This window comes from Cryptomeria japonica, chromosome 1, assembly GCF_030272615.1.
Source record: "Cryptomeria japonica chromosome 1, Sugi_1.0, whole genome shotgun sequence".
NCBI classification, from domain to species: Eukaryota; Viridiplantae; Streptophyta; class Pinopsida; order Cupressales; family Cupressaceae; genus Cryptomeria; species Cryptomeria japonica.
Window position 1 is genome coordinate 684,898,651 of NC_081405.1, and position 113,222 is coordinate 685,011,872.

Here is a 113,222-nt window from a genome sequence, read left to right on the forward strand (position 1 = left end):
GTATTATATAAAATCAATTAATTATATACTAACTATATATTATATTATATTTTAATTTGTATTATAGAAAATCAATTAATTATATACTAACTATATATTATATTATATTTTCATTTAACAAATTTTAATCTAAAATATAAATTTAATAATTTCTAACATAAATATTTATATTTTACATTAAAATTTGTTAAATATAAATATAATATAATATATAATTAGTATATAATTAATTGATTTTATTTCTAACATAAATATAATATACAATAATAATAAACATAACAATAATATTATTTTAAAAATAAATATAAATTATATAAAATAAATCTCCAACCCTTATATCGCGGGACACAGTAAAATAGAGGGCGAAAAACAATTAACGGACCAAATCCGTTCAATTGTCTTACCTCCGTATAGGCCTGGAATTTGACAGGCAAAATGGCCGTTTTTTCACTTTTGAACCGTATTTGACAACTAAAAAAATCAGTAGAACGTATGCATTGACATGCTATTTTTTTCTAAAACCGTATAGATGACACTTCAAATTATAAATAACCCTTAAAAAAATATAGTAGGTAATATATATAGTAGTTTAAATGTTTATTATAAAAATACAAATTTATTTAGAATATTTTGAAATGGAAGGATTTAGAATATGGAAGGATGTAGTTGTTTCTAATTTTATAATATTTTAATATAATTTTTTAGAATAGTTCTATTTTTTCCTATGAATTTAGAAACTTGTCATAATTGAAATGGTAGAATATAATTGATAAAATATTTTAATATGAATTTTTACAATATATTCTATTTTTTTATATATGAATTTAGAAACTTAGTCAATTTAATTTTTTAAATATATTTAATAAAATTGTTATAGAAACTTGTCATAATATATATAATTTTAAAATTTAAATGTTTATCATTACTAAATTAGTAATTATTTTTTTCATTAAGATAATGATTTTCATTACTTCCAAGAAAGAAGTGCATTGATTTTAATTGCTTCAATCTTCTACTTTTATATTTTTTGACAGTTAATATTTTTCTTAAAACGTCAAATGAAAGACATTGAAATGACTAAACCGTCATCAAATATTCATATGACAGGTAGGGGCGACCGTCAAATTCCAGGCTTGCCTCCGTACGGACGCAGTCACAGACGTTGATACGTAAATGGCTAATTAACGCTTCCATAAAGTACATTCAATTTTACATCGCCAGGTGGACTTTAAAAAACTATTTGACTAATTAAATCTACCTATTGGGCCGATAAAAGGCATTTTCGATTCCCTCCTCTGCAAGGAGATACAGAGAAAGAGCGAGCTTCAATTGAATAACAGTCATGGCGTCGTCGGACACAGAATCTCGAGAACAGTAAGTATCCGTAACATGAAGCAAATTATTTTGTTTACTTTTAATCAACTCTGTTGAGTAATTTAAATCACATTTGTGCACAATTGAACATAACCAAAGTATTTTGTATACTTTTAATCAACTCTGTTAAATAATTTAAAGCACATTTGTGCACAATTTAACAGCCATTTTTAATTTAACAAAATCCTTCGCAAATCTTTCGTTAAATGTTTCATTTGCTCTGTGTGTTTTAGAATTGAGCGGCATATTTTAATGGTTATTTAGGGTTTAGTATTTTTGTCAAATTGTTTAGAATTCTCTTTCTTGTTGTTTTCATGAAGCCCTATAATTGATCAATTGCTCGGATTCTTTTACAACAGGAGTTTAAGTAGCAGAGGGGACGATCTTTCAGACATGGTGGGGGTAGGCATGATTACACGTAAGCGTGCTGCTGAACAGCAGTCGGTTCACCCCCAGGTAAGTTTAATAAACCATACGGTAGCTTTATATGAAGAAACAGAAGGAAATTATAAGAAAACATTTTATACATATAAAATAGAAACTGGTTAAGAAAACATTTTATACATATAAAATAGAAACTGGTTAACACTTTTACATTACTTTATCCAGGAAATACTTCCTAGCAGTTTTTACGGTAACCGAGAAGGTTCACAAGGAAAATGGAAGAAAATATTTCTAGATTAGAAGAGCGTAGAAATTGATTTACAGTACTGCATTTATATAGAATTTTTACTATATTTATATAGAATTTTTACTATTTATGAACTGAATACTGCAATAACTTTTTTCTTGCAATTCGAAAGATCAGAAGAAGATTGCAAGGAAATGTTTCGGGATGCAAAACTAACGCAGAAAATAGTTTACAGTTGTACTCCTTTTTTTGGGTGAAGGGGCTAAATTACCCCCCCTTTTTGGAGTAACCTTTGGCTTAAATGCCACAGCTGAAAGTTATATTTTCTTCATGTATTTTACACAATTTCAACACTCTATCATATCTCTTGTGTATTTGGAAATGATGTTTCCCTTTGGAAGTCCATAGCACGTTGAGCTTATTGCATTCAATTGTTATATTTGGTTTTCATTTACATACATTTTCATACAATTTTGATGGACTTACAAAAGACCAGACAAATATTAAGAATGAAAGTTTCATAGAAAATATTTTACAGCCTTACATTTTCTTTCAATTTTGATGGACTTATGAGCTAAGTAATTGACAAGAAAGTATTTAAAAATATTTTTATGAAAAAATTGTAGAAATTTTTTTGGATTTCTATTTGTTTTTATTTAGAAACATTTTCTTGCAATATTCGAGAAGTTCTGAAGGGCGAGAAGAAAATCTGAGATAAAAAACTGCATAGAAAATATTTCACAGTTCTGCTTGGTTATTAAATTTTCTATGGCGAATCTTTGGTTTTGAGCCAATCTTTGGCTTAGTAACTGAGGGGTATGATTCCATCAACCAAAACTTGTATTTCCCTTGCCCATTGGAGTATGCCACAGCCAGAAACTTGGATGTGCTGTTTTTGGCCCTAGTCAAAGGGGAAATAAAACTGAAATAGCTATATGGAAAAAGCTAAAAAGATGATCAAATTATTTTAGATTGATGATTGTCATAGTTTTGGTTACCTCTTTGAGCTCTTAAGTTCTTTTACCACAGTACTCTGGGATTGTAACTTGATACAGTTTTGAGTCCCATTGATCTGCTTTAGTTACCTGTACATTTTAAATATAATTTCTTTGTTTCTATTTTTCCAACACGGACCTTCCATTATTAAATTAGAAATTTCTAGTAAAATCTCAAGTTCTTATGGCATGCCTTTTTGGCTCATATATAATTTGCAGAAAAGGTCCAGAGCTGGTCTTTCAGATGTGAATAGAACCAATGCAGGTGGTCAGGTTCTATCGGAGTCAGAAGGTGGGACAGATTCTTCTTTCCAGCACACACCTCCTTCTCACTTTAATAGTGGGAGAGGGATGCAGAATTCGAATGTGGATGCTACAGTTGATGGTGCTGCTAGCTTGTCAGGGCGAGTCCTTGGTGGAAAGGTCAAAGAGACTGGAGCCAAAAGAAAAAAATCTTTTCAAGGAGGACATGATCCAGTCAATGATATGAGTTTAATTGGTATGTATTATTATAAGAGTGTTACACATTATTAAGTATACCGTTTACTTATTTCAGTTCAGATATTTTAATGGTGATATTTAGAGTTTATTCTGACACTCACAAGAATTCCCATTTTTCATGGACTCGCTAGAGGCTCATAAGGGTAGGATATTCAATTTATTTATTTTTTCAAAATTGTTGGAAAAACAAAGTATTAAGAAATATCTGATTCCTGAATGTTAAGGAAAATGAGATCTGATTATAATACCTTACTTTATTTGATGAATGCACTCCTTGATCCAATACTGATTCAGATTTACTCTGGTATGAACAGGTAAGTTCGATTTGAAATAATGAAGGATCGAAGCACTTGTAATGAAGAGATGACTGCACTTGTAGTGGCACTGGTTTTTTTTTTGTACGTTCTGTGTTTTCCAAATGCAGATTGGAAGAAATATAAATAGGTGAACGGAGAGGCATGTCCATGTAGAGACATGTCTCTACGTGGAACGTAGAGGCATGCCTCTACATGAGACATATCCGTTCACTAATAACCACGATAGTATCCCACCGATAACAACAATAATATAACATTAGCAATGTTTGATTAATCGTGGTGATAATATCGATTCCTTTAATCGATAATGATTATCGGGTTTTATAGAAGTTTCGGTGCATGGTTAATTTAAACATAATGATTTTTATTTAATCCGACAGAAGCTATAATATTAACACTCCCTCTTAGCTAGGGAGGATTGTGGTATGATCAGTAAACAGTACTCTCAAGTTATGAGAGAGGAAATGATCATTTCAATATTATAACGTAGCAATATCTATTCATCATTTAAATGTTACCTTACTGTATCATGAAAGTATGGTAAATTTAAGAATATCAACCATAAGATATTCACCATACTTATATCTTCCTTGATATGTGCACTGGCATCAAATCTCATGATGCCTATCAAGGAGGATATCTGCACATGATGTCTCCATTGATACTAAATCTCATAGTATCCATCATGCCATATCTTAGTAACTCAGATATGTACACTATCATGATCTCCATAGACATTATTCATATATAATATCCATCATGATAGCAGGTTAAACTATTTATAAGATCGTCACCTTACAATAGTAACCATAATCAGACATCAATGAAAGATCGTCATCTTCCATGATGTCCCTACAAAATAATGTAGTAACTCACATGATAAAATAACATAGATATCTTTTAACATTAAGACATTATTGAGACTCAACCTCAGAAAATATAATTACATTTTTACCATACCAAGCTTACCTCTGAGGTGATTCACTTTTAATTTGGAGAGAGGCTTGGTTAAGATGTCTGTAGTTTGTTCATCCGTGTTGATGTATTTCAAGTGTATAACATTTCTTTCCACCATATCCCTGATGTAATGATAAGGGATCTCAATATGTTTTGATCTGTTATGAAATACCGGATTCACAGAAAGCTTAATACAACTTTGATTATCACAGTGTATAATAGTAGGGGGCATGGATTGTCCAAACAATCCTACTAGTCCCATTGATGCTGCAATATACTCAGCTTCCGTGGAGCTCTGAGCAACTGAAGATTGCTTTTTGCTGAGCCAAGATATCATGGCAGATCCCAAGCTAAAACAACATCCTGAAGTGCTTTTACGATCAACAACACTATCGGCCCAATCTGAGTTAGAGTATCCGCGAAGACATATTTCTACATTATCATATTTTAGTCCCAGTCCAATAGTTCCACGAAGGTACCTCATGATGTGTTTTGCTGCTACAAGGTGTATTTTCTTGGGTTCACACATGAATTGATTGAGAGCGTTTGTTGCATAACAAATGTCTGGCCAGGTATTTACCAAATACATCAGTGATCCAATTATCTGTCAATAGAGAGTATGATCAACTAATTCTGACTCAGAGGCTGCATCTTTTAGTTTATGTAGATTTGTTTCCATGGGTGTTGACATGGGTTTGCTGTCCATCATTCCAAATCTGTTTAAAATATCAATAGTGTATTTACCTTGATTCAGTATGATATAATTGTCTTCTTGCCATACTTCTAGTCCCAAAAAGTAATGTAGGAGACCCAAGTCTTTCATATCAAATTCAGAAGCCAGATCTTGTTTGCACTTTATGATTAGATGATCTTCACCCGTGATTAATAAATCATCAACATAAAGGACGAGAATTAACATGTTACCATTTTTTACTTTGAAGTAGAGGTTAGGATCTGCTTCATTCTTGGAGAATCCTAACTTGTTGAGGTAATTATCTATTCTTTCATACCAGGCTCCAGGGGCTTGTTTGAGCCCATAGAGAGCCTTCTTCAATTTGCAAACATGAGAAGTACTATTATGAATAGTGAAACCTTCAGGTTGCTCTAGGTACACTTCTTCTATGATACCATTCAAAAATGCAGTCTTTACATCCATCTGGTGTATTTTCCATCCTTTTGAGGCGGCAATAGCAATTATGGTCCTTATTGAAGTGTACCGAGCGACTGGAGCAAATGTTTCTTCATAATCAATTCCAGCCTTTTGAGAGAACCCTTTAGCAACAAATCTAACTTTGTGTTTTTCAATACTTCCATCTGCCGCATGTTTGATTTTAAATAGCCATCTAGATGTAACAACTAATTTTCCTTTAGGTCTAGGCACGATATCCTAGACATCATTCTTCAGAATGGATTGGTACTCTTCAATCATGATATCCTTCCAAACTTTATTTTTTAAGGCTTCTTCAACATTTGAAGGTTCGGATTTAATGTGTTCACTCATAAGAGCAACATAATTTAAATAACCTCTTGGTTTCTTGCTTTCTTTTAATGCCCCATTGGGTGCAGCTTAGATCTCTGCTTCTTCAAATGTTTTCCTTGCCCAGAGTGGTCTTTTTCTGTTAGTAGCAGGTTCAAGAGGTTCAGGAGTAGAATTCATGGTTCATTATCTTCTACAAGTATCTCCCTCTGAATTTCAGTGCCAGGATCCTTGGTCATGTCTTGAGAAGACTCATCATCTGCTTCATTAGTGTTTTTAGAAATTTTGAATGCAATGTCTTCTTCAAAGGTTACATCTCTGCTAAGTTTAATGATATTCTGACCGGGAACATATATCCTGTAGGCTTTGGATGTTTCACTATAACCAACAAATATCCCTTTCTTTCTTGATGGCTCTAGTTTGGATCTTTTCTCCTTAGGAACGTGGATGTACACTGGACAACCAAATATTCTTAAGTAACTTAAGTTAGGCTTCTTTCCTGTAAATGCTTCTTCAGGAGTTATATTGTCAAGAATAGAGTGAGGACATTTGTTTTGTATATAAACAACGGTGTTGGAGGCTTCAACCCAAAATGAGATGTGAAGGTTTTGATCATGCATCATAGCCTTGGCTGCTTCTATTATGGTCCCGTTTTTCCTTTCAGCTACCCCATTTTGTTGAGGGTTGTAGAGAACAGTGTACTCCCTCTTAATCCCGGCTATACTACAAAATTCTTTAAAGTTTTTAGAGATATATTCTCCCCCATTATCTGACCTTGGAGTTTTAATTCTTTTCCCAGTCATGTTTTCAACTAAGGCCTTAAATTCCTTAAATTTTGATAGTACTTCATTAGATTCCTGAAGTTTTAGGAAGTAAATCCAGGTTTTCTTGGAGTAGTCATCAACAAAAATAACATAGTACAAAAATCCCCCTAAGGAGGGTACTGTCATTGGACCACATAAGTCAGTGTGAATAAGTTCAAGTATACTTTTGGATTTGTTCTCACTACAATAAAAGGTCCCCTTAGAGTTCTTACCTAGAACACAACCCTTACATAACCCTTGGTGTTCTTGATTTAATTTATGTAGTCTTGTAACAAGTTTTCCTATGGAAGGTAGGGCACGGAAGTGAAGATGCCCTAACCTTCTATGCCATATTTCATTAGTAGTGAAAACATCATGAGTTAAGGCTTGGTTTTGAATATTGCAATGTTTGTATAAACATCCATCCCGAATCCCTATTGTGTATGCCTTCTTTATGTTTGAGTTCTTAGGCTAGGTATGAACTTTTCCATCCAAGAAGGTGATTCGATACCCTTTGTCTTCAAGGGCTGAGATAGAAACCAGATTTCTTTTGATGCCTGGTACAAATAGAACTCCTGTTAGTTGAAGAGAAACTCCAGATTTCAGATGAACTGTACAGGTCTCGATTCCTTTCACAGGGTATGTGGAGTTACCTCCTATGGTAACTTCCTCATTTGAGTTGTCTTCAAAAATATCCAGTTGTTCTATGAATCCCGTTATATGACGAGATGCTCCGTTGTCAATGACCCCAGTATTCCTGCTAGCCGTTAATTCACTTGATAGAGCTGAAAAGAATATCCTTTTCTCTGTATCTTTGTCTTTACTGATTTCAGCTAATGAGGCTTGATTCTTGAGTCTTTCTGGGCACTTCATGGCAAGGTGTCCATATTGGTCACATCTATAGCATTGTACCTTAGACATGTCCTTCCTTCTTTTGAATGAATGTTTATTATTGTCTCTTCCCCTTTTTCGTTTGAAGTTTCCTTTCTTCCCTTTCTTGTGAGAATTTGTGTTTAGTACTTGAATCTCTCCATTGGTATTGTTTAGCTCGATACCTCTGGTTGTTAGTCTAGACTCTTCCTGAATGCAGTCGGTTTTTAGTCGATTGAACTTTGGAAGTTTGGATTGTGCGCCTATCCCTTGAATAAAAGCTTCCCAAGATGTAGGAAGTCCGTTGAGTGCCAACATTGTTAATTCTTTGTCATCAATTGTATGTCCAATTGTAGATAATTGATCCCTTAACTCAGTTATTCTTATGAAATATGATGTAATGGATTTGCCCTTGTTCATTTTTACATGATGCAATTGTTGTTTTAGTGAAAGAGCTCAGTTGGTGTTGTTAATCTCATACGTGTCCTAGGAAGGTAAACATGGCATGTGCAGTGTCCAACTTTGATATAGCAGGAACTATATGATCTTTTACTGCATCTACTATGATCTTCATGGCTTTGTTGTTGCTCCTTTTCCATTGAATTTTCTCATCTTCATCATCTGGTATAGATACAGTATTTTCCACAAAAGTATCTAATTCTTGTTCTCTAAGTGTCATCATTAATCTGAGTTTCCATGAGACGAAATTTGTGGCACCCTCGAGTCTGTCTTCAAATCTAAGTCCATTCACCATGATTGCTATTTTCTTCTTGATGGTGATTTGGATTTTATGTAATTATATTAGCTCTTGGTATTATTTTCAACGTGGCTCTGATACCATTTTAAGGAAAATGAGATCTGATTATAATACCTTACTTTATTTGATGTATGCACTCCTTGATCCAATACTTTCAGATTTACTCTGGTATGAACAGGTAAGTTCGATTTGAAATAATGAAGGATCGAAGCACTTGTAATGGAAAGATGACTGCACTTGTAGTGGCACTGTTTTTTTTTTTGTACGTTCTGTGTTTTCCAAATGCAGATCGGAAGAAATATAAATAGGTGAACGGAGAGGCATGTCCATGTAGCGACATGTGTCCACGCAGAGGCATGCCTCTACATGGGACATGTCCATTCACTAATAACCACGATAGTATCCCACCGATAACAACAATAATATAACATTAGCAATGTTTGATTAATTGCGGTGATAATATCGATTCCTTTAATCGATAATGATTATCGGGTTTTATAAAAGTTTCGGTGCATGGTTAATTTAAACATAATGATTTTTATTTAATCCGACAGAAGCTATAACATTAACACTGAAAATAGCTTTCTTCTATTTATAAGCTGTCATTTACTTTCTCTAATTGATATTGGTTCATTTGAAAATAGGAGCTTGTCACTGTGACATCGTATTTCATTCAGTCATTGAAGGTCTTGTTCCAGGGTACCAACATTTTGAGAATGCTGTTGATGTTATTTTCTTTGGAATGTATAAAAATAACATTTATTTATTTTGGCATCTGAGTCGGGCCAAATCCAAGGCTGCTAATTCTGTTTTTAGACCCATGTTCTAAAGATATCATTAATGATGTGGTGTCAAAACATGGCTGGGTATTGTTTCCATAATGCTCCATTGATACAAAGTTCAAACATTGAATGTGCTAGTGAAATGGTAGGTGGAATTCTTACATTGCAATTAGATGCTATGTTTTCCAAAGGATTCATAAGTTTTTTGTTGACATTTTTACTGTTCAACACCTGTAGAAAACATATATTTGGAAATCATAAACTAATGCATATTGCAAACATAAATGACTGATTTATTATGCTAGTGATGTTTATTTGTTCGATTGCTTCTTTTCTTTTGTATTCTTGCAATGTGGATTTATACTTTAGTGATTGTGATTTGTTTGGGGCAAGTTTCAAAAGATGTTACTTTGCTGTTTTACAGATGTTATCAAGAATCATGGAAAGCTTGTTCCTCAGGCTGCTAAGAATTGGGTTGAGAGGTATGAAGTGGATTCAAAAGCTGCCTTGACAGATTTATTAATGATGCTCTTTGAGGTTGGTTCCCAAAAATTGACTCACATTTATCTTTGTTACATTTTTCCATTGAATATATTTACAAATACAGCTTATAAGAGCATTTTGCATATAGGCATGTGGAGTTCAATACCAAGGTGATGAAGGCCCTGTGGATGAAATTGATGTGGATGACGTGGTTGTTTTCTTAGTAAATCAGGCTAGAGATGTATCCTTCTATATCATTTAATTTTTAATTCTTTCAATAGAACTTTGCTGGTTCTGAGAATTCTGTTTTATGTTTCCTTCTCTAAATATAATGTTACATAAGCTTTAATAATCTATTGTTTTAGGGCCTCAATGTGGGTGTAAATCCTCTTAACTAACATCAGGGCAATCTAGAAGATTATCTTGGATCCAAGCAAAAGGATTTAAAGAATTTCAAAGATAACCTCCTCCTGTTTTGGGACAGCCTTGTCATTGAATGCCAGGATGGACCGTTATTTGACCAATTATTTTTGGAGAAGTGCATGGATTATGTCATTGCTCTTTCATGGTTCATTTCTTTCACTAATCATATTTTTAAACAGTTGTCTGGGAAAATATAGTGTTGTGATATTCCAACCCTCATTGTTGTTTCTGCTATTTCATTCAGCACCCCTCCAAGAGTTTTCCGTCGGGTCACAACATTGGTTGGACTGCAGCTTGTGACATCACTTGTTACGGTTGCAAAAACTCTCGGTGGACAGCGAGAGACTACACAACGTCAGTTAAATGCTGAGAAAAAGAAACGGAAAGATGGTCCCCGAGTGGAGTCATTGAATAAGACATTGTCTGTAACTCATGAAAAGATAACTATGGCAGAGGAAATGATGCGTAAAATATTTACAGGGTTAGTTTAAATTTTATTTTGTTTATATTCTTTGTATCCAAACTTATATGCTAGCTTTAGATAGATGTATTTGATGAGCTGTATACTTGAAATGCAAAGGCTTTGTTATCTTTCGCATGGCATTTACTTACTAGCTACATGTTAATTGGTTCTATCAGACTTTTTATGCATCGATACAGAGATGTAGATCCAGATATTCGGATGGCATGTATCAGAGCTATTGGTTCTTGGATTGTCTCGTACCCTTCACTATTTTTGCAAGATTTATATCTGAAATATCTTGGATGGACTTTGAATGATAAGGTATATTCTAAAGTATTAGTGTCTTTTTGCACAATCCAATAGTTACTATCATATGATTGGCTTTTAATCTTTTTAATTTCTTGGGACCGCAGAATCCTGCTGTCCGGAAAACCTCTATTGCTGCACTGCAATGCCTATATGAGGTGGATGATAATGTACCATCACTTAGCCTTTTTACAGAACGATTCTGCAACCGAATGATTGAGCTTGCAGATGATATTGATGCGACTGTGGCTGTTAATGCTATAGGACTCTTGAAACAGTTACTGAGGTCATTATCAAGATCTTTATAAATTTCAGTCTGGAATTGAAACTATTGAGTAGAAAATATGGTATATTTTTTTTTTGTCATTTTTTCTATATCTGCATTGCAGGCACCAGCTTCTTGTGGATGACGAGCTTGGCACACTGTATGACTTATTGATTGATGAGTCACCACTCATTCGCCATGCTGTGGGAGAATTAGTACATGATCATTTGATTTGTCAGAAATTTAGCACCTCTCAGTCTATGCCTAAAGGTATTCTTGCATTATTCCTTTGTTGAATTTATGTTTTTGCACCAAATGAGGTAGAATCTTTTTGATGTCTTCTTCTCATTGACATGCCAGGGATGAGCAACGATGCTTCTGAAGTTCAAATAGGGAGGCTGTTGCAAATACTGAGGGAATTTTCTGCAGATCCAATTCTCAGTGACTATGTCATCGATGCTGTCTGGGAAGAAATGAAGGCAATGAAAGTATGTTGTGAATTTTTTTAGTGCATTAATGTTTTTTGGGAAAATTGAAGGCACTGGAAATGGAAGAAGAAGAAGAAGAAGAGAATTTCTCCAGAAAATTTGCTAAATGAAATAGCAAGTGTATGCTTCTGTTCAATCCAACTTTTACAGGTTTTATTGTTTGGATTTCTACTTGACAGGACTGGAAATGTATCATTTCCATGCTTCTGGATGATAATCCAAGGATTGAACTTACAGAGAAAGATGCAACAAATCTTGTTCGAGTCTTGTGTGCTTCCGTGAAAAAGGCAGTCGGTGAGAAGATTGTTCCCACAGCTGATAGCCGCAAAGGTTCCCTCACTAAAGCTCAGAAGGTATTTTCTTTTGACTTAAAAATTTCTAACTTTATAAACATGTGAAAAATCATTTGTTGCAGATTACACAAGACAATTTATTTTGGCTCTCCAAAAGCAATAATAACTAGTAGTAGCAAGTTATTCATCCGAAGACTAGATACACATCTTATGGTGGACGCCCTTATAAAAGGGATGAATCTGACTGTAATGTTCCACTTTTGATCTGCAAACACCGAGCTGTTGGTGGCTAACATGAATTGGGTGTTGACTGGTTCCTTGTTGGCTGTAAGAATTAATTAGTCTTTCAGTTATAGTGTGGCTTAATCAAGTAGTTGTTAGTTGTTTCCTTAAATAAGCAGTTGTTTTTCTCTGTGGCTGTATGCTTTATTATTTATCTTCAGTTAAATAAGGAATCTTGTAGTCTGTTGTCTTCCTGAATTCTTGGGAAATGTTTGTCAGTTAGCCAGCAATGAACATGGGATTAATGCCCATAACTTGTGGATCGCTCAGGTTGAGGAAATTGGTACCACTGGGAATGATTATATTAATATAGGATCTTTTTTGAAATCAAAGAACAAAATCCTTTTTCTGAGAGTGACGCAGCTTTAACCATTGTACCTGGGACAAAATTGCAGGTGCAGTTTACAGCAGGTTCTGAGCACGAAAACTGACAGCAGCCATCATTTTTACAGAGCACATTGTTGCACAGCAGAAATCATTGTTTCACAGCAGCAGCAGCAGTGAGAGCAGGTTGTGGGTAGTTGTTGGAGAGGAGTTTTGTCTCACTAGGTTTTCTCCTTTTCTCCATTTGTGAGAGACTTGCATTGTACATGGGTGCCTAACATGGTTTTGTAGCCAGGACCCATCATAATAATTTTGCATCTTTGCATAATAATATTCTCCCTAAGTTGCACTTAAGGGGGGGTGTTGGGGAGAATAAGGTTTCGTACCTAGTGTTTTCGCTAGTTCCTAGTAGTGGACTTATTCACATGACTTAAGTTTACTTAGTTCCTAGGTGTCCTTCTAGAAGATTTATTAGTTGTCACATGATCTTATCTTTTGACAACTATGTTTAGTTACCTAGGTCATTTAATATTTATTGTTTTAGTTGTCTCATTGTATAGGATTAAGATACAAATCAACATCTTGTCTAATCCAATCTCTCACCTTGCCTTTATTAAGTAAAGGCCAACTGTACATTTTCATGTCTATTCTTGCATTCATAATCAACCAAGCTAATCTTGCCATTTTCTCTCGTGGAAGTTATTTTGGTCTTGTAGGGTTCCTTGGGGTGTTGAGGAGTCACCAATCAACTTCTACAATTTGCTCGACAATCAATGGATTCAACTAATAGGCATTGAAGATTCAATAGTTGCTTAACTAGAAGACCCAAATACTTAGCTGTTGCTCAACTAGAGGACACAAGATTCAATTGCCATATTCTTAAAACACAACATACATTTCTAACAAAAAATGGAAAGCCTACTATTTTATCTAATTGCTAATTACGTTGGCATTCCATTTTTTAAATAGTTGCAAATTGATAAAGGAGAAATAACATCCAACTCAATAGTATGTTGGAATCCCCTAGGTGGAAGACTTGAAGGCATTTCCCGAAACACAAAAGCATGTTTATCTAACAAACTTGGATATTTGAAGGATATTCACCCTCCCTTGAGTCAACAATGCCTAGAGGTAGCAAGTTAATGATGAAATAGGTTAATGTCCAATTCTCATTTGGTATTTTCTCAAAAGATTCTCCATTTGGTGAGCCAAAACTTCTTGTATTGGTGCATCCATGAAGCCCTTGATCTTTCATTCATTTTCCATAAAATTGAGTGTCATCTTTTGGTAGTTTTGAGTGAACTACCCAAGAAAATATAGCCATTGGATGCTCTGAAACATGTGAGCTTCCCCAAGTAGAATAATAAGTCATGGGTGTTGTACGTCCATCTAACATCACCTGTAATTGGAAAACAACCTTCCTGCAAGCTAATGAATAACCATATGCTATTGCTACTTCAAACCCTACAAAATGTTCAACTTTCAACTTGAAATGTACTAACACTCGTTGATCAATAGTAGAGTTATGGGTTGCACCCCTAATATTGAGGAGTGTTATGTGTTATTCTCCAATTGTTTCCTTAACTGAGATAGAGTGGTACCTCAATGTGCTTTACAAAGGCACAATATTAACTAGTTGTACTCTGCTTCATATGACTATAGGCCTTTAGTTTCTATACTTATGGAGAAACTTCATCCTCTTCCTCAACCTATGTCTTCCTATATGACTCTTCCTCATTGGAGTACACCTCAATCAAATGGATTTGTCCCTTTATCACGTTCTCTTTCTTTGTAATACATGTAATGGACCAAAATGCCCATTTCCAGATTGTACATTTCCCCTAATCCCATTTTGTGCGTAAGTTCTTCCTCATCATCTCCCAAGCATTTGTGTAAGTTCTGCACGTGAGAAAGTTCCGAAGATTGCGTAAGCAATCAAAGTTGCAGAGATACCCTCCTCGACATGCCTCTATTCTCAAGTGTGCTTCTTTTTCTCTATATCTGTTGTGATGTCAAACTTTCCCATACTACCACACCTCTCGATTGTTCCCTGCTTTATTTTCTTAGCTTATTGGAATTTAGGATTCTCGTATGTAGTCATCCCTCGTTGCCAAATCCTTCTCTGCCTCACACCTTAGTTTGAATTTTGGATTCCTTCCCTTTGATATACCTGTAATGTCCCCTTCTCCGCAGTGATTAGTTCTGTTGGTCGTTAGCCTAGTTTGGAGCCAGAAATTAGGGTTTCCTATTTTCTAGGAGGATTGTTTGGTGTTTTCAAGGGGTATATGTGGGAGTTTGACAGTTTGGATTCTGGATTCCTTCTGGGTTTTCAGAGAGCTTCAGGATGGTTCGACATGCATCTGCATCGAGTGACTTTTTCCAGACTTACTATTTTTAGTAAGTGCAACGATTGCTCAGAATGTGGTTAAAATCACTTTGGAAACACTTACTATTATTAGCAATATGCTATTTTTAGTAAGTACTATTTTTAGCAATTCTATTTTTAGCAGGATGTCATCAGGCCTGTTCAGATGGCTATTTCTGGCAGGTCAGTTTGAGCAGTTGGTCTTCTAACATTTTTTGGTGCCTATTGTTGGCAAGGATTCTGCAGCTCAACTCAGTGGCTATTTCTGGTAGTATTATTTTGGCAGGATTCTGTATTCACTCAGATGACTATTTTTAGCAGTTCAGTTCAGAGCCCCAACTCAGTTCAGTTTTGGTGATTTCCAACACTTCAGTCTCCGGCTCAATTTGGCAATAATCAATATTTGAGGAGAAGGTATTTTTAATATATTAATACCTTAGGCATGAGGTATTAATATTTGATTATTTTATGGATGGACGACTTAGGAAAGGAGAAAATATTAATTTTATCCTAAGTCTATTTGGGCAAAATTTGCATATGACTTCAAGGGGGTCGTCATGGTGTTAATAATTAAATTATAACTCAAAGGCAAATGGGGCGATGTTCTAAGTATATTGCCTTAATAATATTTTTTATTTGGAAGTCATAGTTGGGCGCCCACTTTACACTTTATTTTATGACACTTATATTTATTAAAAAGGGCGTTTTTGGGTGAATGTGAATTGGGCGAACTTGTGCAAGGAAATGAAATGAAATGCCATGCTAAATGTGGATGAAATGAAATGGCATTTGGTCTGGGCGTATTTGGAGTACATTTGAATTTGAATTTGGTTGGCAAAAAGTTATAAATAAGTGACTTGGGCTCTCATTTTGGTATCTCAGAGAATTTACACTGTTATTCTGTCGGATTGACTCCAGACAATCTTCGAGGGTGAATACCTCTCTGGGCTCTTGACAAACTTCGAGTGTGAGACATCACTCCTAGCTGTGATTGGATCTTCTGAATGTGTGGTTCAATTTTAGTGTGCATTTTCAGATTTTCAATGTGGTGTGGATTTCAATGTTGCTAGTGTTTGGTGTGGCTGTAGCACGTTTTAGTTCATAACTCTCAGTTCATGTGTCAGATCATTTTGGGTAGTGGCTCGTTCTCTTCCTATGCCACAGGAGATCAAGTTTGTAAGTTTGTAGAGCTTAATGTTGAGTATTTAAGTTTTAAATGCAAATCGTACTTCTTTCGTCGCCGTACTATGCTGGGCTGCCTGGGAATGTGTGCATAAATTCATTTGGGAGTTTGTTGGTTCTAATCTCATCGCTTGTCTTATATCTTTCATTTGCATCCGTTTGGGGGTCATTTCGTTGAGTGTGAATAGAGTTACGAGCATTTTTCGAGACTGCTGGTCTGTGTGTTTCCAGCGCATGGGTTGCATATCAAAATCTGAAAAATTGTTAGTTTGGAGTGTTTCCTTGTGTGGAGTTGGTTTTAGAGTGTGTGGGTTCTTTGGAGTGTGTGAGGATTTTAATGTTGCTGGTTTGTATTTCCAATCTGTTGTTCATTCATATCAGATTTAGTTTTTTTGGGATTGAAGCTGTTTTTCAGGTGTGTGAGTCTATGGGTGTGGTGTGAAGAGTCTTGGTAATAAGTTGCAGTTGTTAGTTTGGGTTTTGGCATTTGAATATCCATGATGAATCATATTGTAATGCTTGTTAGTAGTACTAACAACAATTTATTTGAACTCTCTTAGTCCCGCTGCATAAGTGGAAGAGGCTGGCCTTGCCGCCTAGTTTGGACAATGATTCTAGTAATTTTGTAATCCATGTTTGCATTGTAAAGCTGATTAGTAGTACTAACAGCTATATACTTGGATTGTTGTTTTTTGGCCTGCTGCATAAGTGGAAGAGGCTGGCTCTCCGCCTTCTTATCTATTCTAATTATGTCCTCTTGCTCTATAAGCGGTTGAGTTGATTGTAATCTCATTTTCAGTCCTCCCGCTGAATAAGCGGCGGAGTTGATTGCTATTTCATTTCTAGTCCTCCCGCTGCATAAGCGGTTGAGTGATTGTTTTTCAGTTTCTTGCATCATCCTTGGCTGGTTTACCACCAAGTGATTTTTAATATACTCCATATCCCATTGAAAAGTGGAAGGGGCTGGCTTTCCACCCAAGCATTGTATTATTTCTAGTTATTTGAAGCTAACGACCCCTCAACACCGTATGCTCTCACCTTCCCATATTGGGCACTTGGTGATCAGAAAGTGGAAGGGTTACAATTTCAGCATTATTGTATCTTGATTTCCTAACGTTAACAGGTTCTTGTTGTGATTGTAACTGGAAAAAAATTGAAAAAAAATGTGGGGATATTACAATACTTCACACCTTTGAACTCCAATTTTTGACGGAATGTAATGTCCCCTATTTGTAGGCTGTCAATTCCCAAGGGCAACATCCATGTAACTACCTTCTCACACTCTTAATTAAGAATAACTAACTAATTCTTTCAAATATAACTTATGATACCATTAAACCATGCCTAAAACTCGACCCCATTCCCATAAGAGGGCTTGGTTGCCTAGGGCGCTTGACACCACCTCCTTAATGTAGCCCAGATTACCGGAACTCGGTCCATTCACCCTTGGGGCCTGCAGCCCAGATTTCAGGAGGAGTCTTTTACCCTTAAGACTTCCTATCGGATGGTTTTACTCCGCCTCTCCCTAGCAGCACCCATCTCCCTTGGGGAATAGGATTAGAGTTGATTAAGTACTTAGACTGTGAATGTATATTCATCTTTCAATTATTACTAATGTATATAAAATTAAGTATGTCTGTCATACATATCACAGTCTACATGAGTATTATTAATATTACTACTAAATTCTGCATAAGAATACTATCAGGCTTAAGCATATACATCCCATGCATACCACCAAGAACAAGGACTGTCACTGCCTGTAATTAATAACAGTCCTGATCTGATCTGTTCGATAGTTGCATATTATATATATACATTGTTGGTTCCTTACATAATTATATTAGATTATGTATTCTGCGTTTCTTATGCAACAGGTTATGTGCCTACAACAATGGCTGTTTAAGAACAATCCAAACTGGATGAAGGGATAAGGTATATACTCCATCAATGCCCCCTTTTGGAAATGATGGGGGATTGTCTTCATATATGAGGGGATGAGGTATCTTAAGAGACATGTCCCTTGTCTCTTCCTGATCGTTGACTCATATTGTTTTTAATTGCGCCTCTTCACATTATAACCAAAGTGGTTATGGTGCATAGATAATATGGGTTAACCATAATCGCATCGCTTTCATGATGGAGATTAGTGAAGTGTCTTGCTGACTATATGATTAAACCTGATACTCAATTACCGATCACTCTTATACATTCGATTGATACACTTATGTGCTGGTAGTTGAAGAGTATTATTTTAATGGTCCGATCTGATAATTGGCTTGATTGATGTGCTATCCAATCTTATTCTTCCCCGATCACTTAAGGTTCATTACACAGATTTGCATCTTGTCGACGTGTTTTTTATGGCAGCATCGAACACAAAATAAAGTTACCAACGGTCACCTTATCCTCTCGATCAAAATTAGTCCGTATGCTAAGATTGCACAAAAGTTCGAACGGCTAATTCCAAGGTTTCTCCAGTGCGTGGACAAGACTCAGTTGATTGATGGGTTTGCAGTTAACCCAAGGGGACTTACGTATGTTGAATTGAAGAAGATAATAAACTCGTGCAAGTTCAAGGATTTCTATATGAATGATTTGTAATGAAAGCCCTAATTTATTTTTTATTTTTTTTGGATTTTCGAAATATGCTGAAAGTAAATGAGAGTAGGGTAGAGAGAACTAAGCTAAAGCTAATCTAATCCTAAGAACAGGAGACGGGATCACTCATGTAGAATCAAACCACGCTTCGCTTCGCCAGCAGAGCACAACTACGCGAAGGCGTTGCAATCTTCAAAGGGTGTGTAGAGGTTTTTTAGATCACCACTGTGGACCATCGAATTGAACAATCTTCACTGAAGATCGAAGTTAAGCGTACACACATAACAAAAGGGCTCAGGCTAACTTTGCACGGTATGCAACAATCAGCTGCACACCAAAAGTATGAGCTCGGATCCTGCAACAAGTAATCCTATCAAATCCGGTTCTCCTAACAACATGTAAGCAATTCTAATCTAATTGAAGAGAGCAAGACCATGCAGACTGCTAAAATAGAACAAGTATACACCATCAAAATCGAACAATGTGTTAAGCTGGCTACTTCAACAATCTTGATGCAACAATCTCAGATAATAATCTCTCCTCCCTTACAAATGAGGGGGGTCACCCCTTTATATAAGCCTTAGGCCATGCAAACCCTAATTAGGGTTTCACCCTAGAAGATTCCCCACTCAAGATGCAACAAGGTGGGAATCAGTAATAAATACCCCATAAAGCCCATATACAATTATTCCATGAGCCCAAAATGGCGCCCACTAGTGCATTAAATGTACCACACTACATCGAACATGCCCAAAACACCCCCATGCAATAAATAAATGCCCATCATTCTTCATGCGACAACGACATGCATGGAGAATCTTTCATAGAATCATAAATAAGGCGGCTGCATGCAAGAAGATTCCTCATGCATTGACCGGAGCACCACTTAGTCAAAAATACCCCAGCAGTAAATACGCGACCACTATTCGAGTTAGAGATTCTCATCCAAGAATGGACGACCATTATCTCGTTCATTTATGGCGTATGCAATGAATTTGTTGACGATTGCTTCCAGCTCTCCGATGGAGACACTTGGCACGCTTTCAATATCGAATTCCATCAAGGCAATTTCTTCCTCGCTCTTGGCAAAGAAGCCTTCCCATTCCATCATGATTTCCTATGTCTTCTTCATTATACTAGAAAATATAGAAACATTCGCAAAATGTTCCTTTGGGAATGAGCCTATGAAGAAGAAGTCGTGCAACTGAGATTTTAGGGAGTTCACTGTTATTCCATTGTCATTGAGTTTCCTTATGAACAATGCCTCAATTGCACTGATGATTTCCTCCTGCACCCCTCAATTTGATGCCTTCCATTAGACTAGGGCGCTATTTCCATGTGCAGAGGAATTCACACTTTGTTTGGAATCTTCCATCACTTCGTTGTTTTGGAGCCTTCACCATGCTTTGGGCGGAATTTTACTGAAGGCAAGGAATTCACAATTTTGTCCACTTTCCATGACACTTCACTTTTGGTGCCTTCTTGAGGAGTAAGGCGGGATTTTGCCTTGGTCAAGGATTTTCATTCTTTTCATGCTATCCTTGGCCCCTTCCATTTGGCACCCTCCACAGGATTTGGGCGGAATTTGACTATGGCCAAGGATTCACTAACTTCTCTGTGCATTCCAAGAACCCTTCAATTTGGCGCCCTCCTGAGTGTTTGGGCGGAATTTTGCCTTAGAGGAGGAATTTATGAGTCTTTGTGAATTCCAAGGCATATCAACTTTAGCGCCCAATTCCATTTCATGGTGCTATTTCTTCACTTCCATGGATTCTTGCAATTTTCAATCTCCCTGCATGCTTCATTTTGGCGCCTGTCCTTGGCTTGGGGCGGATTTTTACCGTGAAGGACGAATCCAACATTTCTTGCTTCTTTCGAACTTGGATAGATTTTGAGCCTCTTCCAGGTCGAGCCACCATATTGTTGGCATTGTGTTGTCATTGGTGTCAACCAGTATAAAAGGACAACCGGTATGGGAGTATTGTTGATATTCAGTTATTGATGTCAACCAGTCTTGCAGGTCACCGGTAAGGGAGAGAATGTCATTCAGTACAATGACCATTGGAGTCACAGTTGAGTCATCGGTACACAAGTTAGTGTCTGACTTGTGTGGATGATATGGACAGGAGACCGGTATGATATAACAACCGGTAAATGATGACATCTGTGAGTGGGCAAGATGTTGAGCTGTTGTTTGTGATGAAGAGGCAGAATGTTACCTATATCACATCAACATAGGAGGAGAAGAATGTACAGGTCACCGGTATGTTGTGTGGATTCAGTACAACAGGACTCCCACTGGATGAAGATGTAGTCACCATGTGAAGAGATGACTGACAGTGAATGTACTCACACTGGATCACATGTGCCCATTTGAAGATATGCTACACAAACAGGGAAGTCACATGAGTGCATTACGGGATGCAGATGACAAGGACTCGTTCCCACTGGTAAGTGGAGCTTATCTCCTATTATGCAAAGTATGCATCTTAGTTCTGTGAGATAAGACATAAGTGGAAGGCAGGTGAATGAAGACTGACACCGGATCTAACCGGTGAAACAAAAGGATGCCTCAGGTGCATATAATTAGAGATGTGTACCGGATCAGAAAGGGTTGGCATAGTGTGCCACGGGGACAGAAAAGGAAGAATAAAGAAGTGATGCGTTTGTCACCTTGACAAACCGGCTGAGATGATGTTCAGATTGATGATGATGAAAGGCATAACAACAACTGCAGAGAGAGAGTGCAACCGGTATGTAGATGCCTTAGATTGAATCAATTGAAGGTTGATGACATGGTGTCATCAGGATGGCTACCGGTGAGCATGAGAACCAGTAAGGAAGCAAAGAGGCTAAGTGATGTGCTCCTACTTGATGTGAATGAGCATGCTATGGATAGACATGTCTGGCGACTAGTTAAGGCATTCCACTAGCAGACCAGCAAAGTGCAGACATGAAAGGGTAACCCGTAAAGTGTGAGATACCGACAGGGTTAGTGAACCGACAAAGGAATGGTTGAGTGTTTGGTTGGTGATCCTGTTTGAGCCGACACAAAGATCTTTGCTGAAGTGGATACCGACAAAGGATGCCACTTGGAGTTGAAGTGGCAAGTTTGTAGAGGTCGGTGAAGTGCCGTGTCCGTGAGGTAGCTGGCGGTTGGTCGACATTAAATGTTGACTACGAGGCTCGAGGAACGAAAGCAGAGGATTGCGGCTCGAGATGAAGAAAACAACAGAAATCCAGAAAGGACTAATCTTGCAGATCGAAGCAGATTGAAGGAGCAGTTCGGTGAGTGGATCAAGGAAGGACGATCCGATCTTTGTACTCGCTTGTCAAAGGAAACATCTGAGATATTTATGGCGTTTGACAGATGCAGGTGGGGTTTGCTATTTTGGCAAACATACTTTGGACAGATGGAAAACGCGCGATGGCTTATTCCTCTAAAGCAGGGGAGCGATCCAAGGCAGATTGGATCAGATTTGATGAAGATTTGGTTGGTGGAAGAAACCCTAACTGCCTGAAGTTTGAGTTGGCTTTTAGCGGGAAAACAAGTTGGTAAATAGGGAAGCCGAAATCGATGGATTGGGCTGCTGAAGGAGAGAGTGTTGCTGCTGCAAAAGAGAGAAAATCAATCAAGTGCTCATCGAGAGTCAGAGCGAGAGAGAATCGGGTTGACGAGTTCAACCGGTAAGAGCGAGGCAATCAGTAGTCGGCCATTGCATCTGACAGAGGAGGAAACCGGTGGTGACTAAACTGACATAGAAGAGCCATAGCAGATTGCAGAGAAGGGAAGTTGAGGACCGACAGGAATCAGATGGTAGATATCTGACTGAGTTATCAAGACCGGTGGTGGAGAGAAGCAAAGCAGTTCAGAGAAGAGGCAACCAACAGAGAGAACCGACAGAGAGAGAACCGATAGAGAAGGAGAAGAGACTAAACTGACAAGGTTGCAGCAGTAAAAGGGTGAGGTAGAGAACCACCAGTGAACTGGACAAGAGATCCAACAGAGAGATTTGAAGCAAAATCCATTTGTAACAAGGTTATTAATTTGTAAATGATTGTTTTGTATTCACTGAGTTGTAGCTCAGTGTAGGGGTTGTAGCTCCTTGGGTTGGTGTCCTAAACATTGTAATCAGAGATTCATTGTGAGGCTAGATTGGAGCAGTAGTCTCTAACAACATTTCTCACCGAGGTTTTTCCCATCTTGGGTTTTACTCGTATATGCTAGTGTTATGTGATGTCCCTTTATGTGTGAATGCATTTGTGATTAGTCTCCCGACTAACTGGTAAGTCTGCATTGAGTTAGGCCTGATAACCGATATACACACATAGGATAGTTAAAGGGAAAAGATTGAGAACCACTGATTCACTCCCCTCTCAGTGCTGCATTGTGTCTATCACATATAAGAACTTGGGGCGATTTCCTAGACAGAGACAAATTTCACGAGCTTTCCATTTTAGGAATGGGCTTCCAGCACTTAACCATTTTCCGACTCTCCCTATTTGCTTTCTGACTTTCTGGAATTAGAAGTAGTTGCGAATGCTTGATCTTTGTCACCTTGCCCGAATGGTCTTGTCAGAACAAACTTTCCAAAAATAGAAACCTTTAAAATGTCAGCGTTAGATCCCTAGATAGGACACATGAATGACTTACTATAAATAGAAACTCACTAAAAATAGTAAGTTTGATTTTTGGCAAAATGATGACATTCCGAGACTCAATAAAATCCCTAATAAATAGGAACTTTCTAAAAATAGAAAGTTGCTCCGTTTTGGCTCAAATTTTACTGGGAGGTTCCTTGAAGGGTCCTGATTCCAGTTGTATGTTTAGTTTCTTCAAAACCCTAATAGAAACCCCTGAAATCTAGGACTTAAGGCAGAAATCCTGAAAAAGACAAAACAAGCCCTAGACTCTATTAGATTTGCTCAAACGAAAAGCAAACTTAATCAGTTTGACCCCCGAACACTTGCAAAGCAAAGAGATAGGAGAGACTATTGCCAAAAGACCCCAAAAACTAAAACAAAATGACCGAAAAGGGCCTGAGAGGCAGTGGGTCCCTATCTGGGATGGGGTGATGTGTGATCAGGTCACAACATCTGGCGACTCCACGGGTGAAGTGTTGAGAAACACTTCAGGGTTTGAATCCAGAGTAAAATTCAAGTGCATGGATATCAATTTTGTTCTAGGAGATCATCAAAAAACTCTTAAAATCAGTGATGGCAGGCTACTAATGGTATCTATACTTCGAAAGCATTCGGGACATTGGCTCGCTGCTAGTCAAGCGTCCATAGCCTTGATGAGGTTGTCTTTGGAATTCCACGAATATTGCTCCACTGCCGGCTAGGCGTCCATAGCCCCGGTGGAGTTATTTGCACATTCCCAAAGCCAATATTTTTATAATTCTTTCATTTTTCATGTTTCTTTTTCTTTTCTCTTGATATTTCATTTTGTTTCCATTAATTACTTGTGGCTCGTAAGCAATGAAGCCTACTATGGGTTTGGAGATTCCAGTGGCGTTGAAGTAAGATGTAAAGTTTTCACCAACCATAACTTCTCCTAAGAGATTTGAATGACTCAGAGCAAAGGTCTGGGTACCGTGGAAAACATAGGCAAAACAACATCACCACCCCACCTACAGGTAGAGACTTAGAACACTTTTAGGCCACCCAAAACCCTAGACCTAAGTAAAACCACACGAGCAGACAAGCTCGAGGGGAACTGACACCAAAGGCCGCAAACCAAAAGCAAAACAAAACCCAAAGCAAACGAAGCACAACAAATCAAAAGAGGAAACCAAAACCCATAGGGGAAAACAAAGCCTAATCTAATATAGTACAAAGCAGGCCTCATAGGGAGACCTATGATTGGAAATAATGCTCAAGGAACTGCCCATTGATGGGCAATGGAACATCCTCCACTGTTAAAGCTTTTAATCTGAACGCCTTATCTCTGAGGATTTCAGAAATTTGATAAGGGCCCAACCATAGCTTGTTGAACTTGTCATGATCACCTCTTCTTTCGTGGGCCTTATCCCAATACAAAACCAAGTCAGAAATCCTGAAACACTTGACTTTGGCCTGTTTTTCAAACCACTGTTTGACCACTCCTTGATGTTTCACGAAGTTATCCAATGCTTGGTCCCTTTTCTCCTCAAGGTGTAGCAACTGTGAAAGACGTGTCTGAACCACATCTTCACCATCCAAATATTCTCGCAGGAACTGCAGAGTTGGAATTCTTAGCTAGATGGGGAACATTGGATCTTGTCCGTAAACTAGATGATAAGGAGATGTTCCCAAGGAGTTCTTCATCCGTGTCCTGTCTGCCCAAAGAGAAAACCTCAGCTGTGTATGCCAATCTTTGGGATTCTTATCCAATAGCTTCTTGATAGCACTCGACAAATTCTTATTTGTTGACTCAGCCAACCCATTACCCTGGAGATAATAATTGGAAGAGAATTTCAATGTGATCCCATACACGAAGGCCCAATTAGAAAACTTCAATGATGAGAATGAAGGACCATTGTCGCACACCAAGGCGTGTGGACATCCAAATCTTGTAATAATGTTCTCCTCGAGAAATCTGATCACTACATCAGTGGTGCACAGTTTTAGGGCTTGGGCTTCAGTCCACTTCGTGCAATAATCTTTAGCAGTAAGGATGTATCTATGCTAAGCTGAAGATGGGGGATTAATCGCTCCAATGAAGTCCAATCCCCATTGAGCAAACGACCTTACTTCAACAACCGGCTGAATTGGCATGGCAAGATTCTTTTCTCAAACAACGGCCACTTGACACGTGTGGCATCTTTTCACAATTTTGTATGCATCTTTAAACAATGTGGGCCAATAATATTCTGCTCTGGCAATCTGATGTGCTGCAGCCAAACCACCTCCGTGACTAGTCCCAAATCTACCATGAAAATTCTTCATAATTTATTTGGCTCCTTCTTTTCGTACACATCTTAAGTATATCCCCTCATGATTTTTCTTGTATAGCACAGCTCCTTGTAACATGTATCTCTGGCTCTTCATCCTTAACGCCCTCTTCTGGACAGGATTCAAATGCGAAGGGCATTTGTGGTTCAGTAAATAGTAAAGAACATCATCATACCATTCTCGAGGAGATTCTTCCTCAAGAACATAAGTTTGTTGCACTTGCCCGGGTCTTGATGTGGCAATTGTCTGTGCTAATGCTTGACCTTAGACTATCTTCATCGTCTATATTTCAATGTCATATTCTTGGATCGCGGCGACCCACTTGCCTCTTGTTTCACCCAATTCATTTTGCATCAATAAAGTTTTCACAGCCGCATTAGGAACAATGGCGAACACCTTACTTCTTAATAAATAATGCCTGAATAACTTAATACCCTTGATCAATGCATAGGCCTATTTCTCCACGTTCAGGTACCTCGGCTCCGCATCCTTTAACGGAGCACTCATGAACGCAATTGGATGTTCATCTTTTTCCTCGATTCTCTGAGTGAGAACTGCTGTGCAAGTATGCTCCAAAGCAAAGGAGCACAAATAGAAAGACTTGGTATAATCAGGGTTGACAAGGATTGGAGCATTAACAATTGTTTGCTTTATTTCTTCAAATGCTTGCTTCGTTGGAGCTGTCCATTCTATCTTTGCTCCTTTCTTCAACATGTCATTTAGTGGCTTCAAAATCTCAACGAATCCAGTAATGAACTTCCTAACGAAGTTAATCTTACCAAAGAATGATGTCAATTCTCTTTGACTGGCAGGCAGGCCAATCCTTGAAACAGCCTTGATGCGCTCTAGATCAATAGAAATTCCTTTCTCAGAAATAACGTGTCCAAGAAGCTTCCCCTCAGTTACGCCAAACATGCATTTCTTGGGATTCAAAGATATCCCGTACCTTCTGTAGCGTTGGAAGATTTTCCTTAGATCATCAATATGATCTTCCCTTCTTTTGGGAAACTCTGTGAGATCATCCATATAAATTATTATGCATTTTTCTACTAAATCATGAAATGCAATGTCCATCGCCCTCTAGAAGGTGGCTCCTACATTGATCAAGCCAAATGGCATTCTCCTGTAGGTGAAGGTGCCCCACTTGGTGGTAAAAGCTGTCTTCAATCTGTCTTCTTCCTCCACTAGAACTTGGTTATATCCAGAGTATCCGTCTAGGAACGACATCATTTGAGAACCATTAACAATTTGCAACACCTCGTCCAAAGATGGCAGAGGTTAATTATCCTTCTCAGAAGCCCTATTCAAATTCTGGGAGTCTATACATAACCTTATTTCTTTGTTTTTCTTTCTTACCGGAACCAGATTGGCAACCCACGTCGAGTGCTTGACTGGGAATATTATCCTTGCTAAGAGTAGTTTCTTTACTTCTTGATAAATCAGTGGCTCTAGCAATGGATTCACATGCCTTTGTCTTTGCCTGAGAGGCTTGCTTCTTGGCTTCAATGGAATTGTGTGTGTGAAAAGAGAGGTATCATAAGTTTTCAAATCCTCGTATCCCCATGCGATAACATCAGAGAATTCTTTCAGGTTTTTCAAAATTCTTTCCTTTTCTTCTAGGGTACATACTTTCCCAATGAACACGTTCTTTATTTGTCCATCTTTTCCCAAGTTTACAGCTTCACACTCACTACCTTCCGTAGTTTGATTCTTGATCAACCTATCAGGGTCAAAGAGTCTTTCCAACTCAATCATTCCACGAGGGATAGTATTTGTTTTCAAGTTCATTATCTTGTCAGCATCAAATTTTGCTTCTTCAAGTTCCTCTTTGACAACTATTTGCGCTGTAAACACATCTGAGTTTGTGAGAAAATCTAAAATGTGTTTGTCATCTTCAAGCACTTGAAAATTTGTAAAATTGTCTGGCACGAAGGGAACTGAAGTTAATTCAACTGTAAATTTCTTCAAGCCTTCCATGGCAAGGGGCTCCAAGGAACTAGCCGCTTGAGCTAATGCATTCGTGGCCTCATTATCACCTATGTGTATCGTCTTGATATTGAATGCATCAAAACTCTCAATCAAGTACCATACTTTGTTACGGTAGCGTCACAACCTTTTGTCATGACAAGCGTATAATTTCCTTATTTGCCGCACTACAATTTGTGAATCTCCCAGCACATGCAGGGTCTTTGCACCTTTCTGGATTGCAAGGAGCAATCCATGCACCAATGATTGGTATTCGGTAACATTGTTAGTGTAGGGAAGTTGTAGTCTGTATGCAGCCAGATAAGCCTCTCCAGTTGGGCTAATCAATTCAATTCTAGCGCCACTCCCATTCTTGGATTTGGACCCATCGAACCTCAAGGTCCATATTTGATCAACATTTTTAACTTGGGGCGACTGAATGGCCTCTTTCTTTTTTTCTTCTTCTTGAGCAATTTTTGCTCTTCCCTCCTCAAGTTCCAGTACCACCTTGGAACAGGCTCCAGTATCATAGGCTTTTGCAATACTTGTCATTGCTGGGTTTAGCAGGACCATCTTCATTACTTGCTCAATAGCAAGTTTGCACATTTCACAGGTAAACTCTGAGTGAAAAGCATTGTGAATTCTGCATCAATTGGGTAATAACAGATCATGAGTGCCAATGCCTCTACCCAACTGAGTCTCCTGCTCTACACTCCTTAGGACGAAATCTCCAAAGCTATCAAACATATCCTTGCCTCCACCTGGCTGCTCCTCAGGATCATCTTCAATAAGAATCTCTGTGGAGTTAGGCATCTCTTCCCTCTGCTCAATCTCTGTTGAGCTATGCAACATCAAAACTTCAAACTTGGGCCTACAGGTACCCAAATCAGTCTCCAAAAATAGGATCTCATTATCTTCTCCATATTCGGTGATTGTTAGGTGCAATTTGGGCGTGCTTTCAATCTTGATCTGATTAGGAACACCCTTCCATGGAAGCCACATGTGGGGAAAGTCAGTAGAGATAAATCCATTCAACTTCCTTGACCAATCTCTACTTAATAACATGCCATACCCGTTTGGAATATCCACGACCAAAATATCAATACAACTCTGCACCCTTGGGTCAGCAGCCAATTGCATGTGAATGTTATTGAGTTCCCCGACAATGGGTACTTCAGTCTTGTTAAGTTGGGTGACCTCCTTGTTCGTATGGAGGGGCATTAATCCCAGTTTCTGACATACCGCCAATGGCATTGCGTTGCTTGAAGTGCCAAGGTCTATTAGGCAATTGTGTAAGAGCTTGCCAAAAATCCTGACAGAAACTAAGAAAGGAGTAGGTTCATCCCTTCCTTGATAACAAATTGCGGGCTTCCTTCTTTGATCACCATTATTGTCAAATTCCTGACTTCTCGCTTCTTGCTGTGAATCTTGACCCATAGCCAGCGCTTGAATGATTTTGGTAAAAGCTGGCTTTACAGGTTCACTAACCTTCTGAATTGTTTCTTCTTTCTTTATTGCAGGGGTACTTTGCAGAGCCAGTTCAATTGCTGCAGGATTCTGTTCTTGTGGAGCATAAGGAGAATTCTGCACCATTCTGATAAAGCTTAGGGGCTGCTGCGGAGCGTCGAATGCATCGGAAGAGAATTGTGGCACATCCTGAGCAACGTTTGTGTTTGATGCCAGTTCAGATTGTTGGGAGCGTTCCTTTGAACATTTGTCACGACTTGCGGGGCACTTCTCGATACAGGAGCATCGCTTAGGCTTCCCAACAAAGAATCTCTAACTTCAAGAATTTTCATTAGTTCAAACAAAGGCAAGCTTATCTCAATTTTCTTGAATTCTTCCAGCACATAAGAACTCAATCTTTTCAACTCCTCCCTGGGAAGATTATCTTGCTGTCTCCTCTCCGTGGGCTGTATGGATTGTTTGGACTCGTTCACTTTGAGGAGTAGCTACTTGCCTATACTCCGGTGCATCCCTCAGAAGACTAGGAACATTGCTGGCCTTGGGATTTGGAGGAGTTGAGAAATTATTTGGAGGGATAGATGACGCTAGAGGTTCCTGGTTTTGGTAATTTCTCTGATACGCCCTCGAAGCGACATTTCCATTTGATTGTTGAAATGCTTGAACCTCGCCAACTGCTTCCACTAAAACACTATTATTCAACGGAGGGAAAATGTATCCATCTTTGACCAGAGGTTTATCGAGTGAAACTTTTGATGATTCTTGATATACTGGCGCCTCCACAGGGCCATTTGCTGATGCTGGTCGGAATTTGTAAGATCCCTGTGGTGGCGTATAATCCTCAAACTCAGGCGGGAATTTAAAATCCTCTAGAATCAAGGCCTGGTCATATCTTTGTGTGGGGACTATCTCGTATCCCGTCGTCAGAGAATTTTCAGGTTCCTTAGAATTCTTCATTTCCTGCCTGAAAATATCAGCAACTACTTGGAATTCATGACATTGTAGCTCAGAATGCTGACTTGTATTGTGAAGCCTACACCAAGTTGACAGGGCGGCCTCTGCAAGGAATACTTTATCTGCCGGCCTATTGCCGAAGGGTGGCGGATTATCCAGTGGTGAAGGCAAACCCCCATTGTTTGGTGCTGTGTTCCATGTTTTCTTATGGAACCCTTGGTTATTATTGTTATTTTGACAACCATGGCTGTTATTTTGATGTCCGGTACCATGCCCTTGATGGTTTTCGTGATGATTTGGAGGGTTATTCTAATACCCTCTATTGCCTCCTTGGTGTGCTTGATAATTTCTTTGCATGCTTTGCATTTGGTTATTCTGATTTCTAAGGTAAGTCACCTTAGTAGACAACCTTTTCACTTGTTCTATCAGTTCCTTCATCTCGTCCCTTTCTTCTTGAGTTCTGGATGGATTACCTGTGTTCAGTAGGTAGACTGGTTGCGATGGCAGAGCTTGTGACATCGGGCCCCTGGATGAGGCACTAATTGATTCGCAGGAGCAGGAACTGGATTGACAGCAGGGAGATTATTCGTTACGCAAACTTGCGTATTATAAGGCATTGTTCCTGCAACAGTCACAGGTGATCGTAGGCTAATCTTTAAAGCTTCATCATAGGCTGTCTTCAGATCATTTGGGTTGGTTTGTTGGACAAACATAGAGGTGAAACAATCCAAGGATGCGTAGTATATATTTCTAGCTGCTTCATCATTCACATTGTATGGCGAGCGCAACTTGGAATAAGCTCTCTGGAATCTATTGTTAAAGGTACCAATTGGCTCCCGCTCTTGCCTTCTTACCTCAATGAATTGCCGATACACTTCTGCTGGGGAAACAGGCAACCTGAATTTTGCCAAGAATGTGTCCTTCATCTGTTGCCAAGTTCCAATGGAATCTACAGGCAGATTGATGTACCAATAGAATGCTTCTTTGCCCAATCAATACGGAAACAACCGACATACGACATCCTCTATTCTGGAGAGTATCCTCAAATACTTTAATATGCTCGTCAATAGTACGATTAACAACAATTAACATAGAACTTGGTGCGGAAATGCTCCAGATTCTTTTGCATGTCATGATATGCGGTAAAAGATGCGAGCAGGGAGGCATTTGCGGGACGCCAAGCCACTCCCGGGCCTTGTTGATGTTGCTGCTGCTGTTGTTGATTTGCCGTCATAGGTGCTGGTTGTTGCTAAACAACTGGTGGTGTTGGTGCTTGAACGTGTCCTTGTTGAATACTTGCACCAACTACTCTTGATATCGGCCGTTGCGGTGGTGGAGTCTGAAACAAGCGAGTAAGATCTTTAACACTTGGTGAACCTTGACTTGTGGAGGCGGTCTCCTTCCCACGTTTTGGCCTGAATATAAGCTCTTGAAATTCCTTTGCTCCTGGAGTAGATCGCAAAATCCTTTGATGTTTTTCTGGTGAGAATGAATTAATACGCTCCAGCTACTTGGATCACCGGAGGCGTGGAGCACGTGGAGCAAGTGGAAACATTTGGTTGAACAAATCTCTTTCAATCTCAACAACAATCTCAATAGCCTTCTCTCGTTCTCCTCGTAACACCAGTCGAATTACGTTGTACTATTCTTTGCTTGTGCTTATTCTTTTGGCAAAATCAGCTATGTCAGCAATGATATCTTCCCTATGATTGCGAAATCCCAAACCAGGTTGCAAAACAAGAGGTGAACTTCTAGTGCCAAGCAACACCATCTTGAGTCATAACTCTTCCTTGAGCAATAGATTTCTCCTTCAATGAAATTCTACCCTCCTAGCGCCAATTCTGTTGACACGTTTTTTATGACAGCGTCAAACACAAAATAAAGTTACCAACGGTCACCTTATCCTCTTTTGATCAAACTTAGTCCGTATGCTAAGATTGCACAAAAGTTCAAACGGCTAATTCCAAGGTTCCTTCAGTGCGTGGACGTGACTCAGTTGATTGATGAATTTGTTGTTAACCCAAGGCACCTTACGTATGTTCAATTGAAGAAGACAATAAACTCGTGCAAGTTCAAGGATTTCTATATGAATGATTTGCAATGAAAGCCTTAATTTTAGATTTTTTTCTTTGGATTTTCGAAATATGCTGAAAGTAAATGAGAGTAGGGTAGAGAGAACTAAGCTAAAGCTAATCTAATCCTAAGAACAGGTAACAGGATCACTCATGTAGAATCAAACCACGCTTTGCTTCGCCAGTAGAGCACAACTACGCGAAGGCGGTGCAATCTTCAGAGGGTGTGGAGGTTTTTTCGGATCACCAATGGGGACCATCGAACCGAACAATCTTTACTGATGATCGAAGTTAAGCGTACACACATAACAAAAGGGCTTAGGCTAACTTTGCACGGTATGAAACAATCAGCTGCGCAACAAAAGTATGAGCTTGGATTCTGCAACAAGTAATCCTATCAAATCTGTTTCTCCTAACAACATGTAAGCAAATCTAATCTAACTGAAGAGAGCAAGACCATGCAGATTGCTAAAATAGAACAAGAATACACCATCAAAATCGAACAATGTATTAAGTTGGCCACTTCAACAATCCTGAGGCAACAATCTCAGATAACAATCTCTCCTCCCTTACAAATGAGGGGGGTCACCCCTTTATATAAGCCTCAGGCCATGCAAACCCTAATTAGGGTTTCACCCTAGAAGATTCCCCACTCAAGATGCAACAAGGTGGGAATCAGCAATAAATATCCCATAAAGCCCATATACAATTATTCCATGAGCCCAAAATGGTGTCCACTAGTGCATTAAATGCACCCCACTACATCGAACATGCCCAAAACACACCCATGCAAGAAATAAATGCCCATCATTCTTCATGCGACGACGACATGCACAAAGAATCTGTCATAGAATCATAAATAAGGCGGCTGCATGCAAGAAGATTCCTCATGCATTCAACATGCATTGACTGGAGCACCACTTAGTCAAAAATACACCAGCAGTAAATACGCCACCACTATTCAACTAAAATATTCTCGTCCAAGAATGGATGACCATTATCTTGTTCATTTATGGCGTATGCAATGAATTTGTTGATGTCTGCTTCCAGCTCTCCGATGGAGACACTTGGCATGCTTTCAATATCGAATTCCATCAAGGCAATTTCTTCCTCGCTCCTGGCAAAGAAGCCTTCCCATTCTATCATGATTTCCTGTGTCTTCTTCATTATACTGGAAAATGAAGAAACATTTGCAAAATGTTCCTTAGGGAATGAGGCTACGAAGAAGAAGTCGTGCAACTGAGATTTCAGGGAGTTCATTGTTATTCTAGTGTCATTGAGTTTCCTTACGAACAGTGCCTCAATTGCACTGATGATTTTCTTTTGCACCCCTCAATTTGGCGCTTTCCATTAGACTAGGGCGCTATTTCCATGTGCAGAGGAATTCACACTTTGTTTGGAATCTTCCATCACTTCTTTGTGTTGGCGCCTTCACCATGCCTCGGGCGGAATTTCACTGAAGGCAAGGAATTCACAATTTTGTCCATTTTCCATGACACTTCACTTTTGGCGCCTTCCTGAGAGGTAGGGTGGGATTTTGCCTTGGTCAAGGATTCTCATTCTTTTCATGCTATCCTTGCCCCCTTCCATTTGGCGCCCTCCACAGGATTTGGGCGGAATTTGACTATGGCCAAGGATTCACTAACTTCTTTGTGCATTCCAAGAACCCTTCAATCTGGCACCCTCCTTAGTGTTTGGGCAGAATTTTGCCTTAGAGGAGGAATTTATGAGTTTTTGTGAATTCCAAGGCATATCAACTTTAGCTCCCAATTCCATTTCATGGTGCTATTTCTTCACTTCCATGGATTCTTGCAATTTTCAATCTCTCCCTGCATGCTTCATTTTGGCGCCTGTCCTTGGCTTGGGGCGGATTTTTAGTGTGAAGGACGAATCCAACATTTCATGCTTCTTTCGGACTTGGATGCATTTTGAGCCTCTTCCGGATCGATCCACCATATAAGAACTTGGGGCGATTTCCCAGACATAGACAAATGTCATGAGCTTTCCATTTCAATAATGGGCTTCCACCACTTAACCATTTTCTGACTCTTCCTGTTTGCTTTCTGACTTTTTGAAATTAGAAGTAGTCGCAAATGCCTGATCTTTGTCACCTTGCCTGAATGGTCCTTTCAGAACAAACTTTCCAAAAATATAAACCTTTAAAATGTCAGCGTTAGATCCTGTTGTGACCTTTTTCACACATCGCCCCATTGCTACTGGGGAGCCTCTAATTTTTCCTGCTTTCTAGGGTTTTGTTAATGTCCTGTGACCTTTTTCTGCAGTTTCACCAAGCCTTGTCCAGTTCAGAGCATTTCAGGCCCTGACGATTGAAAGTTAGTTTTTGCAAGTTATGTGATTCCGGAGTGTAAACACCACCAGAATGCTTAGAAAGGCCAAAGGATGAAGATCACAATCAATTTGGACGAATTTGGACAACTTTCTATTTTTAGAAAGTTTGCTTTTTCCTATTTTTTAGGAAGTTTCGTTTTTGGCATTTTCAGCCCGATCCCCGGTACAGCTATTTTCGGAAAGTTTTTCTTATTTTTTAGGGATGTAGGCTTATTGCTTTTTCGGGATGCAAACCTAGGGTTTACACTTGCACCACTAACCTGCTTTGACCGCAACTTGAAAATTCCAAGTTTTGACCTAAAAAAGCTAAATCCCTAGATTTTATGCTTTTTGCTTTTTCGAGATGCAAACCTAGGGTTTACACTTGCACCACTGACCAGCTTCGACCAGAACTCGAAAATTCCAAGTTTCGATCTAAAAGGCTAAATCCCTAGATTTTAGGCTTTTTTTGCTGCTTGAGTTGATCCACCTATGCATGGATTTCAAATTTCAAGTTAATCTGATTAAATTAGACTAAACTGTGAAATTTTGAAATTTCTCTGAAAATTATTCTAAGTCTTGCTAACAAGGGTTTTGAAGTATTTTTGCAGGCTCAAACCCCACCACGATGTAAGAGAGGCCATGAAGGAGGCTTGCCTGAAGTCCGCCATGCCATGCCTTAGGAGGCTATGTGGGTGCTCACCCTGAAGTCCGCCATGCCTTAGGAGGCTGTGTGGGTGCTCACCCTGAAGTCCGCCATGTGTTGAAGAGGCCATGATGGCCAGCACTCTAAAGTCCGCCCATGAGGGGATGTGTTGAAGACCGCCTTGCATGGAGCAACCATCAAAGTCCGCCATGTATGCATTGGAAGCCATGTAGGGGACACCACTAAAGTCCGCCCAAGCAAGAGGAGGGATGCCTAAAGTCAGGCACACCCTAGAGAGGTCATGTGGGAGCTAAGGCCAAAGTCCGCCATGCCTTAGGAGAGTCATTAAGAGGGACCTTCAAAGTCCGCCCCATGCCTTAGCCAAAATTTTGCCTTGAAGAGAGCTATGAGGGGAGCCTTCCAAAGTCCGCCCAAGGGCTAAAGGGGTCATGTGGGTGCCTAGTCTAAAGTCCGCCAAGGCTAAAGGGGTCATGTGGGAGCTAACATCAAAGTCCGCCCAAGCATGCCAAGTGATGGAGGAGCCTAGCCTAAAGTCCGCCATAGGCTAGGAGGGTCCTGAGGAGAGGTCACCAAAGTCCGCCCAAGGTGGGAGAGAAGTGTAAAGTCCGCCATAGGCTAGAGAAGTCATGTGGGATAGATGTCTAAACTGCGCCCTAGGCCATACTGGAGATGTGTTCAAAGTCCGCCCAAGATCTCCACAAGGGGAGAGGCCACCAAAGTCCGCCCAAAGTAAGAAAGCCATGGAGGAGCCTACTCCAAAGTCCACCATACCTTGGAAAAGATGGAGATAAAATTCAAAAATCCACCTCCACATTGAAAAGTCAAACAAAGATGCCAGTGATAAATCCACAAAGATTTCAAAATTAAATCTAAAATGAGGAAAATATCAAAGGATTATTAAAAAATCCTCAAAATAAATCCAAATTGGAAAGTTTTTTTCTTGGAAAAAGAGAATATTGAAAGAATATTGGAAAATTATTGAGATATTAATTCAAAATGGAAAGTTTTTTTTGAAAGGGAATATTGGAGAATTTATGAATATCTTCAAACTTAAATCAAAATGGAAAGTTTTTTTTTAATTTTAGAAGTACGAGTTGGATGATTTTAGGGGTTTTGCTTGAAGATTTAACTTTGTCTACAAATACTTCATTATCAACTTCATTAGTACACCAAGAAGTTCAAAGTTACTAAGGAGAACTTAGTAAAGTATGTCAGTTTGAAGATCATTTGGAGAAAATTCTAGATATTGCTCGAAGTTGGATAATACTTTTTGGCAACAGGTTTACAGATTTCTGGAGAAAGGCAACTAGTACGAGGAAGAATCATCCAAACTTTTCTGAATTTTCTAAATATTTCGGAGAAAATTCTAGCCTTACTTCTATCCAAGTCAGAGGTAAAATTAAAATTGTGAATTTTCTGAATATTTTTCAGAATTTAATAAATGATTTTTTCGAAAATTTTCAAGGAAGAAAATCATTTTTTTTTTTGGCTAAGTATGAAAATTTTTGAAAGTTTTGACACTTGGTGGTAACCACAGCCAGCCTTAAGATTGAGGGTTTTAAGGTGAAAATTCGATTTTTATGGCTAAATATGAGAATAAAAGGGGGAAAATTTTCCAACACTTAGCCATTTCGCAGCCCCGTTATTTGCAAAACTTTGCAAATCCTTTTCTAACTTTAAAATTTCCATTGTTTGCCTGCATGCCTTATACATTATGAAATTCCAGGTAGACAAAGATGCTCCTCCAGAGTCGAGGATGACTTCAAAGTGGAAGAACATCAGCGACACCAACCTCGGACACATCAATCTGAGGGAGTTTAAGAAGTGAATGTTTGGTCTGGACAACCTTGTGCCTACCACCATTGCATGAAAAATGATGAAGAGTGGTATCGTGCACGTTGCCGGCTTCCTCCCCACCATGTAGTGCAATGAACTAGTAGTTGAATGTGCCAAACACTACAACCCCATCAGTAAGGATATTGTTGCACCTGATGGAAGAGTGTTGGCAAATGTCAGCGAGGAGGCCATCAGAGAGGCCTTCAAGATCCCTGAGTACCACAACACAATATATATGACAAAGGACGAAGCTAACAGTCTGTACCACGACCATCTAGAGGAATATGATGCCATAGTTAACCATTCCTGGCTAGACAAGCCGAGGAAGGGCGCCTCCAAACTCCAAAGAAAGAGCCTAGTGCGAGCATACTTCAAGGAGGACATTGGGGACATGATTGTCCTGCTCAATAGAATAATAGGAAATCCTCAGGGAGCTCCATTCGAACCTTGGATGTATTATTTCATTAATGAAATAATCAATGGAGTAAAAATGATAGACTGGGCCCGGATGATCAGCGACAACCTAGACAGCTAGCTAAGGAACTTGGAGGCGAATAGGACTTTCTTCATGAGTTCTTACTTGTTTTATTCTTTGGCCAGGACCTACAGGTACAAAGGTCTCACTTGTAGAGGAGAAGTTGGGAACAAGGAGAACTAATTTCCAGTATATGATTGCTATCCCTAGCTCCACATGGAGGAGAAGTTCCATTTCAAAAGGGTGAATGATACCTTCTTGATGCACATTACCCGGACACTTCAAGGTGGCCTGCACCAGAGGCTCTCAAGAGTCTATGGACTTCATCGGTCGGTTTGGGTGTTGGTACATCTACTACATCCAATATCCAAAGTTGAGTTACCTCCGAATTCAGGGATTCTTCGGGCCTCCATACAAGCTTCCAACTTACCCTACCAACCAAGTGGTGTTGCTCGAGGTTGTGAGACAATTGGAGGAGTATATAGTGATTCAAAGGGATAAGAAGAAGAAGGCAGGGACGTCCTCACTTACAATTGGTAATGGGTTGGAAACATGTCCATCATCATAGGCTGCAGCCACCGCTGAGAAAGAACTGGCCTGGTATCCCTTCTATCAATACAAGGCAAGAAAAGATTTCGATCCATTCCATAGGATAAAGAAGATCGAAGGGACAACATTTGAGCACAGATTGGATGTAGAAGACTAGTGGGCTAATGTAGCCGATAGTTTCGAGATCCGAAAGAGGTTCTGGTCAAGAATTCCTTTGAGTATGGTGAGAGCAACGGAAGTATTCAGAGTTGCCAATCAGGTAGAAGAAAGCCTAGAACTTTAGCAGCCAGGTTTTGAAAAGATGAAGAATGAACCCTTAGTCTTGATAGATTGGACAGAGGGAGAGAAATCAGATCTAGCAGACCTCATGACGTCGGTGGTTGAGTACTCAAAGTGGTGGGCGTCTGAAAAGACAAAACAGTTGAAGGCCAAAGGTGTGACTTTAACTTATGAATTAATGGGAGTAGATGATACTCTGTCCGTCAATCCTTGTACCTCCACCGGTGATGCTTGGAATCCAGAAAGTGTTGGGTCTCGAAAGAGGAAGGAGTTGGGTGGAAGCTCCATAAAGGTCACAGGGAAAAGGGCTGTAGGTGAGAAAAGAGAATCCAGCGAAAGTCACTCCATCCTAAGTGCTGCTTCCATTGCGCCTGATCAGAGTACAATTGGGGAGCAAGAGATGAACATCTATGTGATTGATGATGAAGTAAGAGTGCTTTCCCAGCCAGTTGAGGAAGTGGTGGAGAAGGTCTTCCGAACCCCAAACAGGGGGCAGATTGAAGCCCCTAAAATCTTCTTGGATGGCATACCAGCGAACCCAGGAGAGGCAGATGATGAGTTTGATCGGAACACTGTAGAACAATCAACCATTCTGGATTGGCTGAGAGCAAGGATAAAGGCCAAGGTTCCCAAGGAGTCCCACTCAACCGAGGAGGTCACCGCAACATTCCTGGAGAAGGTGAATGAACCCGCTATAGCTAAACCGCCCAAACCTGCCAGGAATTTTTCCTTGATTCAGAGAAACAGTGCCGGATTCAGGACAGTCCAGATAGCGGTGCCCAAAGAAGGGAAGACTAGGGACAATGTCACCGCAGATGATTACAAGGCTACCACCATAGAGATGGGTAAGCCTACCCAGGACCAAGAGATCCAATATTTTGACGACTCCTGCAACGTTCTAAAGATGAGGTTGGCTCATGAAAAGGAAAAGAGGAAGAAAGTGGAAGAAGAGAACCAATAGTGGAAGAAGTATGTTCTCTATCTTACCAGCTCGCTCAACCATGAAGTCTCGGCTACTCCACCACAGCCTCTTCAGCAGGGATCAATGAAGGACTATGATGATATGAAGGGATCGTACACTCAAGAAAAGGAGTGGATTTCAGACGCTTCGATACGTGCTAACACCCTGGTAGAAAACTTAGTATCGGCACATGAGGCAACTTCTTTGTTGATTGATCGTATCCAGGATCTAGCATCCAATTGGGAAGAAGTGGATGAAATTCAGAATGAAATACTCCCTCACCTGAAGGTTATCCGAGGCATGTTAAAGAGGAGTTTAGTGGATGTAGGCATCATATAGACAGGAGACAGGTACGACTTCGGCACGTGGTACTATGCTCTGGTCACTCGGATTGAGGTTCTGAAGAAATCCAAGACCAAGTGTTTTGAGACAGAGGCAAGGGTTAGAGAGATCCTGGGCAAGGTATTCCATGTGGTGTCAGAGATCTGGAAGAAGGAAAGCCTAAGGGAGAAGCATTTACAAGCAGAGAACCTGAGAGCTAGGATTCAGATGAGCTTCTTCTGAGATTCAAGGATGATTGACAAAGGCGATCTTTCAAAGATTGCAAACTTCCTCTCCATTGATGACAACTTCCTCACCCAAGCAGTGGAGTGGGAAGGCATCCTTGCCACATGCGCCGACGATGTGGACCTCATCGACTTCCAGATTGGCGGTTCGCCAAGTGTCACCATGGAGGAGGTCAAGCTCATTGTGTCCAGATACATTGAATCTTTGAAAGAGGAAAGTGGCCACTCACCTCAGTGAAATTAGCAGCTGCGCCACTTGTCACTCTTTCATTTGTTTGAACTCATAATCTTTCGGGAAACCCTAATTAGGGTTTAAGACTTTCAATCTTGGCCCTTGATCACTGTTTGATCTCGGCCATTCATTTATTTTTGAGAAACTATATAAGGTTGCCTCCTCTCATTTGAGAAGGGTGAGGTTTTTGATGTATTGTTGCTTAAGGTCATTTCCAGATAATATATTGCATGTGCGCTGCTTTGTAATCTCTATTATTTGAATGATTTGCATGGTTTCAATTGCCTCAACACTTAGTTAGAATTAACCTAGATTTGCTTCCATTGCTGTTAATTTGAATGAAGGATTTGATAAGTGTCAAAACTATGGTGTATCCCCGCTCATACTTTTGGTAAATGGATGATTTCCATTCTATCGTGCAAAGTTAGTCTGAGCCCGTCCCCGTGTATCCCATCATCTCAATCATAAGCACAACCCATTGAAGATTGCACCGGCCTTGTGTAGTTGTTCCTAGTGTGGCGAAGCAAGGTTTGGTTTCTCGAGAGCACCCTATTGACACCGTCTCTAGAATTCGTAGGATTAGATTAGCCTTCCTGAACCCTATCTCTTTTTCCCTTTCTTTTGAAAGTCTAAATCCCAGAAAATCCCCCCAAAAAAGAAGAAGAGCCTAAAATTGTTAAATCCATCTAAGTCCAGCAGTTCAAGAATACTTGTCAAACGTAAGTCCCCCTTGAAAATTTCAGCATACACTACCCAAGAAGCTATTCCACTAAAGTCGCTTGTTCGCACATATAGACCTTGGAATCAGTAGTGATTTTTCAGGAGAGGATAGAATACCTTCGGGTATCCTATCCTAATGTTTGGTAGATGATAAAACAGACACCAACAGATCCCTAGACAAGACACATGAATGACTTACTATAAATAGAAACTTACTAAAAATAGTAAGTTTGATTTTTGGCAAAATGACGAGTTTCCGGGACTCAGTAAAATCCTTAATAAATAGGAACTTTCTAAATAATAGAAAGTTGCTCTGTTTTGACTCAAATTTTACTGGGAGGTTCCTTGAAGGGTCCTGATTACAGTTGTATGTTTAGTTTATTCAAAACTCTAACAAAAACCCCTAAAATCTAGGACCAAAGGCAGAAACCCTAAAAAAGAGAAAACATGCCCTAGACTCTATTAGATTTTCTCAAACGAAAAGCAGACTTAATCAGTTTGACCCCTATACACTTACAAAGCAAAGAGATTGCTGCCAAAAGGCCCCAAAAACTAAAACAAAACAACTGAAAAGGGCCTAAGAGGTAGGGGTTCCCTATCTGGGATGGGGTGATGTGTGATTAGGTCACAACACATCCCATTTCATGCTTGATTCCTTTATCACCGATTCTAATGATGCTAGGTGATTTGTTATATTTATTCAGATCGAATGTAGACTTTTGCTGAGTTCTTTTGGTCTACCTCTGATCATCTTCGATATTAAATCGTTTGGGGGGGGGGGGGGGAACGATGTTGATAGTTCTCAGTAGGAAGACTCTATGAAGATGAGCATACTTAGGTTTATGGAATGCTGACCGGAATTAGTTTTTGTAAAGCATACATATATATCTCCTTCCTACAGATACCACCATCAATTTCATGTTAACTCGAGAGATGATAGATGGAATACGTTGGAGTATTTCTTGGATGTCTTCCCTTAGTTTTTTTCTTCCTTAATCAATAACTAATAGTTAATCTTCGATGTTATTCAATCGATATTTAATAAATTTTAAATAGTAATATTTAATATCTTATTTAATATTTAATATTTAATTTTAAATATTTAATATTTAATATTAAACATTACTATTTAATAAACTTAATATAGTAATATTTAATATCGTTTCGATATTTAATAAATATGTAATATTTATTAAATATTAAATAATCATTCATTGGTAAGTATTATATTCATTAACAATAATAATTGTTTCATTTAGTATATATATAACAATCAAGGAGGGGACATGACATGGAAGGCAAAAACGATGAGCCAATGCCGACCTTCAAACTTCAGCATTTTCACCATTTTTCATTCTCTCTTCACCTACCACATTTGTTAGTAGTGCTATTAATGCACAAAGTGATGATATGACTAACCATGGGATTCCACCTAGTTCAATGGCTGCACTCATTGGGAGAAATTTTACAAAATTTTTAGACCATGGAACTAAAGTACCAATCTAAAGGAAAAGAGGTGTTACTTCAGGGAATGACAAATGGAACAACACCAAGGATGGTATTAGCAAAAAGGATGGGAAGAATTTTCAGTCATAGACAAATAGATTTGGTTGTTTATTGTTTGGTGTCAATGACAATGTGATGTGCCCAACTCAAACCATGAGGATTAACAGTGCATTGGCTGTCCTTTCCTTGGATGACCCAAGAGGAAGAGGACATAGAACACTTTTGGGTAAGCGTGAAGTCTTATGATTGTATTCTATTCTATGCTTAAGTTGTGGGCATGCATTTTTATGCAACTAAGTGAACTGAAGTTGTTTTAAGCTAAGTTGCCGGTACGGGTACGGGTACGTGGGTACAGTATGTTGGTACGACAATTTTTTTTGCGGGGGGCTGGGTACGTTTGGGTACATCCGTACAAAAAAAAGTAAAAATCATAAATATACACATATATGCAATCTAATAAGTGAAACAAAAATTAAAAATTAGAATTCCACATATCATCCATATGCTAAACAAAGCTTGGAACTATCATATATGATATAAATATAACAAAATTACAAAATTTACTGCAAGTCTAATCTAATATGAAATATCCTTATTGTCAAAATTCGAATGTTATGATAGATATCGAATTTATTGTTCATTGGTTCAACAATAAAATAACACAATTAATAATCAGGAATAGCATCATATGGGTCACTAGGAAGATCAAGAGCAACATCATCATTGACATTAGATGATGTAGGTAGAGTAGTGGAACCACATGCAACCTCACTGCCACTTGCACTAGCAGCAAATTGGCTATTGGACTCCCTAGAAAGTAAAGATTGAGTGGCAGCTGAAAAATCCAAATCAGTTCGCTTTGGATCTACATCCCAAAACTTTGTGCTCCCATCCTTGTACTCATTTTGTTTATGAGTAAGAAGGCACAAGTTTGAATGCACATAAACGAGCTTTTCCGCCTTACTTGCTGCTAGTCGGTTGCATTTCACTGATTGGATAAAGGAGTATGTGCTCCAATTTCGCTCAGATGAAGAGGAACTAGCAACCTATTGAATAATTGACACAAAGTGAGAGGGCAACAATTATAAAATTGTAAAAAATCTAAATTTAGAGAGCAATAAAAATTAAGAAACTTGCGATAAATGTTTGATTGCAAGAGTTTGAAGGTTTGGTGATGTATGGCCATTGAGGTACCACCAAGCATGAGCATCCTTCTTATACTTGTCACGGAGAGCGAAAACACTTTGACCATTGAAGGCTACAAAATCAGCAAACTCTCTTGTCATTAAATCCCCCATTTCAGAATCGGGGAAGAGTTTAGTAAGTGCTGTCCTACACCCTTCATTGACTTCTGAATCTCTATATGGTGGTACCCTTGATGGTTTAGCAAGCATTTCATCACTATAAAATCTGGAAGTCAATGCAAACACAAGAAGATGTAGTGGGGTGGTCATTTTGTTCCACCGCTCAACACAAATTGACTGAACCTCTTTGAAGAAAGTTTCTTCGGGATCTTGCTCTTTTGCATTGATGATGAATTTCATTTTCTCAATCATTGAGTCAATGCCATCATATACCTCTCCCAAACATGGGTGATCGATGTCAGTATAACGGATCATACTCATGACGGGCTCAGTGAAACTCAAAAGATATTCCACTCGATCCCACCAAGTGTCATCTAGGATCATGTGCTTTACATTTGTTGCCCTTTCAGTATTGGATTGCCTCCACAGGGACCAACTTTGACTAATTACCATGCTAGCAAGTGGCTCTCGCACCTTCACAAGTCGCCTCAAGACAATTGTGTTGGATGCAAATCGAGTCTCGGCAACCTATTCAAAAATAAAAAATAAAAATTAGAATACAAAGAAGACATGATAAAATAAAAATAAAAATAATGATTACCAAAGTGAAATGTAGATTTTAAAAATTGTAGTGTTTCAATTACCTTTAGCAACTCCAACTGTGAAAATGATCTGAAAATGGCCTGTGACATGTTATGGTTTGTGATGAACATTTGGATCTCTTCAGCCTCAGCATAAATTTGTTTGATCCAATGTATTTTTCTGCCCATCTTTTGTAGCATGAGGTTGAGAGAGTGGACAACACAAGGTGTCCAAAATATGTGTTCAAACCGTGTCTCAATCAACATACCTGCAACTCTATAATTCTTTGCATTGTTCGTTATTACTTGGACAACATTTTGAGGTCTCACATCCTGAATGTATTGTATAAGGATGTTAGCAATAATTTGTGCATCCTTCACCTGTCCCTCACAATCCACAGCTTTCAGAAACATTGCCCCTTTAGGGCACACTGCAATTACATTAATTAATGGCCAATTTTTGGTATCCTTCCATCCATTTGAAATGATGGACACCCCTGTTTGTTTCCATGAATTTTTAATGGGAGCCAATGCATTGTCCATGTTTTTTACCTCCTTTGCTAGTAAGGTGCTACAGACCTTCTCATAACCAGGCCCCGTGTACCCTTGTGGAGCCTCTTACCTTTCTCAACATATCCTGTCAATATGGTGATTGTACCACATTAAATGACAAACCGTTTGCATATAGACATCTTCCAACGGATTGATCTGCAATCTCTCTAGCATCATTCTGAAATGCCCTCTGTAATGGTCCTCCGCTTCTCTTCACAATAACAGGTTCTTCACTAATTGGGACCAAGAATGGGTGGCTCTCTACCACGATATCAGGAAAATTACTATAAGATGGAGAAGTAGGGGGCCTCTTTGATCTACTTCCTCTTCCTATCAACAAAGGATGGTTTGAGGCACGACCAGCTCTTGCATCTGCTTCCTCCTGCTCTTTAATATATCTTGCTATTTCTTGAGGTGACATCCCATTTCCATCCTTTCCTAGACATGGTTTGATTCCTTGTTGGGGAATGGCACAAAAATGGGCTTTGACACGACTGTAGGAGCTAGTTTTTTTCACACTACAGAAGTTGCATATCCAATTAAATGTTCCACCGCCTTTTACTTGGTCTATTATTTTGACATATTTCCATAAAGGTGAATTTGGATCGGTTTTGAAAGTCCGTTGAGGAATAGAGCTAGCAGTCGTTGCCATTATGATTTCTACAACAAATTAAAAAATAATTATTAAAATTTAATATTAAACAATATATTATAAATGTTAAATATTTAAATTTAATTTAAAATAAAAGTGAAATTATTATAATTATGAAAGTAACCTATAACAACATTTAAATATTTACTAACTTCTAAATTACACAATAACTAATTAAAATATACCTATTTAAAATAAATTAAATAATAATACTACAAATTAAAATTAAATATCATATTTAATTTTGATTTGTATTTACTATTATTTTAAATATGAATATTCATATTTTAACTATCAAAGTGCCAAAATAATTCTATTATTTATATATATTTAAATATGAAAATAGACTAATAGTTTAACAATATGATTTTAAATAAAAACAAACAAATTAAAATAGACAAATATGATTTTAATTTTTAAATATAAACATTTAACAAACAAATTAAAATAAACAAACATTTGAAAACAAACTATAGAAAAAGTCTAAAAGAGTACCTCCTTAGCTCCTTAGCCCCTTAGCCTCGTGCCATTGCTAGTAGGAATGGTTGTCGCTGGTAGGAATGGCCGTTGCGCCTCCCATCACGCCTTCTCGCCTTCTCTGTGTTGTCGTTGTGCCTTCTCTATGCCCTCACGCCGTCGCAGGAATGGGTTTTCGATTTTCACTGTGCGTCGAAGGAATGGTGCTTGCCGTTTTCACTGCATTAACTTCGCTTTAGTGTCTAAAACTTATTCGATGCGATTACATCCCGTGAAAAGTTAGTAAAAACCCCTTGAAATTCGTGTGCTATGCGGATTCGTGAAAAAAAACCAATGGAATCGCCACGCCTACAATGGATGTGTCGGGATTCGTGACTCAAAAAGAGGATTCCTTTCAGGAGGAAAAAAATGGAACCCTGTCTGAATCCATAGGGATTCCAGGTCGAATCCGAATCAGATGTGTATTGTACCCGGATTTGGGGGAAAAAGGTGACGTACCGGTAACTTAGGTTTTAAGTTGTGGGCATGTCTTTTTTATGCAACTGAAGTGACTCCTAAGCCTAAAGACTTAACTTGTACCCTTTTTTGTGTACTTAAGTGATTTTAAAAAGCATGTGAGAAAAGGCAAAGGGTACGTGGGTTTTCAAGGAGCCTATTGGCTCATTTTTAGGGTTTTAATGTGGAGCATTGGATAAAGTGCTGGTGGATCAAGGGCTGAGGTTAATTCATTTCTTTGGGAGTTATTATATAACTTCCTAGGGTTCTTTTAGAGCTCATAATGTCATGAGTTTTATCTACTGCTGCTGCAATCTTTGGTTTAAGGTCTGAAACCCTTGAGTATTCCTGGTTTTAGAGACATATGGGCTCCCCCCTAGATAGAAGGGTGTGTTTCAGTTGAAGGGCTTTGGTTTGTAATGCCCAAGCACATCGTTTTTCAGGGCTGCAACTGTTTATCAGATTTGGAGGTGCAATTCAGAGCTACAAGATTAGTTTTGGACATCTTCATATCTCTGAGCGTCATTGAGGACAGGGACAGGATAAGTTTCTCAGACCTAGTGCTGGTTTTCTGGGAGTTTGATAAGGTTAGCTAGGGTTTGTAGTATTTTCTGAGGAAAGCTAAGGTTTGAAGACAAATTCTGAGTTATTTGTATCTAAATCTGCATACTTATTAAATTTCTGCGCTGATTTATGGTGATTTTATGTACTTTTTCTATGCTGAGAATTTTATTTGTATTAGCAAAAAAGTCAGTTCTATAATCTGATTATATATTTGAGTTTGCTGAAAGAATTCTTATATGCAAATAAAGTTTTAGAATTTTTTGTGCCCTAGTTTTGGAGTTATTGTTATTTTTCTATTATCGGTATTTGGGGATATTACAGACAAGCTCTTCAAAAGCAAGTGAGCATACCTTGAGGACGGGTAGAATGTCCTAGACAAGCATTGCAAGGTATCTAGCAACATCCCTCTTGAGAGGCCACTTGATAGAGATTTTCAGCATGCTATTGAGCTTGAGAAAGGCTCTAGGCTAATTATCACCAATCATTATTGCCATCCTAGACGACATAAGGAGGAAATTGAAAAGGTATTAAAGAAATTGTTGGAGATGGGACAATGAGAAAATGCATCGATTATAGAGTGTTGAACAAAAGGACTTTAAAAAAATGGTACCTATTGATGTGTTTTTTATGCACATGCGAACACAGAATAAAATACCCAAGAGTATCTTATCCTCTCTTGAACAAAATCTCTGAAATGTTGAAGATTAGCTCAAGGATCACTTGAGAAGACTCCAAGGTTCATGAATGTAGGGTCAATACGTGTGGATAAGCTCATTGGTTTGATGTGATTATGCTGGAATCACAAGGGGACTTACATTTGAATGCCTGAATGCTTGATTTCCTGGAACTTAGATCATATGATATTTTAGTCTTGTGATGCTTTTTTGTCCTAAAATAACTTGAATTGAAAAAAAATGGCAAAAGATGAAGGGTTGAGAGAGTCTATTCTAATCCTAAGAATGGAGGAAGATGAGTGAATGACTAGATGGAAACCTACTAAGCGAGGTCTCACCATCAAATTGAACAATCTGACACAAGCTCAGTGTAATCTTCGAAGGACGTTTCAAAGATGTTCAAATCAATACCATCAAATATTGATCACCATTCAAGTTAATGCATAAGCAATGAGTTTAGAATGATTTGAAGTTAAGCTCATATCACTCCAGTTGACCAGACAAGGCGTACTTACAAGTAGCAAGAGGCTAGTGGTATGGATTAAGCGGATTCCACATGAATACATTCAACAAATTCCTCCACTCAATCTAATTACATGAAAGCAAATTGAGAAGTAAAGACCTTGCGAGTTGTTGAAGCAACAAATCAAATTCACCATAACTAAAATGAAATCAATTGTTCTCTATTACAAAGTTTGGCAACAATCTTTGCCTTCTCCTACTCTAACTTCTATTCTAATTGCTATTCTTCTATTATTCTTTTCTACTCATTATTAGCTAACCATTCTCCAACTATTAACCTTTACAAATGAAGTGTTTGAGCTTTTTATAGAGAGCTCATTTACAATGAATGGCCAGGATTGAATCTCTATCAATGGCCAAGATTTTACAATGAAACCCTAATTAGGGTTTGTTACAACAAACTCTCCTTAGCCAATGGGAAAATTACATTCAATGAGTGTGGACCAATAGATAACAAGGGTAGGTGCCTCGAAGTTTGTGCCTTCATGTATGAGCTTGATTCATTGAATTTGGATGTGCTGATGTGGACCCCTCGAATAGGTGGAAGGGATGACTGGGATGCCACCTCAATCTTGGACTTTGTAGCTCTGATTTGATTCATCACCAAGAAAGGATGTTGAGAGATATCTCTTGATACTCAACATTATTCAGTTTGCTTAGTGCAATGATGACGATGATCTTTTAACTTTGATTAACTCTTTTGAAACTATCTGCTCTTGAAGGCTTCAATCATAGATGTGCAAGGTATAGACCTTAGTTTTGAAGTATTGATGTACTTTTGATGTCACCATTGTCTTTCTCCTTCGAAACTCCAAACTCCTTCTCTTGTGACTCTCTTCATGTCGTTGAACGTTTCTTGTGCAATCTCCTTATTTCTTTCTTCATTTCTTGCAAAACAAACAAGCGAATATCAAATACACTTGATATATAGATTTTAATAAGAACATATAAAGAGAACTCGCCCTCATGAAGAGACACTTGAAGTTGTTTTTTTTTTCGTTCTTGGAGAGGAGCTCTTGAAGTTTACTTCACCCTTGATATTTATGAAGTTGTTCTTGACTTGTCCTTGAACTCACTTCCATTTATATTCTTGAATCTCGCTCATATACCTTGACTTTTGAAGTCGCTCACCTTACTGAAATTATGAAGTTGCTAATGTAGATCAAATCATAATATTCACTCATGCGGGTGAGTTCATGAAGTTCGCTCTTATACACCATTTTATGAAGTTCATTTGTCCTCAAAATGTGAAACTCGCTCATATACCTTGGGTTATGAAGTTGAAATTCGCTCTTGAAGCTCTCTACATGAAGTTCGCTTATCTCAAACATGAAGTTAAAATTCGCTTATGTAGCTGGATTCATGAAGTTGATATTCGCTCATGAAGCCTTTGAGGATGAAGGTCGCTCTCATTGGTGCGCACATGAAGTTTGATTCTCTCATCTTGCTCATCAAGTTTGTTCTCCCTCTCCAACTTATGAAATTCGCTCATGATCTCTAACTCACGAAGTTCATTTGAATGGAATTCACTCCCAATCATCAACTCATGAAGTAGACTTGTATGAACTTCGCTCCAAATGTCCCAAACCTGAAATTCGCTCCAAGATGGCAACTCATGTAGTTGCAAAAAATCTGCTCCAAAGTGGCAACTCATGAAGTTGCAAAATCCGCTCCAAAGTGGCAATTCATGAAGTTGCAAAATCCGCTCTAAGGGGGATGCACATGATGTCTCATTTCCATTGCCTTGGCTGCTAGGCTTGCTGGTCTTTCCCAAACATGAAATCCGCTTCAAAACTCTCCAACCTGAAGTTCGCTCCATCACTCCTACTCATGAAGTTGCTTCATCAATCCAACTCATGAAGTTGCTTCAAACATGAAATCTGCTCCAAAGTCTCAAACCAGAAGTTCGCTCCAAACTGTGGGATCATGAAGTAAGGATTTCGCTCCAACTTAGCAACTCATGAAGCTGTAAATTCGCTCCACTCTTGCAACTCGTGAAGTTGTGAATTTCGCTCCAACTTGTGAAGTCATGAAGTTCAAAAATTTTGCTCCAAAAACTCAATTCATGAAGTTCACTTGGAATCGAATCTATTCAAGACGATCATCCTTCATTTCTCATTCAACTTTGTTTATATAGGCTTGCTTGTGTATGTTCATTGATGAAATTCACACCAAGGAGGCAAGTCATGAAGTTGTAAATTTCGCTCCAAGGCAACAAGTCATGAAGTTGTAAATTTCGCTCCAAAAGATGAAGTCATGAAGTTCGCTTGCAACTGCTTGAACATGAAGTGGATGATTCCAAATTTCTTTCATCCCCTTTCTTCCATTTCGCTTGTGAAGCCTTGAAGGTGAAATTCGCTCCAATACCCCAACTCATGAAGTTCAAGTTCACTCCAAGGGGTGAAATCATGAAGTTCAAGTTCACTCCAAGGGGTGAAATCATGAAGTTCGCTCCAAAACATGAAGTCATGAAGCTCGCTTGGTATTACATCCATTCAAGACGATCATCCTTCCTTTCTCATTCAACTTCGCTCATGTAGACTTGCTTGTGTTTGCTCACAGGTGAAATTCGCTCCAAGGATGCAAGTCATGTAGTTCAAATTTCGCTCCAAGAAGGCAGCTCACGAAGTTGAAGATTTCACTTGGCATTGTTTGATCATGGAGTAGGTGCCTTTTAAATTTCCTTCACTCTTCCACTTTCAATATGAAGAATTTTGCTCCAAAAGCCTTATTCGTGAAGTTCGCTCCAAAGTTCGCTCCAAAGTAGCAACTCATGAAGTTCACTCCAAAGTGCCAACTCATGAAGTTCACTCCAAAGTGGCAACTCATGAAGTTCACTCCAATATGCTTACTCCTGAAGTTCCCTTGGGAATGCTTGATCATGAAGTGGGTGATTCCTTGTCTTTCCATTTCGCTCATGAAGCCTTGAAGGTGAAATTCGTTCTGATACTTCAACTCATGAAGTTTGCTTCAAAATGGCAACTCTTGAAGTTGAGAATTTCGCTTCAAAAGGTGAACTCATGAAGCTTGCTCTTGAGTGTTTGATCATGAAGTAGGCAATTTCCTTCATTCCTCCACTTCCAACATGAAGAAGCTCGCTCCAAATCTCCCAAAGTGGCAACTCATGAAGTTCGCTCCAATATGCTAACTCCTGAAGTTCCCTTGGGAATGCTTGATCATGAAGTGGGTGATTCCTTGTCTTTCCATTTCGCTCATGAAGCCTTCAAGGTGAAATTCGTTTTGATACTCCAACTCATGAACTTGGCTTCAAAATGGCAACTCTTGAAGTTGAGAATTTCGCTTCAAAAGATGAACTCATGAAGCTTGCTCTTGAGTGTTTGATCATTAAGTAGGCAATTTCCTTCATTCCTCCACTTCCAACATGAAGAAGCTTGCTCCAAATCTCCCAAGCATGAAGTTTGCTTCAAAATCTTACTCATGAAGTTTACTTCAAATCAGCAAGTCATGAAGTTCGTTTTATGTAAAATTCGCTCCAATCCTCTCAAGCATGAAGTTCGCTCCAAACCCTGAGTTCATGAAGTTTTGAAGGTGAAATTCACTCTTGAGGCTTTGAAGATGAAGTTCGCTTGAAAAGTGCAAGAAATTGGCCACAAGGAGTGTTCATGAAGTGGAGTTCGTTCTTTTAAGAGGAGCACTTGAAGTGACCTGCAAATTGACAATTCTTCCTCACTCATGATTAACTCATCATGCCTAGACTTTGCAAACTTACTACACATTTATGCAAGACTTTCCACTTGACTCCCAGCCATTTTAAACTCCTATACCTCTCTAATGCAAAGGCTAATAGCAAAAGACACAAACACAACCTAGGAAGTAGGAAAAAAGTGGGGGGCCCCATTTGCAATGGGGCGATGTGTGAATACCTCACAACAATACCCAATAGCTAGGATCGAAGATGAAGTCCATGAAATAGTCTATTTCTCAAAGATAGACCTCAAATTAGACTACCATAAAATTTGAGTCTAAGAGGAGGATATCCATAAGATAGCTTTCCTGTGCTACTATGAATTTTTGTTTTTGCCATTTGGCTTGATAAATGTGTTTGAAAACTTCTAGGCCTGCATGAACCAAGTGTTCATCAAACAATCGAGGAAATTTGTCCTCATTTTTTTGACATTCTCATCTACAACGAGACATGGGGAGACCACTTAAGGCACATAGATTAGGTGTTAGAGATTCTGGAGACCTAGACTCTTTTTTCTAAAGAGTTTAAATGTGAATTTTCTATGACACAAATTTATATCTAGGGCACATCATCAGCGCAAAAAGGAGTGCAAGTGGACTTGGAAAAGATCAAAGTGATTGTGGATTGATCTCCACCCTGAGTTGTAGGGTTCGTCGGGTTCATGGCCTAGTACTGGTTCGGTCCGGTTCAGGTTTGAGTCCTGGTCTAAAGCAACAGACAATTGATAGATTTATTCAAATTTTGTTTTTGCCTGAAGCAAGATAAAATGAAGCAGCAAATAATTGAGTTCTGACCTCTTACTTGTTAACCTTATACAATGTATTGGAGCAGTGCTCAATCACAATAGCAGAATATCCATACATTAGCTCATTTTGATTTACAATCCTCAGCTTATGAATAGCAACAGAAATATTCAGTTTCCTAAGCTCACTTAATGATTTACACACTTAAGCAATTGGACTCACTGAATACAAAAGTCCCTGAACTTGTATTAGACCTTACAATCTGAGATATACACAATACTTTTAATAGAATAGCTGATCTCCACATAGATTTAGAGTCCTAATCTTCTCCTAAAATAAACATAAGCTAAATTGCAATTAGCATCTTATTCCCGTGTCACTTTCATGATCATCAGTAGTCTGATATGATTTGTATACATTCAACAGTTCTTCAGTTGTAAGTCTCAGACAAGATCTAACAAGTTTATGGTGGATTTATTGTTTATATGATGCTATGTGACATTCTAATCTTAATTCATGCTTCTAGGCTGCATATATATATATATATATATTGTTTTTGTACTAACAAACCCAAACCCCTTTTCAAAATTTTGCCGAACCAGCGAACTGGGTTCTTGAACCCAAATTGGTGCTTAAACCCGAACACGAACCGGCAACTTAGCCTCCGCCCAATACTTTAACTTAGTTGCGAGGATTCCTTGGTTGCTACAGTTACTACAAATGGTTTCCTCAAGGGTTCTCCTAGCTTGCCGCCCCCTTAACAATTCATGAAGCATTATTTCTGATGATTTTTGTCTCTTTTTTTCCGTGCATGGTTGTTTTGTTCTTGTGTTGTGTTGTGTAGTCGTGGTTGTGTATTGTCTATGGTGAAGTGTTATTTATTGTTTCCATATGTGTGTATGGTTTGCATCTTGGGGTTATCTAAATTCTCATCATGTCCCACTAGAACACGTGTCTCCAAAAAAGAGCCGTTGTTGGAGCCTATGTCCAGTTTTCTATTTTATTCTGGTGTTAATTTTCCATTCAATTTGTGAAATGTCATACCAATTTGTATCCCCTTTGGTGTCAATAGATTAAATTTATTTGTGTTAAAGCTGGTCAACATCAATATTTTGGAGCTTGTATGTTTTCATAAAAGGTCGCTTGAAATAATCTGGTAAAGTCAAATTTTGTTTATGTATAAAAATAATAACTTGCTATTTTTAGAAAGTGCTGCTAGATAAGTATGGATGGACCTAAAGATTTACCTAGAGCTTTGGTATTGCAAAGTTGTCCTATGGTAAAAAAACAACCAAAGATCATTTGTAGCTTGTGAGATATCAAAGTTTCAAAATCTTGAAATTGTGAACAACGTATTCAAGTTGACTTCTGAAGTTTTAAAGGAAGGCTTTTGCCCCAAAAGTTGTCAAAAATGGCTTAGCAGTTTTTGAGAGCATAGAGTACTCCCAAGCCTCTAGTTATAAAAAACTGGAAGTTGTGCATATTTTTCAAATGTACATGTGAAGACAAAAATAGATGCTAGAGTTGCAAATTCTAAATGGTGGCTATTTTTGAAGATTCCAAAAGCATTTTTTAAAGGAGAATATTAACTTGACATATCATAGAGAAAAAATCAACATGATTTTTGATTTTTCTATCTGTAATGATTCTCAAATTTGAGTGCCAAATTTGGGGAAAATGTATAATGTAAAATCATTTTCATTTGTAAGGGTTCAAGAGAAAGAAAATTGTAAGGAGAAACTCTATTGAATGTTGTAATCTGGTTCCTGAAAGATGATAAAGTTAGCAACTTTGTTTTAGTGTGTATTTTATATCTAATTTGTTCTATGATAATTATATGAATGCTTATGAATATGATTCTCTTGCACTATATTGCATGTTCTTAGGAAAAAGTAGATTCTCAAGGAGAGTAGGAAATTTATACTTGCACATTTGCTATAAGGTTTGAGGGTTTGATTGGTTCATCTTAAAGGAGAGTCGTCAATCATTTAAGACAATGATTGGAGTGTGTGGTGTTTGTGGTGGATTAGAAAATAGAATTTTCTTAAGTCAATAACAAGGATTTATATTATTATAAGACAATAATAGATTATTGTTAAACCCTAGAGATTGAATGTCAATATAATATTCATATTGGAATAGGTTCTAGACTTTGTTATCCTATGGAGAAGGCATCTATCTTCTCCAATATCCGTATTCATTAACACATATAAAAATGAAGAATCACACTTATATTATTTTATATGTTTTTGATATGTTCATGCCCACCCATTAAAGGTACAAGGAAACTAATATTGTGAAATTATTTTTAAACACTTATTGTATTTGCACGAATCATATATTTTCTTTTTTCATTGTGATACACCCATAATTTTGTAGATATCTAGTGTTCTTATTAGATACACTCGCCTAGGTTTGACAGAGCCTAAAGTGCAGTAGAGTCATATATCTCTCATTCGTTGGCCTCATATCTTAGTTCTTTTGATCATAGGGATTCACAACCCCTTAGAAATAACAAACAATAGGTTGGAAAACCGATAGAGCCTGCCCTTCCCTTTGTTTTGGAATGAAATGCTTTTGGAAAGGGAATTGGAGCCTTGTAAATACAAAACAAGTATCCTATTGCCTTCATGAGTTGGAAACTTAAGGAGGTGGAAAGGAGATTCTCGATCTAAGATAAAGAGATGCTGGACATCATGCACACATTGACTGAGATTAGGGAATACTTGGTTGATTGCAATTTTGTTGTGAAGACACACTACAAGAGCTTGAAATATTTTCTCTGCTAAAAGGATTTGAATGAGCAGTAGCAAAAATGGGTGAGCAAATGTCAAGCATTTGATTTTGATATTATGTTAAGGGGGAAAGAAATATTATTGGTAATGCTTTATCTAGTAGACTAGCTTTGAGCTCAATGCTCGACATCTTTGTGGATTAGAGGGCTGATATCATAGTGAAAGATGCTAAGAATACCTTTGTTGGTGATGGTTTGGAAGGGAAGTTGTTGGATGATATGTACTTAGCATCCAATGGACTCATCCTCTACAAGGATAGAATCTATTTACTATTAGAATCCAAAATGAAAGTTTAAATTGTGAGGGCTGCTCGTGACTCATCCTTGGCAGGCCACTAAGGTTCATCAAAACTTACAAGCAAGTCACAAAGAGATTCAATTGGGAAGGACTTAAAGGTGACGCTCTTCGAATTGTTAGGGATTGTGTCATTTGCTAGCAAAACAAAGTAGAGAAGTCATTTCCTACAAGATTGTTACAGCCTTGACCAGTCTTGCAGTAGAAAGGTGAGTGTCTCGATGGACTTCATCATGGGATTTCCTAAAGTCCAAGACAAGGATTGTATATATGTGCTTGTGGAGAGACTCACCAAATACACACATTTCTTAGTCATTTCCTTAAACTATAAGGTGTCATAGGTTGTTGATTTGATCTTCAAGGAAGTGTTTAGGATTTATGGATTGCCTAAGAGCATTGTTAGTGACAGAGAGTCAGTTCTTGATCTTACCCAACACCAACTATCAGCCCCCAAATGAACGGACAAACCGATTTAGTAAATAAATGGGTGGAAGGTTATTTGAGGAACTATGTAGTGGGTTAGTATAAGGCATGGATATAATGGCTTCATCTAAGGGAGCACTGCTATAATCCCTCTCATCACATGCTCATTAGGATGACACACTTCATGGCATTCTATGGGAATGAAGCCAAAAAATTTCTTGACATTGTTTTTTTTCGAAGTAGGGACCCCATAGTGGGTGATTTGATTCAGTAGGTCAAAGACATTTTGATGTCACTCAGAACAATTTGTAATAGGTGCAGAATCAACAAAAGATGTATGTTGATCGCCGTTGGTTGGAGTGGGCTTTTGAAGGAAAGCTACTATTTGTACAATTCAGTCTTACAAGTAATCCTTAAATGCAAGTGTATTTGAAAAACACAAGCCTTGTTTCTACGGGCCTTTCAAGAACCTGAAATGGGTGGGAATGGTAGCAAATGAGTTGGAATCATTGGAGGAAAATGAAATTCACAACATGTTTTGCATTTCTTTCCTAAAGAGGGCACTGGGCAAATGTATTGAAGCTCCTTGGAGCTACCTCTGTTGGACAATGAAGGCAAACTCATTTTGGTCCATGTGGAAGTTATAGAGACTAGAATAAGGAAATTAAGAGGACACCACACAACAAAGTACTTGATTCGATGAGAGAATCTCCTTGTTGAGGATGTAACTGGGGAAGTCCCACAAATTTTGGAGCATTCAAGCTTGCAATTGCTTGAGTACAAGCAAATTTGAGCGAGGTAGACTTGTCATGTCCCCTTTCTTCGTTACTCATGTTATGGACAAAAATGCCCATTTCCAAGCATTTCCCTTTATCCCATTTTTTGTGTAAGTTTTTTTCCTCTATTTGCCAAGTGTTTGCTTAAGTTCCCCAAGGTCCCTAACAGTGAAGGCACAAGAATGTTCCTATGTCTGTGAAAGCGATTGGGGTTACCTTCCTTGGCATGCTTCTCTTCTCAAGTCTACTTCTCTCTTTATCTATGTTGAGATGTTAGACTTCCTCTACGACACCTCTTTGTCATTCCCCTCTTTCACTCTTCACTTTATTGGAATTTTGAAGTCTCACCTACAATCATCCCTCGTTGCAAGCCGAATCCTCCTCATGCCTCAATCTAGACATTTTATTCCTTCCCCCCAACATACCTTGTCTTAGAACTTTGATTTTCAATAATAGGCACTAACCATGAACAAACCTTGACCTTCAAACTTCAGCATTCTTGCCATTTCTCATTATACCTCTCCACCTACCACACTACACATCAACAATGTTATTAATGCACAAAGTGATGATGCAGCTCCCCATCGGATTCCACTTTGCATTGACATTCATCCTTGTCAGCTTAAAACCGAATTGCATAGACTTCCAGTGAGCATGCCATGAGGAAACCAACAATTGCCATTAGTGCGGTGGTTTGGGCTGCGAACCCAAAGGGGCTCATTGCCATATTTGCTAAGGATAGTTGCATGTCGTAGGTTGCAAGAGACTTTCATCCACTGTTGGGAAATAAATAGGTTCATTACCAAAGATTGTGAAGATCAATCTCTATCCAATAAACTAATCAAAGGATAAGATTCAAGGCTTGGATAGCTGCAACATGAAAATTTGTAACTTATATGCAAATCTGAAATTAAGTTGCCTTAATTGTGGAAAACCAAGATTAGATACTTCTTTATGATGCTAAGAAGCAGCCTATAAACCATGCTTAATAAACCTATCTTATGTGAATATATAACAGAAATAAATAATGATTGACGTCAGCATAATATAGCAGCAGTAAGGCATAAATCAGCAACATAAGATCTACACATAACACAAGATTTACGTGGAGAAATCCTTGCAGGAAAAAATTCCACCAAGAAGAGAGGACAAGCTTGTATTATCAACAATAAAAGTGCTTACAATAGAATCACTTCCATTCTCCTCTTTGCCTCCACCATAGCAGCATCTATGTACATGTGAACGACATACTTATGCCTCCCATTCCTCCTCTGTTCCTACAGAGAAATCTACATTCAGTTGTTACATTTAAAATCTACACCCAAAGGCTGAATTTATAGAATGGCAAGAGCTCCAAAACCACCAATAGAGGTTCCCAAAGAAGCCTCTTCATTCCTCATGACCACAACCCTTATAATGCCTCCATGAAACTCAAAAAGACATTGGTTTAGCTTCTAATACTTTCCCGCCAACTTAGGCACCAATACTTGCAAGATAAACATTACATTAAATGTAATAAATGGCCATATACCAAGAGACACATGTTGCCTCTTCCATGCTCCCACTTGGAGAAGCCTAAAGGTCACTCTTTTTCCACTTCCTTAGGTCATTAAATATCCTATTCTAGACATCTATAAGTGGAGAAAACAATATTAAATAATTGTGTTCACAACCCACTTTTATGAATGCATTACAAATAATGGTGAGAATGAAATATTACAAATTATTTTCCTAATACATCCTAAGTGCCTTACGATACTTTCCAAGGATGCTGGAACCATTTCATAGGATTTACAAGGTAGATGACACCTGTTGATGTGTTTTTTATGCACATGCAAACACAGAATAAAATACCGAAATATATTATCCTCTTTTGAACAAAGTTCCCGACTATTGAAGATCTCGCTGAAGGATCAGTCGGAGTAACTCCAAGGTTTTGTTATGTAGGATCTCTATGTGTGGATAAGCTCTCTGTGGTATGATGTGATTTTGTTGGAATCACAAGGGGACTTACACTCGATGACCTGAACGTCTAATTTGCTGGAATCACAAGTCCTATTAACTAACTGGAAGACAAACAAATGGCAAAAGATGCAGGGTTTAGGAAGTCTACTCTACTATCTAGAATGTGAGAAGATGGATGAATGACTAGGTGGAGTCCTATTGGGCTGGGTCTCACCATCAGGTTGAACAATTCAACACCAACTCAGTGCGATCTTCTAAGGGATGCTTCCAATACGTTCAAATCGTACACCATCTGACAACGATCACCATTCAAGATAATGCATGAACAATAGACGTGTAACGACTTAAGATTAAGCTCATTTTATGCTAGTTGACCACGCATGGCGCACTTACCATCAGTAAGAGGCTAGTGGTATGGACTAGACAGATTCCCCACAGGTGCATTCAACAATTTTCTTCACTCAATCTAATCATCTATCATCAAAAATGAAGATTCAACAAGAGACCATGCACATTGCAAAGAAACAACATATTCCACCATATCTTCAATGAAAAGAAGTCTTTACAATTAAGGCAACAATGTCTTGCCTTCTCTTCTTAATCTACTCTAATTGCTATTCTACTATTCTGGCCTCTATTACTAACTATTAACTATTAGCTATTATTGACTAACTATTAGCCTTTACAAATGAGGAGCCAGGGCTTATATAGTGCCCTTAATACAATTCAATGGCTCAGATCAATTTGAGATCAATGGCCGAGATTTTACAATGAAAACCCTAATTAGGGTTTGTTACAACAAACTCAATTCTGGCCAATGAAACAATTGTATTGTTTGGACACATGTCTTCTTTGGAATATTCGACCAATAGAGAACCGGGGTAGGTACATCGAAGTTTGTGCCATCTCCAATGAGTCGGGTACATTGAATCTAGACACGCTGAGGTGGACCAATCCGACTGGAGGAGTGATGACTGGGACGCCACCCTGCCTGACACTTGTAACTTGGTTGATGCTCAATTTGGTGATGCTGAGAAGCTAACTTTAATTAACTATTTTGAAATTGTCTGCTTCTTCAACGAACCCTTGTTTTAACTTCCTTTGTCTTCGATGTGCAAGATGGATGGTGTACCTTCCCTTCGAATGCTGGACTGGAAGAGGTTGTCCTTGCCCTGGCCTGGTCTTCTTTCATCTGTAAGACAAAGCAAAAGATGATTAAGGACACACAATAAATTTATTTCAACATAGCATTTTCTACCTTAAATTATCAACAAGAAGATGTTAAAATAAAGCTTGCTCAATATTCTCCCCAGGGACAGGCCCTATAAGGATTTCGCCCTGGACCCTCTGGAAGGGTTAGGAGCGAAATTTGCATTCCTGGCCAACTTGGACCTCTTTTCAATGTTACCTCACAACCAGCTCCTCGCCTGGCCCAAAGAAGGTGAAAAATAGTAGTTTCAAAAGATTTCGCCCTGGACCCTCTGGAAGGGTTAGGAGCGAATTTTCTTGGTTAGGCCTCAATTACTCCATTTTTTGACTTCAAAATCCTCCGGAAGGTGAGCATATGCTTTTTTTAGTCCAACAAAGTCTAGGGATCCATTTCTTGATCGTCATTGTGAGCAATTTAGGTGATACTAGGAATTTCGCTCTGGACCCTCTGGAAGGGTCAGGAGCGAAATTCCTTCTTTAGGCTTCATTTTACACTTCCTTCACTTCAATTCATCTGGACTCCCCCACATTGAATTCACTTCCCAACTTGGCAACATTGGTTTGATCTTCACAAGACCAAAAGGTCAAATTTGCTCAAAACCTAGCCAGGGACGGGACCCATCCAAAATTTCGCTCTAGACCCTTTGGAAGGGTCAGGAGCGAAATTCCAATTTTAGCTCAAAATATGCATCCTTGATGGTCAAGAATCTATCCAAGGCAATCCAAATGGTATCTCTCACCCTTGTTTAGGCCTGACTTCACTCAAATCTTGAGGAAAAAGGTGGTTTTAGGGTTTTTTGCTCTGGACCCTTTGGGAGGGTCAGGAGCGAATTTCTTGCTTGTAGTTCACTTATTCATCATTTCAACTTCAATCCACCTCACAAGGCAAGGAAATACTTCTCTTCTTTCATCCAACCTAAGTTTAACTTGATTTTGCAAGGCAAAATAGGTGATTGAAGGATTTTCGCCCTTGACCCTTTGGAAGGGTTAGGAGTGATTTTCCTTCTCTGGCCTAAAATCTTGTTCTTCAAAATCAATCAACTCCATCTCCAGGCAAAAACATATCAATTCATCCTCAAACATGCCTTAGAAACCAACACTTAGCCAATATTTGGGAAGGAAATGTGGGCTACAAAGATTTTCGCTCTGGACCCTTTGGAAGGGTTAGGAGCGAAAATCAAGATTTGAGCTTGATTCTTGACCTTTTGAACTCCAATTTTCTTTGAGAGGCAAACAAAGACCCTTCTTCATGCATCCCCATCAAGATCCTGACTTTAGCCAAGAAGAAATGAGAGCTTTTAAGAATTTCGCTCTGGACCCTTTGGAAGGGTTAGGAGCGAAATTCATCCTCTTGACTAAAATCTTTCATCTTGGTTCATTTCATTTTCCTCCAAATTTGATCAAATCAACTTCCTTGCTTCACAATCAAGACAAATCTCCATCCAATTTGGTCTAGGCAAGGTCCAACTGGGTTTTCAGGGCCAAAGGGAGGCAAGAAAGGAAGATTTCGCTCTGGACCCTTTGAGGTCCAATTGGGTTTTCAGGGCCAAAGGGAGGCAAGAAAGGAAGATTTCGCTCTGGACCCTTTGGAAGGGTCAGGAGCGAAATCCTCATTTGAGGCTAGCTTTCATCATCTTCAGATCCAAAAATTCCTCTTCAAGGCAAATATGCACCAAAACCTACCAAATCATGCCTTAGAAGCTCCTAACTTGGTCAAGCTAAGAAGCACAATAGAGGAAATATGAATTTCGCTCTGGACCCTTTGGAAGGGTCAGGAGCGAAATTCACCTTTTGAGCCAATTTCTCACATATTTTCTCCTCCTCACACCTTGGACAAACTTCATTAGGCCTCCTTTCCTCATGATCATGCAAATTTCTCCTTTAGGTTGACATATAGCTCTAGTTTTTGTGGAAAATAGGTTTTTACATGAATTTCGCTCTGGACCCTTTGGAAGGGTCAGGAGCGAAATTCTCCTTTCTAGGCTCAATTTACCTTCAAACTGGCTTGAATTTGTCCTAGGCTAGATCTTTGATTCATCACTTCCATTCCTTAGCCAAATTTGCTCAACCACTCACTGACTTCCTCGAACTCAAATGGGACACCACCAGCAAAACCAAGCCTAAGGAAGACCTTGAAAAACACCCTTAACCTGGAGCATCAACTGACTCACCCTAGCTCAAGCAGAGCCTGCTATCCAGTGATCCTCCTGACAACACTCACCATGCAAAAGCTAACAGACTAAAATCTAAAAGACCCAGAAAACAAACCCTAGAGAGCAAAAAGCAGGGGTCCCCATTTGCAATGGGGCGATGTGTGAATACGTCACAACAACACCTTAATTCTAACGTCCACACCTTCCAAGCTCGTTTTTGCAAAGGAGGACACCATTTTTGACTCAATGCGAAGGAAAACAATTCTCAAAGGTATGAGATGCCATTCCTGCATACCAGGTCCATGACATAGATAATTGTGTGGTTTTTGATGTTCTTCCTAGGTGTATTAAGATTGCAAAGATGAGATCAAAGTGACATCATTGAATAATGACCGAAGACAAATCTTAACTAGAAATCATTGTGAGAACTTGTGTTGAAATGTCAAGATTTGAGGATGAAAACCCACAGATTTGTGAAGGTCAAGGGACAAAAACCTTGTAGATCTCACATAAACGGATGAAACTCCTTTGGCTAGAGGAGCAGTTTCACATAGAGGTCATGTTGAGTGCCAATGGCGGTGGATAATGGTGGTATTGAGCTTGTACAACACTTATAGTTGTGTCGGATGTAAGTAATGGTGTTTCAATCTGTCTTAGCTATTGTAGCAGAAAATTGTAACATTTTATAGTTTTGTTCCATTTAATATATGATCTATAGTTTGGATTTCTTGTAAACAATATGCTCTTTAGTTTGTTGTGTGTTTGTGCAGTTGTTGGATGCTATTCTTGTGAGGGCTATATTTTAACCTATTATAACTGCGGTAGCAGCGTTTTGTAGAGCATTCTAGACCATTTAATATAAATACAGTTGTAATTTATCTTTCATTGTGGGGTGTAGTTTTGTAGAGCATTCTAGACCATTTAATATAAATACAGTTGTAATTTATCTTCTATTGTGGGGTGTAGTTGTTCATGCGAATGAAATGAGGAACTTTTGTTTTGCCTGGATTGGGCAAAGTAGATTAGGGTTTATTATTTTAGGGTTACATAACGAAGTCTAAAGCTTATGAGTTTTGAGATCTGTCATGTAAACATTCATAGAATCTAGTTTTCGTAAGGTTTTTTTTTTTAAGAAAACTTGTCATTGATGTCAAAATCAAACAAACATTACCAAACAGATTTATGTTGAATTGCAGAACAAACACAGGTATAGGTTGGGTTTATGATGAGTTGCAGACCAAACAAAAATATCTATTGATTCATTCACAGTTTGTATCTATCAGTTATTGCTTATTAGATACAAAAATTATATTGGATCAAGATTTTCATGTTTTACCAGTCTTGCTTATCTCGTGTTTCTTCTGCTCATGTCCGGCATACAGAATCAATGCCATCGAATGGTGTTTGAAGTTCTATCTCAGAAACAATCTTCTTCATTGTGCTGATATGAATGATCTGTACATATCATCGGGTATAGGTTTGTTAGAAGTCTGTTCAGCAGTCCACGATCTGCATATTATGTACTCTGACATATTCTGAAGGTTTCATCGGGTCGCTTCAGATTGTGCTTTCTTGTATCATGGTGTTGAAGACTTTGTCCTGCAAACTTATTCAATTTTGTAATATCGTTGATCAAGGTTATGTTGCCAACGTATGTGGGTTCATCATGGTGATTGATATAATTTTTATGATCAAGTATTACAGTCAGATCGATATGTATATGTCAAGTTTGTCATGTCTTGGTGATTTGATTACAACTCACAATAGCCACCTGTACATACCGACAGCATTGTTTAGAAAATTATTTGTATATTTTGGATTGTGTATGGCAAACATACCTGTAGGATCGGTAGATTTGGTTATAACCGAGTTGGCAGTTGACAGCAGTTTGAACTTCTAACTGTTCAAACCATACAGGTGTCTACAAGCCTTGAAAGCCCGATGAAGATGGGTGTGTAAGGATTGCTGATGTGAAGACTGCAGCAATACATTTTATTTCAGTGAGATTGTGTGGACATGTATGAGTGTGTCTGAAAAGGATTTGAGAGAGTTGGATAGGATCGATGATGTGAAGGTTGAATAATAACAGTGTTATATCTGAACATATCTGAAGATTGATGGTACTCATAGTGTAAAAGTTTGTTTGCAGACTTCAGATTTTTTGAAGTGTAATTTTTCAGAATTGAAGGAAATATAAAACAGTGGGAGTTTGTATAAGAATCTTTGTGACATCCTTATGGTTAGTGCCTTAAGGATGCTGAGTTGGTGCTCAGATTGAGAAGTTGATGCTTCTGTAAGAGTTGGTGCTCTCAAGTAAGGAGTTTGGTGATTCCTTAGTGTTGGTGCCTTAAAGCTTTGTACACATTATTTCTTCTTGAGGCTGGATTAGGACAGTAGATCCTAGCAGCATTTCTCACCCATTCTGGGTTTTCCATGTACTTCATGTGTTTTGGCTTCTATGTGTGATTGCATTCTTCTCAATTCTAGTTTTATGCTTAATAGTTTGTTAAAGTTATTTTAATTGATCAAGGATCTAAAATTTAGACCTACTGATTCACCCCCCCTCTTAGTAGAAGAATTGTGTTCTATAGGTTTTACGTATTTTAGAGTTACTAATTAATGCTGCAAGTAAATATTGATGAGAACTTAGGGTTTGTATCGTCCCCATTTACATATTTTCAAGTTTGCTAAAATTATTATACCTAATTTTAGCATGGGACTCTTTATGTGTTGGGTCCCAAGGTTCTTTACAATTGAAGCATAACTATTTTCTTTGCAGCTCATTGCAAGCTATGTCTCTTGGTTGTTGACTCCAAAAGTGTGCCTCTTTCCTTGGCATCCATTGGGTTAAGACCCCAGTTTCTATGAAAATGGTTTATATGGAGTTCCTTGCTGGCATTGTTGCCTTGATGTCCCTAGATTCACTCCTTTAAAAGTCAACCCTTGGAAAGGTCTGCTAGGTATAGTGGTTTCCAAGGTCAGGGGCCTTTTTATGGCAGCTTACAATGAGTCTGGCTCAAGAGCCTTAACTAGGCCCCTTAGGGGTTCTTTCAATCCTTCCATGAAAAAGAATACCGGGTTTTGATTTTGATACATTAGATACCATCATTGCTATCCTCTGAAAATGAACCATGTAAGCATCCACTAAGCATTGGTTAAATAATTTTGCGAGTTCTCTGAAGTGCTCCTTAGGAGCTTGCCTTGCAAATCTATTTATCAACCTCGTACAAAACTCCTTGTAGGTGTGATATGGACGTGTCCTTGATTAACAATGCTGTGAAACCTTTATTCATGTGCAAACCCTTGAAATGAAGGTTCACAAATTTAACTGCTTCTTCCTCGTACATTGGGTTTTATATAAAGGATGCATTCAGCTTTTGAATCCAAGCTTAAACTGAAGTTTGGTTGGATCTGTCAAATGAGGGGATGATAAGCTTTCCCACCTGTTTCGCAAGTATTTATGAGAGCTGTATGGAGGGGTTTTAGTATTTGCTTGTATTCCTAGTTCTGATTTTTGAAATCAGCGGAAAATATCTGCCTGAAATTCTGCACTCTTTGCCCTGAATTCTATATGAAGAACATCCAAATCCTCTTCTTGCTTGTTGACCATAACCAGAGAGAAAGGCCTCTTTCTCCAACAATGTGACCTTAGGTGGTCCTATACCTACAACTGACATAGATGGGGTGTTCTGGTTAGTTGCTGAAGATGAAGGCTCCCCTCGTTCCTTGGTTTCTTTACCCGGCATACTCTAAATGAAAAGTTATATAAGCTGTTGCTGGCCATCCTTTAAGGATTTGATTACCTACAAAATTTCTTGTTCTTTGCCCTCATGTGACATTTTCTGAATCCTCTATTCACTATGCAGATACGTCATTTCCTTGTTACTTTCTGACGTGGTAAAGATGTCTGATTGTTTTTTTTTTCCTGTTTGTTTTGTTTATTAACTAAGTTACTGGTACGGGTATGGGTATGAGAACCTAGTAAGTGGGTATGTGCAATTTTTTTTGCCCCTGTATACGTGGGTTTGGGTACGTCTGTATATATATGTGTGTGTGTGTGTGCGTGTTATATATATATATATGTACACACACATGTATATACATGTATATATATATGTACATATATATATATACATATATATATGTGTGTGTATATATATATATATATGTATGTATGTTTGTATGTACACACACACACACACATATTTGATAGTATGATACTTGATCATTGATGAATGCCAAATGCCAATTGATTGTTCAGAATTTCAGTATTATTATATTTGTCATATGTCATATAATATTTATTAAATTATCAATGTATCATATATGTCTAGGTTCACAATTCAAATGAAAATCATTACAATTACAAAATTGTCAATCAAAAATAATAATTGTCTTCTATCTTCATCAATCATCAAAAGGATCTAGATCAAGATCATCATCGTTTGTTTCAAGTTCAAAATTATTTGAATCCAAAGCAGTGCCACTCACAGTAGGTGCATCATGTGAAGTATCTCATCATCATCACCCATAGAGACTCTAGTAAGATCTTCAATAGTTGCATTCAATTTGGTACACTAAGGGGTTACATCCCAATGCTTCGTTGAACCATCCTTGTAGTGGTGTTCCTTATGTAATAGAAGACACAAATTGGAATGAACATAAACCAAGTCTTTTGCTTTTTTTGCAGCCAACCGGTTACATTTCATTGAGTGGATAAATGAGCATGAACTCCAATTCCGTTCAGTGGAAGAACCTGCAATTTGTTGAAATTTGAGTAAAAACCAACAAAACTTAAAAATAAAAAATACAAAATAAATTAAAGAATGTTTAAGTACTAAATTCTACAATACAAATGTTAAAAATAAAAGTAAAAAAAACTGGTGATAGAATCTTGATTGCAAGAGGTTGGAGGAACAAATAATCTTGACCATGGAGGTACAACCATGTATGAGCATCCATTTTGGATTGGTCATTAAGAGCACAAGGACAATGATCTTTTCCTAAGATGAACATGCCAAACTCTCTCCTAACATTTTCCACCATTCCAAATCTGAGAAGAGTCTAGTGAATGCCTGTTTGTACCCAATAACAACTTTAGTATCATTATATGGTGGAGTTCTCCCTGGCAAAGCAAGTACCATAGAGCTATAGTACTTGTGAGATAATGCATATGCAAGGAGGTGTGTTGGTGTGGTCATCTTGTTCCAACGATGAAGAATGGTTTTTTCCACCCTTTTGAAATATATTTCTTCAGGGTTATTCTCTTTTAGTGCTATTATGACTTCTATTTTTTCTATCATGGTTTCCATACCATCATAGACTTCCCCCAAACATGGTGTATCTATATCAACAAACCTGATCATACTCATGATAAGCTCGGTGAAATTCAAGATATTCCACACAAGCCCACCAATTGTCATCCACGGTAAATGACCTAATATTCTAGGTCATCTCTGAATTTGATTGCTTCCAAACACTCCATTGGTTACTAATAACCATGGCACTCAATGCCTCTTGCACCTTCAAAAATCGTCTCATCGCAATTGTATGTGATGCAAATTGGGTCCTAGCAACTGTAATGGTGCAAAAGTGACCCTGCAAAGGGAAGAACTATGTTCCCTTGAGAGCCAATTTCACAACATACGTTCAGATATCTCCAACTAGTGAAATTGATGAAGACATCTAATTGGAGAAATTGGAAGAGCAAACACAAAGAGTATTCGGTCTAAGTCTAAGCGTCTCAGTCAAGGATACCAGCGCGGTGCGCGAACGTCTGCGTGGTGCGTTATAGTATTGTACGGACCGCAAACAGAAAAGACTTAGAAACGCGAAAACTTGATTTTGTGTTCTTTAGATAACCTACAAAACCTAGAAGTTAGAAACGTGATAACGAATAGTTCAGATAATAAACATAAATAGAAATGAATATGAATGAAATAAATAAAGCAAAAACAAACTCTCGTGTGTTCGAATGCCTTTAATAAACTTACACACATGAAGAAGGAAAAATGTTGGGGGTTGTGTTTTGGAGTCTGCCTCAATTAGACCTCTGTTTTGGTGTTTCCACCTCCATGGACAACCCAGATAGATAGATAGATCAAAAGATAAATAAATAGAATGATAAAATGATCAAATAGATAGGGGATGTGATAAATCCGAAGATGCTCAAAGATGAGATAGATAGAATGATAGAAAGATATTACCAAAGAGGCTTGACAAAGCCAAGAGAGTTGCAAAAGATTATTGTGGGAGCTTAAGAATGCTGTAGCAAGCGAGGGAGAGCAAGAGAGAGCTATGAGAGCCAAGAGAACCAGAGAAATTGTATGGAGGAACTAGAGACTAGAGAGATTGAAATAAGAGGAAAGATGGATTTAAAATGAGAGAATAGGAGGGAAAGAAGAGGTCAGTGAGCCGTTTAGAAGATTTTGAGCCGTTTCCATCGACCAAGATAGGTGACAAGTGTTAAAATGTGTAGAACTGGCCTTTGAACATTAAGATGTCGCGGGACGTGGACGTCCGTGTGGCGCGCTAGTGTCTAGACAAATCACGCTAAAAAATGACAAGTGGCAAGAGAAACACGCGGCTAACATGAAACAAAAGCTGAAGGATAGCTGCTGAAAGGTGTCTTGAGCATCATGAGAGGGAAAAGGCTGATGCAAGGGCTGAAAAGAGCTACTACTTAAATGCTAGGGGAATGGACACTAAAGTGGCTACAAAAGGGTAGGTGGAATTGCAAAGGGGTATGCAATTTTCGACTCTACAACAACTTAGGATCATGTAAAAATATGTCAATAACACATTAAAAAATATTATATACATATTAAACATGGCGTAAATAAAATCAAATAAATAAATAAAATTTACCTTTAACAATTCCAACCTCGAATAGCTCTTGTAAATGCCTCGTGATATATGGTGGTTTTTCACAAACATTTGAATATCCTCACCCTCTTGGTATATTTCTTTCACCCACTCTATTTGAGTGCCAATTGCTTGCATCACCAAGTTAAGGGAGTATATGGTGCATGGTGTGCAAAAAATGTGCTCATATCTTTTCTCAACCAAAGCACTTGGAGCTTTGTAGTTTTTTGCATTGTTTGTAATGATTTGGACAACATTTTCATGACCCACCATCTCCATGGATTCAATGAGGATTTTGGAAATGAACTTTGTATCTTTGATTTGCCCCTCACAATCAACTGCCCTCAAAAACATTCTCCCTTTGAGGGACATTGCAATAATATTTATTAATGGACGACTTCTGGAATCTTCCATCCATTAAAAGCAATAGAAAATTTCAATTGAACCCAAGAATCTCTAATTGGTTTGAGTGATGTCTCTACAAAATTCTTCTCTCTTCCCAATAAGGTGGTGCGTAGTGAAACCAGGAGGTGCTTTATTGATTGCCATCACCATTTCCTGCCAATATGGTGATCTCACCAAGCTGAACGGAAGACCATTGACATAGATGCAACGTACAATTTTTTCCTCTGCAATATCTCTTGCTTCCATTTTAAATGCCTTCTCCAATGGGCCTCTTTTGTGGGAAAGATTGGGATTTTCTACTTAAACTTGCATAGAGGGTATCTCTAATAAAGGATGTTGGGAGGTCATTACCGTAAAGACTCACTTATTACTAATTTCCCATCGTAATTAATTACTCATAATTACATAATTAATGAATATGAACAATATTCAAAATAGATTTAATTACAACTCTCCTTGTACTCAAACAAATAAAATAAGTACCTTTCCACAAGAGTACATTTATATATGGAACTAACTTTTCCATTTCAAGTACAATACATTGAATGATCATTACAAGATAATCAACATGACAACATATAACCTTCGATTGCCATAACCTCTTGGTCTTCCACAGATTGAGGGACAAGAATGTAGTTGAGGATCATTTTCTCCTAGCAACGAAGCCTTAGATTCTCTAGAGTTCTTCCTAACATGAAGAACTGCTGACCCTACTCGAAACGCCTAGCAGCCTGGAGACAAGTAGTAGGAGGGAATCCCGGTGCAAGCTTGATCTACACGCATATTCCTAACTCAAATGTGCTATGCTAATCAGGATGTGGCAGAGAATAATAAAATACTAAATTTGTTAGGCAATGTTCATATTTTTTCGATGAAATCCTGACTTTGGCCAAAGCACTTGCAATTAAAATATGAATTCGAAAAGAGATTCACATTCTCTATGACCCCACATTCGGCACCCTATCTCAGAAGGTAAGCTTTCCCAAACACAAGCATGCATAGAAAAAGCAACTCAACATGCACACTAGAAAACACATTTTGCACTTAACTTTCCTTATATGCAATAATAGTTAAATAAAGCATGTTAATGATGTGGAAACCATATATTTTATCGCTTGCAATTGCTTTTTGAAAGGAAACACAAGAGCGAGGAAAGAAAAACAAAATCCAAGTAAGTTTATTGATGAAGTAAATGTTACCAAGAGAAATGCAAAAACCTTGGAGCAATCACCCAAATGTGAAGAAGGAGGCACAAGAACTTTTGAAAGGGGAAAAGAAAAGAAAAACCCCTTGTGATATTATGAATGAGGCAATGCCTAAAATGTGAGAGAGAGAGAGAGAGAGAGGGGCTCCTTTACAATAACATCATTAAGAAGGAATGAGAGAGGAGACATCTCTTAAATAGAGATGAGGAGAGGAGTTACAAAGTAACTCCCGAATCTATGAATGCCACCATTCATAAAATGTGTGTGCCATGTGTCCACATCCTCTTATGGAGGAAATCTAATATTCCTTAATAAAGGAAAATAAATAAATGACATGTCCTCACACATGTACAAGAGGACAAATTACATGTAGGGATTCCAAAAGAATATCCCAAATTAAATACAATCAAGTAAAGATTAACTATTCTAACACGTTTACTACATTTGAATGTTCATCTACTATGCTTTACGATGAATAATGCAAATTTTTAACACAAATGTTCCTAAGCATTTATGATGAAATAAGCAATCTATATCACATGAATTTCCAAGCATTTCATTCATATGCAAGACATGTACGGTTGCATGTAGATGTTTCCATCATCTGCATACAGCCATGTATGTGGTAATTTCATATCGGCAATCAATTTAAGAACAACAGTGTAATAGAATACAAAATTCAGATTTTTCACATTTGCAATGAAGAAAATCAGTCATCATGAGCAAAACAAACCATAAAATACCTCAAATTTATTGAGTTCTGCACCCAAACTGAAGGTCGACCTTTTTCTACGACTGAAAATGAACTGAAATTATCTTCTAACTTACAGAGAATTAACACATAAACGTTGTGCCTCTTTTTACAGGCAAAAGCTGAAATTTTTAACTGCTGATTATTCTTCACAGAATAAAATTATTGCTGCACCCCAAAACGATATATTATAGCCTCCAAAATGAATGTTAAATCCTTCTATATATGGGTACCTTCATGAAGATGATTTTTCATTTGTTTAAAAACTGTTTTTCATTCCATTTTTGGCCTCCTCTATCTTCCATGCCATGGTAGAGGTTGCAGTTTTTAAAGATATTGAAACTGAGATATATTGCTATAATGAAGTGCATCATCCTATGTTTGCAGATCTTTAAATTTTTGAAACAGTTTTAAAGCAAGGAAGGTGGCTAAGAATGGTATGCGCCACCCTCATAAGCTCCTAAAATTGGTTTTACACTTATTACAATTCCAAAGATTTCCCCCAACTCCTAGAAGTAGTTCAAGCATTGTAGTATGTCTCCATAAAGGAGATCCTTTATCAATTTTAAATCTCTGGTTTGAGCCAACACCCACTGAACTTGAACTAGTTGCCATTCTTGCAATCTGATTTTGCTATTACAAGAAATTACATAATTTTAAATTAGAAAAAAAATAAAATAAATGCAAGCTTACACTATGTACAAGCTAATGAAAGTTCAAAACAAATATCAAAAAACATTATAACAAATATTAAAACTTGTTTCTTTTTTTCTAATTTAATTTAATTTTTTAAAAAAAAAATTCATGAAAAATTCGTTAAAAGACTAGAAAAAGGGTTAAATGCTTATCTTAGATGATTGAATTTCCTTTGTGCAAGCTATCTTCCTTCCTCAAGCACTCCACGATCGATCTGCTTCAAAAATAACCAGCTACCCTTCAAAATACCAAAATGAGAAAAAGAGAGAGTGAATAGACAAAGTGAATGAAATGACACTTTGTCCAGGGGGTTTAGCAAAATAGAAAGATGTAAAAAAATTTGCTTTTTAAAAGTTTTTTGAAATATCCCCTGCTTATATTGGACTAAAAATGCAAGGAATATTGTCAAACAGTTGGCTGATAACCTGCGGTTTTAACTCTCAGTCTGTATAACCTGCGTGTTATGCGGCTTACTAGACTGCTGAATAACTTGCGTGTTATGCTGTTTGCCTTGGTTTGCTTTGGGAACATATGAATATAATGAACTGAAACAAATTACTGTTAAAGAAAGCATATCATCATCCTATTCAACTAATCGACATTTAGTCAAACAATTGTCATGCATCCTCAGTTTGGTAACAAGACCTTTTTGACAGCATATACAAAGTTTAGAACCCACTCCTTTATTAAAAATTAAATACCAATACAATCAAACAAGCTTAATGGACGCACACACTCCTTAATTCAGACAATGATATATTGCTGTCTATGACAGTTATAACAGTGACTATTTTGGCAATACAATCAGCTACAAATGTTAAATATGAACCTGTTTGATGGTCTTCTCAATGCCGATAAGAAGAAGCAAGCACTATCTGAATTTGTAGTCCCTCTTGAGCCCAAATCGGACTATTCTAAAAAGTCGCCCCTGTTACTGGCTGCTTCAGACTGTAATAAATTATCAACAGCAGCTATAGCTCCACCTTAGCTCCAAAATTCATCGGTATGTTCTCAGAGAGAGAGCGCTCCAGTTAGGTGGTGAATCGTTGCAAGTATTGTGGTTAAGGATCAAAATCATGGGTCTCTTTAGGTACTGTCTTGACTGCTGCAGACTTATGGCAAATAACCCCAGCTTGTAAGTCACTTTTCTAAGCATTCATTTACATTGTTGGATTCCTCAAAGTGAGTGATTCAAACCCGTGACGAGTTCGATGCTCAGACAAGGTATTATAAGCAAAATCGTGGGAGTTGAAGGGTCTGGTCGAAATTATCTCAGACCTGCTATATAATCAGAAACCTCCTCAATTCTCCTCCAATCTGCTCCTAATGGAATCGCCTAGCCTTCCTTAATGTATTGATGCAAGTACGAACTAAATTGTAGCCTGATATAAAAATCTGAGAACTGCTTAAGGAAAGGACTCAATGGATTGAAGATACAATCAGCTCCAAAATGGCAACCTTGTTGAAGACATTTGATGCCAAACAATATCTCCAATATGAATCCAAGTAAAATTGGCCCTTGGCCACTGTAATGTCCCCTACTAGCTTTAGACCTGTTATAACCATAATTAATCTATTTCTATGTACTTATGACTTGAACTAACTTGATTACGAGACAAATCTATCTTAATGTGAATCAAATCTGTGATTTTCTTTCTTTCCTTTGTCTATCAAGTGCTTGCTAATTTACCATACTACATAATTGATCTTATTCTGATTCATTATAAAACATTTACATATTTATTAATAACTAGTTATATGAATTGTTTTGCATTACTGCATAACAGTTTCTAAAAGATATTATAATAATTATTATATTAATATCTATATTTATACTATTATTGAATTCTGCAAGGGCATATGATCATTATCGAGCTTCCAATCTTACTCATCATATTGAACACATCACCATGCATGCCACTAATACTGCCAATATCTTACTGTCAATTATTATATAGATAAATCTATTATCCTTTTCAGACCTGAATATAAATAAAGGTATTGAATTATCCAATATTTATGTATCTTCTAATTACCAAATATATAAATTAATAATACCATCCCTACCCAAAAGCAATAATATATCTTGTGGGGGGTAAGGACAGACAGATCTGACCATGCGTTAGATCTGGTCTGCCACTATTTAAGAATTAAGAAAGACTGTCATACGTGTTGCAGTCTATATTAATATTACTCCCAATATTCTGCATTCAATCATTATTAGACTTCCTATATATTAAGCATACGTATTAAACACATCCCTGTGCATTACTGCTATAAATTTAGTATGACACGTTAATATATACCATATATTTTATGAAGTTATTGGCAAGAAATGCATATATATATTCTTGATATAATATGCCTGATTATTATTTCTTATTGGCAGCTTGTGATAACGTAGCAAAGTTTGTTGTCTTTTAGCTGTTTTCGTCTTCTTCCGGTGCGTGGTGTAATCAAACTCAAGCTGCCCATTAATATTCTCGGTTTTCCTTGGCAGTATATGCTGAAGTGGAAGTGTGGGGCCCGATACTGTCTTCTGTCACAGTCTCCTTTTCTTCCCCCTATCCCCCGATAATGCTCAAAGCGCTTTACTTATATATCTCATGGTTCGTTGGAAAGTTGTCTCTTTCCAATGGACACCCCCTTTGCCAATGTAGTGACTCCCTAACTAAATACTTTGTTGGTTTGTCCTAACGTATGTATTAATTATGGTTTCTTTTATACATGTATGCAAAGGCAGACAAATCTAACGTGTCAGATTTGGTCTGTCATTAGGTGCATATTTAATAGTTACTTAATAGTAATTAATATTGATTGCCAATCAATATTTTATAAGATAATTTATTATAATGGAGATAAAATGGTTATAAGAAAATTTATTATTATAGAGATAAATTATTAAATGGTTATTCATTATTCAATAATTGATTGCTGATTGAAATAAATGGGTGATTAATCAATACTAAATAAGTGTATTGATATTTAATTCAATTTAATTTTTTATGCTTATTCTTTTGTATTTCAAATTTATTATTATTATTTATTATTAAATTATATTTCAAAGAGGGGTTATGACAGCCACCAATGTAGCACAAATGAGATGACTGAAGTATCACCTCCTCAATATAACCTCTCGAGAGATCTTTCACTCCCTCAGTTATGCTATCAATGGGAGTTTTCGTTCCCAAAAACAATATTCTGCAGAAACCCTAGTCCCCACAAACTCCACAAAGCAAATATCAATTCCTGGCTGAATAGAAGCTGAGCTAAACCTCCTTTTATACTTTTTTAATCCATCATCCAGAAGCTTCTAGAAATAATATTAATTCACTTAAGTGACTTTATGATATAAATTTAAATTAAGTCACTTTATTAAATTAATTAAATATAGTCATCTTTTAATTTTAATTTATTTGATAACTTTATAAATAATTAACTTAATACTATTAATTAAAATAATTAATTAAGCTATCCATAAAAATAACAATAATTTGGACAACTTAACTAATTAAATTAATTAATTACTCTTACTCCAAAAATGGGGACATTACATTTTTTTGGTTTTAATTATTGACTTGGGCGTTTTTTAACCCAGGTTAGTCCCGAGGTTGCCCCAGGTGCGTTGTGGGTATGTGGGCACTTATCCACAGCGCACCTGGGGTGCCTGGGGCATATCTTGGGTGCACCCCCCGGCGCACCTGTACCTGGGCGAACCCAGTGCGGGTGCACCTAGCAAAAACACCGAACGCTGCAACGTTGCTTATTAAATATATTTTTTTCTTGTGTTTTTCACAGGCTGGCAAGATCAGAGCTCTGACACCACTGAGACAAACTCAGACTAAAGCACACAGAAAATTTGTGGCAACCTAGTCTTAAACAAACAGAAAGTAGTTTTAGAAAGGATTTTAACTACAATGATACTGTTGCCATTGCAATACTTGTCTGTAGTTGAGGGTTTTTGCACTTGGAATCTGCTGTGGAAACCCCTGTGAATTATTTTCCTAGGTCTCAAAGTGCTGTAGCTGCATCACTCTAAGAAAGAATGATTTTTGGTCTTGTGATCTCAATAATCCTTCCTCCTTCCTTTCCAGCATTTCCTGTATTCTCCAAGAGTTGTAATCCTAGATTAATGGAAATTAAATCTACATTTGGTTGTACTTAACTGGCAAACCACTCTCCATAATTTCTGGCATTTAATTATGCCAAAAGAACCTCATTTTGCTAATGTTGACTACAGGTGCATACAGAAATGAGATTGAATACAAATGCAATGACCTTCATTATAAGTTATAACTACTTAACTGGCCAACTAAGCCCGCTTTAACAGGAAGACTCAGTTGCTACACTAATAGGAAGACCTACTACTCCTAACTTCTGTCAGGGACTCAGTTAATATCGGTCATGTCTACTCACCAACCAGTTTAGTGTTTCCCAATCAACTAGGGGACACTACATTGTTGGCAGGGGTAAAATGGCATGAGAAAGAGATGCAGGTGGCCTACTTGAATTAAAGCCCGCAAACTGCAGTTTATCATGATTTGTGACTGCCAAATTTTATTCAACTGTTTGTCATAAGTTAATATTAAAGGATTTATCTGAATGTCCTTCCTGCTTTTATAACATACAGTCTGTGATGTGGTACTATCCTATAGTCATGCCATGGCTTATCAGCTCATTAAATTTTGTGTAAATGTTTCTCTCCCTTCTGCTGCGTCAATTATACTATACCAATTGAGTTTGGAGTCTTGAATCCAACACGATAGAAGTTTAGTCCCTTGATTTTAGTTTCTATTTTCTATTATTTCAGCTGCAAATTTAACGGAGTATTTTTTCCACCATGAGAATTTAAATGGCTTAGAAATCAGTAGAATGCCTCTAGATAAAGAAATTTTATGTGACCAACTGTTTGCTCATATATATCATAATTTAAATGAGCATCAAAGTTTCATTATATGATTAAAAGTTATAATATGGGTTACTCAATGTGCCTAACAATTATCAAGATGTAAATGACAAACATGCTGGATACACAAATTTGGTTGACTTCAAAATCAAAATGGATTGACCAAGTGTCCTGCTGAATCGGGTAGTCTGAAATGTTTAAATTCACAGGAAGATACAGGCAGCTATTGTAAATGGAATAATACTTGAAATTGTGATGGTTATTTGAGAGGTACCATATACTTGTTCTTGTTGCTGTTTAGTTTCTTAGTTGTAGTCTATCCCAAGTTGATTTGTGAAAGCAAAGCACGTGGCTGTAAATCTTATGCCTTCGCTTTTAACCTCTGTTACTGGAAACGCATCGGAAGCCCGGGTGCTGGTCTGGGTCCAAGCTGGGTGCGGCCCTGGGTTTCCCGCAGGTTCGGCTCTACTAAAACTGGTGCTTTTTTTAAAAACTGATTTACGCTGCGCGTCTCAGTATGGCTCGTTCTATTTTTTACCCATGTTTAGTGTCTGATATTCCCGTGCGGCGAGTATATAATTGTTTAGTGCACATTGTTGACTGTGAGTGTTTATACATATTTAATAATGTTTATTAATATAGGTTACTTTTTTAAAATCTACATATATATATGTGTGTGTGTATACATATATGTATGTACATACACATACACATACACATACACATGTACATACATATATGTATACACACACACACACACACACACACACACATATATATATATGTATGTACATATATACACATACACATGGACATACACATACACACACACACACAGGCACACACACAGGCACACACACACACACACACACATATAGTACCTGTATCCAAGGAGACATAGATTTTAACCTTTAAAAGCGAAATATTAGTGAAAAAAAGTGTAATCTAAGGAGAATAATAGTGAAAAAAAAGAGTATATTCTAAGGAAAATATTAGTGAAAAATATTCAATAACAAATGAGATAAATTTAATTAAGCTTGGTAAATTTACTCATTAATGTTCTTATTGAGTTATTTCAGGAAGCATTGGACAATAGTAGACGAGAGGTAACTGCTGGCATGATAAAGCATTACCCACAAATGCTGAGAAAATATTTAGCAGATAAGGAAAAGATATCGCCTTTGGTGGAAATCATAATGCATCTGAAGTTGGAGCTTTATTCCCTGAAGCGTCAAGAACAGGTGCATTCAACTCTCTTGTTTTTCACTTGTTGGTACTGGATTTGAACACCTGCAGGTACAGTAAAGACATGCATGTGTTAATGATGAAACAGGTATTACTTTGTCAGAATTTAATGATTGTAATTCACTTTTAAAAAATGCATGTGTTGGTTTCTCAGAGTTTCATGAACTCACTTCAACTTATAAAAGATGCATTTTTCAAACATGGAGAAGAGAAAACTTTAAAGTCATGTGTCAAGGCATTCACATTTTGCGCCAGTGAAAGTCAGGCAGACTTGCAAGATTCTGCACAGAATAAGTTGAAGGAGTTAGAAGATGAACTTGTTCTCAAGCTTAGATCAGCCATCAAACAAGCTGGGGTAACTTTGTTGATGGCAATTTGGTTTTATCATTTTAGTGGCATTTTCATTCAGCTGATACATGCTTGATTTTTCTGTCTACAGGTTTCAGAGGATGAGTACTCTCTGACAGTTAATCTGAAAAGGCTTTACCAGCTTCAGTTATTGAAGTTTGTATCAAGCGAGAGTTTGTTCGCAGATGTTCTTTGCCTTGTTAAGGATTTTAACAATTTGGATGATGAGGTGCCTAATGATACCTGTAACAACAAAAGAAAAATCACTATGAATTGATTATATTGTTCAACTATATTAAAAATCTACCTAACCCAGGATTTAACTGTCTTACAGGTGATCCGGCTTGTTCTTCTGAACATGCACTTGCATGTTACTTGGTCATCACGATCAATTGAAATTGATAATCCCTCTGACACAGGAATGGTAGCATTTCTATCTAAACGTGATAATCTTATCAGTCAGCTGGAATACTTTACAGATAATGTTCTTGAAAGCTGTGAACAGGGAGCTGCAAGAAGTGAACTCACCAGTACAGTAAGTCAAAACACTGAATGAATTGTAGTGACACATATTCAGTTTTCTCTTAAAGTTCAAATTTCTTACATAAACCTTTAGTACATTGACATCTGAGTAGTTGCTGTATTTTGTTGCAGATATGTGTCATCTTAGCAGACTTGTGGAGTTTATTCAGCGAAGCAAAGTTGAATTTGACCAAGCAACAATGTTTGGGATTCTGTCCAAGTGAGGCTATGTTGAAGAAATTTTGGAAGCTTTGTGAATATCGCCTTAATGCTGCTGGTAATTTGCTTTTAAAAGAGCAAATAAATTTTCATGTCATTTCAAATATTTTTTGTGCAAATTCTCAAATAGTTCGAGGTTACATAGAAATAATTTGGATTTAAGGTTACATATACATAATTTGGAGTTTGTAAACATTTAGATGATGATGAGGAGGAAGAGGATTCAAATGAACATGTAGATGAGATAAATCAGAAGGATGTTGTCATGTCTGCTGCAGCGAAATTGGTTGCACATGAGATGGTTCCTAAGGTAAATACTACACAATTATTTTGTTCCTTCCTGTATTATGAAACATCTGTTCCTTTTTTTGTGAGAATAATATATAGAAATAATTTCTTAATGTACATATTTATGTTTTCTAGATTAATCTGCATATATCACGTTTTTAGATCACTAATGCGTAATCTACTAATCTTTCAATCTTTACCATACTTGGGTCATTTTGCACCACTTTTTAGTTTGATTGTTAAAATCTCCTTATGAAGTGTCCTTTGACTTAGTTGCCATGACCGATGGGCATCTGTTCTGTCATATTCACCCAGGACTGGTACCTGGCCTTGTGGGTTGGGATACATCAGACTCTGTGACTTGAACAATATGATATTTTACACATTTTCAACACTTATCATATTTTGTAGGGATTTGAAACTGGGCTTTGTTTTGGAAGCCTCATACTTGTACCACTTAGAATCATTTCATTCGACTTATTTGACCTGACATGATTAATTCTCTCTCTTGTATCTTTATCTTTTGTTCTATTTTGAAACATGCTATAGCTCAAACTTAAACCTTTTAAGTACAAAGAATTCATAAATATGTTTCTTATTTTTTTTAAAATGAAGGATTGAAAATTACTTAACAAGATTGCTTCATTGTGAAATCTTGAAGGCTATATTTAACTCCATATGAAAGGTGAAAGCCCAAAATGACCAATTTCTCATAGTGGAAGTTTGACTTACAAGTAAAACGCAGCACAAATCCCAAATATCCGTGCCAGTTGCTGATTTCTTAGATTTCTATGTGCTAATACCACGAAAATAATGCAAGTGAATTTGTAAGAGAGAGAAAAATTATCTTATAAATTTTGTTTGAAAGCTATTTACATCTCTTTTAAAAAGAAACATGTAAGGTTAAGATCTCAAGGAAAAAAAATCATCCTTCAACTTTTGAAAACTGGTTCTCTTAAAAAGTTATTAACAGCAGCTGGATCAAACAGAAAATAGTCCACACAATTTTTTTTTAAACCTGAAAATGGTTTATATTTCAAAATTTCATAGTATATTGTGGTGTCCAGGCCTGTTTATGGGAAACTTCCTGGTGAATGTTGCTGAAATTCTCCAAATTCTTAGTCTTTACAAAAATGGATATAATTTGTGACATTTTTTTTCCTGTCATTTTACATTTACAGCCACTTTGAATGAAAATGGTGAGCTCATTGACATTATAAGCGATCAGCATGTAAATGGTCTGTAGGGCATCATAATTCTTTAGTTAAATGTTTTATTATTTTAAGACCACTTTTTATAATTTCTTATCAAGCATAGGTTTTGAGATTGTTGCAGGATTTCCTTGGTGCGGAGATTATTTCACATTTTATTCTTCATGGAGGAATTGTTGCTGAGACAGTGAAGCATCTTATCACTCTTTTGAAGAAAAATTCTAAAGGTGACGATCTCCCAAAAATGTGTCTAGAAGCCACTAAGAGGGTAGGTTCAACATCTTCCTTCCTGAAATCTTGTTCTTTCTTTATGAGCCTCTAGATCATAAGACAGTTGGTTGGTGAGATTTGTTTTAAATGTTCAATAAAAAATCATTCAATCTGTTGATCAATCTAAAGAGTGAGTTGGTCCTTTGAATGATTCTGTGATACATAATCTTTCAATCAATATGCAAGAATTATTGCAGTAATATGTCCTTAACTTAAATTTCCTTTTTTATCAGGCATATCAACGACATGTTTTAGAGGCTTCAAAAAATGATGAAGATTGGACTACAAGCAAGTCCTTCTTACAATGCAAGGAACTTGCAAGTCGGCTGTCAGCAACATTTTTGGGTTCTGCTCGCGATAAGCACAAACCAAACATTCTGAAAATTGTAAATGAAGGAATAGAATATGCATTTAAGGATGCTCCAAAGCAGTTACCATTCTTGGAGGGAGGTGTTCTACAGTTTGCTCTCAAATTGCCTTTGCCAGATGTGCAAGAAATGTATGTATGCTCTCTAATGTGGATCATAGGTTGTGTACTTTTGCTTTCCACTCATTTTTCCCTTTTCACATGCTTTTTAAAAAAGAAAAATGTTTCTTTTGATCCTAAAAATATTTTATACTTTTGTTTCTCAGAATTAAGCATGTCCAAAAGAGAGTGGAGGGTATCAACACTGACGAAGATCCTAGCAGTTGGCGTCCCTATTTCACATTTGTAGATTATTTGCAGGAAAAACATTTGAAGAATGAAGGTGTTTACGGTAATTAATCCCTCAAGTTGCTTTCAGTTCGACACACAAATTAACTACTAAGTAGATTAATGGTGGGAAGTATATCTTGATTTTTGTGTGGGGGACATCATGTGTGGTCTGTCATTTGTGTGTACGGAGCTGTAGGTGTTATGGGATATGTTTGCATGCACACGTCTGTATAGGCTTGAATATTCCAGGGTACTTATTTTCTGATGGAAACATATTAATCATGAGATTATGTTCCAAAAATCCTTTTCTTGGTCATATCATAATGATAGATGTTGCATTTTTCCCATGCATTAAATCAAATAGATTGAGTTATGTATGGATGAAAATAAAAAACTTGCTGCATGATTATATTTTTACTGTTATTTTTTGAGCAGCGTTTAATTTATTTATAATTATTTAGAAAAAAAGTAAAAATTATTATAATGTCCTCAAGTGACCAAGGGGACAATATAACCTCTAAATGCATCTTAGTTATATTTGAATAGTGTGCAAGGGTAGAAAAGATTCCTGGCAGTTGGAAAGGTGATATAGACTAAAGCTAAATAAGTATACCTTGTCTATAGTTACAAAAATGAATATCCAAGCAAGGGCAGGACCCCGACAGAAAAATAAAGGAAATAGAAATTGAGAATACCAAGGAAGAAGACTGAGGCAAGAAACTATTGCAGTTACATGAGGCAGCAAACTGGAAGGCATCTGTCTGTCAATGCTGAGAATGGCAGGAAGGGAGGTCTCCAACATCATTCACCACTGCCACCATACTACCAAAGCAAGACCACAGGCTAAAGAGGCATGTCTCAGCAAGGGGCTCTTATCCTAGAATTTCTTCCAACATCCAAGAATGACAAGTGTATTTAGGTGGAAGTACAATTGACAATATGAATATGTTGCTGTACTTCAGTACACAATTGAGAACTAAAAGTTGCATGGCACCAAATAGAAATGGATCCCAATGCTTTCAATATAAGATGATTGGGAGATATCCTAGTAAGCAGTAAATAGAGGTAGATGTTGTCTCACTAATTTGTTAAGACTTAAGAGTGATGAGATACCCTTTCGTAAACATGTCTATAATTAATTTTCAGTTTTTTTTTTCTCACTTTTCCATGGGTTTTGGAATGAGGCAATGGGGAAATGTGGGGATGGGTTGTGGGAGGACAATTTTTTTCTAAAAATTTGGGGATGACAAGGGGATAGCGGCACAAATATAATATACTACTTAAAAAATTAATTATAAAAAATGTAAAATAAATTGCAATTTATTTTTTATGTAATTAAAATTTTAGACACAATAACTTGAGTTAACATTGCATTGAACAACAAAAATTTCTAATACCAATAGATTAGTATATCCAATATCATGATTACATTAAGTTTCATGTACAATTGGTTGATGCTTTAGTGAACTAGTCATCCTTCCCAAATGTTGTGGCAAACTCCTCATTTCTAGAACCATTGGACCCATCTAGTTGAAGCTCCTCCAATTTGACACCAACCAATCCTATTTGTGTAGCTTGATCCCCATTGATTTGTATTGGCTTCTCTAATATTACATCCCACCATGGTGCTAGATTCTTCCTATACACAAGCATCTACTGTCAAAGAGACACAAGATGCTATTTACATGTAGCCACAAGCTTCTTTGCTCTCTTATAGGTAAGCCCATTCTTTTAAATGTAGAAGATGAAGTTATATGTACACTTGCCCCTCTCAAACAATAGTATACTACACATTGTAACAAGGGGCAAATGACTAATGTTGCTATCAATGCAAATGCCACAAAATGCCACAATGCTTTTGGGCCCTTTTTGGCTATAGTCTCCCTATTTAACTTTGCTACATTTGCATTGCCTTTGATTGTGGCAAATTTGGAACACTCATGACAGATGATGGTAGACTCGTCTATACTATTGATCTCTTGAGTTGACTCCGTGAAGTCTTTGTTGACCTCAATTTCTTCCATAGGGACAACTTTAGTAGACCTTTACACAAACCACTTTGGGTTCAATGCAGAGGCCACTATGTGCAAAGGTATGTTGACCTCCTCCCACCTCCACTAAATGATAGTTTAAATGTGCTCATCGTATAATTGCAAGGTAGGGTCTCCCTTTTGTACATCAACCTTTTTTTGTCCAAGCATGCTATCAATGCATTCATATACCTCCACAAGGGTTGGAGCATTAGAGACCTCAGTTCTAGTGATTGTGGAAATAGAGGATACGATGGAGGTGATGCATTTAGGAACAAACCATAAAGTGTTGCTTTTCATCACTTGCTTCACATTTTACCCTTGCCTTGTCTTGGACTTGACCCACCGATTCCACTCCTATGGCCTGATTGTTAGTTCTTATTATGCTTCCAGATTAGATTGTGTGCACAAATTTTTTATCATCAACGTTTCGAATCACACTCCGTGATTCATCATTAAGATGAGAAAGAGTCCAATGGAGATGAAAGATGGCAATGATAACTTAAACCAAGAGTTGTCCCACCTTCGGCAAGTCTTTAGGTGGAATGGGTACATGAATAAGCAAATCACTAAAGCTTTCCACCAAGCCAAATCTTATTTCCATTCCACCTCTAATCCCATGTCCTCCCAACCTCTTGTGCTCTTGGGAGTGTCCCTTCCTTTTGTTGAAGGTATTTCCCACAAGATCTCTAAAATTCTTCTCAAGAAATGTCTTCATTGTGAGTTAAGCTATGTTTGACCTTAAAAAAGTATATCCCCCCTTGCAAAGACCCTAGGGATATTTATTCAAAATCTGGGGTTTATAAGGACGTTTGCTCTTGTGGCACCCCATACATTGGGTAGATGGGTCGTTCTTTTAGCACTAGAAACAAGGAGCATGGTGCCGACATCAAGCACAAGCGTGTTGTCAAATCGGCCCTAGCAGAGCACTCCTCAACGACTAAGCGTCATATTTGTTTAAACTTTAGAGGACACCAAAATCGTGTTTAAGGAAGAAAATTTCTTCAAAAGGAAACTTAAGCAGGCCATTTTCATTAATAATCACTCGACCAATCTTAATTGAGACGATGGGTGGAACCTCAATCCCTCTTGGCAACCTTTGCTAGATACTCTGAGAGGCCCCTTCCTTAAGCTTCTTTGTCCTCTTTGCCTTTTCTCTTCTCTCCGTCTTCCATTTTTCTCCCTCCTTTCGTCGCTTCCTCTTGGCTCTGCACTGTGTGGCTCTTGTTATTTGCTTTTTCCCTGTCTTCTTGTATTCGCTTTTTATTCGTTGCTTGTATTTATTTTTTTATTTTCTTAATTTTATTTTTGTTTTTGGTTAATTTTATTTTTATTTAATTAATTTTTTACTTATTTTATGTTATATCTTACAAGATATATATAGGAAAGGAAAAGGAAAGGAAAGGGGCTTTTATAGTCCACGATGCTAGCCATCTGTGTATGGGTCTACAAATGGGTTAGAGCAGTATGGGACTACCTCCTACTCCTTGCAGGAGGTACTTAACTGCACTACAAACGAGGCGTACATACCTTAACCCCCTTGTGGGATTTGAACTTGTGACCTCTCTTTCAAGAGCACAAGTTCTCCACCACTAGGCCAACTCAGGCTATACATATACATATATATATGTGTGTATGTATATGTATATATGTATATGTATATGTATATATATGTATACATACACACACGCACACACACACACATATATGTTGTCCTCATTTTTTAATTTTAAAAAATGTGACAACCCCTACAAATTTTTGCTTAAAATGCTTCATTTTTGTCTCCAAGACATGTTTTACGAGGTGCACAACTCACATTTGTTAGTGTCAAATCATTAGGGGTTGTGTTTGCCATTGTTGTTCAAGTTTTGGTGAGTTTTGGCCTTCATTTTCCTAGCTTTCAGTGCAATTTCGGGTTTCAGAGCAGTCACTGCAAGTTGGAGATTTTACTCTTAAGGCACACTTTTCTAGGCAAAATTCTTGCTCCTTTCTAAATTGGACTAATCTTCGGCTCATCCTTGATCCATGTTTCAAATTTCATCGCGTTCTGAGTTCGTTTGCTGTCTTTTCTTCAAATTCGGGTTTTTTCTTCCTGATTGCAATTGGGAAATTTTTCTTCTTTTCCAAGTTAGGAGTTTTCTTTTGTTTTTGTGTTGAAGGGGTTTTTTCAAGCAATTAGAAGTGAACTTTATAAAAGATTTGTAACTTGTAACTTGCTTTTTATTTCCCATTTCCCCTTTTTGTCTTGTAAGTTGTTTGTAGGAACTTTTTGGACAAATTACAAGTGAATTTAAAAATACAAGTTTAATGAGAACTTGTAAGTTTTCATAAAAGTTCCTACTTTGTGCTTTTAAGTTGTAATTGGGATTTTATTTCCCTATGACAAGTCTTTATGAGTTTGTATGCTTATAAGTTGTAATAGGGATTTTATTTCCCTATTACAAGTTTTTATGTTTTATTGTTTTACTTGTAAGAGGGATTTTATTTCCCTATTACAAGTCGTTTTGTTCTTTCTTTTTGTGGTCATTTCTCCTAGAAACCCGAATTTGCACAAAAGAAGGAAAAGTAATGTTATTTTTAACTTGCAAAAGGGATTTAGAAACTCGATTGCATCTTTTGAAGGGCATTTTTACTTGGAGGTGAAGGTGAAGAAACCGAACTGCATTCTTGCTTCCAAGAATTCCTTTTTTGTGGCTTTTTCCTTTGAATCTGGTTTGCAAGGAGTCGAGTGTTGAATGTAGGAGACGTGGGAGGTTTTTTCTCTCCATTTGTTGGGCATTTTTGCCACGTTTTGCCACGTTTTGAATCCCTCATTCAACGTGTTTGCTGGTTCATTTGAATTCCTCTTTCAAAGTGTTTTGGTTGGGCGTTTTTGCTTCTCCTTTCAAATGTGGAGAGTGAAAGCTCTTTGTGTGTTTTTCTTCTGTTCTCTTCATGCCATTTTTGGAGGAGGTTGAATCAAAATCCGTTTTTGGCTGCCAAGGGTTTTCAACGTGTCTATTTATAAAGCTTTTCGGTTCTTCTCAAAGATTATTCTTTGCTAAGGGCATTTTGATCAAACAAGGTATTTTTTTTTTAAGTTTTGTTTTTGCTTTCTTTTTGATTGTTTTTAGTTTCTTGTTAGATCAAGTTTTGTAAATAATCTTGCTCTTGCTTTGATTTCGGGTTTTATAAATTTGATTACAAGTTGAAGTTTTTTTTTTCATTTTCCAAGTTGTCAAGATGAAAAATGTTCCTCTCCATATTTATCCATGGTCATCCAATTTTGCCATCATTGGTCAAAAATCATTCTTTCCATCATTTCCCACATATCAAAATCCCTATTCCCACCATTTCATCCATTCATTTCACACCTTCATTCATTTTTCCCATTTAAAGTCTACTTGTAGTCGGAATTTTAAAACCCGATTGCAGTTTTGTCTTCACTTGCAGTCAGCCTTCCAGAACCCGAAATTGGTCCAAAATGCACTCAAAAGCACTTGAAAATGAGTTGTAAAGGTCCAATTACAAGTGCAAACTTGTAGTTACCCATTACACATATGAAGTTGCATGTTTGTTCTCCACAATTGCAAGTTAATGTTCTTGTTTTTCCACACATGTAATGCAGTTTCCAGAACCCGAAATTCACTTGTGAGCCCATTTTTGCATCAATTTATCCCTTCCCTTGTCAATCTTGTTTGCAAACACGATATATCAAACCAACAAATCAAGACATGGGCATTGTTTTATAACAATATCATCTTGAATAAGGTGTTATGGTTTCTTCTTCAGTGAGCAAAAGTAGAAGAGATACAACAACAATTCATGGATGCAAATTATAGAATGCTTTCAAGACAGAGATGGTCATAACATGAAAAGAAGAAGGAAGCCCTTTCCCTCTTGAAGAAATAGTACTACCCCAAGCATGTGAAAGGTTGAAGTTCATTGGCGAAAGACAAAGATCATTAAGGATGCAAATTCCTGTTCCGGTTCGAGATGTCTTCACCAATCCTGAATACTTCAAGTTCTAGCATCCTGAAGCAACATGAAGATTTTCAAAACAGAGGATGATGTAGTTAGAGTCGCGTCTTTGGACACAGAATAGTTTCAATTGTGTATTTGTAATTTTGTTTTGACAAATTACATGTAAAAACAAAAATTGTAATTGCAAATGGCACTTTTACTTGCATTTTTGTAAAATGTAATTACATGTAAAACAACTACAAGTTGAGTTAGATTAGGACTATAATTGGAATAAGTCATGGTGGTTGAGAGAATTTCTCAAGTTAGTTAGGATCCTCCCACCTTTTTCTCAAGACTCCTCTCCTATAAACACTTGAGGGGGTCTATTGTAAGTGATATCTTTTGGCAATGCAACAAAATTCTGCCAGTTTGTATGTGCACTCTAAGTCTTTGAGCTTAGATGTAAATCAAATTGCTTTCAATAAAGAGGCAAGTTGTGTTGAGACTTTGTGCCAATTCAAGTAGTTATGTGACAACATTTTTTGGAGTTGATTGTGATCTTTGTTCTATTGTTCAAAAAGGATTTAAATGCAATCTTGCAGACTTTGAGCTGCTTATTGCGTTTGGAGTTTTAGATTGGTTTTAAGATTTGATACTGTAGACTTTGAGTTGTTTGTCACGTTTGAAGCCAGTGTAGAAAGCTCAAGCAAAGGGGGTAACTTGTAGACTTTGTGTTGTTTTTATTTTCTATGTTTGTGCATAAGAGGTGCACCATGTAGTTAGACTTTGAGTTGCTACATACTGTGCTTGGTTACAAGAAAATCATCTAAAAAGGTTGATAGGAGAATAGATAGTTGAAGACTTTGAGCTTTCTTTTTGTTTTCTCGTCTCGGGGAAGTGACAGAGGTCTTTGTGCTTTCATGGAAACTTTGCTTCCCTTTATGTTCCAAATCCTACAAAAAAGTCTCATTTCTGTATTTGCTGTTATTTATATACAATTGCTATTACTTTTCCGTGAAGAGAAAAGAGTATAGTTTTTCTTGAAAGAAGAAGAAAGACTGTTGTCTCACCCATATTAGATTAGTTTAGTTTATAGATAGGGGGAGCCTTCTCTAAATTAAGAGAGTATCATACTCACACACTGTGGCTGAAACCACAATTTTGTACATCCCCCAGGTGTACAAAATTTATATACTCTCTTGTTTTATTGTCATTGTTTGTCCTTTTTTTCTGTTTTTGTGAGTCTCTTTAATTTATTTATTTATATGTTTCTTATTTTTCATTTGTTCCTGGTCCTCTGTTTTGAGTTGTGTAGAGATTATTTTTTATTTTTATTCTCTTCCTCAATCAATGTGCTATCTTTCTCTCTCTTCCTTCTCTCATCTTTTTATTTTGCCTGGATCTGCAACTTGCCATCTTTCATCTCCTTTGGACTCTTTCTCATCCTGATGATGAATCGCTGAGTGATTCGAAATGTTGATGATAAAAAATTTGTGCACACAATCTATTCCAGAAGCATGATAAGAATTATTTTATGGATTGTGGAAATCTGATTGCATTAATCGATGCCCTTCATGGGAGGGAATTATCTTTAAAATCTAAACAACTGGAGTTTTTAAGGATTAAGCTAGAAAAGAAGGTTGCAGATCTGGCATCTGTAAAAAGATGCAGAGACTCTCATCTGATCCCATCTTTTGTCAAAATTTCCCATCACCTTTCGAATGCCTACACCAAGCGCATCTTCAATCGGGCTTCTCTTTCCCTTCTTAGATCGGTCATCAAATCGACCAGAAGGTTAATCAATTTTTTGAACTCCGGGTTGCTGCCTCTTCATTTGAAGCTCGCTTCAGCATTGTGTCTAGACCTTTGGATTCGCCTTGACAGTACGTCTCACGCTAGATCCATGGGCAAACAATCCGAATGTGTTAGGAGACAAATAAAGAAGTTTTTTGCTTGGCAACATAAATGTAAGGCGGGTCATTCTAAGGTGTCCTCTGCTTTAGCCAACCCTCCCGTACCCTCGCCCAGGCTAGTTTATCAAATCAATGATCTTAGCCATATATCGCAGCTTAGACCATCACCATCGCAACCATCGTTCATTACCAATGATCACAACTCAGACCATCACTGCCAATGTTCACAACATTCCAAGGTTTTGGGCTCAGTCAACGATCACGGCTTCGACCATCTTTTGCTTCTGCCACCTCAATCGTTTGGTATGTCACCTCTTCGCTTTGTTCTCTCAAACTTTGTGATCTGTGCTATCTTAGTCCCTTTGCAATTTGATTGCTCTGTTCCGGCTTCCCCTCCTTCCACTCCTTTGGCACACACTCTCTAGTTGTCCTGCAATTTTGCGAATCAGGTTCTTCCGAAGCAACCTGACGCCTTGCAAATGGCATCAAAATTGGCCACGATAGACTCGAGTGTGAATTGGAAATATAGCTGCGCAATGTTCCTACTTACGCCTTGCAAATGGCATCAAAATTGGTCATGATAGACTCCAGTGTGAACGGAAGAGGTTCTCAACTGCAACCAATTGTTCCAAAACCAGGTCAAAGCTTGCAGACCAACAACGGCCTCCTCTCAACGGCTCTTCCCCTACGCGTCTAGGTACGTCAGAGATACTAAACTATGCCTGAGAATGCTAGGACGAAGGATAACTTTTGATGAAACTCTACTAGTCTTTGCTTTGACATACAAAGAACAAGTCCACAAAGACTAATGCAATCTTCTGACAGAATTTAAATGATTTTCAAATTACTATCAACAAACATAGGCACCATCACTTGAATGCATATCAATGCTTGAATAGTAATTGAAGTTAAGTTTATATGAATATTCAGTTGACCACACAAAGCACTTAACAATCAGTTAAGCACAAGTAGTTTGAACATATGAGTTTCACCATGAATCATACACAACGTTCTATCATTCAACTAAGATACTTAAAGCAAATTTAAACTTTGAATTGAGAAGATGAATAACCATGCAAATTCTCTAAAGATAGAATATAAAATCACCACACTTCAATGTCTTTATATCATAGAAGGAATACACGTAGAGTACTCGGCGAGTTTAACTCGTGAGTTTTTTTGCTCTGCGAGTATTTATGTCATTAACTCGTAGGAAAAACTCGCAAAGCTTTTGGCAAGTCTTTCACAAAAACATGGTGAGTTTCTAGGAAAAACTCGGCTACATTAAAAAAAGAGGCCCAAACACATGAAAATATTATCTATTTTTTTTTTCCAAGCCAGTCTCATTCCCTTTATCAAAATATATACATGAAATATAACATTTAAGTATACTTTAAGTTATATTTTATGTATATATTGGCAGGATGTTTGAGAGTGGTTTCAGATCTCTAGGAGTCATAATGCAAATTCTAGATTTTAGAAGATCTTTTAAATTTTCAGACTTAGTCAAATTTCAGTTATCAATAGACTCCTATCAGCATTCTCTCTCACTCTCTCTCACTCACTTTATCTGCATCGAATTCCAGACCTACCTCCCTATCACTCTTCCTCTATCCCCTCTCTCTATCACTCTCTATCTTACTCTCTCCTCTCTCCCCCAAGATCTAGACTTATCTCTCTACTCCTCACTCTCTCCCCCTCAAACCACCGCAAGGGGTGCTACCCTCAACCTCATTTTGGTGAGGCAGACGAGCCACATTGAACTCCTAGGACTAGACCCTCTAGTGCTATCTCTCCCTTGGTTTTCACTAGAGCTGGGAAGAGGAAGATGTAAAATGTTTTGATGTAGTATTTACTTTTAGTTTTACAAAAACAAGTTGCAATTTCGTTTTGTTTCAGTCTATCAACCATCGACATTCCACAAGAGGATGCCATTTTGTACCCAATGTGCATTTCAAATATATCTAGACTCAACTTGTTTCTTTTGTGTACTCATTTATTTACTCATTGGATGCATCTCATTGAATTTTGCAAAAAAATGCATTTCTAATTATAGTTAAGCAATTTTTAAGTTGCCGAGTTTTTTTTAGGCCTTGGTGAGTTTTTGTTTTAGGCAAGTAGTTCAACTATGCTTTATATCAATCCAACAGCAAAATAACAACAATTGTTCCTATCTCATTCTATTACAAATAAAAATATTGGCAGCTTATATAGAGCTCCAAAATAAAATAAAGGGCTAAGATTGCCCTAAAATGAATGGCTAAGATTAAATCCTAATTAGGGTTAGTTGTAGCCAGCCAACTAATTTTTAAAATCAGCCAATGGGAAATGGACACCTTTTGGCACAAAATTTCATGAAAAAAGAACCAATAGCAAAATTCATGCCAACTAGGATTGTAACAAATTTTCTTCTAGAAGATCATTTCCTTGGTCTCTCTCCTTGATGGCGAATGCAATGAACCTAGACATAATTGTGTTGAGCTCCTCCATGGACAATCTAGGCATGTTGTCAAGCTTGAACTCGATGACCTCCAATGTGTTAGCACAAGCGGCAAAGACCTTTTGCCATTCTACTTCTTGTTTTTCGAAATACTTACATGAAGACCATGAATGAATACACACCACTCAAGAGAGCATCTGAGAAACCCGTGGCTGGGAAGAAGATAGATTTTATTTTGCTATGCAACTCATCAACACTAAAACCTTCTTCATCAAGCATGTCTTGTACAATGTAATGTCCCCACTCTCCCCACTCCCTGAGTAACTTTTCAGGAAAGGAAATTCACTTGACACTCATCTCCACAGGTGAATTTTAGTGTTTGGGGATGGTCTACTTGCCAAAGGGAATCTTATACCTAGTCATTTTTATGACTTTGGTAAGTTAATAAAGTAAGTTAACTTTTTCTAAAAATAGAAAAAAGTTAAGTTATAAGTTATTTAAAATAAATAACTTTATATTACTCCCTTGGCACACTTTCCTAAGTGAATTATATTTTAAAAAGTGGCCCACTTTAATATTTAATGGACCCCTCATGTTGTACGTACCCTTGGAGGAATTAAAGATTCCATTGGGATCTCAAAAGATGCTATGAGGGTTCAAATTAGGGCAATTGGGAGACATAAGGACTTGTACGTGGAATTCTTTGGCATTATGTTTTTGGAGATTTTTATTAATTGCTGCCATATCAGGTACAGCAGGTTTGGAGACGAAATCCTTCAATTTTGGGCAAGTTGGACGAAACCCCAGTTATTTCTATCAAGTCAGCACTCAAGGAAACCTTCAAATCAGGTCTAGAGGACCATTTTCAGAGGGTTTGTGTGATCTTTCTGCAATTTCAGAGGTTGAGGCTCAGATCTGGGCAGTTTATTGGCACTTTTGAGCAGATAGGAAACATTTTTGGACAGCCGTATCTCTCCCTAGGGCAGCCGTACCATCCTTAGCTGCCTAGAGATTCAAATAAATAATTGGGAGGGTTTTTGAAGCAGTAATTGTTGGTAAAATCATCGTCAGGGCATAGCTAAGATAATTTGGCAATCAATTTGGACAAATCTCAGCACATTTGGAAGCAATCAGCAAATTATGAGGGATTTGGAAGCAATTTGGATGAAGTCTCCTGGCAAGTATTTGGAATAAGCTTCAGATCTCCTGTCTGATCATCAAATTGTTTTAGATAATTATTACTAAGGAGAATAAATTTCATTGGAGGAGTTGAATTGCATTGGAAGCCATTATTTTGCAAATTGTCAATAAAACCCTTATTCCAGGATAGGCGTGGGATCACCTGGTATGCAACTTTGTTCTCTTTGGATAATAAAGCTTCCAAAATTTGTTTCTGTAGTTGTTAAAAGTTTTCAGAATATTCAACTCTATTTCAGTCAATTCTTTCATTGCATTTCTTGCATACATCTCCAGACAAGGCATTAAAAAACACAAAAAAATTAGAAACAATTCAAAAACAAAACAAAAATCCAATCATCCTCATCGCTGGTCAAAGTTTAAGATTTGAAACTATCAGCGAATTCAGATCAGACTTTAGTTGGGGATCTTTCATACAAACATGTCCCTAGTTGACACAATGTACTAATCTTGAATCTCCTTGAGTGTTTCTTCCATTCTAACACAATCATGTGTTGTCTTATCAAGAGTCTCCTTTCGTGTCATTAAGACACAATACCACCGATTGAAATCATATGTTGCCTTTGCTTCCATAATTCCACCATCTATTAGCATTTGCTTGGGAACTTCTTTCAACACTTGCAAACATGGTATAGTCTTGTCTCAAATGTTTTGAAACTCTTCCCATATCTCCATGATGTTTTGAATCCTACACAAGAATGTAGTGACCTTGTCATATGTTTGCATGAACTCTTGAGTGAACAGGCTGGATTTTTTGAAAGCGTTCTCAATCCATGTTTTGGTAGCTTGTTCTATCACCCTTGTTTCTTGTACTCCTTCAATTGCTTCCTTGGAGAGTATTTGAGGTGGGATGGATCCTCCTGCTGGGATGACATGCGTTGTATATAATCTATCAATTGCTTGTTCTCCTCGTTCAATTGCTTCCTCTTTTCAATCTCTATTCTCAATTGTTCTTCCATGTTAGAGACTGATCCTCTAAGTTCTTCAACTACTTGAGTTTGAGTGATAGGACCAATATCTATTTCCCTTATATCATAGTCTTTTCCTGTAATCTGATCTCTTGGCTTATCAACTTTGGGAGTAGCCACTTGCACCACCCGAGAACCAGAAGCATCATTCATAATTTTAGAGTACTTCTTAGGCTTCTTCTTTTTTTTATTCTGTTTCACCCTTGGTATCCAAATCTTTAACTGAAGCAATCACCGGTTAGGAGGGACCTCAAAGAGATCAATCCGAACCAGTCAATAAGAGTAAGCACAACGAAATCACAGAGATATGATGGAGGCAATGCAAAACAGATTGTTTTTATTTCATGAAAACTGATAACAACCAATCGGTAACTACTGGGTTACAGAAACCGGCTCATAGGCTTGCTAAAACATGCTCAAAGTACAGAATAGGTCACAACCGGGACCTTCAATCTTAAGATCTATTTTCTATGCTCAGTCTAACTACTTGATTGTTCGATTGTTACATTCAAATGCTCAATTACAATGATTTATACGATCCAAGGGGATCTGGTTGACCCAAAAAGGGATAAAAAACTAGCAAGGTCGGCCTCTGCCAAGAGATTCCTCTGGAAAATCCAAAGGATGAAGTGTAGATCATGGGAAAAGGTTGGCCACATGCCAAGAAACATTAGAATCAACGCTCAGGGCTTCGCAAGCTACTGAAGGGGTTCGGTAGATCACAAATGCAAATAGGTCTAGGCAACCGGTAACAGGAAATTGTCATGGAAACCGATAGCGATAACTTGCCGGAAAAAGATCCAAATGCTCTGTGGTTTGGGAATAAGGAAGATGATCAAGTCTTCAAGTAGAATCCAGCTCCACAGGATTTGGTGAGCCAAAACCGGGACACACAGAAAGAAATGTTGAAACTGCATACAGAAAGCAAAACAAAAAGGAAAATATTTTTGGTTGAATCAAGATTGCTATGAACGGGGGATGCTTCTGCATCAGACATTCGGGGTTATTGAAAAAAAGTGAGTCTCTCACTTTGCTGGGGTCAGAGAAAAACCAAGGCGGTCTACCTCTGCCTAAGAAATCCAAGATGAATCTTCAACTGGTCTATCCTTCCACTTCACAAGATACTCCCTATACTGACTGCTCCGGGTACTACGCCCAATCCTATTGTCCAAAATGTCTTCAATCTGATCTGGTTCCTTCCGAGGCAACTGTTTCTCCAAGTCTGCAATATTGTCCTCACTGAATTTTGGTTCATGATACTCATGAAGATCTGCAATGTTAAACACAAGTGAAATACTGAGACTATCCGGTAACTCCACTTCATATGCATTCCCAGAACTGAACTTCCTCAAAATCCTGCAAGGTCCAAACTTTTTCATTTGCAATTTGTTATAAGTTCCAATCGGGAATCTTTCTTTTCTCAGATATACCATCACTTCATCGCCAACTTCAAATTCCTTATGTCTCCTCGTCTCATCTGCCTTCTCCTTATACTTGTTGTTCATGTCTTCCAAATGCTGCTTAACTTGAATATGCAAGGCTGCCATGTGATCTACAAAGTCTTCTGCTTCTGAACTTCTTCGGTCTTCATTGTCAATATCCCTTAATTCTGATATACCTCTAGGATGCACTCCGGTAACAATCTCAAAAGGTGTTCTTCTGGTACTCCTGTTTACTGAATTGTTGTAGGCAAACTCTGCTTGTGCAAGGATCAAATCCCAATTTCCGGTTTTATCTCCAACTAAACATCTCAACAAATTTCCCAAGCTCCAGTTAACTACTTCTGTCTGTCCTTCAGCCTGTGGATGAAAAGTAGAACTGAACTTCAAATCTGTCTTCATCTTCTTCCAAAGTGTTCTCCAAAAATAGCCAACAAACTTAGCGTCTCTGTCTGAAACTATGCTCTTAGGTAATCCATGCAATCTCACTACTTCCTTGAAAAATAGGTTTGCTACATGTAATAAATCTGATGTCTTCTTACAAGGTATGAAATGAGCCATCTTTGAGAATCTATCCGCTACCACAAATATAGAATCATTCCCTCTCGGTGTTTTAGGTAATCCAAGTATGAAATCCATGCTTATATCCTCCCAAGGTCTTACCGGTACTGTCAAAGGTTTATAACTTTATACAATCCCACATTCTGACCACTAGTCTTTGCAACTTGACAAACTCTACAACTTTGCACATATTTCTTAACATCCTTATGAATCTGGGGCCAAAAGTATTGCTCACTCACCAATGCTACTGTTTTGTCAATACCAAAATGTTTAGCTAATCCTCCACTATGTTTCTCCTTTATCAGATTCTCCCTCATAGAACTCTTAGGTATGCATAATTGAACTCCTATGAATAACATCCCATCCTGAATGAAGTAATCCAACCACTTGCTTCTATCTACCATAACCGGTTCTCTACATGCTCTCCAAGGTTTTGCAAAATCTGGGTCATCATCATACAAGGTCTTCAATTCTTCAAATCCTAATACTATCACTCTCATCTTTGTCAGCAAATTCCTTCTCCTACTCAATGCATCAACAACTTTGTTAGATTTTCCACTTCTATGCTTCAACACAAAGGTGTAACTCTGCAAGAATTCTACCCATCTCATATGTCTCTGATTCAACTTACTCTGACTGTTCAAATATTGCAAAGCTTGATGATCCGTATACAACACAAACTCCTTAGGCAATATTTAATGTCTCCACTTCTTCAAGGCTTGAACTATGGCATAAAACTCCTGATCATACACTGAATATCTCCTCCGGGCATCATTCAATTTCTCATTGAAATAAGCTACTGCTCTCCCTTCCTGACTCAAGATTGCTCCTATTGTTGTTCCACTTGCATCACAATCCACTTGAAATACTTTATTGAAATCCAGTAAAGCTAACACAGGCTGCTTAGTCACTTTCTGCTTCAATAGTTCAAAACTTTTGTTTGCTTCGGTGGTCCACTTGAGTTCCTTCCGATCTCCCCTCATGGTCTCAGTCATAGGGTTACAAACTGAACTGAAATTTCTGATGAACTTCCGGTAGAAACTAGCCAATCCATGAAATGATCTTACCTCTCCAATGCTTTCCGGTGTAGGCCACTCAACAATTGCTTTTACTTTCTAAAGGTCCATCTTCAAAGCATCCTCAGATTTCACAAATCCCAAATAGACTAACTCATCCTTCATGAAAGTACACTTAATATTTATCGGCAACTTTTCTTCTCTCAACCTTTGCAAAACTTGTCTCAAATGCAAAAAATGCTCCTCTTTTGTCTTATTGAAAATCAGAATGTCATCCAAATATACAATAAAAAACTTACCCAAGAATTTCTTCAATATCTCATTCATTAGCCTCATGAAAGTACTCGGTGCATTAGTTAACCCCAAAGGCATCGCCAACCATTCATACAGTCCTTCATTTGTCTTGAATGCCGTCTTCCACTCATCTCCTTGCCTGATCGTGATCTGATGATATCCACTCTTCAAATCTATCTCTGTAAAGTATTTGGCTCCACTCAAACAGTCCATTATGTCATCCTTCCTGGGCAAAGGAAATTGGTATTTCACTGTGATCTAGTTTATTACTCTAGAATCAGTACACATTCTCCACTCTCCATTCTTCTTAGGTGCTAATACTGCTGGTACTGCACAAGGGCTGAGACTTTCTCTAATCAAACGTTTCTTCAACAACTCCTACACTTGTCTTTTCAGTTCTTCATTCTCTGTCGGTGTCATCTGCTGTGCAACTTTGTTAGGCAAACTAGCTCCAGAAACCAGGTCCTTGCAATGACTGATACTTCTCACAGGTGGCAATCCATCAAGTACATTATCTGAAATGATGTCTTGATATTCTGTCAGCCAATCTTTTATCTCTTCTGGTTGTTCCTCTTCATGCTCCGGATTCTCAGTCTTCCTAGGAATTAAAGCAAAACACACATTCTCATGTCTCAATCCATCCAGTAATTTCCTTCCATCTACCAAGAAGATTCTAGCATTCGTACAAACTTCATTCTTCAAAGGTTCCTCCAAAGGCAACAAGGTTTGCTTCATCCCATTGGCCACAATGGTGTATGTATTCTTCCTCCCATCATGTACTGCATGTCTATCAAACTACAGGCCACAATGGTGTATGTATTCTTCCTCCCATCATGTACTGCGTGTCTATCAAACTACCAAGGTCTACCCAACAAAAGATGACAAATATCCATAGGCATAATATCACACAAGACTTCATCATGATAATTCCCAATTTTCAATTTCACCAAACATTGCTCACTTACTAACAACTTATGTTCATCGTGAATCCATGCTATCTGATAAGGTTTAGGGTGTTTCAATCTTTCCAAATTCAACTTATTCACCCTCTCTTCTAAAACAAGATTATCTAAACTACCACTATCAATAACAACTTTACAACACTTACCGGACACCTTACATTTGATCTTGAACAAATTCTTCCTCTGCAAGGGCTCTTTATCTCTTCCGGTATGACACAAAGCTCTCCTCATCATCAACAGTTCTCCATCTTCCGGTTTATTGTCTGATCTGGTGGGGTTTTCTTCCACCATTGCTGCTCTTCCGGTATTCTCTGTCTTCTTACACTCGAAAGCACGATGTCCTTTTCCTCCACACTTAAAGCAAGTTCCTCTAAATGTTCTCTTGTCTAGTCTTCCAAAATTCTCATTCCGGTAGCCATCCGGTTCTCTCCTCTGATAGAAATTTCTATCATCTTTCCGATATGAATTACCTTTTTTGAACACTTCCTTGTCCTTCTTCTGATCTGTATAGGTTCCTTTACCTCCGGTATATCCTCTTCCTCCTTGAAATCTTCCTCCGGTAAACCTTCCACCTCTGCCTCTCTGCCTCTGCTCGTGTCTTTTGTAAGCCTCTTCAACAGTCTCTAATTTGATCAAACTAAGTTCATCTTGTATAGACATAGACACCCGCAATCCATTCAAATATCTTGCAACTTGTTCAACTTCATCATCAGCATGTCCGGATCTAATATTCAACTTGTAAAATGCTTTGGTATATTCCTTCACACTAGATTCCTTCTGTCTCAAATACTGCAACTTTCGGAACAGATTCTGCAACTTTCGGAACAGATTCACTTGATAATCAGCATAAATTTTGATTTCAACTTAGCAATCATCCGATCCCATGTCTTAATATTCTCTTTACCTCTTCTTTGTCTATCAACCTGCAAATGTTCCCACCAAAGAGATGCATGACCTTTCAACCAGGTATAGACATATTTCACCTTCCTTTCTTCTGCAGTGTTTTCAAAATCAAAGTATTTCTCCATCTCCGAGATCCAATCCATCAATTCATCCGAATCCAATTTTCCATCATATTCCGGTGGGGTAAAATGAGGTTTAGTATTCGCCCTACTCAAAACCCTCAAAAACCTTTCCTCATCTGGAGCAACCATCGGTGGGTTTACTTGTTCTGTCGGGGCTTCTTCTCCTTCATCTTCACTTACATCTTCAATATGTCGGCTTCTACTCTGGGCTATCTCCATGGCTTCCAACCGGGTTGCTATCCCTCGCAACATTTCCATCACAACAGGGTCTACATTTCCACGTGCTCCACCATTCCTAGTTCCTCTTCGTGCCATCGTTTACGCTAGTCCTTTGCAGTTGCAAGTCGGATCCACAGTCTGCCACCCTCCAACAAAAACCTCAGGACACACAATCTTCGGAAGGAAAACTCGCTCTGATACCACTTGAAGCAGTCACCGGTTAGGAGGGACCTCAAAGAGATCAATCCGGACCGGTTAGCAAGAGTAAGCACAATGGAAACACATAGATATGATTGAGGAAATACATAACAAATTGTTTTTATTTCATGAAAACTGATTACAACAATCCAGTCACTATTGGGTTACAGAAACCGGCTCACAGGCATGCTAAAACATGCTCAAAGTACAGAATAGGTCACAACCGGGACCTTCAATCTTAAGATCTATCTTCTATGCTCAGTCTAACTACTTGATTGTTCGATTGTTACATTCTAATGCTCAATTACAATGATTTATACGATCCAAGGGGATCCGGTCAGCCCAAAAAGGGATCAAAACCCGAAGAACAAGACCTAACGTGTAAAACCAACAAGGTCGGCCTTCGCCAAGAGACTCCTCCGAAAAATCCAAAGGATGAAGTGTAGATCATGGTAAAAGGTCAGCTACATGCCAAGAAACATCGAAATCAACACTCAGGGCTCCACAAGCTACGGAAGGGGTTCGGTAGATCACAAATGCAAATGGGTCTAGGCAACAGGTAACAGGAAATTGTCAACGGGTAATAGGAAACTGTCATGGAAACCGATAGAGATAACTTGCCGGAAAAAGATCCAAATGCTTTGCGGTTTGGGAACAAGGAAGATGATCAAGTGTTCAAGTAGAATCCAACTACACATGATCCAATGAGCCAAAACTGGGACACACAGAAAGAAATGCTGAAACTGCAAACATAAAGGAAAACAAGAAGGAAAATATTTTTGGTTGATGCAAGATTGCTATGAACTGGGGATGCTCTTGCATCATTAACCTCATCAATTATTGTTACAGTTTTCTTCTTCATTCTCTCTTTCAACCATTCGAGCACTTGGTTGCTTTGATCATCAACTTCTTCTAATCCAGATTGCTGCTGATTTCCTTCAGGGGCTATGAATGGATCTTCATGAGGTTCTTGGTTTTGATCATCAATATCCATGCCTTGCACTTCTCCAACTGTATTAGTTTGTTGATCATATGTAGGCTCTTCATCATGAGGTGGTGAGTTGACCTCCCCATTATTCTGTTGGTTGGTTTCATTGGATTCGTTGACACTCCTATCTTGCAAATTTTGAGTGACTTCTTCATCTTCTTGCAATGTGTACTTTTCTCTTGAAGTTGCATTCATATCCTCAAAGAGATCCACTTCTCTTACGAAACGAGTGCTAGTAGTGGATTGAGTACTTGCTGACTTTTGTTTCTTTCGCTGGGCTGAATCATCATGCATTCCCTTCCTTTTCTTTCCTCGAGCTTGTGAATTTCAGGAATATCTTTCTGATTTCTTTTCTCTTGTGTGTTTGTTTCATTCTCCATGCTTTCACCTTGAGATTCTTCTGAATTTTCATATTTGTCGGATGATGATTCTTCATTCTCCATCGAATCATATTTCAAAGTAATGCCTTTCTCTCTTAACTTGTCAGCTTGATAAAGTATCCACTTTTTAGTGTTGTCTATTACTATTTGATTGATTACTTCAGGTTGAGTAACTTCAGGGGCAGACCAGTCTAATGAAGAAAGAGGCCTGTCCTTATCCTTTCTAAAATGTAGCAATACAACATTTTCATCCCCTTCCAGCTGATCTGGCACTAGCAACACTTTTGTTTGTCTGATCAATTTAAGAGATAGTCTTGAATATGCCCTTTCTCTTATCTCATAGTCATCAACTGCATTAGCCCAATGATCCTCAACATGCATGAAATGATGAAATCTTTCCTTGTTCACTATCCTGATGTTGTGGCAGGGATCAAAATTGCTCCTTGATGTATGTGTCCTGAGATTGTAGTATTGCAATTCATCCTTTGATCCTTGTGCTTCTGATATGGTGGAGCATGTTTCAAATGATTTCCCTATCATGATGGGGAAGGTGGTTTTTGCTTTCTTCCTTCTCCTCTCAATTGCATCATACTCTAGCAATTGCCTAGATACTTCTAACAACACCATTCTATCTGTAGGATATCTAGGAAGACGATAGGCATATGAAGAGCATCCTTGTATTCTCAAATAAGTGAATTTTGGGAATTGAGTGTACCATGAACCATACATCTTTATTAACTTCATAGCCTCTTCGGATAATCTAATATGACTGCCTCCTTGTAATGTTCTTACAATGTGCATGGTGAAGGCATCATTCACTCTTCTGTAGTGAGCAACGCTACTCAAATGCAATTGTGGATATGCATCATATGCTAACATTTGCCCTCCCAGTGCCAATTTTGTTGATGTGTTTTATGCACTATGCAACATAGAATAAAATACCAAAGGCATTGTATCCTATCTTGATCAAAATCTCCTCGGATGCTAAATTAGATGATCAACTGAGATGACTCCAAGGTTTCTATTGTCAATCTTGACGTGTAGATAGCTCAATGGTTGATGTGATTTGCTAGTAATCCAAGGGAGACTTACGTTGAGTACTTGAATGTTTAATGTTTGGATGTTGCTGGAACGTGGAAATTAACTTGATTTAAAAAGGGCAAGAGGATAGGGTTTAAGAAGACTACACTACTCCTAAGAATGCAAGAGACATTGAACGATTGGGTGAAATTCAACTAAGCCTTGATTTGACATGCAAAGCAACAACTCCACAAAGCTTAGTGCGATCTCCTAAGGTAAGCACATGATGTTCAAATCACTATTAACAACAAGGATACCATCAAGGCAATGCATATCAAGGTGTGCATAGCAATTGAAGTTAAACTCATTTAAGGATTCTAGTTGACCACACAAGGCAAACTTTCAATCAGCAAATCGCTAGTGGTATGGATAAACGAATTTCACCTTTAATCATTCACAAAGATCTTCCATCCATCTAATCAATATTAAAGAAAATGAGAAATAGAAACCATGCAACTTGTTGAAACAACACATTTCACAATATCTTCAATGAGAAGAGTATATTCAACAATTTCTTCTTCTCCTACTTTGTTCTAACCTCTATCTTCTATTCTATCTATTCTTCTACTCTTCTCATCTTCTACTATTAACCTTTACAAATGAGAAAATTGAGCCTTATATAAATAGCTCTTTACAATGAATGGCTCAGATTGATTCACAATCAATGGCCGAGATTACAAGATGAAAACCTAATTAGGGTTTGTTAAAACAACTCCCTTTGACCATTGAGAAAATTACATTTAATTGGGACACATGTCCACCTTTGAATGTGAACCATTAGGAAATGAGGCTAGGTATCTCGAATTTTTTGCCATCATAGGATGATTCAGATACATTGAATTTATACGAGTTGATGTGGAATCCTTTGGTTGGTTGGTGATGACAAGGATGCCACCTCAGCTTGCTTGTATTTGGTAGATCAACACAAAGTGTTTGTGATGGACTTTGTGATGGAAGTAGGTTCGACACCTCACCACAAGCGAGTGTTGATGCTTCGAGCAATATCTCTTGATGCTCAACATCTCAAGCTTGCTGTGATGATGATGAAGGCATTATCACGGTCAAGTCAATCCTCTATCTTTGCCTTCTTATCTTGCTTTGCTCAACCTGACTTGATCAACTCGCCCCACTGCTAGTTGTCTTCTTGGTGATGTTTCGATGTATACTATGTGATGCTCCCTTGAACCTATCCTTCAAATTGTGAAACCTTTCCCTTTCGTGTGTTGTTGATGGATCATCTGTCCATCCTCTCGCATCATTTGACCCTCGACTCTCAGTGGTGAAACTCCTTCTTGACGTAGCCTTGACCTATCATCCTCTTGTGATATTTAAGTTCTAACCTTCTTTCTTGCCTTATCAACTTGATGGATCCTTATAGGTTTTGATCACGATTCCATTCCTTAGTAAACTCATTGCAACTTTTGTGTGGATCTCCTTGTTGACTTGCTCAAATTTGTCAATGTTGAAACACCATCCTTGGAGTGCTGTTCTGATCTCCTACATTTAGGCCTCCCCTTTTGATTTCCTCCTTTGTCACCTGCAAAACAAACAAGAAGGCATCAAACACACCTAACATATACATAATTTCATCCATCTTTCACCTCCTATGTGCTCTGATTTGTCTGACCAAATGATGTCTTAGGTCTGATTAAAGTCTGAATTACGTCTGATCAAACATTCTCTAGTCTGATATGATCTTTGATTCGTCTGATTTCTAATTTCAGGCTGAATTGTGTGATGCTTAGGGTCTGATCTCTGAATTTTATATGTTGTAAGGTCTGATTTTCCCAAGATCGCTGAGTTGAACTGTCCTAAAACTTTTTGTAAATGATTTCGCATCCACTTCAATTGAGAATTTGATCAAATGAAATGATCAAATAATCTGGAAAATTCGCTGATCTTAATGATTCAGATGTGTGGTAAGGGTGACAAACTCATATTTCATGGGTCTGGATGTGAAATCAGAAAAGGAAATTCTAGAAGATTAGTTGCAGAAGGTATATAATATAGTGGAAGCAGTTTTATGTTGGTGTAGAGCAGTGAATGTTGGTTGTGGCACAAAAGGATGGGACATATCAACTTTGACAATATGGTGAAGATCAGTTCTACTCATGTTGTAAGGGATTTACCAAAGATTATCAAACCTATTGATACTGTGTGCAGGGAATGTTAGCTGGGAAAGCAAACAAGGAGTAGATTCAAGAACAAAGAGTATTCTACTACAAAACCTTTGGAGCTGGTTCTTACAAATCTTTGTGGACCTACAAGGACAAGAAAACTGAATGGTGAAAGTTATTTTATGGTGCTTATTGATGATTATTCTAGAATGACATTGGTTACTTTCTTAAGAGAAATTCTTTGAAGTTTTAGAAAAGTTTAAAATATTCAAGTCTATGGTTGAGAATCAAATTGATGCTAAGATCAAATGTTTAAGGTGTGATAGAGGAGGAGAGTTTGCTTCAAATGAATTTAATGGATTCTGCGAAGAGCATGGTAGTAGAAGACATTTTTCTGCTCCCAAGACCCCTTAGTAGAATGGAGTTGTAGAAAGAATAGGAGTGTTGTTGAAATGGCTAGAACTATGATGAAGGATGCTAACCTGGCTAATGCATATTGGAAAGTGGTTGTGCATACTGTTGTTTACATTCTTAATAGGGTTTAGATAAGAGTGAACCACACTAAGACACCTTATGAGCTATAGAATGGAAGACCTCCTACAATCAAGTATTTTAGAATCTTTAGAAACAAGTGCTACATAAGGAGAGATGAGGAAGATCTAGGGAAGTTTGATGCAAGGTCAGATGAAGGAATATTTTTTGGGATACTCTACAAGGAGTAAAGCATACCAATGTTAGAACAAGAAGTTGAATAAGATTGTTGAGAGTGCAAATGTCAGAGTTAGTGAAGAATGACATCAGACTGAGACTATACTTGAATCTAAGATTGAGATAGAAGTTGTTCCAGTGGTTGTAGAAGAGAACGCTGCTCAAGAAGAAAAATAAGAGACAAGTGCAGAAGAAAAAGAACCTGAATAGACACCTAAGACACCAACAAAGTATGTGTGGAAGAATCACTCAAAGGAACAAATCATTGGAGACAAGAATAATCGAGTTCAGACAAGAAGACAACGTGCATAAACCAATGAACAAGCAAACTATTGTTTCTTATCTCAGGTGGAACCAATGATCTATGTGGAAGATAGCAAGGATGAAAGTTGGATTAAGGCAATGGAAGAGGAGTTGAATCAGATAGGGAAGAATCAAACATGGGAATGGGTACCTAGACCGGTGGATAAGAATGTGATAGGAACTAAGTAGGTGTTTCGGAACAAGCTGAATGAAGGTGGAAAAATCACAAGGAACAAGGCAAGTTTGATGTGTAAGGGTTATTCACAAGTTAAGGCATACATTTTGAGGAGACATTCTCTTTGCTTGCAAGAATGAAGGCTATAAGGATGTTTTTTTGCATTTGTTGCTTACAAGAACTTTAAAGTATATTAGATAGATCTCAAATCAGCATTCTTGAATGGAGAACTTGAAGAAGTATACATTGAACAACCGGATGGATTCAAGTTGTCAGAAGATCTGGATATGGTTTGCAGACTCAAGAAGGTGCTTTATGGACTCAAATAGGCTCCTAGAGCTTGGTATGCAAGGTTGGATAGGTATTTGTTGTAGAATAACTTTAGAAAAGGTACTACAAATAACAATCTTTATTTCAAAATTGAAGGTGATAAACTATTGATTGTTGTTGTGTATGTTGATGATATCATATATGGAGGAGATGATAATGTATGTAGGAAGTTTGTAGAAGAGATGCAGAAGGAATTTGAGATGTCTATGATAGGTGAGCTGCCATTTTTTCTTGGTCTTCAAATTACTCAATTAGAAAAACCGTATTTTCATTTCTCAGATGAAGTATATCAAGGAAATGTTGAAGAAGTTTGGGATGGAGAATTCTAAATCAGTTGTAACCCCTATGGCTACTCATTGTAAGTTAAGCAAGGATGATGGATCCCCAAATGTTGATCAGAAATAATAGAGATCTATGATTGGAGGATTATTGTATTTGACTGCTTCAAGACTGGATATTATGCAGGTTGTTTGTGTGGTTACCAGATATGAAGCTAATCCTAAGAAATCTTATGATCGAGTAGTTAAAAGGATATTCAAATATTTGAAAGGGACTCTAGATTATGGATTATGTTATAAGAAGCATGATGATTTTACTTTGAAAGCATATACAAATGCTGATTAAGTCGGCTGTGTTGATGACAGGAGAAGTACAAGTGGTGCTACATTTTTCTTGGGAGACAGATTGGTCGCTTGATTAAGAAACAAGATTCAGTGTCATTATCTATTGTAGAGGCAAAATTTATTACAACATCTTCCTGTACTCAAGTCATGTGGATGAAGCAAACTCTTAGAGATATCAAGGTGAAGTATGGTGAAGCAATTCCTATTATGTGTGATAATACAAGTACTATTAATTTTTCAAAGATTTTGGTAATGCATTCAAAAACTAAACACATTTCAATCCAGTATCATTTCTTAAGAGAGAAGGTTGCAGATAAGGAAGTCAGATTGGAGTATGTACCTACGAAGGAACAGATTGCAAATATCTTTACCAAGGTTTTTGGTGAAGGAGACTTTTGAGTATCTTCGGCACAAGTTAGAGGTTATTGCCCCTCCTTTAAACTAGATCCATTCAAATGGTGCATTTATCCAGGGGGAGAGGTACAAATTGGGAGAGAGATCAGTTGTGAGTTTAAGTTTTATCTGCTGTTGGTGGTATAGGTGTTGCCATGAATGACAAAGGGGGAGAATGTTGGAAACTTGAATTGTTGTAGTGTGTTGTCATTGATGTCAACCTAACAGGCATTCTCTGTGATGTCACTATATGCTGTAGATGGTTTGGAAGTGAGTGTTCTGATGTTTTTGTGTGGTCTGGTAGTGATGTTGTGCATGTTTGAGGTGTTTCCGGAGGTTGGTGTAGCGGAAGTTTCAATATGCAGGAAACAATATTTATGCAGGTTAGAGTTTTTAATGTCCTAGTGGAAGAATGGTTTGCATTCCTTTGGTATGTGAAGATTATGGAGTGTGGTTCTGGATATAATGCTTATGATTTGTGTATGTTGCACTATCAAGTTTTCAGGGCCTCTGTTGTTTAGATGGTAGAGCTAACTGTTGTTGTTTTTGACAGTGGGGTGTTTGTCAGATTTGGTCTAGAGAATGCTTGACGGTTCTCTAATATTTTGTTTTCAGTGTTGCAGCTTGGAGGACATGTTCATTTGGCTTGTGCAGTGTTCCAGTTTAGTTTTCTAGTGATGGTTTGATTGGCAAGTGAATTTATGTTGTTTTGAGTTAAGCGTTGTTAGCTAGGTTGGTTTTCTATTGACTGAAGTGGTGTATCGTATTTGGATCATGTCCTTTTGGTTTGGATAGGCTTTGGTGGTTGAGTTTGGATGATGATATGGGTCACTATAGTGTGTGTAGATCCACATTGAGTTTTGTGCATTGGAAGATGTTTTGGGCCGATTGGTTGGCGCGTTTTATTGTTTATCTACATGTTTCAATTGATGTCGACTTTGGAGAATGTGTTAGTGTGTGCTAGTTGTTGGAATTGTTTGTGAAGGATGTGTCGTGATTTGTTTGGGTGCCCTTTATCTCTTTGAGTGGACCACAATGGATGTTATAGGTCCGGCTGGCCTAATTTATGTAATATTGTTTATTTTGTTTGTGGTCGACCTAGTTGAGGGTTTCAATGAATAATCTTGTATGAATAAGAGTGCGGATGCATAAGTTGAGCAATGGGAAGTGTGTGAATTGATGTGAAGTGGATATGAATAATGCACAAGTAGATTTGGTGTAGCATAAGTGCGAAAGACAATTGTGAAGAGCTTTGAGACAGTGATGGATGTTAGATGTGTTTGCCATGATGTTGGTTGCTTGACACAACGGTTCAAGGACAATTTCATGATCAGAAGATCTTGTTCATTTCAATTCATTATTCCTTTGCTCCTATCGGAAGGTATGTTCCTTTTGGCAGTTTGTGCAATCCTTTGTAACTTGCCCTAAGGTTGCGCGCCTTAGTTTTGCAAGTCCTTTCAGGGGTAGTGGGCTCCTTGGCCTTTAGCCTAAACATTGTAATCAATTATTCATATTGTGAGTATGATTCTCACCGTGGTTTTTCCATGTAAATTTGGTGTTCATGTGATTATTGTGCTTTATGCTTTCATGTTTCATAATTGCAGTGATAAGTTAATTGTCGTTTGAAGGTTAATTGTTCACGAGTATAGTATTTTGAGGTCCGGATTGATTCCCACCCCCTAGTCTTGTGGTGTGTTCAACAATATCCTCTCAAAATAGTGTAGAGTTCCAAATAGAGATTTATCTATTCATTAACCAACAAATGCAGGGTAATTTTGCAGAAATAAAACAAAGGATTTACCAGATCAAATATTTAGGAAAAAAGATCTCCTTCACAGTTTTTTTAAAGTGATTTGAGTGTTTTTTTTTTTTTAAATTGCATTGGAAAAAGGGGGACAGCGGGACGGCCAGCCGTCCCCTTTGCAGGGCACTGCCTCACCTGAGTTTCTGGCATTTTTGAAAAATTTGGTGTTTGGTATATTTAAGAGAATTAGAAGTGACTTTTAAGGTTTAAAATTTGTTTTATGGTGTTGAGGTCAAAGTCAAAGAAAATTGCAAAAAATTGCAAAAAAAAATTAGAAAAGCATGCAGGGAATGACAGGTTTTCCCAGTTTCCCTTGGATTCATCCCTAGTTCTTACTTGTTGAACCAAATCTCAGTGATTAGGATCTTGTCTGAATCTGTAGCCGGACTGGTCTGGATCACGGATTTGGTTCGAATTGGACCCAGATCTGGCCTGTCCACAGGCGGATCCAGCAACATAGCTCGCAATCATAGCTTGCAAACTTGAACTGGACTTGCTGGCCAAAGTTTCAACTCTTACTTGGGACTGGGCAAGATCTCGGCAAATAAAAAAATACTTAAATATGCAAATAATCTTAAATGGTGCTTGAGATGCATAAAGAATGATTCCAGAGAATGCATAGGTCTATTTTGATCATTGTAGCATTTGTCGGTATCAGGACTGACTTGGTAAACCAAAATTATTAACAAAATTTAATTACTCATGAAAAATTCATAAAAATATGGGGACAAAAGTTGTTTTTGTTATTTCAGGCCAAATAAATGGAAAAATCTCTACTTTTTATCCTGTGCATTTGAAAATGACCTTTATGTTCTTTTTAAAACCAGAGTGGGGTTTTGGGGCAGCATCTCTCAGGTTTGGGGTGTTGATTTTTTGGTTGTGTTCTTTTCCTTTGGTTCTTTTTGGTGTTTCAGGGGCTGGAGATGGAGATAATTCCTTTATTTCTCCTAGTTTGGTTCCCTGCCGGTCCTGTTTTGCTGGTGCAGCCCTTGATATTCCCATGCCTCTGACTGCTGATTATGGCAGAATTATTCTGGGTGTTTCCTTATCTATTTTGGCAGTCTTCCTAGTGGGTGGCTCTTTGAATTTTCTGACTTTGACCTGACATCAGTTACTGCTGGCTTAATAACTACTATTATTCATGAAACCTGCTGGCAGAATTAAACTGTTATTCTGCACCATATCTATTTTAAGAAATCTCTGGTTTTGGTGTGATGCGGCTGGCAGCACCTAATTTTAGTTGGCTGGCAATTTCAGAGGTCGTTTTAAGGATAAAAAGAGACTGGATAAGGGAAAGTGGGTTCAAAGTGGGAAAAAAAGGCTCACAGTATGAGAATTGAGTTCATTTTGTATTTGAAGCACTGAATTGGCTGTACCTGTTGGTATCTAGAATGTTAATTTGATGTATAATATTGTTGAAATTTGAGACTAAGATGTAACAGGCTGAGCACCTGGATGGGTTAGCACTTAGTAGAGACTAGAATGCTGATGTAATATTCTGTTGTACTGTCACATACTGTTTTCTGAATATTCTGGCATGTTCATGTTATCAGTAATCTTTTTTTATTCAGTTTTTGTAAAGAGCTGCCTGGTTTATAGTCCTTAACTGGGATCCTGAATTAGGACTGCATCAATTTTACAGATGACAAACTAGTATTTTCCATCGAAAATGAAAATGCAGGAAAGAATTCTTCGATTAATATGCTGCCTAAAATTTAAACAGTAATTTTCATTGTTTTTATTTGACTTTGTGTTCCAGATATTGACCAAATTAAAGTATTTGAGGTCTGGATTAATAATGGCAGTTGATGCGAACAAGTGATCTTATAGGTGGTACAAATTACAAACACAAAAAGTCTACAAGTGCATATAGGGAACTATAGGAAAGAGTATTTTGGCCTCAGTTGAACTCAGTTATGGCCTATTTTTTTTTAATTATATGAGTATCAGCAGGCATTTAATAAGAATCTGTGCGAGTCCCATGTTTGACTGATCCAGGCATTCTTTCGTTTCTAGATTAAAGCTTAAATTTGTTAAATTATCTTCTCTAAGAAATCTATCTCTACAGAAGTACCCAATCATCCTTCCTGGTTACCTTGCAACCGTATAGTCACTTAATTAGAACTCTCTACATTTTAGGGCTTTCTTTGAATAATAAATTCTTTCTTGATCAATGAAGGTTTAGTGGCTCCTTAGCCCATGGGACACAAATAGGAGCCCACTCTTGGGCATATACACAAGAGTGCACTTTCATTTCGCTGCATTAACACAACAGGAGCTTGCCCCAGTTGTTTCTGGGGGAATTGAACCTTGGTCATAACTGTGGTAACACTCCATCTCTTCCACTCGTCACAGCCACTGGACGTGGCTTTAGAAATTAGGGCTATTACCTTATGCTTCATGAGCTTTTTACAATCAAATTGTTTAGAGAAGCAAAAATAATAGAAGTGACAGGATATACAATGATTTGCTTATAAATTTATTGAAATCGTAAATTTCGGAAGGGTTATAATGTTGTTTTGTTAGTGGCAATTGTGGAATTACTATGACTGTTAAGTTATGCCGAGGTTTACATGATTTGCAAGAATAGCATGATCAACCTTTTTGTTAAGTTAGGCTTGTAGTAGTTGCTATAAATTCCATGAATTGGGAAAGTTATGCATAAATCTTTATAATCTTGTTATTATGCTGGCCCTTGTCCAGGAGAAAGGGAAGCATCTGTTGCAAAGCATCACATTCCTCGTCCCAAAAAGGCTAAGGCTGTGAAGGGGAAAATTCTTTTTGAAGGACAGGACTCGACAGATGACGAAGATGCACACAGTGAATCAGATCAGGAGGATGCAGAAGCTGAAGATGATGATACTCCATTGTCTCATGTAAGGCAAGCATCCAAATTTGTGAATGTAAAAGCAACAAAAACAGAGAGTGCTGAAAAAGCAAGGCGGACTTTGCCAAAGATTCCTGGAAAATCGTTACGAGAAACAAGAACTGACACTTCAGAATCAGCGCAACCTGAGTCAGGATCAATAGGTGCAGAGGTTAATGTTGCACATGATTTGTTTGCTTCTGCTACTGAGGAACAATTACCTATTGGCTTGGGTCGACAAAGTCAATTTGTTCACTCTGGTTTACGGGCAGAGAAGACACCAGCAGGTGGTGTCAATACAAGGGTGAGTTTCTTAATGCACTTATTTTTTATTAATTGGTTGATCAGTGACACAGTAGTTTATTTGATTTATATTACTGTTATTCATAACCACCAATCTTATGTAATTTAACCTTTCCTTTCTTTAAATGAATAGGCTGCTCCCAGGAACTTCAATTCTGGAGATTATGGGAAAACTATGTCATCATCCTCAGCTGAAGATCATAGCAGAGTCAGCAAGGAATATTTATCAGGCCAAAATGTCAGCAAAACCTTTTTGTCTTCAAGTGAAGACATCGATGATGAATTTGTTGGTGCAAGAAGACTTAGGCTGTAATTATACTGTAATGGCAAATAGTAGTTCATCTTGTAACTAAAACTTGGCAGATGAGCCATGTAAGAACTTGCTGTGAGTAGGTTCTTGACTTTTAGAAAATGCCCATCCATGTCTGAAGTCATCTCTTTTAGTGAAGCTGTGCTCGACCTCATGAATAGCAAGAACTCACATGCCTGATTTGATTTGATGCTTATTTTGTTATTCCAAATTACTAGTGTTGACAGCATTGAGCAGCTCAAGCAATCTATCGGTCAAATTCTGAAACTGCTTGTGTATTATCGTGCCTCTTTAATTTCAAGATGTCATAGCTTTTTGGATCATTTGACTGTTGTCTTCCACACTTTTTACCTTTGTATTGTGTTTAGATAGCTGCAATATGCCAATTTCTGGCGCATCATATATGTATTCTAAAGTACTTAGTAGGTTATTGTGGAAAATTATTCTACTAAAATAATTCTTCTGAACTTTTCTTTAGTCAGTTACAGTGTGGTTCTATTAACTCAATGATTTTCAATGACATTGTCGGGATTTCTTACTGTAGGGAAATAAAACAACCCTAATTTTTTTTTAAAGCTAATAAATATATAAATTATAAAGAAGTCAATATATTAATTACCCTAGATTTAGAAACGTATGCCTGATCAGATTTGAAATAGAAATTAAAATAGTTAAAA

The 113,222-nt window shown here is 37.7% G+C and overlaps 1 protein-coding gene across 2 annotated transcripts; it reads left to right on the forward strand.

The window, feature by feature from the left end:
• Positions 1 to 1,225: 1,225 nt before the first annotated feature.
• On the forward strand, positions 1,226 to 112,868 carry LOC131048853 (sister-chromatid cohesion protein 3). Of its 2 annotated transcripts, none has more exons than XM_057982927.2 (23): positions 1,226 to 1,374; positions 1,734 to 1,830; positions 3,220 to 3,499; positions 9,889 to 10,001; positions 10,096 to 10,188; positions 10,352 to 10,515; positions 10,615 to 10,851; positions 11,010 to 11,154; positions 11,247 to 11,425; positions 11,529 to 11,674; positions 11,765 to 11,892; positions 12,072 to 12,245; positions 78,241 to 78,402; positions 78,561 to 78,761; positions 78,846 to 78,983; positions 79,089 to 79,289; positions 79,409 to 79,553; positions 79,696 to 79,805; positions 81,119 to 81,262; positions 81,498 to 81,763; positions 81,898 to 82,022; positions 111,770 to 112,236; positions 112,369 to 112,868. In XM_057982927.2, the coding sequence occupies exons 1-23, from the start codon at positions 1,343 to 1,345 to the stop codon at positions 112,546 to 112,548; spliced, it is 3,927 nt and encodes a 1,308-aa protein (XP_057838910.2). In that variant the 5' UTR covers positions 1,226 to 1,342; the 3' UTR covers positions 112,549 to 112,868. The 2 variants fall into 2 exon arrangements, with proteins under 2 accessions (XP_057838910.2, XP_057838911.2); XM_057982928.2 differs by having other exon boundaries at positions 81,898 to 82,013.
• The last annotated feature ends 354 nt before the right edge of the window (positions 112,869 to 113,222 follow it).

Excerpts from the sequence above, each read along its gene's own strand:
- LOC131048853 (XM_057982927.2), top strand. The coding sequence starts at position 1,343 with ATGGCGTCGTCGGACACAGAATCTCGAGAACA. Across the intron at positions 10,516-10,614 it reads TATGTCATTGCTCTTTCATG|CACCCCTCCAAGAGTTTTCC; the intron begins GTTCATTTCTTT and ends TATTTCATTCAG. Across the intron at positions 79,806-81,118 it reads CACATGAGATGGTTCCTAAG|GATTTCCTTGGTGCGGAGAT; the intron begins GTAAATACTACA and ends AGATTGTTGCAG.